General features: G+C 39.0%; 3 protein-coding genes across 3 annotated transcripts; 2 read left to right on the top strand and 1 right to left on the bottom strand.

Moving 5' to 3' along the window:
• Positions 1 to 13309: 13309 nt before the first annotated feature.
• On the top strand, positions 13310 to 71026 carry adcy1a (adenylate cyclase 1a). The gene is made up of 20 exons (XM_059498925.1): positions 13310 to 14643; positions 19879 to 20028; positions 26621 to 26739; positions 33589 to 33700; positions 36980 to 37107; positions 39596 to 39754; positions 39872 to 40013; positions 40756 to 40911; positions 42584 to 42778; positions 49444 to 49541; positions 49705 to 49789; positions 52597 to 52686; positions 52873 to 53126; positions 53433 to 53559; positions 54782 to 54898; positions 64882 to 65028; positions 65162 to 65260; positions 66430 to 66544; positions 67961 to 68085; positions 68166 to 71026. The coding sequence occupies exons 1-20, from the start codon at positions 13999 to 14001 to the stop codon at positions 68472 to 68474; spliced, it is 3372 nt and encodes a 1123-aa protein (XP_059354908.1). The 5' UTR covers positions 13310 to 13998; the 3' UTR covers positions 68475 to 71026.
• A 10631-nt stretch (positions 71027 to 81657) lies between these two features.
• igfbp1a (insulin-like growth factor binding protein 1a) lies at positions 81658 to 84933 on the top strand. Its single transcript, XM_059498924.1, has 4 exons — positions 81658 to 82186; positions 82900 to 83057; positions 83972 to 84100; positions 84309 to 84933. Exons 1-4 carry the CDS (start codon positions 81811 to 81813, stop codon positions 84432 to 84434), a joined length of 789 nt encoding a protein of 262 aa, XP_059354907.1. The 5' UTR covers positions 81658 to 81810; the 3' UTR covers positions 84435 to 84933.
• A 3077-nt stretch (positions 84934 to 88010) lies between these two features.
• Positions 88011 to 100600, bottom strand: igfbp3 (insulin-like growth factor binding protein 3). Its single transcript, XM_059498923.1, has 4 exons — positions 100023 to 100600; positions 94052 to 94335; positions 93774 to 93893; positions 88011 to 88612 (listed from the first exon to the last, which is right to left on the bottom strand). Exons 1-4 carry the CDS (start codon positions 100369 to 100371, stop codon positions 88493 to 88495), a joined length of 873 nt encoding a protein of 290 aa, XP_059354906.1. The 5' UTR covers positions 100372 to 100600; the 3' UTR covers positions 88011 to 88492.
• Between the last annotated feature and the right edge of the window lie 4969 nt (positions 100601 to 105569).

Genomic DNA, 105569 nt, shown 5'->3' with positions numbered 1-105569 from the left:
AGCATAAACAATATCTGTAAAATTACGAAACTGAAAGTTCAATGCAAACTTATATCGTCTTATATCAAGATATCGTCTTTTAAAATTCTGGCAGTGTAATGACTACAACAAGTTAAAAAAAATCTATTCATATATGAATCATGATTCTGTCTTCTAACTATTCTAATGGATTCACAAGTTTCAAAATCAATGTTCTAAAGCAGGAGTTCTTAATACTGTTCTTTCCGTTGCTCTGCATCTCTCTCTCTCTCTCTTTCTCTCTCTCATTCAGCTCAGCTCCAATAATGAACTATTACAATTATACACTTATTTTCACATAGCTATGAGAAGCGTTAAACATAGCGCCTGCAGTTGCCATACTGTATTAAAGCTTTAATCAGGATAAAACAGTATATTAAAAGCTTAAATAAGACGTAGCATTTACAAATAACAGCATATCTAAATGTATGAAGCACCAAACAAAAAACATAGGCCATAGAGGGAAAAGCTGAAGCTAATGCTTCACTTTATAGAAATCAATGCATTCACCAGTGCTGACGCAAGTCATGGTGGGGAGGGTACACTATATTAGGGTATTTCCTCAACATTACTCTTAGGACATCGCAAACTGTTTTTTTTTATGAATATGACTTAATATGACTTGATGGAAGACGCTCTCAGTCATTCAGGCAGTCTCTCTCTCTCACGTGGATGCTGTTAGGTATGTTTTGTGCCATTGATCGGCTTCGTTGTTGTCTTCCTCAGTAAATAAATAGCAATCTTCATGCTAGGGTGTCACGTGAATTTAGTGGTGAGAACTAACTGCAAACTTGTATTCCCGCCCTCTCATTTCAGATGCCGTTTCACTCAGATAGACATCACAGTAGAGGAAACATGTAATGTTTTTTACCTGCATCTCAGATAGTTCAGTAATTTTACAAATTATGGCTTCAGATTGCTCCTCTCTTTAATGCTTTATGTCACCATGATTCTGCTTTTATGTATCAGCTTAATCAAGTGGAAGCTCACACACAAAATAATTGATCCCTGTTTTTAGCAGGACCTGTGAAACAAATGACCCTGATTTCATAATGATTCCAGGTGGCGTGTACCACAAATGCCCTGCGTGTGTGTGTAGAGCTAACACGCTGCTCTATTCACAAAATTGTATTACACATACACAGAATTACACACATATCTGCTCCGGTTTGTGTGTGTCTCACAGGGCCCTTTGTACAGATTAAGAGATTTATAAATAGAGAAAAAAGCTTTGCTTAGAGACTCAAATCTCGGAGCCATGCGCGGATTACTGCATCCCTGTGGGATTTTGAACCAAAACCCAAGCTGAAAAACACACACACACACACACACACACACACACACACACACACATACACATACAACCCTCAAGCTCTGTACAAACATAGGCATTCCATGTCCACACTTTATTCTGACATTCCAGACCCCAGACTTATTCCAGTTATTTGGAGTACAAAGGGCCTCTCCCTAGTTGACTGTCTTAATCTCTCTCTCTATCTCTGACTTCATGTAATCGCTCTAATCACTCACTCCTTATCACTGTACTCCTTGCTCGCTCACTTTCTATCTGTTTTTAGTGTCTTTTCCAGCAGTCCCTTCATAGCTCTTCCATATGCAAACCTTTTTTCCCATTCTTCCCCTCCCCCAACAACTCCATAGATTATCTCATCCTTCCTTTGGCTTGGATGAGACTGGTGCTGTTGGTCGGCCAAATTGACCATCATTCTGGCTAGCAGCTAACATTTAGCTAATTATGCTAATACCCCTTCATCAGTCCCAAGAGCCCTGCAGGGAGCACAGCACCACAGATAATGCCACTGTAAATACTGCTGAGGAAAAGAAAATATAAGGACTTATTAGTGGTGCTTACTTATGCCATTGTTTTCACTTCAATTGAAAACGCTCCCTTTAAATATCTAAGGACGTTGCCTAACAACATCCTAGTGACACTAGTGTAACAAAGGCCAGCTAGTAAGGGCTGTGCAGTTAAACCTCATTCCCCTGATCTCAAAAGGTACCCTAGTGACTGACGTTGGAGGCAGTAGTCTTTAGCTTCCTTGTTAGCACGGCCTCCTTACCATGCTGGAAATCCCAGTTCAAATTCTGCTCTGAGCGGGGCAAGCAGAAATGGAGGGGTTACACTGGTGCTGTAACCCAGATGGGAGTGGGGTTTAGGTGGGTGAGTGTAACAGAAGCCAACTAGTAATAGCAGTGCAGGTAAACCTCACTCTCCTGATCTCATGAGGTGCACTTGGGGCTAGGTTCTTTAATTTTCTATGCCAGAAACACAGATTTAAATCCCACTTAGAGCAGGGAAAGTAGAAATGAGGGGTTACACTAGCCACTGTACAGATTGTGAGTAAAAAAGGAATGGAATAATTTACAAATCTCATAAACTTATTTTTTATTTACAATAGAATATAGATAACATATATTGAAATGCCATGCCAAATATTGGCTCATTTTGGATTTCATGAGAGCTACACATTCCAAAAAAGTTTGGACAGGTAGCAATAAGAGGCCAGAAAAGTTAAATGTACATATAAGGAACAGCTGGAGGACCAATTTGCAACTTATTAGGTCAATTGGTAGCATGATTGGGTATAAAAAGAGCCTCTCAGAGTGGCAGTGTCTCTCAGAAGTCAAGATGGGCAGAGGATCACCAATTCCCCCAATGCTGCAGCGAAAAATAATGCAGCAATATCAGAAAGGACTTTCTCAGAGAAAAATTGCAAAGAGTTAGAAGTTATCATCTACAGTGCATAATATCATCCAAAGATTCAGAGAATCTGGAACAATCTCTGTGCGTAAGGGTCAAGGCTGGAAAACCATACTGGATCCCCGTGATCTTCGGGCCCTTAAACGGCACTGCATCACATACAGGAATGCTAATGTAATGGAAATCACAACATGGGCTCAGGAATACTTCCAGAAAACATTGTTGGTGAACACAATCCACCGTCCCATTCGTCGTTGCCGGCTAAAACTCTATAGGTCAAAAAACAAGCCATATCTAAACATGTTCCAGAAGCACAGGCGTCTCTGGGCCAAGGCTCAATTAAAATGGACTGTGGCAAAGTGGAAAACTGTTCTTTTTGGAAAACTGGGACACCATATCATCCGGACTAAAGAGGACAAGGACAACCCAAGCTGTTATTAGCGCTCAGTTCAGGAGCCTGGATCTCTGATGGTATGGGGTTGCATGAGTGCGTGTGGCATGGGCAGCTTACACATCTGGAAAGGCGCCATCAATGCTGAAAGGTATATTCAAGTTCTAGAACAACATATATATGCTTCCATCCAGATGTCGTCTCTTCCAGGGAAGACCTTGCATTTTCCAACATGACAATGCCATACCACATACTGCATCAATTACAACATCATGGCTGAGTAGAAGAAGGATCCGGGTACTGAAATGGCCAGCCTGCAGTCCAGCTCTTTAACCCATAGAAAACATTTGGCGCATCATAAAGAGTAAGATGTGACAAAGAAGACCTAAGACAGTTGAGCAACTAGAAGCCTGTATTAGACAAGAATGGGACAAAATTCCTATTTCTAAACTTGAGCAACTTTTCTCCTCACTCCCCAGACGTTTGCAGACTGTTATAAAAAGAAGAGGGGATGCCTCACATGGCCTTGTCCCAAATTTTTTGAGATGTGTTGATGCCATGAAATTTAAAATCAACTTATTTTTCCCTTAAAATTATACATTTTCTCAGTTTAAACACTTGATATGTCATCTATATTGTATTCTGAATAAAATATTGAAATTTGAAACTTCCACATCATTGCATTCTGTCTTTATTCACAATTTGTACAGTGTCCCAACTTTTTTGGAATCGGGTTTGTATATATACACCAGAACACACTAACAAGCTCCTATGCTGTGTCCCAATTCGCATACTGTACTATACTAAATAGTATTCTAAATTAGAATTAGTATGTCCCATATCGTAGTAAGTTGAATGAGTGTTCCAAAAGTACCTGGATGGTTTACTATTTACTGTAGAAATTCTAAGGGCAGATTTGATGCGATTCGATTAGAGCTACAAACACGAATAAAAAGTATTAAAAGACTACAAATATAGTGGATATGCGATTCCGATGAACGGGGAGAGAAAGGGTTTGAGTGATAAATAATCAGTATCTAACCTGATGAAAAAATATGTATTTAATGTTATCCACATTATATTTAATCTGCAACAACATTGTGAACTTTTATAAAAATACGTTTGGTCAACTTTTAAAAGCATCAGTATGCAAACACTTGAGGAGAGTTCTCAGGATGAAATACATGCGACTGGCAGATCAACCTGCCTCTTCAGTCCTCTCCAGTATGGTAGAAAATTACATGAAACGAAATGTGAAGGATGTGAATATGGGACAAGATGATTGAAAGGGCAGTTTAAATGGTGACAGGATGCAGGACTTGACATACCAATTGGTCTATGACATTAAATTACCACGAGAGCGATTCGAAAGCATAAGGAGACATCTTGCGATACTTCGATGTCATACACCTATTGATATACGCAGTGCCGCTTTATGTCAGACACACTTAAACACAAAGAATCTACACAAAGCATATGTGACACTAACAACCACTAACATCCTAGCGACGCACTTATTGCACAGCAACCACCTGTCAACAAACTCCTAGCAATCCCCACCACCACCCCAATCCCCAGCTCTTATATCCAGAATATCAGGAGATATTATTTCATAAAGTGGAAAATTCCAACACTGTGGCAGCAAGTTCTTCACCAGAAGCACCGCTCACATTTTCTTCATATGTTTGTTTATTAAACAAAAATAGTCTAGTTAGTTTCAACACATTTGCTCAGTGCAACGAGTAACTTCAAGCATCAGTACAGTGAAGCTATTTGTGAGGTTAGATCCATAAAATAAATTGTTTATACAAAGTGTCCTTTCACAGATCTTCACCTCAGCTACTCCTTTCAGTATCATCTCAGTGATGTGCGGCTGTGGTCTCTTATTGAAGATAAACCTGGAGTCAACATTTTCTTCTTGATTGAGGATTGCCATTCCATTAGGGTGTCTTTAAACCCAAATCTTATTGCAGACAGGTTTTCAGTTGTCTGTATATTGAAAACCTAAAGGATCTTAGAATTAAATGAATTTCCATTTGTAGGGATAAGATTTTCAATCCACCTCTTTTTCTTTCTTTCTTTGTTCCTGTTTTTATTTGTGCCTTTTGAAAAAAATGCTTTTCCAGCATTTGTTCTCTTGTCTGAATTAATTTACTCCCTGACGTGCAGTGGAATACAAAAGTAAATATGCAAACTCAAGTGTACATTTTCCTGTCTTCCCTATATTAAGCAATAGACACTAAGCACTATTATAAGATTCCTTTTGAATGTTAATACAGTCAGATTACAGAAAATGCTACCAGTAGATATTAGTAGAAAGTTTATAAATAGCTCAGTTACTGGACTAAAAGATACAGATGGTTATCCAGACTATGCCTTTTATCTGTGCCACCGATGCTGCTAGCTACTGCTGAGTGTTATGGAGAACAGGTCAGTGAAGAGCCTCAGGCCTGTTAGCATGGCACACTAATAAATGTGTCAAAATCAACAGCAAAAGCAGATCAACTAAATGCTTCTGAAATTGTGTGTCTGAAAAAAATGTGTCTGGCTTCCAGTGTCATTCACTGTCATTCACATCTATTTTTAGCTTTTCAAAACAGATTGATATGCTGGTTGAAACTGCAAACTGTTCTTTTTTTTATCATAGCATTTTAATGTATTGTCTTAATTATAAACACACTGGTTTGTTATCAGCATGTTTTCTATCAATTAGCACGTTTATATTTATTTTTTAATTTGATTGATGTAGGTCCCATTGATCTGAACTAGTGCAACTTTACTAGACAAAATTATCCACAAATAATGCTATTTTTCCCCACTGAAAAACTAGCAAACTTGGAATCTTCAGTGTTGTTATCGTTAACTAAAACCAAGACTCTTAAAAAATAGTTTTCATTACTTGAAATAAAGCTGAAATATTTGTTCCATCCAGTTTCTCTGTATTATGTATTTTCATGATAGCGGCACAGAGGGAGATGTACATAGTTGCTGATAATCATTAACCTTTAAACAAATAAAATGCATCAATCATTCAAAGTTCCTAGATTTCTTGATAATATAAACCTTTTTAGCCAGTGTTTACAGAGACAGGTGTGTAAAACACGAACATGATCCTCTCTGCTGATAACACCTGACTAGACATTTTGTTTCTTTATATACTTGTAAGTCATTTTTCTCAAGTAGAAATATCCCACATCTGAACTAAATGCAATGGAGCAATAATAAACTTCCCACATTTCCCATCAACACAAAATGATGAACTTAAAAACTTTTAATTGCTGTTTGATGTCTGGCAATTTGTCTCCAAGTACTCTTTTGAGACTCACTTAAAGTGAAGGTGGAGTACAAGCTGGATGCTAATAAAGAAAAATCATTATAGTGAGTATACAGTGACTCAGTTTAGAACAAGGGAATTAGCAAATGGTGAATATACAAAGATTAAATCTATTCATCGTCCCGTTGGAAAAGCTGTGGAGTGATAAATGTCCTTGTTGTGTGGGTGGAGTGTTTGCCTTAGTTGTGACTTGTAGGTGGCTAAAGTGCGAAATTATGGGTCGTGTTTCTAATGTTCACAGCTAGGATTAGCTGATGTCTCTTGTGGGGCTGCAAACACATTATAACACAAATCAACACTCACAGTAATATATGTCCCTGTAGAACAAACCCACCAGCTCCTAAGTACTCACACACAGCAAATAAGCGCTGAAGAAGCTAATTTATAGATGGATTTGTCTTTCTCTGTGTAATGAACAACATCAGCCTAATAAAGTTAATGACCAAATGAGTCCTCATAAATGTTCACAATGTTGTTGCAGATGAAATATAACACAGATAACATTAAATAAATATTTTTTAAATTAGATTAGATATTGAATATTTATCACTCAACCCCCTTTCTCTACCTGTCTGTCTCTCATATCCGCCATGTTTGTAGTTTTAGTAATGCTTTATATTTGTGTATGTAGTTCTAATCGAATCCTCATCCAGCGCTTAATGTATTGTGGGCAGTATTTGTGTGCACTGATCTGCACTACGAATTTGTACCAGACGTTGTAAACCAGCCCTAGTGATGCTCTAATAACAACCAACACTATAGAGATGCCCTAGCAACCACCCCTAACAACCAACCACACCCTGGCAATGCCCTAAAAATCACACAGAAGCCCTAGGAACTACTTACCAATGCAACCACCTATCAATGGTCTAGCATCCACTTGATGCTACACTAGCAAATCCCCCAACAGTGCCCTAAAAACAACAAACATCCTGGAAGCACCCTAGCAACCACCCCAAACACACTACCGACCCCTAGACCCCTAGATGTTCTAACAACTTCCACTACCTTAGAAACGGTAAGCAAAACTTCAAAACACATTGCCAAACCCATAGCAATGCCCTAGCAACCACCAAAAACCTTAGGTATCAGCTATCAATGGCCTTAAGACCCTCTAGAAAATGGTGAGTGTGATTTCAACAAGTACAACATGTTCCTGGATCAACATCCTTGTTGATCCTGGAACAACATTCCAATCAACCAATCAGAATTGAGATATAACTTTTCAGGAACATTTTAATGTTAAAATCAGGGTTAGGTGCTTCTACACCCTTGTTAATCAGCTATCACTTCCCACTGATTTTAGGAATAAATCATGGGTAGGGTTAGGATTAGGGATAAGGATTTTTGGACAATAATGTTGATCCAGGATCATCAGAAGATGTTGATCCAGGAACATGTCTTACTTGGCAAAATCATGGCGACCAAAAAACATTGACAATACCCTTATACCAGCAACATCCTATAAATGCCCTGGTAACTGCATAGCAACCACCTATCAATGGCCTAGCAACCACATGGACACACTAGAAACGCCCGTATCAACCACTCCAAACAGCCTATCAAACCTCTAGCAATGCAATAGGAACCACTGGTCAATGGCCTAGTGACTACCCAGAGCACATAAGTGAAACCTATAGATTTACATTTACATTTACATTTAGTCATTCCGAAAGAAAGGGCCTGATCCTCTTGATGTTGAATAAAGCAAATCTGCAGGACCAGACAGTTTTAGCAATGTGGTCTGAGAAAGTCAGCTGATCATCAATCATAACTCCAAGGTTTCTGGCGGTTTTTGAAGGGGAAAAAATGCATTGTAAAATGCATTGCATTATAGAATGCCCTAATAACTACAAACAAACTAAAACACCCTAGCAACCATTGAAAACACACTACCATACCCCTAGCAATGCCCTGACAACCACCAAGACCCTTTAAATGCCATAGCAACCACCCAGAACACAGTTATAAACCCCTAGTAATGCCCTAATAACCAACATCGACGAAATGCACTAACAACCAGCCAAAACATACTACCCTAAAAATCACCTTGCAACCACCACCACACTGCCAAACCCCTAGCAACTATCCAGAATACACTTGCAAACCCCTAGTGATGCCCTAACAATAACCAACACCGTAGAAATGCCCTAACATCCCCCCAAAAATACTACCATACCCCAGCAATGCCTTAACAACCACCAGCACACTATGAATGCCATAGCAATGACCCAGAACACAGTTGTAAAACCCTAGTGATGTCCTAATAATACCCAACATTGTAGACATTCATCGCACCCACACCCTAGCAATGCCCTAGAATTCACCCAGAAACCCTAACCACCCAGAACATCTTACCAAACCTCTAACAATGTCCTGCTAACCACAAACTCGCTATAAATACCCTAGCAAGCACTCGAAACTCAACACCTAGCAATTCCTGAAAACATCCAACACACTATACATCAACATACAAAATAGGCTTTCACATCTTCGCTAGGTAAACTCATAAGCTGTGAGTTTATGAATTGATGTGCGTATGTTCTATAAAGGGCAAGCACTGTGTGACTCATCCCCAAAGCAGACATTTTCACCCAGCTTCAGAACAGGAAGTGACCTGTGCCTGGTCACAGGAAACCAGCAGGAAGTTTCTGGGTCGCCTGACCCTTTTATGAAGGTGCTTTTAAAGTACTTTTTGACATTTTGGAAAATTGCGACTGGTTCGCTTTAGGGTTTGTGTATACACAACTTCGCAATACCCACATACTGTAAATGTAATTTGGTAATTGCAGTTTTGTCCTTTAAATCATTTATTGGTCTTTTTTTTTAGGTTATTTACAAAAACAGCTCACCAGTGCAAGAAAATATGTGCACATTTGCGTCTGTGGTGAACTTACAGCACTTGTGCATGTAGGAGGGACATGGGGAGCTCCCCTTTTCAGTTACTATGGAAACACAATCCCTGCCCACCAACTAAGTAACTGCAAGCTGTCATTGCATGTGCATATCTGCTTTGTTTGAGTGTACATGTGCGTATGTATGTGTGTTTTTACTATCCAAATATAATGCAAGGAGACTGGTGCGTGTAAAGCTGTCGGTTCTCATTTTTCTGCTGTCTCTCTTACTCCAGAGACAAGCACGCACACACAAACACGCGCAGCGGAAATCCTTTGGAAGCAGACATTCTGAGGTGTTCATCTGACTGACTGCTATTCTTAGAGTCTCTCTACTCACAAAGGCCGTGCCAGAGAGGAATACACACAGATGAAAAGGAAAAATGTGTTAGCCTATGTGTGCGTGAGCGTGTTAAAAATGCAGGGCTGCTGCCACTAGTAGGAAACTGCCTTTAAAGAGAGCATGTCTGCGTGCACGGGAGAAATTGAGAGGGAGCAGGTGAGAAGTAGATCAATAAAAAGCTAATCTGTGAAAACAGGATGGTGTAGAAGTAGGGGACCTTTCTCTTGCATCCGTTCTTCTTCTTTCCCCACTCCCTTGCTTATCTGTCCATTTTTAGCTCCTGCTGCTTTAAGACTGGCATGGTGATATGAGCATTAGCTGAGTCTTACTCTCTCGTAAAAGAGGGCGAAGTGTTGTAAAATTGCAGATAAAGGTCTCGCGAACGCGCAGCATCGTTTTCTAGTCAGGGAAAATAAGTATGACAAATGTGATGGAGAAAAATTAATATGGTCATGGAAACCATGGCCCCGAAACATCTGTTCTGCAACATGGGTAATTGTCGTCTAATATAAAATCATCTATCATATGGTCTATTTGTGGACTGTCTCTTGGAGGTAAATCCAACGGAGTTATGTAATTTAATTACAAAATAAATATAACTGTAATCATTTACAGTTAATGAGAAAAAAGTGTGTAATTAGATTACAGTTAAAAATGTAAAAAATTACAAAGGGTAACGTGAATTTTTTCACATACAAACCCGATTAAATGGATTTTATTTCCCAAATTGCATTGACTGCTTTATATATGAGACACCAAGCTTTAGGAGTGCAGGACAAAGAAAAGGGAGGTTTATACCATGTTAGATGTCTGTCAAAGATATGATTTAAAAAACAGTATCATAGCTATTAAACTATATCTTGTTATGATTTTAAATCTGTATTAACCTCACAATGATCTCAAAGTAAAAAGTGGTGCTAAAGTCTGATTTTGTGGTGGCTTTGCTTTAAAATGAATTTATTATAATCTTAATTTACGTGATTGAAGATTCTGAAAGTCTGACAGTAATCAGTGTTGAGTCCTTCTATAAGGTTAACCCTGTCTGCTTCAAATGTTTCAAAATGATTTACAGTTGAAAAAATTCATTAGAAATTTAGAAAAGTAATCAAATGTAATCAGTAACATTACTTTAATAAAGTAATTAAAATAGTTGCCCTACTTATTACATTTTGAACAGGGTAACTTGTATCTATTACATTTCCAAAGTAACCTTTCTAAAACTGGTTAATTGTTACAATGCAATCTGCATACAGTCCAGCCACACTGAGATCAGTGTTCACATTTACAGTTGCTTTTTGTTTTAGTCATTTTGCATTTTGTTAACAATATCATAACTTTTACGATTTTACTTTAGCTAAAATGGCAACAAAATTAGCATATTACTTGATAAACAATGCTAAATGAAACTGAATATTCAATCATTTAACATATTAATTATATCATGTATCAAAAAAATCAACTACTGAAGACTACTCTTTTGAAAACTTGATCTCCTGAAAAAACATTACACTACAAAAGCACAAATATAAAACTACAAATGTTTGCAGTTGTTAAGATTTTTTTATGTTTTTGAAAGAAGTAAAACCATGTTTCTGGACCCCCCTCGAGACAATGTTCCTGATTATTCCCGCATGTCAACAGACCTGGATTGATGAGTGAATAGATGGATAAAAAAAAGAAAGAGCCACATGTGCCTGACCTTTTGTCCCCGCTATTAAAGGCTATTTCTCCTATGCATGTCTGATGTTAATTTCATTGTACATTAGAGAGTACTTTGAAAATTAAAATGCAGTTTCACGCTGTTGGTTTACCTTAATTGCACTATTCAGATTTAGTTGGAAATGTTTTTCATCAGATGAATCTATGTAAGATGTGGATATAGGATCAATAAAACTTCAGTCATTCAAACGCCTCTAGCAAACAGCAAAGACACAAGTGTAAAACGTGCAATGTTGTAACCAACATAAATCAATCACAAGTACATATCGATATATAGATTATGAATTAACAAGTTTAAAAGTAGTCAGGTGAAAAAAAAGTGAGAGACAGTGAATGTGTTTTTGTAACAGTAAATGAAAGCAGTCTAAAATAGATAAATAAGATAAATAGACAAAATAATCTAAAATAAAATAGATTGCTTATAAGCCAAAAAGACACAGTATGGTTAGATTTAATTCATAATATTTACAGAGTTTTCATGAAGATAAGTGCTGGGACATCTCTACCAGCCATCAAGGGCATCTGCTACATGCTGTGCGATCAAAAAGCAGGCCATACCAGCAAGATGCTCCAAAAATACACATGAACTAAAAGCGTTTTTGAGGAAGTGACAAAAATAATTCTAACTGCCCTGTCGGTCTGCAAGTCAATGCCAATGAAGGAGGCCTAATATCATAAATTGTAAGTGTACTCCACTTGCAAGTCCCTCAAAAGCCTGATTTAATGTCAGCCTTTAATTATCCCATTTATGAGACTCATGGATCCCTCAGAGGTGCTAACGGTTATGTATTGTGATAGTTTTGACAGTTACCGTGCTGTTGAGTGCCAGCTCGGCTTATCTGAAATGTATTTACTGAGCATAAACAGCTTCTTCGCAATAAATCCGAGGAGCAGCCAGATGGATATAAAGTTACAGATCACACTCAACACAGCACAATGCAGTCATGTTTAATCAAGTGCTCATGAATAATACAAGCATGCTCCCTTTCCACAGAGTCTACACACAATTCAGTATTTTAACATGTCTAACCTCCTCTTTGGTGTCACGGTTTGATTGAATGATGTCTTTATTGATGCCTACTGATCCTGAGCTACTAAAACAAGATGATTCAGGGTTATTTGTCTGCTTCAGGGGACTCTGATGCTTCAGGACATGTTTAAGAGCACTGAATAGACAGCAGAACCACAGACTTTTTTTGCATGATTTTGTGATTTAACTTGTCTTTTGGAAATCAGACTAAGATTACAAAAGTAAGCATGTTCTTGAGATTTTGAAATCGCATATCTTTGTGAACCACTTGAACACTGTTTAAGCTGACCTTATGTGATGTTGGGTTATTAAGCATTACCAATTCATGTTTGTGCATGTAAACACTTATAAATACTATATATATAACATATAAATACTATATACTATAATAATAATAATAATTCCTTACATTTATATAGCGCTTTTCTAGGCACTCAAAGCACTTTACATAGTCAGGGGGTAGCTCCTCATCCACCACCATACTATATCTTATTCATTCTCTACATAGTCAGAATGAATGAGAGAAAAGATTTACAATATTATTTATTTATAAGTTATTTTTTTTATTTTTTTGGTGTGACCAGTTATTGTTTGTATGTGGTTATTGGTGTGACTAACTTAAAAGCAATAACGCATATGTTTATGTGTTTTGAAAGTTGTCAGGGGCCCCAACGGCGTCTGCAGACGGTTTCTATTCTAAGGTGCGAGCGGGACTCGAGCGCTCTTGACGGGCTATTTAACAGCATCCAAGTGAACAGAAGCTCATCATGAATGGAGGAGCGGGTACAGCTCTTCAACCTCATTGTCCCAATGTAAGAATCCAATTAGGCACCCGGCAGTAATCAATTTAGCCGCGGATTCGCAAGAGTAAAAGATGAACGCGATCTGTAATCCGCAGAACCCACTCCGCCGCAGGATCGGTAACGGCACTCCAAGCGAGGCTCGAGCTGGAATTAAAGTGCTTAATTAAAAGGCCACTGATCGGTGTGCTATTTATAGGCGTGCGGTGGGTAGACTCTCCTGGGTTATTTCTGTTTTAGCGAGACGAAAGAAAAAACATCTTTCGCTCGTTTCATAAACACGAGCGCAATACACGGAGGCTGCCCTACTGCTCTCCGTTTGTCTATTTAAGACGGGCCCTGTCAGAGCTGCGCTGCTGTCTTGTCTTATCTTTTTTGAGGACTGGGAGACGTGCCTGGTTTCTCAATCTCGCGCTGACATTGCGCATGCGTGATCCGGCCGCGGCGCTGAGATGCAGCTGTGGGATGCGGAGAGGGGAGTCCCGACTCTGCGTGGTCGATGTTAACCTCTTTCTGGGGCCGAACAAACGCCACGGGTGGTCTGTTCCCTGGAGACCGCCTTGAGGAGGGAGGAGAGAGAGCGAGGGAGAGAAAAGAGGAGGCGGGTGCTGTCTGCTCTCGTTACAACAGTCACCAACCTGTGGATGGTGGCGGCGCGTGCTGCGGATTAGATACAGTCTCGCGCTGGGGTCAGTGTGCGCGAGCCCGTCTCTTGCTGCCAGGACCGCGACAACAAGTGCAGGACATGCGATGCTTGTGAAGAGCAGCTCTGGCTGTATGAATGGCCCTGCTATGGACGAAGTTCCGTTTCCCAGAGTCCGCACGCGGCGGAGGAAAAGTCGCTGCCTGGCCGGTGCGTGCGAGCGCGAGTTTGACTGCAAGGATCTTGAGACTCTCTTCCAGAAGTACAACCTGAAGCTCGAGCAGACCGCCACGCTTAAAGCGCTGGCCATCCTCATCCTCGCCGCGTCCGCGTTGGCGCTCGTGGAATTGCTGTCCGCCGGCTCGCGCTTCACCGTGTCCAAGGGCTCGCACCCGGTCCACTGCGTCATCTTCACCTCGCTCTTCATCGTCACCAACGTCAAATATCTGCAGGTCACACAGCTGCAGCAGATCGCGCGGCTCGCGCTGCTCTTCAGCTTCACGTTCGCGTTGCTCTGTTGCCCGTTTCCTCTCGTGCTGGGTCACGGCACGCAGGGTGTGCAGGGGGCTGATGCACCGAGCACAACACCTGAGCAGGGTGTCTGGCAGCTGATGCTCGTTATTTTCGTTGCCTACTCTCTGCTACCGGTCAGGACAGTCTTGGCGGTTTTGTTTGGCATATTGGTGGCCGCGTCGCATTTCATCTTGACGGCGACATCTGTAACGGCACGTAATCCTCGCGTGTGGACACCAGTAAGTTATGTCATCGAACATTCCTTCACTGAAAAATTCGCATTTGTTGTATTTGGCGTGTCATATAGGGCGATGCACTAGCGGTTTGTGCGCTTAGTGGAGCATGAGGGCTGTGCACACAGGTTGCGTGTAGAGCGCCTAAAGGCCAGATTGACTTCAGCACCACTGAGGATGGACAGCTCCAAGAGAAGCAGACAGCCAGAAACCTCTCAGAACTTTTTAAAATAAAAAATTATAAACCACACAAATCAAACAGAAAGTCAGTTAGTGGAACAATTTGATAATGTTAAAAAATAAGCGTCATTGTGAGTTTTAAATTCCTCCCAACATTGATTAAAAAAATCTAATTGATTTAATGAAGAATATCAATACTGAAATTATTTAGATATTTCAACAGCTTGCACAGCTGTCGATTTTATGCCAAGATTAGCATAAAAAATCTATAAAATTATTTAATCAATGAATTTAATTAACTTTAGCAGTCAGAATTTTACTATGAGACGACTGCATACTGTATTATTTTCTGTCAACAACAAAGGACTCTAATTCCCTTCTTTTTTAAATATATAATTTATTCATATGCATGATAGGCCAGTTGGAGATTTCTGAAGATGTATACAAAAAATATATATTCAGAATAAATAGAGCTTTCGTTTCAATTTCATTCATAAGTTTTCCTCTGACTGGGACTATACTCCTTATCCCTTTAAATTATATATTTTTTTCAGCCAGCTAATAGTGACACAATTAAGCATAATCACATGTGCAAGAGTGCTCTTGTGCTAAATGTCAGCACAGCTTTGGCCATAAACACAGGGCTGCAGATCTAATGTTCAGTTCTATACAGCCAACTGAGTCAGACAAAAATTGGCCAGGAACAGCATGTATGAGTGTAGTTATTGAGATTTACCTTTACCACAAAATTATTAAAAATCCATTGTAAAACTTCTAAACATTTTAAATGTTCTTTTACCTTTAACATAGTACAACCCGAATTCCGGAAAAGTTGGGACGTTTTTTAAATTTTAATAAAATGAAAACTAAAAGACTTTCAAATCACATGAGCCAATATTTTATTCACAATAGAACATAGATAACATAGCAAATGTTTAAACTGAGAAAGTTTACAATTTTATGCACAAAATGAGCTCATTTCAATTTTGATTTCTGCTACAGGTCTCACAATAGTTGGGACGGGGCATGTTTACCATGGTGTAGCATCTCCTTTTCTTTTCAAAACAGTTTGAAGACGTCTGGGCATTGAGGCTATGAGTTGCTGGAGTTTTGCTGTTGGAATTTGGTCCCATTCTTGCCTTATATAGATTTCCAGCTGCTGAAGAGTTCGTGGTCGTCTTTGACGTATTTTTCGTTTAATGATGCGCCAAATGTTCTCTATAGGTGAAAGATCTGGACTGCAGGCAGGCCAGGTTAGCACCCGGACTCTTCTACGACGAAGCCATGCTGTTGTTATAGCTGCAGTATGTGGTTTTGCATTGTCCTGCTGAAATAAACAAGGCCTTCCCTGAAATAGACGTTGTTTGGAGGGAAGCATATGTTGCTCTAAAACCTTTATATACCTTTCAGCATTCACAGAGCCTTCCAAAACATGCAAGCTGCCCATACCGTATGCACTTATGCACCCCCATACCATCAGAGATGCTGGCTTTTGAACTGAACGCTGATAACATGCTGGAAGGTCTCCCTCCTCTTTAGCCCGGAGGACACGGCGTCCGTGATTTCCAACAAGAATGTCAAATTTGGACTCGTCTGACCATAAAACACTATTCCACTTTGAAATAGTCCATTTTAAATGAGCCTTGGCCCACAGGACACGACGGCGCTTCTGGACCATGTTCACATATGGCTTCCTTTTTGCATGATAGAGCTTTAGTTGGCATCTGCTGATGGCACGGCGGATTGTGTTTACCGACAGTGGTTTCTGAAAGTATTCCTGGGCCCATTTAGTAATGTCATTGACACAATCATGCCGATGAGTGATGCAGTGTCGTCTGAGAGCCCGAAGACCACGGGCATCCAATAAAGGTCTCCGGCCTTGTCCCTTACGCACAGAGATTTCTCCAGTTTCTCTGAGTCTTTTGATGATGTTATGCACTGTAGATGATGAGATTTGCAAAGCCTTTGCAATTTGACGTTGAGGAACATTGTTTTTAAAGTTTTCCACAATTTTTTTACGCAGTCTTTCACAGATTGGAGAGCCTCTGCCCATCTTTACTTCTGAGAGACTCTGCTTCTCTAAGACAAAGCTTTTATAGCTAATCATGTTACAGACCTGATATCAATTAACTTAATTAATCACTAGATTAATTAAATTTTAAATGAGCTAATTAAGTGGATAAAAGTGTAAAATTTCTCAATTTAAACATTTGCTACGTTATCTATGTTCTATTGTGAATAAAATATTGTCTCATGTGATTTGAAATTCCTTTAGTTTTCATTTTATTAAAATTTAAAAAACGTCCCAACTTTTCCGGAATTCGGGTTGTAAACCTCATGTGCTGTTAGGGTCTGACTTTCATACTTTTCATACAGACCTTTCAGACAGACCTGAAAAACCTCTTTTTTTTTAGTTTCCAACTAGGTCATTTTGATAGCTTAAAAAATACCTCAGAATTAAACATAAGGCTGATACTTAAAAAGACGGTTCACCCAAAAATGATCATTTTTCATCATTTATCCATATCAACACTGACTTTTTTTTTCTTCTGCAAAAGATACAATATATTTTGAAAAATGTCTGTACAATGGAAGCCAATGGTTACCAAAAATGTACAATAGACCAAAAATCAAATTTTTTCAAAATATCTTCTTTTGTGTTCCACAAAACAATTAAAGTGATCCAGGTTTAAAATGACATGAGAGTAAGTGATGAAATTATTGACACTGTAGAGATACTCTTCTGCCAGCTGTTTTGCTTTGTGTTTTAACTGAGGTCAAATTGATTCAAAACAGAAACAGCATTACTGAAATAGATTCCGTTCACAAAGGAATATAGCTCCACTAACAAAAGTGAGTTTTGATTAGGTTAGAGAAACATAATGAAGTGAAAATGATAGGCTACTTTCAATATCACTACTATTATTGTTATACTGTACATACATCAGTTAGGTCTCTGAGACATTAAGCAGAGGAAATCTAAATAGAAGTTAAAATGAAAGGTGTCAGACTGTAAACAGAGCAAGTCTCATGATATTAAAATGAAGAGTATTTGTATGCATTGACCTTTTGTTTAATCTGGCAGACAGACAAAATGACAAATTTCAGTTCAGCTCATAACCTCTCTGCCTCTGATTTACTGAACGCCGTGACAGTTTCACATGTCTCACTACATCTTTACTGGATGCTAAATGATGTTTGTGACAAACACTCACACAGGAATTGCAGCTTCTTTCATCAAAAACCAAGCCTTGGAGAACAGGGACTGGATTTGGTGACCTACTAAGCCTTGATTTCATCGAAAAGACATATAGAGTGCCTAAAATCCAATCAAAATGCTCCAAAGACCTTAATCAAAAAGGATTGACATAAACTCATTAAAAACACCTGATCTAAAAATATCAGCGTGCCACTTCACATTAAAACAGCAGCACTGCATAGCACAAAGTATATACAGTATTTTATTATTGCTTTGTCAAGAACGTCAAGAACACTTCACATCTAGACACAAGTGTCATCGTTCACATGCTGAGTTAATGAGGTTTTTTTTCACAACCTGTCACTCAAAATGTTAGAGTGTTACCTTTGTGCACATCCTGGATTAAAATACAGGATGGTCAGCTGTGTATAAGATAATCACATGACTTTAATGCGTTGATCAATTATTACCAATAAATAGCCAATAACCAAGCTGGCCACTGTGGATGATTGTTTCCACCACTGGATTAAAAATGAATATATAAATAAAAAAGGTAATTGTGACTTTTTATCTCACAATTCTGAATTTTTGTTTTGTTTTGGGTTAGTTGTTGCGCATTTCTGAGTTTTGCAATTCTAAGCATAATTGCAAGATATAAATACAGAAATGTGAGGCATAGTCTCAGAACTGTGAGATATAAACAAACAATTCTGAGATTAAAAGTCTGAATTGTGAGATGTAATTTGCAATTTTGGCAAAAAAAAAAAAAAAAAAAATTCTGAGAATTCTGAGGAAAAAAAACATATGAGAAGAAAAGTCAAAATTGCAAGTTTTATATCTCTCAGTTCCCTTTTCTCAGAATTGCAAGGAAAAAGTCTGAATTATAAGACAAACTCAGCATATAAGTGCAGGATTGCGAGATACAAAAAAAAGAAAGAAAAATCTGAATTGTGAGGTAAACTCAGAATTGCAAGAAACAAGTCAGAATTATGAAGTTAAAAGTCGCCATTACCTTTTTCTTTTTTATTCCATGGGGGTAAAAAATTGTGAGATGTAAATTCAGAATTCTGAAGAAAATAAGTGAAAGAATTTCTTTTTTCCTTAAAATTGCAAAAAAAAGTCTCAGCTGTGAGATATAAACTCAAAATTGTGAGAAAGAAGTTTGAATTGTGAGATAAAAAAAAAATCATAATTACAGGCTTTCCTAGACCATTGATCATTAGACTTGTTACTTAATTTATAAGCCTCATAACCTTAGTTAAGATTTGTAATAATGCCATTGCTGTGTCCTATTCAGCAAATGGCCTTCACTTTCATTTACAAAGGGCCTGTTAAAAGGATGCATAGACCAGTTGAATGGATTCTGGGTAATCTAATTTTCTGTTGCTCTATGAATGAACAATAGAAAGCCCTTAATAGGCACCCGTTTGAAGTCTCAAAAGCCAGGCAATTGCTTATTCTTTCAGTCACAGGAGCAAATCCATTGAGATTCTCAGGGTATCTAGTGTAGAGGTGTTTGTGTCCATCTCCGTGCTCGAGTTTGTCATCTCAGGATGGATTAAAAAAAAAACAACCCGCTGCCCCCGTTCTCAGCATCTGTTTCCATCTCTCCTTCAAGCTAGTTTCGCTCTTTGCCCCTGTTTTTCACTCGTTCACACACACACACACACACACACACACACACACACACACACACACACACACACACACACACACACTTACCAGTATGCCACTCCTAATCACTGAAAGTTCGTATTCAGTTGGTGAATGTTGTTTAAATGTCAGAATCCTTCACTATGGACTGAAAAAAACAGAGATGGTCACACAAACCCTGTTATTTTTCTCTCTCTCTGTGTTTGTAGCTGGTAGCAAATGCAGTGTTGCTGGTCGGCGTGAATCTGTCGGGTGTGTTTGTTCGAGTCCTTACTGAGCGTGCCCAGAGGAAGGCCTTCCTACAGGCCAGAAACTGCATCCAACAGCGCCTGCAACTGGAGGACGAGAATGAGAAACAGGTCAGACACGCACGACACGCGCATTGGCAAACATGCAAATGAACAGCTGCATGTTTTAGATGAAATGATCAGCTGTTTCATTTTCTCCCACAAGTTAAAGTTGCAGTTTTGACAGGTAATTTACCTTGCAAGATTGCTTTCATTCCCCCCTGACTTGCTTAAAGGTCAAACATTCTCTGTAAACACACGCTACCACACACACACAAATGCATGAACACTAAGGCACACAAAACAGTTGTGAGATCTGGTCTAAGGTCAGGTGCTTGACTTAGTTGGTATTCAGGCTGTATGCAACTATAATGCCATTACAACCCTCCAAAACCACCTCAGAACAGGCTCTTCATGCTATGAGTAAGAGTAATGGCTTAGCATTTTCATTTGGCTTACTAGCTGCATATGTAAAAGTTTAAGTCAACTTGAATTCAAAATGGAACTTTTTAGTTTCTTAATGTGTGCTTTATTGTGTATAATTTAACAGTATATGTTTTTTTGCAAAAAACAACAACAACACTCCACTCAAAGTTGAATTGGATTTTGATTTGGAATGACAGGAACTAGAATTTAATGAATTGTAGTTAAACAGGTATGGCCTTCTGGGAAATCACGTGTTATTTTGTCTGTACTATAAGACCTAATAAGACCTATAATTATCTATAAAATAGATAATTTATTTATTTTAAATTGTAATAATATTTTACAATATTACTGTTTTAACTGTGTTTTTATTCAAATAAATAGAGCTTTGCTGAGATAATGAGACAATAAAAATTGTCATGAGTTTTAGGACAGCATAACAAACAGGTAATCTGAAGTGCAAATATTTTATATGAAACTTCCATGGATCTTTCTAGATACTCAGCAGCACCTCTACTGTATAAACCCAATCCTGAATGGAACAGGACTTTCTATACTTAGAGCAAACCCTTTGCTATATCTGTTGGAATATTTGCGGGATGGACATTTCTGGAAAAAAATGCACACGCAGCAGAAAGTGATGCACTTATTCAAAGATTTTTTTTGCAGCGGCAACCTACCGGAACAAGCCAGATCCTGCCATCCCACTTTATTTCTTTAGCTTTAGCTGTCATTGTGGATTATATCAACGATAATAAATATGAATCAAATAGCATCATAAGCATAACTTATCTCTCTTGTCGAACTCCGGGCAGATTGCAGTGGATAATTATTAAATGATTTATAAATAAAGTGGAGAGGGGCATAAAATGGAAAGATGCAAAATACACTCATACAAATTAAAGCGGAGAGGACACTTTCCCCTTATTCCTTAGCGACTGAAAATTGGTTATAATTGTTTGCACATGACTCATCTACCTCCTGCCCAACAAACTCCCTGAATAGAAGGTAACACCACCCACTCTATACATCACACCAAGCTTTACCACACAACTCTCTCTGACACACAAACTCTAATGCATGCTTGTGCACTCGCACTTTATTTTATTTTATTTTGTTCATTAAATGGAAAAGGGGAGGGCGGAGAGTCTCGAATATGTTTTGTTTCAACCTCTAAAACTTTTTTTATGCTTTGAATTATAGTATTATTATGTATAAATGTAATAATACTACAATTACTGATAATAATCCCATATTTATTTTTTTTATTAAGAAATATATATAAATGTACACTCCAGTATAAATACTTTTAATACTTAATTAAATAGTGTAATACTTTAATTTAGCAAGGATGCTTTTAACTAATCAAAAGTGACAGTAAAGCCATTTATAATGTTACAAAAAGATTTCTGTTTCAAATAAATGCTGTTCTTTTGAACTTTATATTAATAAAAAAAAATCCTAAATATATCACAAAGAATCCTAAAAGTGATAATGACAACAAATGTTTCCTGAGCAACAAATCAACATTTTATAATGATTGCTGAAGTTTCATGAGGGCTGGAATAATGGCTGCTGTAAAATCATTGTGCCAAAATCTAAATTCATTATCATGACATTAATATTCATTGGTTTTAAGTTTCTCAGTTAATATAAAGAGACTTTAGACAATTATAGTTGTGCTGCTACAAACTCTGAACCCAACTCTCAGCTCAACTTTTGAGTGAAGGGGAGTGAGAAAGCAACCCATTGGGTTTCTAACACGGGTGGCATTGCTCACTGAGGATTGCGTATCGAGAAGGAATTTATCACCTGCTTTTAGTAATGCATGGTTTGTCAATAAACTGCATTTCCATGGAAACTTACCTTTGCCATGCCAACCAACTCCAACGCTCAGAACTGTGATCTCTCACAGAGATTGGATACTTTACAGCTATCAGCAACTTCATTAGATAAAACGTATACACTTAAAAGAAGAAGCCAGTTTTAAACTAACAGTAACCATAATACAGTGGCCTTCACAATCATTTTAATTTTTTTTTTTTTTTTTTTTTATGGAGCTGTTCAGTCGTGACATCAATTTGAATGCCACAGCAAAGGCCATGGCTTCCCTTGGAAATTTCCATGTCCAAGGTGGTGCCTCATTAAGTTGGCACCCATTTACATAAATTTGTTACTTCAGACTTATGTGCCCTCTAGAAGCTTGCGTTCTGCAAGTGAACGTCGCTTGATTGTGACATCCCAAAGAAGCACAAAGTCACTTTTACGGACTTTTAAATTAAATGTTCCCTCCTGGTGGAATGACCTCCCCAATTCAATCCGAGCAGCTGAGTCCTTAGCCATCTTCAAGAATCGGCTTAAAACACATCTCTTCCATCTTTATTTGACCCTCTAACTTTAACGCTCACTATTCTAATTCTATTCTTAAAAAAAAAAATCTAACTACCTTTCTAATCTTTTTGTATTCTATTTTCTTTTCATTTATTATGCAATTGTATATGTGTGTGTATGTGTAAAGACCTCTAACACTAGCTTGCTCTATTCTTTTTTTATTCTGTTTTCTTTTTATTTATTATATTATTTAAAATCCCATGCTACGTGTACTGTGTTACCTAACTGAGACTTGTCATAGCACTTATATATCATTGCTCTTCTTGTTGTTTTTGATTGGTTCCACTGTCCTCATCTGTAAGTCGCTTTGGATAAAAGTGTCTGCTAAATGAATAAATGTAAATGTAAATGGTTGAGCAAATTTCTGAAAGGGGCTGAATGTAACTTTTTGACTTTACTAAAGCATAAAAATACACTGTAAAACCCGACAAGTTAACTTAACTCAAACCGTTTGAGTAAACAGATTGCCTTGATTTAAACCATGTAAGTTTTAAAACTTTGCATTCAAGTAATTAAGTGATTAACTGAGTGCTGATTGAGCATTAGTGATGAACAGCTGCTGTTAACAAACAGAATCACTGAAGAAAAGAGAAACACAAGAACTACTACAACTGACTTCAGACACAGTCTTAGATGAAATCAACTGAAATAAAATACATGAAATCTCTCAAGATCTGATTAAACAATCCCACAAACAGCATCACAAGCTCCACTTATTAATAACGAGACTGACTTTATTTCTGTTAGACGTCTACAGAAGATCTTATTGAGAATGAACTAAGGTTTAGATGTTGATTTATTGTTCATTTGAAGTAACCATGCTAGAGATCAGTGTTTGCTTTAGTTGGGCTCTTGACCTTTGACTTCAGTCTTTGTGTTTTCTCTGGCTGTTATAACCGTGTGTTTCTAAAACACATTTGTTGTAACTCAAAAGCCCAGAAGAAATGCCATCAGGTGTTAACCTGTACCTAGGTGTAGGTTGTTATACTTTATATTGGCGATGGTAATCATTAATTATTGAACTGTACGGAGCCTATCTCTGATGAAATAGGCATTGTGTAATTTGATTGATTATAGTAAAAGTGATTCTAAGAGCCAGTGGTTCTGTGATAATCAGTTAATCTGAATGACTTTTCAAATAGTGTGGTCTTCTACGGCGTCAAACAGTCACACAAACACATCAACAATCAGAATATGAACCTCTACAATGGTGACCATAAAAATGCTGCAGAGTATGCTGGGAGCCATGGATGAGTTTTGTACTACAGTAGTACCCAGCATGCATTGCAGCATGTTTTTTTATGGTCACCATTGTTGAGGTTCATCTTCTGATTATTGATGTCTTTGTGTGACTGTTTGACACCGTAGAAGACCACACTATTTGAAAAATCATTCAGATTAACTGATTATCACAGAACCACTGGCTCTTAAAATAACTTTTACTATAATGAATCAAATTACACAATACCTCTTTCATCAGAGATTAGACTCTGTACAGTTCAATAATTGATGATTATCATCACCAATATAAAGTACAACATCCTACGCCTAGGTACAGGTTAACACCTGATGGCATTTCTTCTGGGCTTTTGAGTTACAACAAATGTGTTTTAGAAACACATGGTTATAACAGCCAGAAAAACACAAAGACAGAAGTCAAGGGTCAAGGGCCCAACTAAAGCAAACACTGATCTCTAACATGGTTACTTCAAATGAAACAATAAATCAACATCTAAACCTTAGTTCATTCTCAATAAGATCTTCTGTAGACGTCTGACAGAAATAAAGTCAGTCTGGTTATTAATAAGTGGAGCTTGTGATGCTGTTTGTGGGGTTGTTTAATCAGATCTTGAGAGATTTCATGTATTTTATTTCAGTTGATTTAATCTAAGGCTGTGTCTGAAGTCAGTTGTAGTAGTTCTTGTGTTTCTCTTTTCTTCAGTGATTCTGTTTGTTAACAGCAGCTGTTCATCACTAATGCTCAATCAGCCCTTAGTTAATCACTTAATTACTTAATTGCAATGTACATCTTCTTTCAGTGAACTCAACTGAATTAAGTTCAGAGTACTCATAACTGTTAGTTTTTTCAACTTAAATGGTTTAAGGCAACCGGTTTCCTCAAACGGTTTGAGTTAACATAACTTGTCAGGTTTGAGTGAGGCTGTGTCTGAAGTCAGCTGTAGTTCCTTTCTCTCTTTTCTTCAGTAATTCTGTTTGTTAACAGCAGGTGTTCATCACTAAACTCAATTATCACTCAATTAATCACTTAACTACTTAATTGCAATGTATATCTTCTTTCAGTGAACTCAACTGAATTAAGTTCAGAGTACTCATAACTGTTAGTTTTTTCATCTTAAACGGTTTAAGGCAACTGGTTTCCTCAAATGGTTTGAGTTAACATAACTTAAGGATATCTGTTTACTCAAACGGTTTGAGTTAAGTTAACTTGTCGGGTTTTACAGTGTACCATAATGTTAGATATTTAGGAAACATCCTAAAGTTCACTTACTTTTTCAAGTTAACCTTTTTTTTATTTTTATTTTTTATTTTTAATAAAAAATTAAATAAATAAATAATGCTATAGCCAGTTATTCTGCTTTGAAATGTGAGTTCTGGGTCAAAATATTTGTTTTTGTTTTTGTATTTGTGTGATTCCGCCCACTGCCATTTAACCCAATAGTATTTTGACACCCTGGGATGCCAGTTGGTGGAAAACACAGAAGACATGGAAGCCAACAAATAAACAGGGTCAGATATCACAGATACTACCTGACCTAAAAAGGCTCAACACCCATTTAAAAAGCTCTTTGACCAGAGGAATATTAAAACACAGGAAAATCAACTCATTAACTTACAGCATAAGTCTTGTTGCCTAACATTGTCAGTTGGGCTCATTCCTTGTTGCATCTGGGAACCTGTGTGAGAGTTGAGTCTGAGGAGGGGGCAAGAGAAACAACACTCTCCGTTATTTTGAATTTGGACTGTAGTACTTATTTCAACCACTAGTTGTCAATATTACATACTGCACCTTTGATCTAAAATATAAGAGTTGATTGGTTGGCCACTGCCAAATTCCCACAATTCCATTTGTGTCATTTCATAGTTTTAATGACTTTATATTGTTTTAAAATATGTGAATAGAAATGGTAAAGAACAAGTAAATTAATTCAGCAGAGTACTAGAATAATTTATTCTTTAATTCAATTTATCTCTTTCCCCACCATTGACGGAATTTTCAGGCTTTCTGTGTTTTCACTGTTATACGGTAGAGGGTACTATTATACATCTTCTGAAACAGTACTAAATCTTAGGATCAAAACAAAGACAAAGAAAAAGCAGAAACAAGCGATCGCATATGCAAGCAGATATAACGCAATCAAACATGAAGCAGCATATAAATCAAAACTGACTAACATTACTGAATGAAATGTCAACCCAGGAAAATGTATAGGACTGTGTAAGCTTTAGGGGTGTTGATGGAAACAATCTACTCCATCTATGATTTGATCAAAAATGCAGCTTTCTTAGCTTTTTGTTCAAAATGTTGCTTTTTAAATAAATAATAATAATAATAAATAAATAAATAAATAAATAACGCATTAAAATGTTGATTAAAAAGAGAATGCATGCAGCTAGATAAATATGTGTTTTTGGTTTAAAAGCAGAGACCATATTCTTTCTTTTATCAATTATACAACAAAATATTTTAGGGGCCATGAAATTTTCCAAAATTGTTGGCAGTGGCTAGCAAGTTAAAAAAAAAAAAACTACTGGAGAAAGAGTTCAATTAAACTGAAGACATTCAGAAACTTGCTCTGTATCCTAAAATGTTATGGATTCATTACAGGAACGCCTTCTAATGAGCCTGCTGCCCAGAAATGTTGCCATGGAGATGAAGGAGGACTTCCTGAAGCCACCAGAAAGAATCTTCCATAAGATATACATCCAACGACATGACAATGTCAGGTACAGAAAGAATGAGACAGAGTGTGTTTCAACGATCAAGCCATTCATGTCACAAACCCACACATGTTAAATGAATGAGAGGCGATAGACAGACTAGACAGAAAGTGTAAGTTTCATTGTACTTAAAGTGTGATTGTGAATACTGAATCAGTGAGTCAATAAGAGTCAACAACTCTCCACTCACGCACAGTCATCTAAGTTCCTGAGTCTGGCTGCCAACAAATGCTAGCACAGCGTGTACAGCACCCACAGCGCTAGTGCTATCAACTCAAGAGCTGCTCAATTAACCCACACTGCCCACACACACACACAGCGATAGATGGAACAAAGCAGTGCTGGGGGGCAAATTCACACAATAGCACATACACATATATACACACACATATGCCATCTCGAAGACATGTTCCAGCCAAGAGATTGGTGAGTGAAAGATGATGCATACAAGTAACTTTTCCATAACTATCTGACTGTCTAAAATATGAGGTTAATCCAGGCCCAGCTCCAGATGAAACATGAAGAGTGAAAGTGAAATGACATTCAGCTAAGTATGGTGACCCATACTCAGAATTCGTGCTCTGCATTTAACCCATCCGAAGTGCACACACACAGAGCAGTGAACACACACACACACTGTGAACACAAACCCAGAGCAGTGGGCAGCCATTTATGCTGCGGCGCCCGGGGAGCAGTTGGGGGTTCGATGCCATGCTCAAGGGCACCTAAGTCGTGGTATTAAGGGTGGAGAGAGCACTGTTCATGCGCTACCCCCACCTACAATTCCTGCCAGCCCAAGACTCAAACTCACAACCTTTCGATTGCGAGTCCGACTCTCTAACCATTAGGCCACGACTTCCCCAAGAGTGGGCTGTATCTATGAGCGCTATAAAAGCTATATGTTTGTACTCTCATTTATCTGCTGTGTTTGCTTAGTTTTGTGATATAGGTTTTATTGAGTCCATAACCTGAGTCAGAAAAGCCATGTAACTAATGACGCTTGGCCTTTGGTTTATTATTATAGTTTTAAATTTAGATTTTAGTTTTTTTTTTGAGTTGGTCCTTTCACTTGGTTAGTGGTTGTTAGTTTTTGTTTTAGTTGTGTCATAGTGTAATTATTCATCGACATGGCTGGGATCCATTTGCAGTTTTATTGGAGACTTAATCAAACAAGCAGAGGTCAAGACACAGATCAGGCAGTATCGTAGGGCAGACAGAGTGGAGAACATTAACAGAACTGAGATTTGGGCAGGCAGATATCATTCAGAAACAGAGATAGGCTTAGGTCGGTGCAGGCAATCCAATATCAATAGTCCAGTAACAGAGCACAATTCAAAGGTGCAGGCAGCAATCCAACAAGAGAGAGAGAGAGACAGGCAAGGTAATAACAAAAAGGCAGTCCAAAGATAACAGGAATAACATTTAGAAATGTTCACCAAGTCAAAACAAGACTTCGCAATGAGTCTGAGTGGAAGAGCTCATTAAATAGTCTGAGGTAGTGGGGAACAGGTGAAGGGTGATGATCAGTGCCAGCTATGGGGCTGATGGGAAATGTAGTGAGAGGGAAAACTAGTATTCTGGTGATGGAGCCTTCTGGTGGCCCGGAGAGGGAATCGCAGAAGTCCTTTCTGTAACAGAGCCCCCTCCCTGCGGTTAAGTCTCTCTACCTGACCATAAGATTGGGGATAGTAGCCTGAGGTGAGGCTTACATTGATATCCAGTGCCTTGAAGAAAGCAGACAATAGACGGGAGGTAAACCTAGTACCCCAGTCAGAAACAATGTCTTCCGGTAAACCATGGAAACGGAGGACTAGATTACAGAGTTATTCAGCCATCTCCAAAGCAGTAGGTAATTTACGCAAGGGAGTGAGATGACAGGCCTTAGAGAAGCATTCAATGACGGTAAGGATGGTAATGTCCATTTGAACTAGGCAGATCAATGACAAAATCTATAGCAATATGTGACCAGGGATGTTGTGGGATGGGTAGCAGCTGAAGGAGTCCTGCTGGTAGTAAATGGGATGGTTTCTGAGTATTGTAAATCCTGCATTCAGAATCAGAATCAGAAAGAACTTTATTGCCAAGTATGCTTGCACATACAAGGAATTAGTTTTAGTGCCATACGCTTCCAGTACACAGAGACAACAACACACAGACAAAAAAAAAAAAAACATTTTAATGATTCAGGCTAATCGTATTCTTTTCTTAGGGATGGCCACCAGAACCAGTTCTGAAGTAGTTGGATGGTAGCATCAATACCTGGATGCCCTGAGCTGAGTGTGGAATGAACGTGTGTGATTGTTCTCTTTCGAAGAACTACAGAAACAAACAACTTATCTTGGGGGCATTCAGCTGGGACATTTTGTTCGATATTGGCATGCTCAATATCAGTAATAATGTCCCACTGGATAGGTGACACAATGAGAGCCAGGGAAATTATATTTTCTGGCTGATTGGAGTCAGAATCTCTCTCAGATTGCTGTGACAGGGCATCTGCCTTTGTGTTCTTAGTAACTGGCCAATAGTTGAGAGTGAAATCAAATCTGGAGAAAATCAGAGACCACCTAGCCTGTCGTGGATTGAGTCTCTTGATCATTCTCAAGTACTCAAAGTTACGATGGTTGGTAAGAACAGTGAATAAATATCTTGCTCCCTCCAGCAAATGATGTCATTCCTCAAGAGCAGCTTTAATGGCCAACAACTCCCTGTCACCTACATCATAATTTCTCTCCGCTGGGATGAGTTTGCTTGAATAGTACGCACATGGAAAAATTTTAATGGGTGAGCCCTGACGTTGTGATAGAACTGACCCATTCCGATGTTGGAAGTGTCAACCTCCACTATGAATGGTGAACTGGGATCAGGGTGGTGCAATATGGGAGTGGTGGTGAATCTTTGCTTCAATTCCTGAAAAGCCTCTCGGGCAATGAGTGACCAGTAGAGACGATGAGAACCCTTCTTTGTCATATTAGTGAGAGGGTTAGCTATGGAGCTGAAATCTCTGATGAAGCGACAATAGAAATTGGTGAATCCTAGGAAGCATTGCAGCTCCTTAACAGTAGATGGTAAGGGCCATTTCAGGACTGTGTTGACCTTGCTCTCATCCATGGTCATGCCCTCCCAACTAATCACGTAGCCCAGGAAAGAGAGGGAGGTCAGATGAAACTCGCACTTCTCTGCTTTGACATAAAGATGGTGCTGAATTAGGCATTTGAGAACAGCCCTGATATGTTGGATATGCTTCTCGAGGGATTTGGAATAGACCAGAATATCGTCAATGTATACAATGACATTCCAGCTGAGAATGTCCCTGAAGACGTCATTGATGAATGACTGGAAGATAAAGGAACTGTTGAACAGGCCTAAGGGCATAATATTCATAGTGCCCGGTGGTTGTGGAGAAGGCAGTTTTCCATTCATCACCTGCCCGAATCCGAATGATATTATAAGCGCTGCGTAGGCCCAGTTTGGTGAAGAATTTAGCAGTTCTCAGTTGTTGCATGTGCAAAGGGTACTAAGGGTAGTGGGTAACGATGGTTCATAGCACAGTCTGAGGGGCTGTGAGGAGGTAGTTGTGAGGCCTTGGTTTTGCTGAATGCTTCACTTAGATCATGATAAATACTGGGTAACCCTGTGCAGTCAGTTTCTGTAACGCTAACCTTAAGAAGATGAAGGGGAGTGATGCTGGTAATACAGTGGGGAAAACAGTTCTCATTCCAGCGGGATATTTGAGAATCCTGACAAGAGATAGTTGGGTTATGTTTGCGGAGCCAGGACAATCCTAGAATGATGGGTGCATGAGAAGTTGAAATAATGTACAATTGAATGGTCTCCTGATGAATAATTGCTGTTGTCATATGAGTTATCTTTCCTGTGCCCAGGGGATGCCCGTCGACCGCTTCAACTGCCAAAGGAGAAAGACATTCTATTAGAGTAATACTGCATTCTTGAGCAAAGTCCTAAAATCTTTTTTTACCATGTATGCCGACTTCTCCAATCATTTGTCTGCTTAATTAAACTCCACCCTTTTCTTCCAGATGACTGGAAGCTCTCATTCAGATCTTCCTCCATCCAATCAACTAACAATGGACAACCAAGTTGTTGCCCTACACTGTAAACCCTAATGTTGTCTTGACTTAAAAAATCAAGTAATGTTGACTAAACATTACTTAAAATTTTGCGTTTTGGCCCTGCCACTTAAAAATATGAGTTAATTTAACTAATTTACCTTCAAAATGCATAAACTTAAGATTTCAAGTGTTGTGAGCTCAAAATCATGAGTAATCCTTTGGAAAAACTCAACGTCACTCTGTTCTTCCTTTAATGTGATTGGCCATGGGAGGAATTCTGCCTAGCAACAAGAGAACAAAAGCACTGATTGGTGGATTACAAAATTCGTCTTTTTGGTCTGTTTGGTTTGCTGAACTACATTTCAAGATGATGTTTTTTTTTAGTGTATTATGTTAGGTGAGTAAAGTTATGTAGATATAAAGTTGTTTTGCATGATTTCTACTAGTGAAATATGTTATCCTTGTGGTACGTGATTTTGATATGGTATGATTATTGAAACGACAACTTATAGTATTTGATGAAGTGGCCCAATCATTTTCCTTTGAGAGAAAGAACATGGCAGCTAACGTTACTGCTTAACTCGTTAAACCAATACACTGGAAACTCTAATAATTTGACTAAACTAAATTGATTGAGTAAACTCGTTGCCTCAATTTAATTGAGTAATGGAGTCTCCCAAAACTTACATATTTAAGTTTATTTAACTTGACGCTTTTGTAGAAAACCCTAATAAGTTGACTGAACTAAATTGATTGAGTAAACTCGTTGCCTCAATTTAATTGAGTAATGGAGTTTCCCAAAACTTACATATTTAAGTTTATTTAACTTGACGGTTTTGTAGATTGTACTTAAATCACTCAGTTCACCAAACTTGGTGCTTATTTAATGTACTTAAACGATTATGTTCACTTAACTTGGTATTAATTTCAAGTGTACTTATATATTTAAGTTAACTCAACATGTAAATTTAACAGAAAATTATGTTCTTATTTTTGACCACACACTTTTTGCACACTGAAGTAAAACAAATAACAGCATATTTAAACTTTGACCTTTTGACAAAATGTCACAATATTTATGAAAATACAGTAAACCCTATACTGCACTGTAAAAAAAAAAAGTTGTGTCAACTTAAAAAAATAAGGCAACTTATCGCTAGCGCTTTTTTGAGTAAACTTAACAAAAAATTACTATGTTTGCGTATTTTAACATCAACCTAATCCATTGGGCAAAGTTACGTCCAGTGGACATCTTTTTATGTCTTTGCAGACGTTGAAAAGATGTCCACTGAGGAGGCAGAATGTTTTATGATGTCTTTTTTAAAATGTTTTTTATGTCTTCTGTACGTCCAATATAGACGTTCACAGATCCTCCTTACAAGGTTTTCTGTGACTTTATTTCTGTCAGACATCTAGAGAAGCTCTTATTGAGAATTAACAGAGGTTCAAATGTTGATACTTTATACATTTGAAGTCACCATTGTGGTGGAAAGTGTTTGGTTTAGTTGGGATCTTGGTCCAGTTACTTCTTGTGTAAGCTTGTCTTTTGCTGCTGTAACAGTGTATTTTAAAACACTGTTTTTGTGGCGAAGAAAGACAAACTTAAATGAGCTCAGGTGTCATCAGCTCTTTATCGGTGTTAGCTTGTCTCTTGCTGCTGTAACTTGTGTGTTGTAAAACACTGTTATTGTGGCAATGAGAGTTGAGATCAGACATGCACATCTTGCTTGTAATGGTGACAAGTTAAAATAAAATGTATTGCTGCAACTGTGGATTCACTTTTATGGATAGAAACCTAGTAGATAAAATAATGTACTTACTTTTTGAAAACAGATCACATCGTCACAAACAGACATCAAGATTTTGGATATGCATCACATCAATGGTGACAATCAGAACAAAAAAAGGCTGTAAAATAAGGACTTTGTGCTATGGAGCTCTTTTGTTTGTCACCGTTGTTGTGATGCATATGCTAAATCTAGAAGTCTGTGTGTGTGAGCACTTGATTCTTTTACTCAAAATATTTCAAATGCGTTTATTTTGTCCATCTTCAAAATAAGTATTTTGCTCTTGGTGCCTGTTAAAAATATCAAACAAAACTTATTTTATGATCTCAAATACGTATTATGTGATGACTTTCTCATCAACTAAAAACATCTGATAACACCTGAGCTCATTTAAATTTGTCTTTTTTCACCACAAAAACAGCGTTTTAAAATACACCAACCCAGCAGCAACTGGACCAAGATCCCAACTAAACCAAACACTTTCCACCACAATGGTGACTTCAAATGAATCAAGTATCAACATTTAAAACCTCTGAGTGATTTAGGTAGAGTCTACAAAAGCGTCAAGTTAAATTAACTTAAATATGTAAGTTTTGGGAGACTCCATTACTCAATTAAATTGAGGCAACGAGTTTACTCAATCAATTTAGTTCAGTCAACTTATTAGGGTTTTCAGTGTACTGTACATTTTTGTTACATTCAAATAATTGAATCATACAATGCTGATTGGTTAATTGGACTATAGTATTCATCAAACCTTGACTCATCAGTGAAACTCACGATTGGGTGGGCTGAGTACCCTGTGGACGCCTGGCCTAGGCTAATCTGACTGACAGTACTGTTTTAATTAAAAAAATCCAACAGATTCAGTAGACACTATACATTGTATGTTTATTCAAAACCAGGTTTCTGATAAAACAGTCATTCACCCGCCGTTAAAAAGAACAGTATAAGTTAGAGAGAATCACCATAACCTGTTGTCCTCTCGTTCTGTGCAGCATCCTGTTTGCAGACATTGTGGGCTTTACCAGTCTAGCTTCACAATGCACGGCCCAGGAGCTGGTCAAACTGCTGAACGAGCTCTTTGGGAAGTTTGATGAGCTCGCTACTGTAAGTAATGCTATTGACATACATGTGTTGAGAGAAAGGGCAGGGGAGCAAAAATCATATCATAAGGCTTGAGTCAGTGGGCATACGTGGTAACTTGATTGCTCTCAGTCTGGCAGCAATATGCTAATCAGCATTATAATTATAATTCTATTGGCCATTAGTGGCCTCAGCTTTTAGAGACCCTCTGTGCGCACTGCAGGAGAGGAGAAGCGTTTGAGCTGGAAACAATATTATCTTTATCTCAATATATACTTTATATATATATACTGTCCACCACATAAAAATCATGTTTGATAACTTTGAAAATATTAGCAAATCTTGTCCTGAACAAACAACATAATTTGAAGTGATAATGTTCACAGAACAAACTGTGCAAGAAAGGTTATTCACAGAAGTTTAATAAAAGCTTAAGGGTTTGTTCTGATCCCTGACAATAGTAATATAGATACTTGTCTTAGCAAACACTAGTACTGTAAATATTTCAGCAGCCCCTGACAGTAAATGCTAAATTACCATCCTGACAGCTGTGATTGTGTTTGCACTTTTCAAAGGTGCTGTCTGAGATCCTACATGAGCGTCTTTGATGTTGAATAACTGCAAATTACAACTGCAGCTTTTGATAGGCTTCTGCATTATTTGGATCTTTGTCATGGATTGTAATTATCAATCCTCCAATAAGTAAAACCGTGGTTTCTTGTGTAGAAAGAGATCAGATTAGCTTCATATTTTCGCTTTCGTTATTTTTCTTTCTTCCAACACTTTCACAGCTCTCTTTTTCAAAGTCAGCAAGTTAGTAAGTAAATACAATCTTTTCCAGAGATAAGTAAGGCTTTTTTTTGAGAAATGCAGCTCTCTGTCACAAAAAAAGTAAAACTTTTTTCAAGTTTGACATTAATTTGAAATTCAGACAACAGTTGGAAGTGAATGGCACAGATGGTGTATGTGTATGTGTGTGTGTGTGTGTGTGTGTGTGTGTGCTGTGACAGGGGGTTTCCCACAGTCTCCTCCTGCCCTGTGGTGCCAGATGGTGCATTTCTAATGAAAGAGAGCAATCGATCTGTTGAGTTTCTTCTTTTCTGTCTTTATGTTTGTCTTGGTCTCTTTAGTCTAAAGTGTCCTATTGTTCTGTTGAATCAATGTGGAGGGTCTTATCCTAATAATAAATGTATTTACTGACATTTTTTTAAGTCATTCTTTCTGAATAAATGTATTTAATTAAAAAAATTAAATCTTTCTGACACTGAACATTAACATTTTATTTTAAAAGTGCAGAAAGTTTGGTTTAAAGGGGTCATATGATGCGATTTAAATTTTGCGATTTAAAATGCTCTTGGTGCATAAAGAAGTTCTGTTAAGTCTAAGACTAAAGTCTCAAATCCAAAGAGATATTCTTTATAAAAGTTAAGAGTCAACCACACCCTCCCAAAATGCCTCATTTAAACATGCCCCCACATCTACGTCATGATGAGGGAAGATTTGCATAACGCCGCCCAAATGTTCAAGCAAAGAAAGAAGGTGTAACTTTTATTCTCACTGTTGTTGCCAGCATCATGTTGTGGAGACGCTGTGTGTTGGCCTTCCAAAAGAAGACACAACTAGTAATCAGTGGTTAAGTTGTATTTACAACACTGTTCCAGAACAGTTCAATCCAAATATTCAGATGTGTGCAGTGCATTTTACGGAGAACGAGGACTGTTTCCTGGGAGAGTAGCCTACAATGTCTGTTTCTATAAAGTGGGGCAATTCCAAGTCTGGTGCTTTTGATTCACAGCCTGTAAGCATGTTTTCATGTGAAATGGATTTGCCACTAATGATTCAAACGTGAGTTTTGAGCAGTGTAGAGTAGTGCTTGTTGTTTGTCGTTTCTCTGATCACAAATGCAGACATGGTTTTATGTTTACGCGGTGCGACACACAACACAACATGTAAAAATACAGTGTAAGGCCGGTGACACACTGGATGCATGGCGTAAGCGTCTCAGCTGCAAAACGCGTGCATGCTAGAAATAGAACCGACACCTATTTTTCACGCGACACGCAAGCGTGTTGAAAGAGTTTCCAGGCAAAATAGAACAGGAAAATATGTTTATATGTCATTTTGTACACAAATACATATTAATTAATGACATTTTGATGTTTGAAAGTCTATAGGTTGACATAAATTCAGATATAAATGTAATTAAAAAAATGAATAAATGATTATCGATTTTCAAATATTGCACCTGTCAAACTTAGTCTATTTTGCCGTCAATACTGTTGACGGTGTCCTTTATCAGTAGGCTTTATATTTATGCTCGACATGAAGTATAGATATTGTTGTCGTGAAGACAAGAGCCTGGTCTTTCGGCGGCCTCCCTCTATGTCACCTACAGCAGCAGCAAGCGCCAGCACCACGTCAGGCACGATTCTGTCACGCCACAGAAACGCATGCTCACACCACGCAGCTAGTGTGTCACCGGCCTAGGTCATTTTAATCAGTAATTATGTCCCCACTGGATGCAACAAATGCCTCGTTTGTAATTGGTTTTATTGTTTTTGTCTCATCGTGCCAGGACACTCAGCATCACAGTGTTTTAAGTGGCATAACATTTCTTTCACACGCTTGAGGTGTTTGGCCAATCACAATGCTCTGGATAGCTGGCCAATCAGAGCACACCTTGCTTTTCAGACCGATGAGCCTTGTAAAAATCGACATGTTTCAGAAAGGTGGGGCATAGAGGAGAAACAATAATGTATAGTATGTGGAAAATAATGTATTTTTTTAACCTTAAACCAAATAAACACATTGCATTACACCAAATACACAAAATAATGTTCTTTTTAGCAACATCATATGACCCCTTTAAAGTTAAATTACATAAACAAGTCATCAATATTTTAGTATTTTCACAGCAGTGCTGATTTTTATTTATTTTTTATTTTTTTGCAGTGCATTGAAATCAACAGAAAACACATTGAAAATTCACTATTCAAACAAGATTTTGCTATAGGCTTGTATTCACTTTGTGATAGAAAAATCTGTCTTAATGCAAGTCCCACATAAAGTGACAAGCGCAAAAACAGTATATGGTGTTTCTAAAACTCTTATCTGCTCATTTAACTGTGAAGTTCCTAATAGTTTGTTCCAGCAGCACCATAATCATTCTTTTATTTATTCCTTCTTAAACTGTGTAAATATGTACGAAATCAGATTCTGTATAACCTGGTAGATACGTGTTATTAATCATCAGACTTACTTTCATCTCCACCTCCAATTAATCGTTGCGTATCTGATTGGCAGGAAAACCATTGCAGGAGGATTAAGATCTTAGGAGACTGTTATTACTGTGTGTCCGGCCTGACCCAGCCCAAAGCGGACCATGCTCACTGCTGTGTGGAGATGGGTCTGGACATGATTGACACCATCACGTGAGTGTTTGTGGCCAAATCTCATTTTGTTTTGACAGCAGTCACTAAGCCGGCCAGCCAGCAACATCAGCAGCTACTATCAGACTGCTTGAAAGCTATAAAGTGATTTTATTTGTGTGGGAATGTGTGTATGTGTGTGTGAGAGAGAGAGAGACCTGCTCCACTATATTCATTTCTCTGCTCTGAATTCTAAGGCGGCTTTCACTGCTGCAATCTCTTATCACCTCACACAGGTGCTAGGATATGCGCACACACACACACACACACACACACACACACACACACACGCATGCACGCACACACGCACACACGCACACACACACACACACACACGCATGCACGCACACACGCACACACACACACAAACACAGAGCTCTCTCTCTCTCTTCAATCATCAGATCCACATTATAGTGAGGGATGAGGAGAGAATAAGGAGCTTTGAAAAAGAGGCAAATAAACATGACATGAATATATAGCAATCAGGTTTCCCACACGTTTGCAACAATGTTTTTTTTTTCTAGCACATTTCTTGTTGTTTGTTATGGTGATTATGCCACTTGCTGATTTAACCCTTTCACGCATAGTGGTCACTACAGTGGACAGCTATTAAAAAAGCCTTTTCTTGAATTTGCACGGGTTTTTATGGCAAAGTTGCACATCAGCCTCTTCATTGGACCCTGGTGTATCATCCTATAAACTGCAACCAAGTGGCAAGCTGTTGTGTTTCGATTTTTTCCCCGTCCAAACCAAGATGGCCAAGGGTCAGTCAGACATGCCAAGTTGCTCCGGAATATCCACCCATTCCTTCTATCCTAGGAGACTCTTGTAGCTAAAAAAAAAAATATTGCAGCATCAAGCAATATCTAATGAGTCAAATCACAGTAAAATTTTCCAAGTTTTGATTTTAGATTGAGAGAAAACTCTGATTAATCACATGTCCACTGTAGTGGACGTCATGCATGCAATGGCTATATTTAAGCTACAATTCATAATTATAATGTGAATATTGTTTTTAAAACTTAAAACTTAAAAACTTAATCTGCAGTGATTTTTTTTACTGTAAATAAATGTATTCGTATTATTATTAGAATGTAATTTTCATTGACATCGAAAAAAGTCATGTGATTACATAATGTATGACACTTGTAATGCATTACTTTACTTGTTAGATCAAAAAGTAATCTGATTACGTAATGCATGTTACTTGTAATGCGTTCCCTTACTCATAACATCAAAAAGTAATCTGATTATTTAATGTGCGTTATTGTAATGCGTTTCTTTAAACGTTAAATCAAAAAGTAATCTAATTAGGTAATGCACATTACTTGTAGTTAATTACTTGTTAGATCAAAAAGTAATCTGATTAGGTAATGCATGTTACTTGTAACACATTACTTTACTTGTAACATCAAAAAAGTAATCTGAATGTGTTATGCATGTTACTTGTAATGCATTTCCCCCAACACTGATCATTTCAGATGAGATTGAAAAAACGTATCGCTAGGTTTTCTCAGAGGAGGGCTATGATAGAAATGTGCATGTCAATCTTGAACATAATCAGAATTATCAGCTAATAAGGGTAAATATCCATACTCTGGTGCACTGGAGGGAGCATCTGAGTGGTTTCCACAGTTGTACCTTGACAGGATGTAGAAAATTCTGATGGAATCATGTCCTCATGTTCTAAGATACGCAAAGTGCAACTTGTCTAAAGTTGTATGAAGCCTTTATGAAGCATTTATATATTTTTTTTATATATTTTATAGTTTTCACATGATTTGTTATAATTGTATTGATTTTGTATGAGTTTGTTAAATTCACATACTTTATCTGTTTGATTATTGTATTATATTTAATATAGTATATCTTCAGTTTTTTTTTTCTTTATAATTATTTTAGTTCAAATGTATAGATATTGTTTAGTTATTTTAGTACACCAAGTTAAACTAAATATAAAACATAAATTAATTTGTTTAAAATATTTTATTTTATCTCAGTTAATGTTTTATTTTAAGTAGCGAGAATGTTTTTCATAGTTTTATTTTTATTTTTAGTTATAATAACCCTCGTCCAGACAATTGATGGACAAAAACCAAGTCCCATCTTACATTTTTTTACATTTTTTACCATTTCACTCAGATGTATGTCACAATATGGAAGAAAATATATGACTCTACTTTTGTGTCATCGCAATTTAAACTTTTGAACTAATCTTTTGATCTGCAAGTGAATGATTTACAATTGTTTGTGAACAGATTTAACAAATTAATAAAAAGTAAATGAAAAACAAACGTCAAAAAGAGAGCTGTTTGTTCATCAATTTTGACATCACTTACATGCAAATTTTATATTTAAGTAATATTTAGACAATAAGACATTTTACAGCACATTATAACTAAAATTATAAATAAAATTTCACTATTTCAATGACATTTCCAGTTCCCTGGTTTGGAATAACATTTTCATGATATTTTCACATTTTCATCAGGTCTGTTGTAGAGGCTACTGAGGTGGACCTGAACATGCGTGTGGGTTTGCACACGGGCCGTGTGCTGTGTGGGGTTCTCGGGCTCCGCAAGTGGCAGTATGACGTCTGGTCCAATGACGTGACACTGGCCAACATGATGGAGGCAGGAGGACTGCCTGGGTCAGTCACACACCACATTTAACAACATATTCAGACATTTATGCCAGCCGCCACACAACCTTCATATAGCAAGGACTATATGAGCAGAAAGGTGATCATTTGCCCTTCCCACAACAGGAAGGTTCATATCACCAGAGCAACACTGGAATGTCTAAATGGAGATTATGAGGTGGAGCCAGGGTTTGGCCATGAGAGACACTCTTTCCTCAGTAAACACGCCATCGAGACGTTCTTCATCGTGCCCTCACACAGACGCAAGGTACAAGCACATCATAGACACATGAATCCACACTAATAAAGCACTTGACTTTTCTGTTGACATATTTCCTGTTGAAACATGAAGTGGGACATTTAAATAGCAAATAGACTATATTTACATTACAGCCATGAACCATTTGCTTCTTGTTTTTTTTTTTGCTATTTTTATTGCTATAATAGTACTGGGGAGGTATTACATTCTCAGAATGCATCTGAATAAGCACAAAATTAGTTTTGAACGTTGAACCTACTATTCATTAAAGAATCATGAAAAAATGTATCATGGTTTACACAAAAATAATAAGCAGCACAACTGTATTGTACACTGATAATAATTATAATAATGTTTCTTAAGCAGCAAATCAGCATATAAGAATGATTTCTAAAGGATCATGTGACACTAAAGACTGATGTGATCATGCTGAAAATTCAGTGTTGCATCACGGGAATAAATTACATTTTAAAAGTATTCAAATTGAAAACATTACAATATCTATAAAAACAGATATTTTAAATTGTAATAATATTTCACAATTTAGCAGTTTTGCTGCATTTTTGTAATCAAATAAATGCAGCCTGGGTGAGTATAAGAGACCCAAAAACATAAAAAAATATTACTGGCTTTTTTAAGTCTTCTTTTGTTCAGTCAACAGTCACTACAGCCATTTTACACATTCAGTTAATCTTTTCTCTTTCCTCATTTCCCATTTCTTCCCACCCCCTCTCTTTCTCTCTCTCTGCAGATTCTTCCGGGGCTGATCCTATCAGACATAAAGCCAGCGAAAAGGATGAAGTTCAAGACAGTCTGTTACCTGTTGGTGCAGCTCATGCACTGCAGAAAGATGTTCAAGGCTGAGATCCCTTTCTCCAACGTCATGACATGTGAGGATGATGACAAGGTGTGTGATTATTGCATACAGTATGTTCATCTTTATGCTATACAGTACATTGCGATGGAACAAGGACGACCAGTGGTGGCACGCCACATTTTCACATCAACTAAACATAGTCGACTGATATCAGATAGTTGTATAGTGAGTTTTGTAGTTAGTTTAAATAGTTCCAGTAGTCTGGAATACACTACACAGCTTTTGCCCAAATTTTTACCTTGGGCGACTTGACACCAGTTGTTGAAAGTCAATGCCCGTCTGCAGATTTTGGGCAATCAGTATTGACAAATTTCACGGAAATCATGATTGTCACAGAATCTGTCAGAGGATATTAAACATTTTAGATATTTTGAGCCAATTTTAGAAAACTTGTTTAAAAAAAAAAAAAAAAAAGTCTGAACCGAGCATCTACCCACTGACCCACAAAATCCCTGCATCGACACCAGCAAAATTCATGAAAATTATGTGAAAATAATGTGTGAGGAAATTGACTGAACTACTAATGAATATTATGTAACGTTTGTTTACATTTAAGTATCTGTTTAAACCCAGCATTGAAAGAAAACCTCATTGACATAAATCATTGGATTTTATTTTAGGTCTAAACAGAAACAGATTTGGACTTAAAACCCGGCCACAAAAAAAAAAAAAAAAAAAATAATAATAATAATAATAATAAATAAACTGCCAATCCTGCTATAGATTAAGATAAATGTGTTTATGATGTAAAATAACAGTAAAATCTCTTAATAATATTTGATCAAGCGAAATTCTGGTCTGATGGCCTGCAGTGGTGTAGTCAAGTGTCTCTGCATCACATTTACAAAGGTTTGACTCACGAATATTGATAACCTAATTAATATTCATGACGAATGACAGCACTGTGTCGTTATGTCAAAACTAGTCTTCAGTCAGCAAAAAGTTCCATTGCTGCTGATATTCGGTGATTGCAGTTTTTTTTCACAATCCTCCAATACTTGTTAATCCAAGATCCCAAAATCACCCACACCCACACCCACCCAAATCATATTCACTGTTTTAATCCAGTCCATTTTCTAATGCCACTCCTTTAGATGAGTGGATGATTGCACACAGATCCAATCACCGCTGCAGATTTACTGTTCCCATCATGTCTGACTATCTCTCTCTTTGTGTTTTGACTTGTATCAGTGCATAATTAAATACCTTACCACCACTGCATGTGTGAGAAAATATGCTGAAATGTGTTGAACACCCATCTGTTTTGTACTTTTGATGTGTGTGTAGACGAGCTTAGAAGTTCATGTAAGTGAGTGTGCTGTTCTTTCTTCTTTACCTAATCGTAATGGGATAGTTCACCAAAGAATGTACATTTTGTCACCATTTATTCACCCTCATGTCATTCTAAACCTATATGTACACACATAAAGACATTTTGAAATGTTAAATCTGTCAGCCTCAAAAAAAAAGAAAAAAGAAAAAAAGCATAATAAAAGTTCTCCATGTGATTTCTGCACTATATTTTATATCTCCTAAAGTTATATCATAGCTTTTCATAAGGAATAGACCAACATCTGTGAAACTGTTTAATGAAAATCTTCATCTCAGCTGAACTGAAATTAATTTGTATATAAACTTGAATTTTCAAATTTGGAATCTACTATACTGGAATTGGAAATGGATATTTTCCCTGTGTCTCCAGAGACGAGCTCTGCGAACAGCTTCCGAGAAGCTGAGGAATCGGACATCATTTTCGGCGGGCATGGTGCAGAACTCTCCCGGGACCAGAGTGAACCGTTACATCGGCCGTCTGATAGAAGCACGGCAGACGGAGTCTGAGACAGCAGACCTCAACTACATTACCCTCACATACAGGAGCAGAGAGAGAGAGCAGAGAGTGAGTACACACAGTTGCATGATGGGTAAACATGTAGGCGAGAGCAGGACTAGTTGTCACATGGGGGCAGTTGTCACAGAGCGGGCTTGAAACTCTTAAAATAGAATGATTTCTTAGATTCTGACTCTGAAAAAATAATTGTTAAAAATCATAATTGTTGTGCTATAGCTGCTGGGTGGGTAAATGAGTAATCACCATGAAACCACAAAGACATAAATCTGGCCCTCAGATTTATTTTAAAAAATGACATTAAAATCTGAGGGCCAGATTTATGTTATATACACAACCCGGTCTGTCTTAGTATGTGTCACGGAGTCGTTGTGAATTCATGTCCGTCAATCTGTCTTGCCCGTGCCTTGTCTTCTTGTTCTTGTTCTTGTTCTTGTTCTTGTTCTTGTTCTTGTTCTTGTTCTTGTTCTGTTTATGTTTGGATGGATGTTTTGGTTTCGACCCCTGCCTGGACTGTTATTCTTTTGGATTAACCCTTGAATAAAGACTTATCTGCAATTGGTTCTATCTCCGTGCCTCATTGGATCCCTGCCGTGACAGAACGACTCCGTCATGCAAGGAACCAGCGGTATGTCTTTTTCCCGCTCCCCAGCCAGGATGGCGGAGCGGAGGGCGAAGTATCTGAAGTTGATCGCCCTCCGCCAAGAGGGCAATGAGGTGGGTGCCCTGGCACAGGTGTTCTGGTCCCTGGCCGAGGGCATGGGATACAATGACACAGCCCTTAAAGATTATTTTAACAGCGGGCTGGATGATCCAGTTTCTCAGGAGGAGATGGCGCATTTAGAAACTTTGGAGTTCTGGGAGTTTGTGTACTATTTGCAGCATCGGCTTCTGTGGGATGCCCCAGCCACTCCTGTCTCTTCCGGCGGGGTGGTCGTCAGCCCAGCACCACTGCCCAGGATGGCAACCAGCCAAGCGCCACAACCCAATATGGCCGCCAGTCCAGCACCACTGCCCAGGATGGCTACCAGCCAAGCGCCACAACCCAAGATGGCCGTCAGTCCGGCACCACTGCCCAGGATGGCTACCAGCCAAGCGCCACAGCACAAGATGGCCGCTAACCCAGAGCCAATGCCCAAATTGGCCACCGTTCCAGCGCCACAGCACAAGATGGCCGTCAGTCCAGCGCCACAGCACAAGATGGCCGCCAGCCCAGCGCCAATGCCCACATTGGCCACCGGTTCAGTGCCACAACCCCAGATGGCCACCAGCCCAGCACCACAGTACAAGATGGCCGCCTGTCCAGAGTCATGGCCCAAGATGGCTGCTTGCCCAGCGCCGCTGCACAGGATGAGAGTCTCAACTGACCCTCCGGAGTCGAGTCAGGTTCCAGTTGACCCTCCAGAGTTGAGTCAGGTTCCAGTTGACCCTCCAGAGTCGAGTCAGGTTCCAGTTGACCCTCCAGAGTCGAGTCAGGTGCCAGTTGACCATCCAGAGTCGAGTCAGGTGCCAGTGAACCCTCCAGAGTCGAGTCAGGTGCCAGTTGACCCTCCAGAGTCGAGTCAGGTGCCAGTTGACCCTCCAGAGTCGAGTCAGGTGCCAGTGAACCCTCCAGAGTCGAGTCAGGTGCCAGTGAACCCTCCAGAGTCGAGTCAGGTGTCAGTGAACCCTCCAGAGTCGAGTCAGGTGCCAGTGAACCCTCCAGAGTCGAGTCTGGTGCCAGTGTACTCTCCAGAGTCGAGTCAGGTGCCAGTGAACTCTCCAGAGTCAAGTCAGGTGCCAGTGAACTCTCCAGAGTCGAGTCAGGTGCCAGTGAACTCTCCAGAGTCGAGTCAGGTGCCAGTGAACTCTCCAGAGTCAGGGCTAGTCACCGCTGATCCTCCAGAGTCAAGTCAAGTCACCGCTGATCCTCCAGAGTCAAGTCAAGTCACCGGTGATCTTCAAGGACTGGGTCAAGTCACCGGGGACCTTCATGAACAGATGCAAGTCACCAATAATCTTCATGAGCAGAGCCAGGTCAGCACCGATCTTCTGGAGTCCAGTAGAGACACCATGGAATTACCAGAGTCTCGTCCTCCCGTTGATCCGGCCACACGGAAGTGGTGGGCTTCTGCTCCGCCCTGGGGAACTCTGGCCTCGACCACAAGGTTGTGGTGGTCTTCTGCTCCGCCCCGGGGGGCTTCCGCCTTGACCACAGGGGTGTGGTGGTCTTCTGCTCCGCCCTGGGGGGCTTCCGCCTTGACCACAGGGTTGTGGTGGTCGTCTGCCCCGCCCTGGAGGGCTTCCGCCTTGACCACAGGGGTGTGGTGGTCTTCTGCTCCGCCCTGGGGGGCTTCCGCCCTGACCACACGGTTGTGGTGGTCTTCTGCTCCGCCCTGGAGGGTTTCCGCCTTGACCACACGGTTGTGGTGGTCTTCTGTTCCGCCCTGGTGGGCGCCACGTGAAGTCCTTCATGGACTTAGGTTTTTCGTTTTCTGTTGTGTTTTCTGTCGGTTCCCCTCTGTTAACCTGGCCCTCTGTCCCTCCCCCTGGACCTCCTCTGGTCCTCCTCCCTCCTGGTCTCCCTGTTTTGTGTTTACACTTCTGGTGTCTGTTTCCTATGTTTACTTTCTGGCCCTCCGTCCCTCCCCCTGGGCCTCCACCTGTCCACCTCCCTCCTTGTCTCTGTGTTGTGTCTTGTCGTGGAGCGTCTGGGAGCTGCTCCATAGAGGGGGGGTACTGTCACAGTGTCTGGGTTGTGTTCCCTGGGTGTCCACTAGATGTCCTCTTTTCCCACGGTGTCTTTCACATCATTAATCACATTCCTCACGTCCCTGCTTAATTATTGCACCCAGCTGTCACTAATTACCTATCATCACACCCTGTCAGTTTCCCATTAGCATTTGTCTCTCCTTGTGTATATAACCCGGTCTGTCTTAGTATGTGTCACGGAGTCGTTGTGAATTCATGTCCGTCAATCTGTCTTGCCCGTGCCTTGTCTTCTTGTTCTTGTTCTTGTTCTGTTTATGTTTGGATGGATGTTTTGGTTTCGACCCCTGCCTGGACTGTTATTCTTTTGGATTAACCCTTGAATAAAGACTTATCTGCAATTGGTTCTATCTCCGTGCCTCATTGGATCCCTGCCGTGACAGTTTGTTGGCCAAAACAATGGTTTGATATTTTTTAGTAAATTTACCTTTTACATTTTTGATGTGGCATAAATGTTTTTTTTTTTTTTTGTGTTTCACCGTTTAAATACAGCGGAAGAGTCAAAAATACAGTGTTATTGGCAAGTTGAATTGTGACAACTTAAACCATAAAGTGTGACAACATGGCCTGCTATTGGCCAACTGTATCAAAATGAACTGTATGAAAAGCTAAGTCTTTAAGGTAAACTACCATTGACAATGTTTGAGTCTGCAGGATTTTTAAAAAAAAAAAATATTTTTTTATGTGTTTGTACAAAGTCTCTTATGCTAAACAAGCCTGCATTTATTTGAACAAAAATTATTGCAGTTTTAACAATATTAAATATTTAAGAAACATTTATTATTATGAATGTTGAAAACAGTTGTGCTGCTTCCTCATATTTTTGTGGAAACCAAGGATTCTTTAAAAGGTCATAATGACCTCAGACTTTTGAATGATGGTGTTTGGCTATGCAGAAACACACTTGAACAAAATAAACTTACCCTAGTAAATATCCACAGAACTGAAAAGTGTGACAATGTACCCTGGTGTCCCTAATACAGCAATAATTGATCGAGGGAATTGGAAGTAATGACTTGGTGTAATTATGAAGTGAAAAATTTCCTCAAGACATGCATGCTGCATCCCCCACATTGTTCTGTTGTGCTTCATGACTCCCTGACTCCTCTCACTTTCAAAATCCTCTCTCCCCGTCATCTCTCTCGCTCTCTCCTTTCTCACTAGCTCTCTCCATTGCTCTGTTCTCTATTTTTTTGCCTATATTCAGACCTCTCCGATCCCACCCTTTTTTGATTCATGTAAGACGTCCACCCACCCTAACAGAATGGGGGCAACAGTAATGATTTGGGAAAATCTGTCAGACTCACAACACATATTCTCTTTCACACACACACTCACACTCATGTGTGCAGGAGCACATTGGCTTTCTCTGCTCTCTCTGGGAGTATAATGACATTTCATCTGGCTATCATGATGAGGGGGATGCTGGTTTTTATACTCTAATGAAGCTTACGCAGAAAGCAGTGTGTTGCAATGATCTCCTGGAGGCTGCACTGGAATGACACAAAAATACATGTTACTTATGACACTCACAAGAGATACAACAAAGCACATTTTTGCATGAATATACACCGGTGTTTCTTAAACTTTGGGCACTTTTATGTATTGACTCTCAAAATAATGTGGCATCTGATCTGTTGTATTTACCTTCCTGTGATTCTCATTTTACTCTATTTTACAGTTTTGTAAACTTCCAACTATTGACGAAATATCAGGTTTTATCAAATAATCTAAGTCTTCCACTTGTCAGTTAGATCCACTCACCTGGTCAAAGCTTGTTTATTTTCTCTATCTGTTCAAGTAACTGATATTACACTTGTCTCTCACGTCTGGTGTGGTTCCTTCGTCTTTTAAGGTTGCTATAATCATTTCAAGACTTATTATTTTGCTCATTTTCGCCAATTTCCAATTTGTCCTCTCTCTCAATAATTTTGGAAAAAGTTGTTGCATCTTAGGTTCATTCCCATCTTTTAAAAAATAGCCTGTTTGAAAAATTCCAATCTGGTTTCTGCCCTTTGCATAGTACAGAGACTGCTATGGTAAAAGTTATTAATGATCTGCTGATGTCAGCTGATTCTGGACTTTTAACTATACTTATTCTACTCGATTTAACTGCAGCCTTTGATACAATTTCTCATCAAGTTCTCTTAGATAGACTACTCTCTATAGGTATTACTGATGTCCTCACACACTCAATTTGTTCAACTTAAACATTTTCGATAATATGTTTCACCTGTTACAGCTGGTGTTCCTCAAGGCTCTGTTTTTGTCCCTCTTTTATTTATTATTTATTTACTACCCCTTGGTAAAATTTTTAGGAAATATGGCATCAGTTTTCATTGCTATGCTGACGCCCAGCTTTATTTGTCTTCTAAGCTAAATTCTACCCTTCTTTGTACCTCTCTTTTGGGTCTGCTTAGAAGAGATTAAATCCTGGTTTTCGGGTAACTTTCTCAAGCTGAATATTGACAAAACAGAAGTTCTCCCTGTTGGTACCAAATCTAATTATTCAAAATCCAACAGTTTTTCACTTTCTGTTGATAACTCTGTAATGTCCCCATCTACTCAGGTTAAAAGTCCTCGATAGTACTTTATCTTTTGACAAGCATGTGAACAATATTACTTGGTCTGCGTATCTCCATTTACGGAACATCAGCCGCCTTCGTCCATTTCTCAAACCAAATTCCACAGCTATTCTTGTACATGCTCTAGTTACCTCGAACATTGATTACTGTAACTCTCTTCTATTTGGGCTACCTTACAAACTCCTTCACAAACTTCAACTGGTCCAGAATTCAGCTGCCCGTATAATTACTAGAACCTCCTCCATTGACCATATCACTCCAGTTCTCTACCATCTTCACTGGCTTGCTGTTAAATATCAAGTAGATTATAAGATGTTACTTCTCACTTTTAAAGCTCTTCATAATTGTGCACCCCAATATCTCTGATTTGATTCATATTTACATCCCGAAGCGTACTCTCAGATCTTCTTCATCTGTTTCTCTTGTTGTACCCTCTGTTCGTTTAGCCAATATGGGGTCGAGGGCATTTAGTTGTGCTGCTCCTAATCTCTAGAATACTCTTTCACAATCTATATGAGAAAGTGACTGTCTGACTACTTTTAAATCATTTCTTAAAACTCACATGTTTAAATTAGCTTTCTCTGATAAATTTTACATTATTTAATGTCAATATTTGTTGTATTGTTGTTTTGGTTCTATCCTCAATCACTCAACGAAGTCCTTGAGTGCTCTGAAAGGTGCCTTTAAATAAATGTATTATTTATCTTTTTTTTTTTAAATGCCTGTAGATTTAACAGTTTTTTTTAAGTCCCAGACTTTCAGTATTAAAAATATCTTTAAAAATAGTATGACATTAAAAAAATTCTGATAATATAACTGAATGAATTATTACATAATAAACAACTTATTGTTTGAAAATTATTTATTTTTACTCAAACTCTCCCTCAAGTGTGGCATAATTTTTATCACAGCCAACAAAAAAAGGGTTATTTGTTACCAAGGAAACAACAGTGTTAGTGAAGAGCGCAAATGAAATATAAGATGTAATAAAACTAAGAAAATGTATTAATATCATTTGAACAGAACAGAACATTTTTTGTAATGTTTTTATTTTCAATCAAGCTGCAATTTTGTCAAATTTTGTGAAAAGATGTATTTAATTGTGTGTGTTTAGGATGCTAGTTGTAAAATTAGCCATAGCAAGACAAAAGTCTCACCCTTTTATCAAAAAAATTTAATAAAAACTTTCCATCATTGTCATTTCATCACAAAATAAATGGTGATTTTAAATATGGTGGAAATGACATTCAAGCATGATGGTGCAGGAAAACATGTTTTAGGGTGCCCATACAGTAGCCAAAGAAACACCTTTACACATGTACTGTAGAAAAACTGATTGCTACAACCTATCAAATTGTCTCTGTCTCTCTCTCTGTCACACAGTATCAGCAAGTGTATGACGATGCCTTCATCAGTGCGGTGGTTATCTCGCTTGTCCTCACTTCATTTTTTGCAGTGGTCTATTTTCTCATCTTTCCTCAGTATGTAAATCACAAACACAATTCCTGACATATCAATATAAAACACCCTTTTTTTCTTTTTTTGCCAGACACACTAAATTGATAATTTTACATGCTCAGGTGCATCACACAACATATGTTTATAACATCCTCTCTCTTTCTCGCTCTCTTTCTCTTGCTGCAGAGGTCTTCTGGTTGTGATTCTGCTGGTTCTCTGTTTATGTTTCCACATGGCAAGTGTGATGTACCTTCACATCACTCATGTGCAGGTAACGCACACACATGCACACACACACACACACAAACACACAAACACACAGTTTTTTTTGTGGACTATCCAAAGGCATAATGATTTTTATACTGTACGAATGTATTTTTCTTTCAGTACATGAGATTTGATACATACTGCATTCCAAACGGCATAAATGAAAGCATTTCTAAAGTAAAACTTTAAGTAAAACGGCAGGTGGAAGCACACTGTCAAGCAATGCGCACGTGTCTCACAGCACATATCCTGTGCAATGAAGCTCGCCGCGATTGTCTTTAGTCTAGTGCACATACATGCCATATGCAGGAAAAAAACCAAGCTCAGAATCGATTCTGAAGTGTTCAGAATCAGTTCAGAATCATTGAAAAGAGAATCATGAGAATCAATATTTTTCCCCACCCTACTAGGAACCATCCACAACATCCTAGCAACAATGGAGCAACACCCTAAGAATGACCCATACCTCTTTTCCACAGGGGCTGGTGCTGGAACCGGAGCCCAATTGGAAACCAGGCATTGCTTTTCCACTCAAAAAAATCATGGGCCGGGCCCCTGATCCTGGTTCTGAACCGGCCCTGATACCTTGCTGGTCTCAAACAAGGGAGTCTTTCGCACCGCTTTAGTTCCAGAACTAAATGTACAGTAATAAAGTAGTGGCACGATTTTGCACAAACTATTTCCAAGTACCATTTAAAGGGTTGCATTTGCACCGACCGTGACGTAAGCCGGTCGACAGCGATGTCATTTGTGTGCGGCGTTTAACAGCGTTAATAAAAAAGAATAACATTAACAACAGGAGGATGGAGGACACTGTGAATGGAGCTGTGTTTTTGTTGTGTCTCGTGGGTTTCACAATAATGGATAATAATGGAATGTCGATGTACTGTATACATAAAACGATTGAAAGAATGGAAAGGAGGATTAAGAATCTCCAACCATTACTGGCAGTGCTACATTTGCCACAAGTGCCTGCACTTCTGCGTCTGTATATTTATCGCTGTTTATCATACTTGCAAAATAAGTTGACACAATTTTTTCAGAATGTTACACAGCATTTTAAATCATGGCGGGTGAGGGCGTTTTCAAATGCATCTGGCCAATCAATGTGTACTTACATCATGGTTAGTACCAGTTGTGCTGGTTAGACCCTGCTCTGGAGTAGGAGCTAATTTGGTTCTCGAAAAAGGCAGTCCGGTACTAAAATCGCACCTAGTTACTGCTGTGCGAAAACGCCCAAAAGTGGGTAGTTCCACAATTAGTTCTGGTACTATGAAAAGATTCCTGCTGTGTGAAAGGCCCTTATGACATCAGTAAGCAGAGTTTCCACTACAGACCGTAGTTTGAAAGAAGCCATTAGGCTTGTCCGTGATGTATCGGCACTGCACAGACCAGTCGGCATATGAAATCACAGTACAGCAAAAGCAATTGGAGAGCATACGACTCTTTAGGCTTTTGAATTGCAGTACTTTGATGCCATACACCGATCGGTTTGCTAGAACAATCTCACATAAGCATATATTTAAAAGTTGTCAGAGTTAACATCAACAACAACATTAACAACAACAATTAAAAATGTCAGTTCAGCAGTGGACAGCAGAAGATATCTCTTTTTCCGCAAGAGATAACAGATCAAGAGATAACAGATAACAGTGATTCCAGTCACAGATTGGTGACATAGAGGGTTCTGCTCCCTGCCAGTGGAAACGTGAACCGGTTCTGAACGAGTGCCAGTCTAGGCCAACCACCGGTTCCAAATCTGGCACCAGCCCCATTGGAAAAGTTGTACCAGAGTACTCTAGCAACCATCCAGAACATTGAAACTTCTCTGAACAGAACCATCCAGAACACCTTAGCAACACCCTACAACCACTCGGAGCATCATAGCCCCCCCTAATAACATCCCCAACACCCTACAAATACCCTAGTAACCACCTATAACTCCCTAGTACCATCTAGCAACCACCCAGAATGCCCTGCAATCACCTATCAACTAAACAGCCACATAACAATACCATAGCAACCTCCCACCTAGTACCACCTAATAACCATCCAGAACACCCTACAAATAACCTAGCAACTAAAAGCTAAGTAGCAACTACTCAGAACACCACAGTGGCACCTAGTATCCACCCAGAGAGCCCTGCCATCACCTAACAACTTCTCAGAGCACCCTAGCAGGAAAATAGCAAGACTCCAGCAACCACCCAAAACACCACCCAGCAATAATCCAGAACAACACTGTAGAAACTTTGCAGTAAACAGAGCATCAACCTAACAATTACCAAGAGCACCCTACCTACAAACCATACTAGCAACACTTTAGAAACCACTTAGATTGGCCTGCCATCACCTGCAGTAACATCTAAACAGAACATCTAAGCAACCACATGACAACACCAAGCAACCATCCATAACCTTCTGGCACCAACTAGCAACCACCAAGAACGCCTTGCCATCACCTAACAATCACACAGAGCAACCCGGCACCACCTAAAAGCCACAAAGCTTTAATAACAAGCTAGAAAAAGATAACACCACCTAGAAACCATCCAGAACACTGTAGCACCACCTAACAGTCACATAGCAACACCTTAAAAACCACCCAGAGCAACTTAGTACCATTGACCATCCATTGACCATCCACTGACCAACAACCATCCAGAACACCGTAGCACCACCTAGCAACCACCCACAGCACCCTAGCATCATAGAAGTAATTTTTTTCAAGAAATGTCCAACTCTAGTTGTTTGTGTGGATTTGTTCTTGAGGTTTGCTGATTGCTCTCTCCTATCTTTGTCTGTTCTCAGTGCTCTCCTGACTGCCTGACCCTGCAGATCAGAATGGTCCTGTGCGGGTTTCTGGTGCTGCTGATGTACTCCGTGACCCAGGGGTGTGTGGTGAGTGTGTGTGTTCAGTAGAAGAGAGTAACAATTGTATGACTGAGGGTGATGCTCATAGAATACACACTGAGAAAAATATATATACTACCTTTATTTAACTTCCGAATGTGTGTTTATGTATTAGTTTCTTTCAGATTTCAGATTTTTCTTGTCTTGAATGTGTATGTGTTGCTGTACCTACAGGTGGAATGTGTACCGTGGTCACTGGAGGGGAATTCTAATATCTCCATGGTGACAGTTGTCACAGTCAACAGGACCGGCGTGGGCTCCGGGGTGTGCAAATACACTCCGTATGTATTTTTATCATGTGTGATGGCGTCGCTCTCTGTGGCTCTGTACCTCCGTGTGTCATCACTACCCAAGATTCTCCTGCTTCTCCTTCTCAACATCCTCCACACTGTCGTCATGGAGACCAGCGGCTACCGGAAGGCCATAGGGTGAGTCAAGCAAAACACAAAAGTTATAGGAGTGCGTATAGTTTGATTATCACAGGGTTTCCCAAGCTGTGGTTTGAGAGTTGATTAAAAGATATTAAAAATAATATAATCATAAACAAAAATGAAATATTTTGTTTACCTGCATTTAATGACATTACAACATCAGAAAACTGTGAATATGCAAAAGTGTAATTCAATTATTAAAATATTAATTTAAAATCTTGAAGAAATTTTTTACGATCAAAAGTCTGAATATTTTCTTATCTTATTATCTGATGAGTGTCATGTGTGTGTGTGTGTGTGTAGAGGTGGATTCTTTCACACACATGGCTATGACCCGGTTCTGGCAATGCTGTTGTTTTCTGGAGCTCTAGTGCTTCACTGCAGACAACTGGACCTCAAACTCAGACTGGACTACCTCTGGGCCACCCAGGTGAGTGCACCTGTATGTGTATGCAAACATTGGAGTTTTTTGTTTCTTTGTGTGTGTGTGTGTGTGTGTGTGTAGTTTTAGAATGCATCATATGAACGGGCTCACACAGAATCTTTGTGAGCAAAACTTGACTTGGATTTATACAGTTCTGTGCATCCTTTTGCTCCTTGTAAACTTGTGTTTTTCAGCTCTGTGTAACATATTCCATAGTCCATTTGACAGAATTGTTCCCCCAAAATCAGTTCAGAAAATGCAAAAAAAAAAAAAAAAAAAAAAACTCCACAGATTCAGGCAACATGCCCATAGATCGTCCACTAGCTATTTATTGATAGCTGTTGCATATTACGCTAAAAAATTACAAGTGTGGACAATATTTGACTGAATTTAGTTTAACCGGATATTATAGTTATAATAATAATAATGTAAAAGAAATACTACAAAATAACACACACACAATACTGTTCAAAAGTTAGGTGTCGTTTCCTGCTCTTCTGCTCAACAAGGCAGATTTTTTTTTTTATAAAAAAATACAGTAGCAACAGTGCTGTAAAATAATATAAATTGTAAACGTAATTTATTTTTCTATTTGAATATATTATTTTAAAATGTGTCACATGGTCCTTCAGAAATCATTCTAATATGCTGATTTGGTGTTTTAGAAACATTTCTTATTATTATCAATGTTGAAAACAGTTGTGCTGCTTATATTTTTGTGTAAAACTATGCTAAAATTTTTCAGAGATTCTTAGGAAGTTCAAAAGAAAAGCATTTATCAGAAATATTAATCTTTTGTAACATACTATGAACGTCTTTACTGTCACTTAATGAATCCTCGCTGAATAAAATATTAAGTTATTTTATAAAAAGTCCCCAAACTTCTGAAAAGTAGTGTATATTTTCTACAGAAAACACTAAATAGTTTTTTTCAACTTCTTTTTTTAGACTGTAAAAATATTGATATGTCTGTTGCTCCCCCTTCCATATTTTTCTTGTTTTGAGAGGATTCATACACAAAAGAAAGCACTAAATATTAAGCATCATCAGCACTGTGAAAGCAAGCTATTTCCACAGCAGCAGTGCCTTCTAGTGGATGTTTTGTTTTCAGAATATTATTTTATACAAACACAAAGTATTTTGATTACTAAACTCAGTCTAAAATCTCCAGTAACTGTACTATGAGTATGTAGTGAATTCATGTCAATTTGTGGGTTTTTGTCCACAGGCTGAGGAGGACAGAGATGACATGGAGAGAGTGAAGTTGGACAATAAAAGGATTCTCTTTAACCTTCTGCCTGCACATGTAGCTCAACACTTTCTGCTGTCCAACCCGCGAAACATGGTCAGATTTAATTTACAGATCACATAGAATAACCCTAAAGACAACATGAGATACCAATTTACTTACATAACTTACACATACACTTACAAATTACTTACAATAATGTGACACATTACTAAGCAACTAATAAATACATACTTTCTTCAGAAAAGATGTGCACAGATAAGCACAATATGACCATAAACATTTATTAAGAAAATAAACCAGGTCAGGTTTAAATTCATTCTGTCTAATAATGTACAGTAAATCTCATTTGTTGTAGTTCCCAGTAACCACTTTATGGCATTGTTGTTATGATCCAGCTGCCAATTGGGTGAGAGGTCAGATAAGATGCTTTGATGATAGCATGTGTTTTGATCATGCAAATGAGATAACATTGTGATTGTGTGTAGTGTAAATGCTCAGCCACTCCACCTGGATTCGTGAACTTGTGAATTGTGAACAGTGTTAATTTCGTAGACAAATAATTTCCGTCAACAAAATTGTTTTCACAGATGACGAGATGATAATGAACTAAAACTCTTTTTAAATGACAAAAACTACTACGTAAATCTATTGACATTTTCGTCAACTAAAAAAAACGAGATGACAATGTAAGGGAGGGACGATTTGGGAAGAGATTTATTCAGAACGAATCTGCGTGGTTCAGAGGTTAGATGCGTATCCTACATATAAACTGGAAGGGACATAAGCTAACATACACTTGCTGCACGTCGCATAAAACGTTCAAAAAGTTCAATATGAGGTAGTAAGAGAAGAGCAGATATATGGATAAATCTGGCGACAGAAGAGAGAGCTCAATTCGGTCCCATTTTTTTTAAGCGCAGACACTGAAGCATACACAGAAAGTGTGTCACAAAGTGCATGAGTACTCTTTCGCATAGCATGAACAGAGAATTACACACACACACACACAAAAAAGAATAACACGTAAACACAGTTGATTACGTCTGAATGTAAACAGTAGGGAGAACTTATATCAGTACATTGCATCCTTTGCAGCTGTGAATTTGGTTTTAAAGGGATAGCAGCCTAATTTATTTGCTATTGTCCAAGTCACTGATGTAAATCAAGTAACAAAAGAAAGACAGAAAATCATGCACTGCTCTTGACTGAAAAACTTTAATAGCCCTAAATTTTTTTCTACAATTATTTATAGAAATAGTTACATCTGCTTGAAAGAATGAAGTATATAGTAAACAAGTTGCTATAAAGATTGCATAATTATCCTATCATTGGTATTTCATTAAAAAGAAGACCATGTTCTTGTTCTTTATAAGAAGTGGTTTTATTTCATTTTAACATAAAGTCATGCTGTGTGTCACCGCAGTTAAATCAGTGTCTAGGTATTATGATAAAACGTCTCAGGTTGTGTATGTAACCATGGTTCCTCGAGGGAACGAGCCGCTGCTTCGAAACGCTATGGGGAACGCCCTCTGCGTGACCATGCTCTGAATCAAGTGTAATCAGCCCAATGGAAAAACAAAATGTCATAGGCGGGTGACGTCATTGACCAGGAATCTAAGGTGAGCCTTGACTCCCATCGGCGAGGGGAGGTGAGAGGACTCATAGGCCAGGTTGATAGCCTTAACTATCCACCGGCTGAGGGTCTGCTTAGTTGCAGGTAGACCCCTCTTCGGAGGACCATGGCACACAAGCAGTTGATCTGTCCTTCTCCACAAGGCAGCTCTGTGGATGGATGTGTCCAGCGCTAGAACTGGACACATACAGTTAAGCTTCTTCTGGTTGGGTTCCCGGAAGGGAGGAGGGCAGAAGGCCTGCAGCACTATCGGTTGTGGGAACCTTAGGAACATGACCCGCACGAGGGTATAGAAATGCTTTGGCTACCCCGGGTTAAAAGTCAAGATGAGTAGGGGCCACTGAGAGGGCCTGAAGGTCTCCAACTCTCTTCATAGAAGTAATTGCCAACAGTCTTTAAAGTCAGATGTCGATCTGATATCTCCTGAATCGGCTCGAATTGAGCTTTACAGAGAGCCTCTAACACCACAACCAAGTCCCAGTGGGGAACACAGGACCATACTGGGGGCCTCAGCCTTAGCGCACCGCGGAGGAAACGTGTCAGTAGGGGCGGTCTTCCCACTGACTGGCCACCGAGGGGGACATTGTAGGCCGCAATGGCCACCACGTAAACTTTTAAGTTGGAGTGGGTCAACCCTGCAGAGAACCTGGCATATAGAAACTCCAGAACTGTACCAACTGGGCAGTTAGCTGGGTCAAGCTGGCAGTCTTTGCACCATGAGCTGAAGAGTTTCCACCTCATGGCGTACAGTTTCCTCGTTGAGGGAGCTCTGGATTGGAGTAGGGTCTCAACAACCTCAGTTGAGAGACCGGATGCTATGAGTTGTGCCCCGTCAGGGGCCACACCCACAGTTTCCACAACTCCGGGCAAGGGTGAATTATCATACCCTGCACCTGTGAGAGTAGATCTGTCCTGACTGGAATCTCCCATGGTGAGCCATTAAAGAGTGAGATCAGATCTGAGAACCATACTCTGCCCAGCCAGAACGGGGATACTAATAACAGCTGAACCCTGTCCCGGCTTACTCTTGCCAGAACTACCGGGAGCAGAGCGATCGGGGGAAAAGCTTACAGACGACGCCTCAGCCAAGTCTGTACCATAGCGTCCAGTCCCAGAGGAGCTGGATGAACTAGAGAGAACCAGAGAGGACATTGCGATGTCTCCTGAGAAGCAAAAAGGTCCACCTGAGCCTTGCCAAAAACTCTCCATATCTGCTTCACCAACTCGGGGTGGTGGTGAAATCAACTGCGGGCGGCAGATCCTTTTCCTTTTCAGATCCTTTTCTGAAAAAAAACGGGTGACTGCAGTGACACTAATTAAGAGACCACTGATGTGTTGTCAAGTCAAGTCAAGTAAAGTCACCTTTATTTATATAGCGCATTAAACAAAATACATTGCGTCAAAGCAAATGAACAACATTCATTAGGAAAACAGTGTGTCAATAATGCAAAATGACAGTTAAAGGCAGTTCATCATTGAATTCAGTGATGTCATCTCTGTTCAGTTAAATAGTGTCTGTGCATTTATTTGCAATCAAGTCAATGATATCGCTGTAGATGAAGTGACCGCAACTAAGCAAGCCAGAGGCGACAGTAGCAAGGAACCGAAACTCCATCGGTGACAGAATGGAGAAAAAAACCTTGGGAGAAACCAAGCTCAGTTGGAGGGCCAGTTCTCCTCTGACCAGACGAAACCAGTAGTTCAATTCCAGGCTGCAGCAAAGTCAGATTGTGCAGAAGAATCATCTGTTTCCTATGGTCTTGTCCTGGTGGTACTCTGACACAAGGTCTTTTCAGGGGATCTGTATCTGGGGCTCTAGTTGTCCTGGTCTCCGCTGTCTTTCAGGGCAGTAGAGGTCCTTTCTAGGTGCTGATCCACCATCTGGTCTGGATACAAACTGGATCCGGGTGACTGCAGTGACACTCTGATCTGGATACAGACTGGATCTGGTGGCTACGGTGACCTCGGAATAAGAGAGAAACAGACTAATATTAGCATAGATGCCATTCTTTTAATGATGTAGCAAGTACATCGGGTGTTATGGGAAGTGTTCCCGGTTCCGGTTTACCTAATTAATGGAGCCTAAAAATCCTTTAACGCATTTGGATATTAAAAGCATATTAGTATGTTATGTGTAAGCCAGGTTAAAGAGATGGGTCTTTAAATCTAGATTTAAACTGCAAGAGTGTGTCTGCCACCCAAACAATGTTAGGTAGGTTATTCCAGAGTTTAGGCGCCAAATAGGAAAAGGATCTGCCGCCCGCAGTTGATTTCGATATTCTAGGTATTATCAAATTATCAATATTATCAAATTGAGTTTTGAGAATGTAGCGGACGTAGAGGATTATAAGGTAAAAGGAGCTCATTTAAATACTGAGGTGCTAAACCATTCAGGGCTTTATAAGTAATAAGCAATATTTTAAAATCTATACAATGTTTGATAGAGAGCCAGTGCAATGTTGACAGGACCGGGCTAATATGGTCATACTTCCTGGTTCTAGTAAGAACTCTTGCTGCTGCATTTAGGACTAGCTGTAGTTTGTTTACTAAGCATGCAGAACAACCACCCAATAAAGCATTACAATAATCTAACCTTGAGGACATAAATGCATGGATTAACATTTCTGCATTTGACATTGAGAGCATAGGCCGTAATTTTGATATATTTTTGAGATGGAAAAATTCAGTTTTACAAATGCTAGAAACGTGGCTTTCTAAGGAAAGATTGCAATCAAATAGCACACCTAGGTGCCTAACTGATGACGAAGAATTGACAGAGCAACCATCAAGTCTTAGACAGTGTTCTAGCGTATTACAAGCAGAGTTTTTAGGTCCTATAATTAACACCTCTGTTTTTACAGAATTTAGCAGTAAGAAATTACTCGTCATCCAGTTTTTATATCGACTATGCATTCCATTAGTTTTTCAAATTGGTGTGTTTCACCGGGCCGTGAAGAAATATAGAGCTGGGTATCATCAGCATAACAGTGAAAGCTAACACCATGTTTCCTGATGATATCTCCCAAGGGGAACATATAAAGCGTGAAGAGTAGTGGCCCTAGTACTGAGCCTTGAGGTACTCCATACTGCACTTGTGATCGATATGATACATCTTCATTAACTGCTACGAACTGATGGCAGTCATATAAGTACGATTTAAACCATGCTAATGCACTTCCATTAATGCCAACAAAGTGTTCAAGTCTATCCAAAAGAATGTTGTGGTCAATTGTGTCAAACCCAGCACTAAGATCCAATAAAACTAATAGAGAAATACACCCACGATCAGATGATAAGAGCAGATCATTTGTAACTCTAAGGAGAGCAGTCTCAGTACTATGATACGGTCTAAATCCTGACTGGAAATCCTCACATATACCATTTTTCTCTAAGAAGGAATATAATTGTGAGGATACCACCTTTTCTAGTATCTTGGACAGAAAAGGGAGATTCGAGATTGGTCTATAATTAACTAGTTCTTTGGGGTCGAGTTGTGGTTTTTTTGATGAGAGGCTTAATAACAGCCAGTTTGAAGGTTTTGGGGACATATCCTAATGACAATGAGGAATTATTAATAGTCAGAAGAGGATCTATGACTCCTGAAGCACCTCTTTTAGGAGCTTAGATGGTATAGGGTCTAACATACATGTTGTTGGTTTAGATGATTTAACAAGTTTATACAATTCTTCCTCTCCTATAGTAGAGAATGAGTGGAACTGTTCCTCAGGGGGTCTATAGTGCACTGTCTGATGCGATACTGTAGCTGACGGCTGAATGGTTGCAATTTTATCTCTAATAGTATTGATTTTAGAAGTAAAGTAGTTCATAAAGTCATTACTTCTGTGGTGTTGGGAAATGTCAACACTTGTTGAGGCTTTATTTTTCGTTAATTTAGCCACTGTATTGAATAAATACCTTGGGTTATGTTTGTTTTCTTCTAAAAGAGAAGAAAAGTAATCGGATCTAGCAGTTTTTAATGCTTTTCTGTAGGATATGTTACTTTCCCGCCAAGCAATACGAAATACCTCTAGTTTTGTTTTCCTCCAGCTGCGCTCCATTTTTCGGGCTGCTCTCTTTAGGGTGCGAGTTTGCTCATTATACCATGGTGTCAAACTGTTTTCCTTAACCTTCCCTTAGCGTAGAGGAGCAACTGTATTTAAAGTGCTAGAAAAGAGAGAGTCCATAGTTTCTGTTACATCATCAAGTTGTTCTGAGGTTTTGGATATGCTAAGGAATTTGGATACAACAGGAAGATAACTTAAAAAGCAATCTTTTGTGGTAGAAGTGATGGTTCTTCCATACTTGTAACAAGAAGTAGAATTTACAATTTTGGCTATATGAAGTTAGCACAAAACTAAATAATTATCTGAGATATCATTACTTGTCTGCATTTCAACACTATCAACATCAATTCCATGTGACAGTATTAAATCTAGAGTATGATTTCGACAATGAGTAGGTCCTGAAACGTGTTGTCTAACCCCAATAGAGTTCAGAATGTCTATAAATGCTGATCCCAATGCATCTTTTTCATTATCAACATGGATATTAAAATCAACAACTATTAAAATTTTATCTGCAACCAGAACTAACTCGGGTGTAAAATCACCAAACTCTTTAATAAAGTCTGTATGGTGCTCTGGTGGCCTGTATACAGTAGCCAGTACAAACATAACAGGGGATTTATCATTAACATTTGTTTCTCTGGATAATGTTATATGAAGCACCATTACTTCAAATGAGTTATACTTTAAGAAATCCTGAAAACGTTGTTATAAATTGAAGCAACACCTCGCCCTTTGCCTTTTAGACGTGGCTCATGTTTCTATCAGTAATCTTGGGGGGTGGACTCATTTAAAATAATGTAATCATCAGGTTTTAGCCAGGTTTCTGTCAAACAGAGCACATCCATATTATGATCAGTGATCATATTATTTACAAAAAGTGTTTTCGTAGAAAGGGATCTGATATTCAATAAGCCAAGCTTTATCATTTGTTTATCCAAATTGCATCTGTTTTTTATTTGTTGAACCTCAATTAAATTGTTAATCTTAACTTGGTTTGGACGTTTTTTGTATTTTCTAGTTCGGGGAACAGACACAGTCTCTATAGTGTGATATCTAGTTGAAAGAGTCTCTATGTGCTGAAAATTAGCTGAACTCTGTGACGTGAGGCAGCTAGCAGACGGTCGGTTTAGCCAGTCTGTCTGCTTCCTGACCTGGGCCCAAGTTAGTCAAGTATAAACTCTAAGATTATTATTTCTAGAGAGAAGAGTGGCGCCACCCCAGGAGGGATGAAGACCATCTCTTTTCAACAGGTCAGGTCTGCCCCAACAGCTTGTCCAATTGAATTAGACATCCAGCCATTGAGTGATGACAATCTGCTATGCATCTTGTCACCACGGTAAGCAGGGAGGGGACCAGAGCATATTACAGTGTCTGACATCGTGCTTGGAAGTTCACACACCTCTTTAATGTTATTTTTAGTGATCTCCGACTGGCGAAGTCGAACATCATTAGCGTCGGCATGAATAACAATCTTACTGTATTTACGTTTAGCATTAGCCAGCACTTTTAAATTTGCCAAGATGTCAGGCGCTCTTGGCTCCCGGTAAACAATTGACTATGGTGGCTGGTGTCTCTATATACACGTTCCGTACAATAGAATCACCAATAACTAGAGCACTTTCATCAGGTTTCTCAGTGGGTGCATCACTGAGTGGGGAGAACCTGTTTAATGTTTTGATCGGAACAGAAGAGCGGTGTTTTGACCCATGACTACGCTACCTCACTGTCAACCAGTTGCCCTGCTGCAGGGGCTCTGTTGCCGGAACCAAACAATGTACAGGAATCCCTGAGCTAGATGCATTTAAAGCCATATCTAGAGCCCTAACATTCTTACTGTCCTCAATTAAAGTTTGAATGCATGTCTCTAATTCTGAAATCTTCTCTGTCAGCCTAACTATTCCCCTGCCTTTATCACATGTGAATCCCTCATCTGCGACAGAGATAGATAAACTGTACATGTGGCAAGAGGTGCAAATAACAATAGCAGGGGAAGCCATTACTCACCGTGCTTGATGAAATATTCTTACTGCAGTTGTTTGATGAACTTGTGAAAAACTGGAGCGAGAGAGAGGAGAGGAGAAAAGAAAACAGCGATAGGTTCGAATGAAAACGCTAATGACAAGCTAATGACAAGCTAACGCTAATGACAAGCTAACGAGTGCTAACCTCTCAGATCTGGGAGGAAGTGTTTTAATGCTCGATACATGGCCAGCATCTCCAGACAATTGATATGCCATGTCAGATGGCGACCACTCCACAGACCACAGGCAGGGTGGCCACTCATGACCGCACCCCAGCCAGTGAGGGACTCGTCCATTGCTATCGTTACACTGTGAGAAGGATCTCCCAGCACGGACCCTGGTTCAAGAACCAAGGATTCTTCCACATGTCTAAGGCATGGATGCATCGCCGCGTAACATTGATAGTTCGAAGTGGGTTCCCCCTCGGGATAACTCCCTTGCTCTTGAGCCACCACCACCCAATGGTATGAGCGGTCTCCTTGTTGGTGTGGAGAGCGAGATCAGCAGTTCTCAACTCTGCGATGTAGTTAAGCTCCTCACCCTTATCTAGCTCCTTAAGCAGCTCTGCCTGGTATGCCTGTAACACAGACAGGCCTGTAGCACCGGCCTGACCTGTTGCCGCTTACCCCTTGCCCACCAGCCCTGACGTAGTACGAAGCGCCGAAACCTTCAAGGATGATGCCGCGCCAGGGGACAGATAGCTGGCTAGCATCTGTTCAACCCAGGGCATTGCCCTGTAACCGTGTCAATCAACCCTGCCACATTTCCATAGTAATCAGAATTAGGGATGAAGAGGCGGGCCGAAAAAGGCTTAGCCCACACCGAGGTGTCGAGGTCGACAGGCCCCTGCATGAAGGTGGTGGCCTTGACCGCAGGAAGCATTCATCCAGCTTGCTTTGCTGCGGGTCGGTTTGACTCTCGGCGGGCCTGTTGATTTTTAATTGGGCTACTGCACAAGTCACCACCTCCAGCAGCTCCTCATGCTGGGGTGATAGAGGGGGTGAGACCTCATCGACATTCTCCACGTCAACCTCGTCAGAGGAAAACAGGCGAAGCATCGAGCCTCAACTCTGGGAGGAAGTAGCTGCAGTGCAGGCTTCCGAACCCAGAGAACCCTCGAGAGCTGACTGTGCATGCTCCGCTCACACGCATAGCCACGCATAGACTGTGTGTATGCCTGCTCGTGATGTAATGTGGGCAGGGAGGAACACACAATTTATAGCGCGACTCGGCCTCGCCCTCCTCTTTATCTCTTTTCTTTCCTTTTGCCTTGGGCATGATGGAGCCTATTATGATTGTGTAACTGGATAGACAACAGTAAATAAGACTCACAACACAGATTGAGACTGAAACAGAAGGCTGACGCAGGCACTGCCGCACGTGCCTTTAAGCTTTCTGGTCAATAAAATCACCCACATATTACGTCTTGTCTTTCTATCGAGCTGATTACACATTTGATTCACAGCGTGGTCACGCAGAAGGCATTGCCCATAGCATTTCGACGCAGCTCGAGTTCCTGAAGAGGAACCTTAATATCAAACCTATATAATGAGTAGGGAAATCTTAGAGAAATGCTTAATAAATGCACTCGACAAAACCCATTAGATTTTAGATGGCTAAATTTACTGTAGATTTAGTTGACTAAAATCTTATGATATTTAGTCGACTAAAACTAAAAACAGTTCAGATTACTAAAAAATGACTAAAACTAAATGACATTTTAGTCAATAGACTGACTAAAACTAAATCAAAATGACTTTTTTATTGACAAACTAGTCAGAGTATAATCATACATGCATGTAAATTTTTATATTAGTTTGGTAAACAAAAATGCACAGTTATATTAATCTTTTGGTGCAATGTTTCCTGTTTACAGCCATAAGACACCAAATTGTAGCTATGGTTATGTCCAAATAATAATTTTGGGAGTGACTCCTATACTCCATACATATACTGTAGAATGATAATTAAATGGAGTCATATCTGTATTTAAATGTGGTTGTCACTCCCAAAACCTTGCAGTGTGTACGTGGCCAATATGTCTACATAGTAAATCAAATCCTTCTATTTCAGAAGAGCAAGAGAAGCCCTATCTTATGTAAACCACTGGGATGTAGTTGTCTCATTGATTTTAGATGGACAGGACAGTCTAATATACTCTACCTTTTAATATCGCTAGCAGGTTTAGCTTTGACCAAAGTCAACTTGTCCAGTTCATGCATGTTGTGTGTCGTGACTAATTACAGTAGGCTTACCTTCTCTAACGGCTGTTATATTTCCAGCTCAGCCTGGATCAGTGATATCATCCCGAGGGTCTCATGGCTCTTTCCTTACTGCTCTTTCACTGTTTTACAGGACCTGTATTATCAGTCTTACTCTCAGGTGGGTGTCCTGTTCGCCTCCATCCCCAACTTTAATGACTTCTACATTGAGCTGGATGGAAACAACATGGGTGTGGAATGCCTCCGGCTGCTAAACGAGATCATTGCCGACATTGATGCGGTGAGAATTTATTGTCTCCCAGCCCAAGATATGTATGTTTTGGCTCAGTGTCTGAGTTACCTTAATCCCACTCTAGGCTTAAATTATTTCTCTCTCACACTATCTCTCTTTCTCTTTCTCTTTCTGTTTGTAGCTGATGGATAAGCAATGCTACAGAGACATTGAGAAGATCAAAACGATTGGCAGTACATACATGGCTGCAGTCGGACTCGTCCCCACTGCGGGATCCAAGGTACACAGAGTGTGATTTGGAGAAATCATTTTCTCAATATTAATTTTTGCCTAATTTTTCAGTAAAATTATTTAAATGACTTTAAAACAAGATTATTTGAGGAGCAAAAATGCTTGATTTTAGAGAATGCACTTTTCTAAAGTTTGGGGTCGGTAATATTTGTCATTTTTATTTATTTATTTAAGTATTTCTACCGGGGCTGGATTTATTTGATCAAAAATACAGTAAAACTGTAATATTGTGAAATATTATTACTATTAGAAAAATCTGTTCATCATTACTCCAGTCTTCAGTGTCACAAGGTCCTTCATACATCATTCTAATGTGCTGATTTGCTGCTCAAGAAACAGAATACAAAGTTAAAAGAGCAACTTTATTTTTAAAGTTTTAATTAAATTCATTTAAGTATAAATTTAATATTTAAGTTTATCTAAAGATACACAATTCTGTTTCTTGAGTACATTTATTTTAAGGATGTTTAGATATTTTTAAAGTCAACAATTAAAATTAGTCAATTTAGTCCTTGTGTGTATTTATCGGTGTATAATTGTCCTTGTAAAATCTTGAAAAATAAGAGCATTAAAGGGATACTCCACTCCAAAATGAAAATTTTGTCATTAATCACTTACCCCCATTTCATTCCAAACCTGTAAAAGCTTTGTCCATCTTAGGAACACAATGTAAGATATTTTGGATGAATACCAGGAGGCTTGAGACTGTCCCATAGACTGCTTAAGTAAGTTACACTGTCAAGGTACAGAAAAGTATGAAAGACATCGTCAGAATACTCCATCTGCCATCAGTTATTCAACCATAACGATGAGCGATGAGAATACGTTTTATACGTGAATAAAACAAAAATAATGACTTTATTTACTTTATATATGTTTTCTACATATATTTACACTTTGATTTGAAAGAAAATAGCGCATCCTATGTCACGGCTGACACAGAAGAGCGTAAGCTGCCTGCGGTCAGCTCATATTCTTCAAAATGGTGCTACGCTGATGTGGAGACACAAAGAGGAGACAAATTGTTGAATAAATATTTACATATTTTGATCCTAAAATCATCAAAAAAATTATTCTGTTTATTATCATCATTTCACAACAAAAGGTGGTAGTATATGAATGAAGTCTTTCTGTTTTCTCTCTGTTCACCCTGAATAGGTAAAGAAGTCCATTTCTGTGCAACTGTGCACAGTGGCTGATTTCGCCATTGAGATGTTTGACGTACTGGATGCGATCAACTACCAGTCCTACAATGACTTTGTGCTTCGAGTTGGTGAGTGATCTTGTTAAAGCCATATGTGTGCTTCTATATAAGTGGAGGAAATACGTCATTGAGTGTGGACATTGTGCCGGACATCCCGCATCCAGTAGGATGTCCTGAGCGTAACTTTGTAGGGAACGGATTACATACATTTATACACACATGCATGAACAAGCTACACTTCATACCCACTTCTTTACAAAATGCAAAACCTTTCTGTCATGAATTTAAACACCTCTCTATTAAAGCATTAGTGGTACGCTGCTGTTAATGTTAATATAATATCCATCCCTTCAGCTCTGATAGCCTCTAGTTGCTGAGTAGATTTTTTTTTTTTTTTTTTATTATTATATATTTTTTAATGAAGGTTTAGCAGAGGGACCTGTTCAAAAAAACACACCTGCTACAAATCATTATTACAGACAGAACTGGCACAATCCTGTAAAACTGGCTCAAATGAGCAATCTGTAATTAGATTTTTAAGGCGCTTGACAAGCCACATTTGCAAAATATAAATTGCAGTTAGAGAAGGAATTTTACAATATACTAATGACAAAATGTAATAGCTTTCTCCACCTCTGAAACACATTTTTTTTTTCAGGCTGATATAACTAAGGCCACATAGTCAGGAAAAATAAGATTAAATTATATATACACTACTGTCCTGTTTCAATGCCACACTACCTGTTTTTATTTAATTAAATCTTTATTTTATTTATTTATTAATATTTTTTTATTGAGCAAGGATGCAATTCATTAATCAAAAAGTGAGAGTAAAGGCATTTATATTTATGTTAATATTATAAATTTATTCTTAAACAGCAAATCAGCCTATTAGAATGATTTCTGAAGAATCTTTCAGAAATGTATAATATATTAAAATACATAACAGATATTTAAAATTGTATTATTATTTCATAATAATACTGTTTTTACAGTATTTCTTTTGTAGTTTATGTGTGTGTGTGTGTGTGTGTGTGTGTGTGTGTGTGTGTGTGTGTGTGTGTGTGTGTGTGTGTTTGTGTGTCTGTGTGTGTGTGTGTATGTGTGTGCTCTTGTTTTTGTGACATACCAGGACTCAACTCTGTATAATGACATGGGTATGATACAGGTATTAAAAGGAGAGGGTGACTTATGAGGACGTATAAAAACCATTACGCCTATGGGATGTCCCCACTTTTCAAAAAAAACAAACGTGTGTGTATTTTGATACCTCCAGACCAAGATAAATAATGCAATATTTCACAGTTTTACTGTATTTTTAATCAAATATATGTACACTTGGTGAGCATAAAAGACCTTAAGTCCATTAAAAGAGTCTAACCATCACCAATTTTCTTAACAGAATCTATTTTGCATGGAAAAAAAAAACAGATAAAGGGATGTTAAATCTGATTACTTAATCATTTTTGTTAATTCCTTGATCAGGAATCAATGTGGGACCAGTGGTTGCCGGCGTAATCGGGGCTCGCAGGCCTCAGTATGACATCTGGGGAAACACAGTCAATGTCGCCAGCAGAATGGACAGCACTGGCATTCAGGGAAAAATACAGGTAAAAAAAACCCACCATAATTTTAATAAACCAGCATGCCACTCCAAACTAATCTGACATTTTTTGCCTCATCATCCCAGGTTACTGAGGATGTCTTCCACCTACTCTCTGGTTATTATCACTTCCAGTGTCGTGGCCAGGTCAGCGTGAAGGGCAAAGGTCAAATGCTCACCTACTTTCTGGAGGGCCAAACCGCGCAAGCTGGGCAGCACATGCGACCCAAGAGCCCCAAGCGTGTGTCAAGCCCCTGCATCCGGACCAAACTGGGATCAGCGCCTGCTGTCAGCAGCTACGGGGTGAAAAGTCACACCATAGGGCATGTTAGCACCCCAAACAACAGCATTATGTACCTGCCCTCTGTTTCCGTCGACATGGAGATGGAGGTGTGATCGCCAAGAAGACTGGTTTTATGGTGGTCAATCGATGCATTAGTACATCATAGGCAGGGAGGGAAAGGAGCACAAGGTAGGAAGTAAGATGAAAAACTGAGGAGAGAAACATTCAAACGTGCCAAACCGAGAAAGGCCCTCTCCCCTTCATGCAAGTACATAATAAGCATGTATGTCTTTCCGTGTGCGTATGCGTGTATTTTAATGAGTCTTCCCCGACCAACAGGATATCAGGGTCTCCTCAACGGGAGCATGCGATCTACTGCAAAAGGCAGCTTCACACCAGCCGAGGAGACACATACTCAGTGTGTGTGTAAGAGTGTGTGTCTGTGTGCATGTGTTATCTTGCATCTGAAAATGTCAAGAGATGCCACGGCGATTAATATTTTGAACATGTGAGTGGCGAGGACCAAACATTTTGTTTATAACAGCGCTGTATTTTGTACGAGACTGAGTCAGGGCAGTTTCTGAGACGACAGAACACGTGTCCGGTTTTTCCCACAAAGACAAAGGAAAAGATGGTTCCTCATATTGAGATTTGCTTTGAAGAAATTGTTTACATGAAGAACACGTCACGGGTTTACAGATGATAGCAAAGTTATTCCCAGCTCTTCAGTTTTCAGGCACTCGTCTGTGGTTGCAGAGAGAAAGAGAGAAAGATGTAGAAATTCTAAACAACCGTAGTGAATCAGAGACTGCAATGATTTACTAGTGAATGCTAACACTATCCTGTTTTGTAATCATTTACAGAAAGTCGGTCGGGTCTGTGACGTGGGTAAATGTTTAACTTTGCGTGGGTTGAATCAGCACAGTTTTCCTGTATGTGATGTTTGTATGCACTTGGTGCTTGGACAAAACATCTGTATGCACTTGCTGCTGCCCTTTGCTCTCTGGGAAATCCTTTCCAGGAATAACATGACAACCGTTCCCATTGTGTTTAATAAGCGCAAAGGACATGAAATATCGATACAATCGAGAAGTCAGCACAATCGAGGCTGTCACTGATAATACTATTCACAAAAAGCAACCAAATTGGCTTCCAGTGTGTGATCAAATTGCTTAATATACATTTATTCCACATATATTTTGTCTGAGGTTTTTCTAAGTGGCACTTCGCTTTCAGATTCTCCTATCAACAGTAGCATCTCTCACTGTGCTTGCGGAATGATCTTCACCAGCGGTTGAAAATGCATGATATTTTAGTGCTGGATGTGTCATGTGCTGTCTAGATCTTAGGTTAAACATCTGGATTTTAGTGCATCTGTTTCAGAGCATGCAAACATCTCAAATTGCTCTCAGTTGGGAAAGCCTCACGAGCCTCATTTCAGATTTCAGAATGATCTTTTGATTTTCTTTATGTACTATTACTGCACGTATCTTTGATAGATTTCCCATGATGCCTAGCTAATGAAGTTTGGCTTCAAGCATGCCATTCTGCATGTCCCTCTCAGCATGCTGTAATTCTGTCACGTCGCTCTATTTGATAACTGATTTGTGTCTATAATGCATGCCTAATGCAAAAAGAAAACCAAGTGTTGAAGATATGTTGCGAGGCATGCTTTAGTAGCACAGCATGAGCCCAGAATAAAGGCCTCGATGAACCGAAACATCTTTTTTTTCATCCTTTGGCATATCTGCTTACCTGGTCCATGTGTGGTGCTGTGGGGAAAGCTTTCTGGGAGTTTTGTAGCATTGGCGCCTTGTCAAGCTCTTGAAGTGACTGCCCTTTTATCCAGGGTCTGTTAGAGAAAGTGTATCTTTTGGAAAATCTGCCAAAACATACGGTTACCAACATATCAAACGGTGTTCTTTTATAGTGCAACTCTGCGACATTGTGTGCATTCGGTTCCATTTTGAACTTTACTCTAATATGGACTGATTGAACCACATGGGGCTCAATACTGACTCGCAAATGGACTATTCCTTTTTTATTTTTCAACGTTTAATTAAGCTATGTTTTCAGGAATGATCTCTCTGATTATATATATTTTTTCGCTGCATTAGGCTTCATTTAACATATACGGAATTTCACATATTTATTAACGTAAAGTAAGGAGCTGTTCATTCGAGTTTCATCTATGTACATTTTTGGTATTTATTTAATGAATATGAATGCCAAATGCCAAAATGCTTATTGTATCACTGAATATTTCAGATTTTATGATCCAACAAATGTAGCCAAACAGCTAAATGGATTTATTTGATATGGCTTAATATAATCTATTTTGACTACAGTGGCCTAACTTACTGCTGTTATGAACATGAATAATATATTAACTAATAATGCATAAAGTGTGCACAGTAAAATCATAGAATAGATTTTCATGTTGATTAGATATTTTCATATTTGATACGGGTCAAAATTATTGTATGTATTAAATATATTGTAGAGTAAACGAAAAGAGTATTTTAATGATGATTTGTAATATCTGTGCTCTTTTTGGGGTTCCAATGTATTTATTGCGATGGTTCTATGTGAATGTAAATTTCGTATTGAGATCTTTTATACTTGTGTTTGCACTGTTCAGGAATAAAATAACAATAAGAGACGACGTGGGGCTTCTGCGTGCTGTTTGCAATGGTTGTGCAGTCATAGACGTGGCCTTGACATTGAATAAGGAGACGTCAATCTATGAACTGATTGTGAGAGTGAATGACCTGAGAGTTATGACATTGTTTAACTGGAAAAAAAAAACAACTGGGGGAAACAAGGAAGATTCAAATATTTTTTTCATTTTATTTTCTTTTTCTTCTCTTTTGTTTCTGTTATTTATTTGATTTGATTGAAAACCACAAAATAAAAGAAATAAAAAAAAATTTCATTTAATGTTTCATTTAATTTTTTTGAGATGGAAAACCAGTTTCTTATCCCACAAATGTCCAGGTTTTCATGCCTGGGTATTTGCATTAGATTAATGTGTGAAAATAAAACTGCAGTGCTTCAGAACATTGAGGCTTTAGGAACTGCCGTAGATCCGGCCTATTGTCCCACTTCTCTTTTCTGCATATTTCCACGGTTTTCAGACCGGGATCTGTGTTTTTTCATATACAGGATGTGCCCGTTCCTAAGCATTTTAGAGAACAAGGGAAAACAAATAAGTTTTATCAGGCTGGCATGTGTAAGTAGCAAATATACAGGATGTGACACATTTGCTGGACACAACTTGCAAATGTTATTTATGAGAGAGAAACTTAGATACTGTATACACAATCACATCAGGGTGTCAGGATGGATGAACCTTTCAGCATGACCCACGCTCGTAACTTTAGTCAATGGTTATCATATCCTGGTCAATAAGGTCAAACCTCACTCTTAAACTTTACATAGTGTCAGCTTGACATTACCCTGCATCTTGTGGTATAAACCATACTACCCTACCCAACAACAGAGGAAAAATAAGTAAATAGACGCCATATGACTGCAAAATGAATTTCACCTCAAAATGAAATTTGTGTATTTATTTACTCAACCTATTGTCCTAAACCTGCACTTTCTGTGGAATACAAAAGAAGTCTCTTAGATTTCCAAGTTCCTGCAGTACTCCGACTCCCTGCCACAAGGAAAAGTGCGAACACCTGTTTAGAACCTGAAAAGGCACTGAGCACTTTTCTGCATCAAAGACCGTTTTTATAAATCAGAACATTGATGCAGGATTTGAATGTAAGTTCGCTTCCACAGCTTAAAGTTCACCCAAGAATGAAAATTCTGTCATCATATACTCAGCCTCCTCTTGTTCCAAACCTGTGTGAGTTTCGTTCTTCCACTCAGCACAAAAGAAGATATTTTGAAGAATGTTGGCAACCAAACAGTTGCACGTAGCCATTGACTTCCATAATATTTTTATTCACACTATAGAAGTGCAACTGTCTGGTTGCCAACATTCTTGAAAATATCTTCTTTTGTGTTCAGTGGAAGGAAGAAACTCATACAGGTTTGGAACTAAATGATGGCATAATTTTCAATTTTGGGTGAAGTATCGCTTATTTATATATAGTATAGTAGTATATAAGTACTAATCATGTCTTCTCTAACTCAAAAAACTGGTGCATGTGACCCTACCCTACAGCACATGTCCCCACTTACCGCATGAGGGTGAGAAAATTATGACAGAATTTGTGTGTGTGTGTGTGTGTGTGTGTGTGTGAACTATCCCTGCTGAATTACCTGTGCCACTATACGCAATGGAATAATCAGCCCTGCCTATTGAACCTATTGTGAGTTAACAAGGAGCTTTGCTTATGGAAAATCTCCAGTTTGTCCTGTAGCTTACATACTGTAGAAGTGTCAGATCAGGCCTGGGCTTGCTTTTCCATTTCTTAACCAAGCCCATTCCTTTCCTCATCTCTCAAAATGATAATCTCTGCCCTCCAGCACAGTGCTCAGTATTCAGCGCTCACAATGACTTTCGTACGAAGATGCTCTCGCTCACTTCCATTTTTCCTCCCATCAACGGCCCTGCCAGAACATGTTTTTCCTCCTTTTTAACCGTCGGTCCCCTCTTAATGGAAACTGTAAACGATTCCTGCTAAATGAAGATGTGTTCGTACTCCGTGTACATGCTGATGAGTAAGGCGTAGGAGTGTTTATTACCTGCGGGGAGGAAATGACTCATGACTTTTTTTATGGCTGACATACCAAGATAAACAGCAGCGCTAACAGGTCATCAGCTTGCACACTTCAAACCCATCTGCTGTTGGGATCACAATGATGAGGCTTCTTGATTGGATAAGATGGCCTCAGATCAGCGTGGGGCTAATGATCAATTTCCACTTTGAGTTAGCACACACACAGCTTTCAGGCATTCAGTACAAGGTTATTCAGTATGGACAGCATATCTGAGAGGATGCCCAAGACTGGATTTGTTATGGTTTGCGTGCACTGATGAAAGTGTATATTATGATTTTACACAATCCATGGCTCTATTTTAAGATCATAAAACACACACAACTAAAACTGTCAAGTACTGATTGTGGTAATTAGAGTTCATATTAATCTCTGCTGAAATGCTGAACAGGTTCTTTGCATAATAAATGAGTTTCATATGAGATTTAAAGTTCTAGTTTTAAACATTTAAAATGGGGATTTTGGCCCATCTTGACTTCTGGACTGAAACCAACAATTAATCTTAAACTTAATTAAATTGATACACATTGAATTGCAGTAAACAATATTTTTACTGTTATTTATGTTTGGTTTAAACTCTTCAACCATGCTGCAAAAGTTACTGATAAAGTTACTAGCATTTCAACCTCCCAAAGCTGACTAAATTTTGCAACCCTGTTTCCAATTCTAACCAAGTTTTTGTATTATAAATGTTTTTATTTAATATTTAGTGTATTTATATTAATAATATTATTTTATTATTATTATTATTATTATTTAACAAAAGAAGATAAATCAGGGTTTTGGACAAATTGTTGCAAATCTTAGTAACAGAGAACCTTGACTTACATTCTAGCAAGGTTCTCTCAAAGTTATTAATAACCATTCATCCAGTAACATGAACAGAAAGTTTATTCAAGGTTATCTGGACGTTTGTCAAGGTTACCACTTTTTTCAAAATGTTCAAAGAATTTTTATATTAAAAGTAATAATAAAAGTAACATTCCCATGTTTGCAAATAATGAAACTGAATGTTCCTTTACCCCCCCCCCCTCCCCTCACAGGCCATTTGTTAAAAAAGGCATTTTACTCCTTTTGTGAAATGTGCCACACTTTCCAGATTGCCCTAAAAATACAATGAAGGCTTTCGGCGGTGTCTCCATGTTAGAATGTGCAATCTGTATCATCAATCACACTCTCAAACAATGAAATTAAGTTGGATGGATTAACAAGCTCAAACTCGGCAACATGAAAGACACCAAAATAGCAGCAGTACAGACTCCACCATTCATTTCAGAATACGATGAGTTCTGCACAGCAGGTCGCAGTGTAATGGGCTCTTGGCAGATCATCAATCCACTTTACTACCACCAACAAAAAGCATGACTTATAATTACATTTAAGCATTAGCTATAAGACTTTTAGTTGTAAGATTTTACTGATGCAGGTAATCAGAAATAATCAGAGAACTATGTGGCATGAGAGGTCATTGTCATCAAAATGGAATGTTTTATGGGGATCACAGCAGTAAATATGAAGAAATTGCATTCTTTATACTGTAGTAAGAGCTTGCTAGCAGGAGGGAAGTATTTTATGGTGACTCTTTATCACTATTTCAAAAATTAGTTTGTTGAGTCCTTTTATGCCTTTAAACAAATAAAGCAATGGATTATGGCTGTAAAAAGTTTGAAACATAAAGGAATAAAAGGATAAAGGATGAAATGGAATCTACACTTGCAAATTTTCATAAACAGATTTCTGAAGAAAAAAAAAGAAAAAAAGAAGTGTCGTTCATCAAAGGTTTCATGTTTGTTTAATGAATATTTTGGCTATTTTAAAAATTTCACTGTTATTGAGATTAATTCTTTTTCTTTCTATTTTTGAAGCTCTGGTTTGCCAACTTTTTCTTATTGTTATCAGTAATGCCATGTTTTACTATACTTAAATCCTTTCCACAGAAATCTACGGATGTTCTCAAAAAAAAAAAAAAAAGTTAGGCCTACTAGAAGTTAGTAAGATTCTTTTTTCTGAAAGAAATACTTTCATTCAGCAAGGATGCCTTGAATTCAGAATTGCAGTAAACACATTTATGCTGTTACAAAAAAAAAATATATTTTTTTTTTTCAAATAATGTTTTGAAATTTCTATAAATTATACATTTAATTCTATAAATTACCCTGAAAAAAAGTACCACAGTTTCCACAAAGAAGCAGCACAACTGGTTTCAACATTGATAATAAGAAATGTTTCTGGATCATGAGACACTAAAAACTGGAATAATGACTGCTGCAAATTCAGCTTTGCCATCACAGGAATAAATTATATAATGTATAATTTAAATTAAAATAATAATAATAATAATAATTCTTACCAACCTTAAACTGTATATCTGCAGATTATGTTCGGCCTGCAACATGAAACTTGCATCCCACAGGAGTGGCTCGGCTCGGACGTGTCAACATCATTGTATTGTACTGCAGGTTACTTAAACTCTGTCAGGTTTGATGAGTGATCTGTAACAGACAGTAAAGGAGTCAAAAGTTAAGCTAGCATTATGACATCTGCCAAAAATCTGTCCATCTCTGCTGTTAAAAGTGAAGACGCAATCACATTTGTTGACTACGAGAAATGTGGGATTGTCCAGCTTGACATGACATAAACGCACTCCCACAAATAAGAGAGAGTGTGTGTGTGTGAGAGAGAGTGTATGTATATAAATGAGTGTTAGATATGCCTGGACTTTACCGTTGGCCAAATAAACACCTCTCGTCGGGCCATTTCCATGCTGGCTGGAGAGACGAGCCAGAGGAAGCCACAGACAATGGAGGCCAGCGCATGAGAGCACATACGAGAACGTTTTCCCACACACACTTACACACACACACAAAATCATTTTGACAATTTGACTTCTATGCATTATTTACACACGACCACAAAAATAAACTACATCCAAACCAATAATGGAGCCAAACTGCCGTTGACTTACAGACCACAACGATTTCCTGAAGTATTAACCACCAAGAAAGAAAGAAAATTCTTCGGGTCCAGTGAGGTAAGAGTCATCCTATATGTGTGTGTACATCTCAGGAATAAAGGCTTGCATGAGAATTGATGGAAATGCATGCTGTGACAGGAGTTCTGGCACCAGAGCAGCTGCTTCTTTAAACAACAAACATGTGTGGTCACACCCACAATCATCTGTGATATTTCTGATCCAAAGTCAAGCAGTCATAACCAGCAAACTCTTGAAGGGCAGTGTGGGTGAAAGGTGGCATGTGTGTGATGGACTGTGTGTGTGTGTGTGTGTGTGTGTGTGTGTGTGTGTGCACGTGAGCTTGTAGATGTATATGTCACCACTTTCATCTTACATTTCAGTTCGGATGGTATGCAACTCAGAGGTGTCTGACTAAACTGTGTGTTGCACAGACAACTGGAAGGATTTCAGATGAACTAATCACTAATCCTTAGCCATGCCTGACCCCAAAGAACCTTCCACAATCATGCTTTTTTAAGGAACAGGAATGAGAAAAATGTTTTCACTCACATTACCTTAACCTCTCCGGTAGATTGAACATGGAATATTATGTATAGAACAGAAAGAGATGCAGTTTTTTATGTCATACATAGTCAGGTGAAATATAATTTTTAACACTAAATCAGCAATACAATTATACTAATTATTTATACCATGTAAATCAATGGCTGCTGGCAACTGTTTGGTTACCTATATTCTTCAAGATATCTTCTTTTGTGTCCAGCAGAAGAAAAAAACTCATACTGTAGGTTTGGAGCAACAAAAATGTTGAGCAAATGATGACAGAATTTTCAATTTTGAGTGATCTAGTCCTTTAAGCAAATGAGTTTTTATTCTCACATTTACTTTTGTCAAGACTATTGATAGGTTTAGTGTTTAGTGTAAGTGGTGTGTTATTTTAAAACACGACAGAGCAAACTTACATACTAAACATAACAATAACATAATAAAATGTTATAAGATTCACTTTCATCTGTTCTGGATAAAACTAAACATGGGTTTAGCACTATGGACATTCCCTTTGAAAGTGTCTGAGAGTACATTTAGCAGAAATATCACCACTGGCATGTTTTTGCAATGAGCCTTGGTTGGACAAATAAGTAAATTTCATCTCAGGGGAAGTTTTGCTGATGCAGGACCCCTGAAATTATGCAATTTTGTGACCACAGAACGTTTTAGGCCAATCATATGAGCCATAAATTGCACAGGACTAATAACTCTACAGCTGCACAATGTCATGTGTACACTGATAGGCTGATATTCCCACAAGAACACGCAGAATCCCAATATATATATGTGAAATAATAACAATATATACTGCATGTGTGTAAGTTGGAATACATTGCTCATTTTAAATGACCGACAATGGAAAAATATGCTTTTTTTGGGTAAAGATGTGTAATTACAACATCTACCAGCAGGGTCTAATCTGTCGTTCTAACGAGCTACACCTTCACCCCTTGATCACAAAAGAGAGAATTCTAGCCTTTACATTGCCAAAAACTAAAGACTAATGGTAAAATGTTACATAGACTTCCATTCATACATATGTGAAAGCAGGAGACTGGAAACACACACAAACAAAAAATTAACAATATTTCACTGCGTGACAAAAACTCTGCTGCAAGTTTACAGCATTGCATGAAGCATTAAAAAAAAAAAAAAAATATATATATATATATATATATATATATATATATATATATATATATATATATACAGTTCTGCTGTCTAATATATTTGATGAATAAAAGGTTAAAAAGAACTGCATTTATTCGAAATAAAAAACAATTTCTAATAATATATTTTCTTTACTATCACTTTTTATCAATTTAACACATCCTTGCTGATAAAAGTATTGATTTTATTAAAAAAAAAGAAAGAATAAAAAATTACTCACCCCAAATTACTGACCAGTAGTGTATATTGTTATTACAAAATATTTATATTTTAAAAACATAGCTTCTTTTTTTTTCTTTTTTTTTTTTTTTATTCATCAAAGTATCCTAAAAAAGTATCACATGTTCTGAAAAAATATTAAGCAGCAGAACTGTTTCCAACTTTGATAATGAATCATCATATTAGAATGATTTCTAAAGGATCATGTCATAATGATCCTAAAAATTCGGCTTTGCATCACAGAAATAAATGATAATTTAAAGTATAATAAATTTAAAAACAATTATTTTAAATTGTAATAATATATCACAATATTACATTTTTTTGTATTTTTGATCAAATAAATGCAGGCTTGATGAGCAGAAGAAACTTCTTTCAAAAACATTAAAAATAGTAATGTTTCCAAACTTTTGGTCTGTACTGTATATATATATATATATATATATATATATATATTTTTTTTTTTTTATTATTATTCGTAGAGTGACTTCATATCATGTCCATTCTAGTATCTGAAGAAAAATTGCATGTTTAAAATCTAGTGTAACCATGGCTTAAATGCAAATGCAACTCCATTTTTTGTTTTTGATCCACACTTCTGTTATTTAATCAGAAAGTCTCTTGTGTAAGTCTGTATGTTTTTTGCCTTTGCTCTTTTTAGTTAAACATAAGTGCTTTTGCAATGCACGTCCTGCAGTTTATGTTAGTTCTGCTGGTGTCAATGTGGGTGTTGTTTCTCCCTCTTTCAAAGTGGGTCTGGCCCTGACCCTATATGACACTGTTTTGGTGACTTTTATTTTTTGTTCAGTCTCTTTGATGTCAGAGTTAAGAACAAATCAAGCTCCTGAGATCCCTGAGACAACATTTCCAAATGTCTCTCCTTAACAACGGATTTACTTGATGAAGATTTTCATGGAAAATCTCATTTAAGAGTCTGAGGATATTTTGTCAGTACTCGCACTCCCACAAGGCTTAACTCACTTCCACATTCCTTTATTCAGAATAACAAGGTTATTTGAGTATGTTGTTAATAAAGGTGGGCTTGCTGGGGGTGGAGTGGGGGTACTCCATGCAGATGGTTATTTAAGGACAACGGCCTGATGTTTTCATGAAATTATTGCCTCAAGAGGGTTACATTTTTTAAACTAAATGTCTGACTGGTTTGTTTTGTCTTATTTAAGCTAAAAAACACAAACATAGAAGCCCAACTGTGGATGGAAACATGGACATGTCTTCTGCCGGACAATAAAACGAACACCTGTCATACTACAGCAGAAACACCACTTGCCATTTAGTGACATGCACAAGTGCACTCTTGTTTAAGTAACACGCACTGTAAACATACTGTAACCCCAGCTCTTTCCTGCGGCTGGAAATGTATTTTCTTTAAGATTTAGGGAAGTCAGTAAACAAAAAACAAATGTATAGGACGTTAACTTGTGGAAATGTGTGTATAAAAAAAAGGAAATATTTATTTTAACTCATATGGAAGCCCTAAGGCCTCACATTGAAATTTGATCAACAAATTTATATTAACCTCGACATTACAAAATTAGTTTTCTTAAGATTTTAAATATAACTTTTTTTTTTTTTTGGTCTGGTTTTATATATATATACACATTAGCGAACAGTACTAAAGTAAATTTAAAAAGTATCATCGTTATCAGAGTGTTTTCTTTGGAAAACTTTACTTCACTACATTCCAAAGCATAATGTCATACTTTTATAGCTGCACTTCATTTCATAAATAAAAGTTGTTGTTTGTTTTACTAATACTTAAGAACATTAAAAATGTAGTACTTTCTTGTACTCAAGTAAATACAGAGTAAAAATTCTTCACTACTGTCCACCTCTGTGTGTGTATATGTATATATATATATATATATATATATATATATATTTATATATATGAATGAATGTGTCTTGAGCATCAAATCAGCCTATTAGAATGATTTCTGAAGGACCACGTGACCCTGAAGACTGGAATAATGATGCTGAAAATTCATTTTTATTTATTTATATTATTATTTATGTATATCTGTTTTGTTTAAATGGCTTAATAATAACTGTAGGCCTAGAGAAAATAGAAAGAAAAAAAATAACACACATAATAATATCCTTCATAGTCTGACAACATTTACACGTTCAGGCTATTAATCCTAAACGAATTATTGGCATTAATGTCTGAGGTTTTTGTTAGAGGAGTAGAGTTCTGTTACCGGTATGACGCGCGAGCTTCCATACGCGCGTGAACGGACAACTATCACGTGACACGCAGAGAAACTCCACGCGCTAAAAAAGAAGAAAAACATAAATAAAAATGATGCAACTCCGTAAGACAATTGCATGGATTGTGTGAGCTCACAAAACTCCCATCAGAGACATTTGAGGGCCCCGCGGATGACCCATTATTCAAGCGCCCTTCCCCAGCTGAGTGTTACTTCCTGCAGCTCATTCATAAACTCCGTGGCAAAATCACGACAAAAGGCCTCGCGACGCGCGTCGAGGAAAGGAGAGGAGCATACGTGTCTCTGGTCATGTCTTCTTTCCGCGCGGCTATTATTATCTCAAGGAAAGGGGCAATGACAATAGCGGTAGTCTTGCCCTTTCCAAAACGGGGTCCCGTCGTGACTTGAGTGAGGTCACGTACCACAGTGCGAGTGCACGCGGTGCCACAGAGATGTAGGGACGCGCGCTCTATCACCTCATTACGGGCGCCGATTAAACGCGTCAAATGAGTGCCAGACCGAAGGAACGGGACGCAACAATTTGGTATCACAAGCTGATTGTATAAGAGTTTTCAGGATGGGAAGTTAATGAACGGGGAGCTTTGTTCGCCCTGTCCTAAAATAATTCGCAAATTGCATTAGGCTACTCAATTGTTCAGCTTCAGTAAACGCACACCATGAACCTGAATAAAGTGTTCCTAAATCTATCAAAAACCGAATGGAAAATTAGTTTTGGAAAGGGCTAAAAATAGGCCTACGTTCACTTGTTGTTGTAGTGAATTGAATGACACACGGTCCAGCACGAGGTTGGGGAATTATAGGCTGTTCAGAAAAATTCACATTCATTATTAGGCTACTTTACTGCCTGTTTATCTCAGTAAGTCCATACGTTACGTATTATCTAAGTGCATTTGCATTAACGTTTAAGGAATTTCGTCAAAAATATAATATTTAATATACTTTTTAAATAAATAAAAAAATGCTAAATCTTTTTTTAATTATAACCAATTGTTTTCAAATGTCATGGATTTCTAACGAGAAGCACATGCTGAAGTAGTCTACAAATGGTTATTGAACACAGAATGTCCTCATTAATAAATATCTAGGCCTATATTTTCAAACAAATAATTGCAAATCCGTTTCAAAGTAATTACTAGGCCTATGTAATCTGCAAATACCGAATTGCTGGATTGAATCTATTAGGAAGACACCTTGTTATTGTTATTTCCGATATGATTCTTTGGGGTAGTGAGCATACGTTTTCACTATTATACACATTGTGTTCCTACTCAAACAGTGACGCATTTTACGCGCTGTGTTCAAGGAAACACCTCGGACAAGATCTCCACCAGCCAATGCGAGCAGAGGGGGGATCATTTAAGAAATCACTGATATTACCAATGCGTCAAACATGAGCGTGTCAGCGGGACCCAGGGCGCGTATAAATACCGCGAGGCGACCCGGAGAGAGCTAGTCCTTTTGGAGAGCGCAAAGACAGCGAGGAACTCCTCATTTCACTTCAACTGATATTTATTTATTTATCTATTTATTTATTCTGAGCCTTGCTTTGGGATGAACAGACTGCTTCTGAACTTCTTCTGGGTGGCAGCATTCAGCGCACTCCTGTCCGCGCCCGGGCTCCGGGCTTCTCCAGTGGTTGGACAGGAACCGATCCGCTGCGCCCCGTGCTCCCCGGAGCGGCTGGCCGAGTGTCCCGCGGTGGATGCCGGCTGTGAGGAGGTGCAAAAAGAGCCGGGCTGCGGCTGCTGCCTCGCTTGCGCGTTGAAGAGAGGTGACTCGTGCGGGATCTACACTGCGCCCTGCGGCTCGGGGCTCCGCTGCTTGCCCAAACCCGGAGAAGCCCGACCCCTGCACGCGCTCACCCGAGGACAGGCGGCGTGCACGGAGAACCCCGAACCTGATCAGAACCAAAGCGACAACACACCAGGTACCAGCACTGTAGCCTTTCATCCTAATAGCTCCTCGTGAGGACACAATAGTCCTCGTGTCATCTTGCTGATTCAACCACTGCTGAGATTTCATCAGCGTTGACAAGCCACTTGGATATTTAAGATGTTTAGATATGCATTCAATATTCTAATAAATAAATGGCGAACAGTAGGATCGACTACTGAAACGGAACTTCAGTTTAAAAAAAAAACATTTTAAATCTGATTTATTAACTATTAAATGTGAATGTAAAAGCGTGCAATCTGTCGAGTTCCATATAGCGCAATGCAAATTGACGCCAATGTCAATAGTAACCTATAGGCTTATTTTAAAAAGAAAACAACAACACCTCACACACACACACACACACACACACACACACACACACACACCTTCGGTGGTGTGTTAATTTGTAAAGAAAATTATAAACTGAAATGATAGTAGGCTACTTGTCACACTGTATCGATTTACCGGTTGAAACGAATCTTAATGGGAAGCACGTGAGCGACGTTCCGTTTTTATGGTTACGTTCCCAGGCGTCTTCTATTCTGTTAATTTAGCGCCTTTTTCTCCAAAATATGCGCTTTGACCAATTGATCAGTTTTATCATTAACGAGAGGAAAAAGGAAAATAATTGATTCTAATCATCAAGATTAGAAGGTCTGGTCCTGCCACCCCGCCAATAATGCCCTTCTTGTGTTTTCCTTTCAGATCACTCCGAGTCTCATAACGGGCAAACAGCAGTGAATGAGGGCAGCTCAGGGGTCTTCGTGACCGGGCACGGCAAGCCCTTCGACCCGCGGGTCATCACTGCTAAGGAGAGCATGAAGGCCAAAGTCAACGCGATACGCAGGAAACTCGTGGAGCAGGTGAGCTTAAAGCACCTCATTTTAATGGATCCAAAAGAGACGCGTAAAGGTTTATTTAGGGAAATAAAACGAGACTCCAGTACCATGTTTGGCCACAAGAGGGCAGTAGAAGTTTTCTTGAATATCGGCTATATTTGGGATGTTGTGGTTTAATGCAGTGGTTTAATGCATTTTCTGTGCAATTGCATTTAAGAGTGAGTGTACGTTCGATGGGCTTAGCCCCCAAACAATTTGTCTCGAGGTTGTGTAAAAAAAAAAAAAAGAACCCTTTATATATATATATATATATATATATATATATATATATATATATATATATATATATATATATATATATATTTATACATTTTATAATTAAAATGATGAAAGTATTGAATAAAATAAAAAGTTTGTATAATGTATTATTGTTATTACAAACAATAACAATTATTAATAATTATTTATAGTAATAGTTTTCATTATTATTAGTAGTAGCAGTTGTTATAAAAATATGGTAAAGTATAGGGTCCAATTCTCACTAAAAGCTAGTTGCTTATTAGCAAGCCTATTATTAACATATTGGCTGTTTATTAGTGCTTATAAAGTACATATAATGCATGAGATCCATAATCCTACCCAATACCCTAAACCTAACAACTACCTTATACACTATTAATAAGCAGCAAATTAGGACTTAATTGAGACAAAAGTCATAGTTAATGGTTAGTTAATAGTGTGAATTGGATCTTAAAATAAAAGTGTGACCAGTTATATTAATAATAACACTAATAATAATAATGTCTTAAACAGCTGAAACCATTTTATTTTAAAACCTCATTCACAACCATTAAACAAACGTCTGTGTTTTTAGAGCTATTTGAAAACCCGTTTTATTTCAAAGATGTCTCTTAAATAGCCATATTTGATCTTTCTAGGGTCCTTGTCATATTGAACTGCAGACAGCCCTTGACAAGATCACTAAATCACAGCAGAAACTGGGAGACAAAATGAACAGATTCTACCTTCCCAATTGTGACAAGCACGGTTTCTATAAAGTCAAACAGGTAAGAAGGAGAGCCTTGTGTGCAAGTATGTGTTACAGAAACCACCTAACGTCTTTGGGATCTAAATCTTAATGTGGGATATTCATCAACATGATGATATACGTGTGATGATGGCCGAGTGTTAGAACCACACTCCACTGAGAACTGTGTTTCTAGAGAGTGAAACATCCCGTCTCATGCTCACTCTCTCTGTCTGTCCTCTTCGCAGTGTGAATCGTCTCTGGATGGTCAGAGGGGGAAGTGTTGGTGTGTGTCATCCTGGAACGGAAAGAAGATTCCTGGATCAAGTGACCTGCCAGCAGATGCCGAGTGTCCCGAGGAACTCAACCACTGATCTGTGTCTCACACACATACATATTAAACCACTGATTTTTATCATTATATATATATATATATTTCAAATATCTTAGTATTTATTTATTGTTAGTGGTGGTATTTAATTCAGGTACACTGTTTTTGATTTGTAAACTCCCTAAACTCACCGAAAAAAAGAAAGAAAAAGTAAATCTATTTTTATGTAAAGAAAATTAATATGCATGTTACATGAAGTACCCATACTTATTTATTTAAACTGAATGTATTCATTTCGATATCTGGATAAGAATATTTATTCTTTATGCCTTATACATATTTTTGTATGGTGTAAATCTGTATATTTTGCTGTATATAGATTTCCTTCAGGCTTGCTTTGTTGGAAAGGAATGATATGGAAAAAAGCACTGCATGACCAAACCTCTTTGTCACTGTCCGTACATTGCCATATTTTTTTATACTGTACATGTTTTTAGTATTATATTTTACTAATTAATACAATTTTTAGTAATTCTGTTTTTTACTTGCAAAAGTATTGATCTTCACAGCTTTTGAAACGGGTAACTGCCTGTTCCTACCTCTGCCTTTTTTTTAATCAAGTGTTTGTAAATTACTTGTCTGTATGATCAAAGTGAGGTTACAGTCTTGCTGTATTTGTCGATCACATTTATTTTTTTAAGGAATGAGGAAAAGAGATTCAGATGTTGCTTCCCTCTAAAGCAGTCGCTCAAGTGTATGATATATTTTTCATAGTTTGTAATTGTAAGTCATTGTGTGAAACAACAACAACAAAAAATAACTAATAAATCATCTTTACAAGCAAATCAGTGTCTGCCGTTTAAACTCGCCTTCGGGTCAAACGAGAAGCTGCGGTGAACTATGAAGCAAGACTGAATCAGACTCGATTAGTAATATCCGGACAAAACACCTGAACATAATGCGAAAACGGTTAACACTCACCAAAAAGTGCAAAAATCTCTAATTCTCTCTCTGGATTTCTCCTGCCAAGCTTGATTATGTTCTGTCTAGTCTATATTTAAAACTGCCAGCAGGCAGAACTGTGTATGTGTGTGCATATGTGTCCTTATCGTGGTAATCTCAAAAGGGGTGGACTAACTTTAGCTCTGTATTTTGGGGAACCGGGCTCCACTCTCTCTATGGTGCCTTTGACCTGGGCTGTGTTTTTGCTGGCCAGCCAGCAGTACACCCTCCTCTTTTTCCTGATGACCAGCCTCCGCAACACCACCATTTTACACCTTTATCTCAATTTTGTAAACCGCAGGAGACAACATTGAGTTGCTTCATTGAAAATATCCAGCCCTACCTGACATTAGGGGTGTCTAAATTACTTGATTGGTAGCAAACAAATCAAATCATGCAAGTAATTGTAACACCTCGTTTGTGGTTTTGCGATTAGTATTTTCATGGAATTTTAGAATTCATTATGGACACCTAAAATTAAGTTTGTAGAAAAAACAGTACCTTCCTGAGTGTTTGACCTCATCTATATGAGTGATTTCATTTCATGAATTGTGGCATCGCAGCTTCTTTTTTGAGAATTGGCAGCGCTGACATGGCTTGGACAAGCGAATAACTATGCTAATGTGAATGGGGTCTCTGTGTGTAGGTTTGAGGAGTAATGACCTGTGTGGGGCTCAAGCTAGAGTGTGAAATGAAGCAGTTCAAAGATGTTGACCCTGTTACACACAAGATCTTAAATCTCCATTGCCCCCGGCACTCTGTTATACTAATGACAAAATTACTGTAGCTAGCATATACGCTTTCTGTGAAAGGACCATTGTTTTGAAACTGTTGATGGTGACACTAGTCACCTTAAAATGAATGAATGCGAACCAAACACTAAAAACTAATCTGACCTAAATACTATAGGGATAGTTCACCCATAAATAACAAAAAAAAAAAAATCTGTTATTTCCTCACCCTCATGTCATTGCAAATCTGCTGAACTGACAAAACATTTGAACAACATTGGACTCCACTGAATGTGCATATGCAAATTGACAGAATTTTCATTTTCAATCCCTTTAAAATTGCAATTCCATTTAGTAGAAGCTTTGAAATTACAGTCTGTCAATGTGTTTACATTTTTTTATTTAAAAAAAAGACATTAAATACAAATTATATTTGAACGAAAACATTTCCTTTCTTGAAGGAAGAGATAGCTGTATAATTTTAGTAGTTTAGTAACATAAAAAGCTTTTAAAATAATAAACATTTTAAATGAAAGAAAAAAAGCAATTACCCGTGAACGGAGGGATCTTTAAAAGTGACTTGCGGGCGAGAGACCCTGGCATTGCACAGAATGAGGATGGCAAGCTTTCTTGAAGATCACCTGGCTTGAACATTGACCTTGATGTTCTTTGTAACACAAGCTTGGCCTCAGCTTTACTTATTCTTAGCGTTCACTTTACTTTAGCTCAGTTTATCTTAGGTTAGCTAAAGTTAAGCTTAGATTTAGCTTATAGAAAGGCCTACATAACCTGAAGATTCAAACTAAAGAGTTCTAAAACAAAATGATTCGAGGACAGCATCTTTGCTAAGCTAACAAATGACACATTGTACTCAGCTCTGTAGATAAACAACAAATCTAAAACAAAACAAAAGACTTTAGTGATTATATTCCCAAAAATATGCTGAGTTCTATGTTTCACTACTGTGCAATCAACAGGTCATTGAATTGTTCTCAAAGACATAGTTTGGATCAGCTTATATTTCTTTCTTGGATAAATAATCTTTTTAGCATAAAGTTCACATGCCTCTTTAGACATTTAGCTGGCCTGAAGCAAAATATATATTCATATAAAAAATGTTTACAAGTCATAATTACAAGGTAAGGAAGGGTTTATAGCTTAGCATACTCTTTCCCCATAATCAAGTCAGATAAGGTGTAGCACCAAACATTTTTGTTTGTCATTTGTTTAGATGTTGGGAAAGGGGTGAGCTTTTTGTCGATGCTATGCTAATGAGCTAACGTGTGGGCTACCTCTCTGGCACCCTCCACCTTTCAAGTCTTTTCTCAGGAGGTCAGTTTTGAGACAACACAAGCCCTGGTTATCCAACATGGCTGCCATGTTAGCCTGTAGCTTTCCTACTGGGATTGATTTTGATGTTTAGAGAGAGAGAGGGTGAAAAAACCCTGCGACACATTTTCGCACAGGTTTTGTTAAGGCATCGATTTCACAAACTGCCATAGCTATGCTGATTTCTCAGCGGTAATTCAGGGCACTGTAGCGTTACGGTTACATTCAAACCCATAAACAAGATGCCGCGCAAGATACATGCTTTCAGCAAACGTTTAGAAATGTGATAGACAATGATAGTGAGCGACTGTGCTTCATGATGTTTTGAAGGTGAGATAAGGCCCACATGGAGCATATCACTGCTGTCCTGGTGACACAAGCTAACAGCTATGTGTCCAATATAAGATATACTTAAAAAAAAGGGTGTTCACCTAAGTATGTCCTGGTATGGAATCGTTTACAATTGGACGAATTGTTTTATTTATCTGTTGGCCGTAGTAAAAGGCTGGAGTACGTGTTCAGCAGGGGCAAAGTGCATGAAGTGCTTGTGCTTCAGATGGAGTCGATGGCTAGAGCCGTCTAGTGCCACGGAGCATGCCCAGTTTAAACGACCCTACACCAGGAGAGCAGAAACAGGAAGTGGGACTAAGAGAGAGCCGCTGGCAGAGAGCGATACACGCTGCAGCAGAACGGAGAAGGAACAAGTACAGAACATCCCTCACGTACACAAGAGTACACATGCTCAGACTTAGCGTACCATTACTGAGTTAAAATATGCTTGAACTTTTGACTATGTTCACATTTCCCTCTCAGGATACACTCCAGAACTGAAGACATGACACTCTCTCTGTCTCCTCTTCTCATTCTCCCCACTCTCCTGAAGTGTAAAGTGAGTTGCTGGTCACGTGAGTCCATGCCTCAGCATACAAGTAGGAGGTCAGCTTTGGGACAGCACTTTAGAATTTGTATTCATGTGGTTCTTCAGGGGAGATATCCCTCTTTGTCTCCCTGTTTCCATCGCTCTGCCTCTCCCTTCCCTTCACTTTGACTCCATGTTAATACAGTGGACTTTCTCCTTTCCATCATAGCCGGGTATGGATTGTCCGTACTTGTCTACACACCAGCAGTAACCTCTTTTGCGCCCTTTGGATGGACTGCACTGTGGGGAGAGTGGGTGAGACAGGAAGAGAAATGCATAACCATATGATATTTGGACGGGTATATGCAAAACAGACAACATGCTCCAAATGGAAGAGACAGTGGCATAAACACATATTTCTCATCACATTGCACGTAGGTGAGAGAGAGTAACAGGAATACTAGAGCCAGAGAGAGAAAGAGGGAGAAAGATTGGGGTAAAGGAATGCCAGAGGGGATTCAAGGGGAAGTCTGTAAGGAATAGAAGGACAGAGCAGTATACAGTATACACAATATGCATTCTCTTTTGTAACTTATTATTAAAACTTAATAATAAGGCACACTGATTATGATTTGTTGCCATTTACAGTATTGTGTCCTGATAAATAAAAAATTTGCCTGAAATTATAGAAAAGAAGATCGACTTACTGTGTATTTATTCTTAATGATGATAAATTAGCTCACATATCACATTACAGAAGCTAAAAATGTTCCAATTAAACATTTCCCTTTCTTTAAGTTTTCACTTAGATTTTGAAAAAGCTACCAGCTTTTTCTGCTTTTTTACATGGACACTAGGTTGCACGTAAAAAAATGTGTACATACATTTCATCATCAGTATAGTACTCACTTGAATTTTCTTAATTAAAGCAACAGAACAAGAGACGGAAACATCAACAACAGACGACCGCGATCAATTTTAAACCAGTTTACAGACATTTTTATTGCTTATAACTTCTAGAAAAAAATAGCGCAAACACTGTGCTAGTCAAACATCGCATCTAAGTTGGAAGAATCCATGCCTGCCATTCAGTGAGTGTGTTTATGTGTTTATGAGAAATAGAAAAATCAATGCATCAAACAATCTGCCTTCTGTGGTTCAGGGGAATTTAACGGACACAGTGAGTTGTACACACATACAGTACTGTAAAATGATCTGCAGTGTGTTTACACGCAAGTTTTGACAACTTGTGAATATCAAAATACACATAAACACACACAACCCAGGTTTGCTTTTATGAGAGGCTTAAATGTCTCTGTCAGCCTGCTGCTGAAGAAATTGTTATTTTGCGTTCATAAAAACAGTTGAAAGTGAGAGGTTAAATTCGAACAAGCTAAAATATTTGCCATGGACTGTTAAAGAGCTTCTAGGACTATTTTAGGAAACTGGCATCAACTCAAAGTCATCTGGAGCTTATTATACTACACAGGCAAAACAAACACACACACATACACACAAACAAACATGCACACCCGCCCACACACACATCCTCGGTGGTATATTCATTAGTGAAAATCTATTCTTTCAGACACAAGGGAAAGAAAGAAAGAAAGAAAGAAAGAAAGAAAGAAAGAAAGAAAGAAAGAAGGAAAGATAAACAGACATTGTGCGATGAAGGAGTGGATGAGTCAGAGAGAGAGAGAGAGAGAGAGAGAGAGAGAGAGAGTGAAAGAGATCAAAAGCAGTTTCATTGAAAGAGTACCAAATTAAAATACCTCAAGCAGAACAAGAGCAGTCTGGGAATGAAACCTGGCTTCCACAATGGGTTGCTTCAAATGTTCATCCTTTCAATTTCTCTCCACACCCACTCTCTGTTTTTGCTATAACAAATATTTATATTTGCCTATATAAGTAACATATCACTAGACTTTTAATTTTTAGCTTTTGGTTATGAGTTTGTCCGAATCTGAACAAAAGAGAAAGAATAAGTGTACAGGAAGCCAGTGCTTAATTTGTAAATTAAGTCCCAGAGCTAGGACTGGAAAAAAATAAATTAAACAGTAAACAGTTACCTTTTGTACTTTTTTAAAATGTTGCAAATTATTGACCACGTTAACATTATACTTGCTTATTCATCAAACATATGGTCATTGCATCAATGTCTTGCAGGGGCATATGAGGTATGGGATCCACTAAAATAGGTGCTGGATCCAATTCCAGAGGAGGTAGATCCAGATCCTGCTTGTTCCGGCACAAATTAAGCCCTGTAGGAAACTAATCAGTGCTGAGCTGCTATGTATTAGGGGAAGGCCTAATATCATTATATCATTATACCTAATATCAATAATCCATTCAAACTGTACAGGCACACAGGATGCTTTCTGTTTGATGTAAGAGGGACAAATAATGACTAAAGCAAAGTATTTCATTGTACTGCTTACCACCTAATAAATGTGATATCTTTAATGTAAATAAAAGTTTTTGTCGCATATGACACAATGAGCAACAAGACTAATTGTTGAATGCACAATTTCTATGTATTTGCTGCCCCTGAGTGAAATCTCATTAGTTCCAAATCTTGCTCCACATAGCAACATAGTGAGTGTGTAGTTAAGACATGTTGTAATACTCTAAATGGCATCCCATATGACCAGCGAGTCAAGTACATCACACATTACAATACTGTACATACCCTCAAAACACATAATGGCTTGATTGATGATTGATTACTGCATGTCTAAGCATGTATGTATCGGAGAAAGATAGAGAGGTATATGTAGGGTGTGGGGCACACCACGTCAGTGTGCGATTTCAGTAGTGTGCAACACAACAGACCTGTGTGAATGTGAATGTCTATGTAAGAGAAGGAGAAACTGTGTGTATATGTATGTGTAACTGTTCTGTATGTGTGTGTGTGTGTGTGTATATATATATATATATATATATATAAACATATACATATATATACGTATATATGTGTGTGTGTGTGTGTGTCACAAAGCAAGCCTCAGTCAGTCAACACTGGACCATAATGATGCCCTTATGGGCAGCAGGAAGGCGGAAGGGCATTAAAAGCAGCCACAGGGTAAACACAGACTCATAAAACACACAAACACACACACATTCACAATATGTGAATGGAACAACTGGATGTGAATTAGAACGGTGGTTGTTTTCTTTGCCAGACTATGAGCAGTGTATGCAGTATGTCGTTTGGGATAGATGCTGCCCCTTGAGTACATGATCATTGCATACTCATTTTGTTGCAACTGCAAGCACAGACACTAGACTAATAAAAAGTATGAATATATATATCAACAGAGCCTACAAGTCAAAAATCAGAGACAAACTGAAAGTCCAGGAAGAGCTATTTTGGAAAGGCCTGTGTCTTTGCGAAGTGTAGTATGAAATATATTATGTGTTTGGTGCATGGTTGACCATAACTGTGTATTGGTGTTTGAGTGAGAGCATGTGCACCCTGGATCATTCCCAGCAATGCCTGGCATTCGCTTCTAGTCTCTCACCACGCATCACTGAGATCCTATTCAGCATGAGAGCTTAAGTGGACTGCCTGGCCCTGGGAGAGCTAGGAAAACCAGTGGATAAGGTGGCCAAGCAATGCTCCAGCCTAGCGCAGAAGTACAGTAACCTAGGTGAGAGATTTGTCTGGATTGGGATGGGTGGAGGGGGGATGGCGGCACTGGGGCCACCATGCCTGGCCTCCACTAACACACTGAGCCAATTCATATAATCAAGGCTAAAATTAGCATGGATTGGACTGTGCTATCCCCAGGAATGGCCTTCAGACACACATACCCCCACATACATATACAAACGCTCCCATTACAGATCTTATTCCGGGGAGTGTAGGGACACCCAGGCATCCAGGACATCTACAGTTTACTTGTGTGAGTATGTATGCACAGGAGTTTGTGCAAGTTTATTTTTAATGGCAAAATAAAAATTAATGACTCCGATCTCAGGGTCGACCAAGACTCAGGCTTCAGCTCACCACGATGGAAGCAAAGGGATTTCAGTTGGGAGTCATCTGGAAGCGAATCTGATCAGCTTGATCTTCATCAAGGACACTCTCATGTATGGACACAGCCTTTCATACAGATGTTCTTCTACTATTACCAGAGTTCAAAGCACAGGGGTTTGATCTTACAAAACAAACTAGGATATATTTGTGCAAGCCAGAGACAGGAGAGGATGTGGCATGGCTTGAATGTGTTATGTTGTTTGTGCTCAAGTATACGGTTTGTATTTTGCTGGTTTGTTATGTCTCCTGCTATCACTGTAAAACTAACTTATAGTGATTGATTATTTGTTTTGTTAACCTGTCACTGTCCTTTCTTTCAAACATGGATTTTAAATGGCCATGGGATAGTCACGTACAGCAGAGTACAGAGGGCAGGAACAGGATTGGAAAATGTCAAAGCCAGATTTGCTCTTACAATTACTGACAGAACATGAGAACGGTCGCCAAAACTTTATTTGTTACAGGTGCCACTATGAATCTCTCTTAGGCACTCATGCAAACCATCTGCAAGACCCTTGTCTATCCCCTTAAGGGGTTTGCTGAGACCTGAGACCTTGAGACCTCAACTTATCACTTTCTCTTCATTCTGAGATCTAGCCCTGGAGCACTGCCTGTCTTATCCAAAAACCCATGGTCCCTTTAATGGGTTACATGTTCAATGGAACCACATGCTATTAAGCATGTGTGCGGGTATACAACTGCATATGAGTGCACCCCAGTGCACAGAGATAGGCTCCATACTTTGTAGATTCAGCGTGAAGCAGCTCCTAAGCAACATGTGTTTCACATTGATTCTAAATCTCATCCTCTTTTTGAAACCTTTTCATCTCTATCTCTCCTTTTCTCAGTAACCACAGTGTTGTCATTAGGCCTTCATGGGTCACTGCGGTATCTGTCAGAGTGGTATTTGTTTTTAAAACCCAACAACAAATAATTCCCAAATTCACCCAAACTCATTTGGGCCATTCAGACAAGGCCCTTTGACTCGCGTTCTTAATAGAGGGTTGCGGGTGACTCACACATTTCCGAGAATTGCATTTGCCCCCACCAACTACCTTGTTCAGACTCACTCATGCACCCTGTCAATTGAGGAAACAACAGATATTTTCAAGAACCAGCATGCACATATAAATAGGCCCCCACCCAATTTCCAATACTGTTGTGACAGTTGCCATGACAGTTAACTTATCGTCTTGTACATGGATGGTGGTAGAATAATAGTTTGAGCAGCTGAGCTGATTACAGGTTACATGTTTGATCCCAGGTAAGGATGGCCTAAAAATAGGATCCCTATTTCCCCCTTGAACAAGATAATTAGTCAAATGGGAGATAGGCCCTGTAATTGGTGCAAAGTAAGTGACTTTAAATAAAAAGCATCTGCAAAAGATAAGTCAAGGCACTTGGTTTAAAGGTAATTACCTGTTTTTTCTTGTAGAAACCCTTTTGGTCACAGTTTGGAATGTGGAAGCCTCCTGGGTTCAGCACATTTGAGATCTTAAAAGTCTTCATAACACTCTCCATCTTTCGACGACACGGGCCCTGTACACAGACAATGCAAAATTACAGGAAATATCCTACTTACAAACATGTCAGGAGATTTGAGAGACAAACAAGGAGAATGGGAATATAATTTACTCCACTCCAATACATGCTTTGTCTCAAAAATGCATGTTGTTGGAAGAACAGTGAGTGCTTACATATTCAGTTTCTCCCTTTGACTCCAGACTGAAGTTGTGAATATCTGTATGAACTGCAATGGAAACTGGTTCTCCTTTAAAGATCTGACTTTTCTTGTTTTGATCTTTTTTAATAATCACTTCTTTGGGGTGCGGCATATGATCTATGGGTTTTATTGCATTCCTCTGCCCTCCCGGTAAGTCCCCGGAAACAATTGTTGTGTCCTGGACTGTCTCAGCAACCCCTGCGCCTGTTGTCCTGGTATCATTGGACACCTGTTCCTCTCCTTCCTCCTCAGGGTTATCTGAATCAAAGGAGAAGTGTATTGATAAACAAGAACAATCTGACAATTAACAAAAGCATAATTTGTACAACAGCATGTTTGCATTAAACAGAATAGCACAAGAGGTCCAATCCTGATCCTGGAGGGCCAATGTCCTGTAGATTTTAGCTCAGTCCTGCCCCAACATGAAGAAATGTCTAGCAATCCTGAAGACCTTGATTAACTGGTTTAGGTGTGTTTAATGAGTATTGGTCTAAACTCTGCAGTATAGCGGCCTTCCAGAAGCAGGATTGGACAGCCCTGGAATTGCATAAACCTAAACATCTAACGACATACAGTAGTTCAGTGATGACGTCAATTTGTAGGCCATTCCAGATGGCTAATTCGCCATCAGATCCCTTGGGAATATCTCATGGGTTGGGGTTTTAGCATAGTGGTTTTCGATTTATGAGTAAGGTTTAATGTGGTTAACACTACTTGAAAAGCCTTACTGAGTCATACCTAAAACCAGAATTGTGCAGTCGTTGTGTTTATTTAAAATGTAAGTTGCTACATAAAGACTACACTACTTGTCCGATTCGTCAACCCTGTGGTAATTGTAGTCGTTATTTAGCAACATTTATTCTTTGAAAAAAACTCAGAAGCTTCCAAATGCAGTTCTGAGCTATGACTGCGTAACTTATGCAGTAGAACAAAATGTGAAAGTCTCTGCAAGTAATGTTTACCACAGGCCTTATTTTACTCATAAATCGAAAAACCGCTATTCTAAAAAACCATTGGAAATTCCAGAGGGAACCCATGGCTAGAAAATGCTAATTCTCTTCCAGATTTTTTGACTACAGACTGAAAAGCTCTATTCTAAGGTTTTTTAGTTGCTTTTACAAGGACACATTTACACTATAAAGTATAAATGCTCGTATGAAAGAAGAGAAAGAGATATAGAGAGGGGGGATGGGGAACCAGAGGAGTGATAGTATTTATAGTGCACTAAGATACAATCGTTATAGGCAGAGGACAGACCACCTGACCCCAAACCCAGAAACCAAATACGGCTTCAGGACGGAGCGTTTGCCTGCCTTCACTAACATGGTTCGGTAGGATGGTCTAACCAACAAACATCACATGCTTTCCTCTCTGTGCCCAGCTGAAGCTTTGCTGTGGGTGCTCACAAAATCTAATCAATGCAACTGTGGTTTCATTGTGGTTTAAATGTCCTTTCCTCTCATCCCACACCATTCCCCAATATGTGAACCCTATACTTATCCTACTAAATAACATTCAGATGTATTATTAGTGTATTTGTATCAACATCCCTATTTCACATAATTATTATTTACTTTTAACTACAAGACTCATTATAAGAATAGTTCAACCTCTGTCATCATCTACTCTTCCTCGTGTCATTAAAAACAAGTGTGAATTTGCAACTCAAAAGGCATTTAGGACAATGTTAAGGCTGCTCTTTTCCATACAATACAAGCGGATGGTTACCAGTGACTAACAAATAAAAAAATGTGATTACACTTTGTGTGATGTTTTGGGATGTTCAGATAGCATATGCAAAACTTCTTTGCTTCGTAAAACAAAGCACACTCATGTACAATTTCCATTGGTTCTCATAAAGACAATATCATGAAGGTGCAAAGTTGGAATGTGCACAAACATGAAGAGGATATTAAAGTTTTTTTTTAAAGCGAATAGTGGTTCTATTTGTTTTTAAAAAGTTAAAAGCAGTTATGTTCCTTCTAGAAAACTTTTGTAAGGCTTTTTCTATGCAATAACAACATGTCTACATTGGATGCAACAGATGAGTCTGTCTACACTGGACGCAACAAAGTGACAATGGCAAATCATTTTAATTTCATAAATAGAACAAGGTAGCAGTTTACTGTCAGTGATGTGTTGTGTCACGCCGCATCCAGTGTAGAAAGCATCACTGATTATAATTGGTTCTATAGCATTTTGTCGCATTGCACCGCACCGCTCAAAGACAGTGTAGACATGGTGTTAAGTCATATAGACTACTTGCATGCTGCCCTTTAAAGCATGACTGTGTCCAGTAGCCAACCAGTCCTTTAATGGAAAAGAGCAGCTTGGACATTATTCTAGGTACCATGGGGTTTAGAAATGTTTTGTGCAAGGATACAGTAAGTAGACGTTGATGCAAATTCCCTTTCATTTTCCCAGACAAAATATTTGCTCTTGTATGTCACTTTGATAAAAAAAACCTCTGCCAACAAGCTAAATGTAGAGAGCTTGTCGCCGACACTGATTTTGCAGGACAACTTCATCACTCTTTTAAATGTGTCTTTGAGCAGCCATTTATAGTGGACAAAATGTAAGCAATTGAGACATGATGTCGCAAACTGCACTCTAATTTCTGTTTTTACTAACTGCATGGTAATTTCTCAAATGCAAGCAAAAGCAGTTGACCAGTAAAGGGTCCAGCGAGGAGTGCATTTGTCAGCTTCAACAAATGCCTGGCGAGAGCGCTGGGCGAAGATAAATTATGGCATTGTTTAAACATGCTGTCCTCTTGGGGTTTTACAGCTCTTGTCTGTTGAGTAAATATTCAGTCTCTGGCCGTACAAAACAAAGCAGAGCTCTCGCAGGAACGAGACACTAATAAACAGCTGGAGCAGAAGAGAAAGAGATATTTAGAAAGAAAGACAAACAAAACCTGCCATTAAATATGGAAAGTGAGAGAGAAAGTCTGGGAGAGAGGGTGGTGGGACAGGACTGGCATCGATAGATAGATGAAGGTGCAAGTCAGAAAGATCTGAATATTGTGAAGTACTGTAGAGATAGTGGACAGAGTTCAGCAGGGTGGAAGAGTTAAGTAAAAACAGATTTTCCATGTGAGTGTATGTGAGTAAGTGCGCACTTGTGGCACACCAAACACTCCTCTGTAGCCATGGAAGCTGCTCTCCAAACCAGAATTAAACTATGCCTTCATTGACGCTGACATAACATCAACAACAACAACAGCAACTTCTGCAACATAACAACTCGAACAAGGTAAGTAATTGTAACGACGGTTAACAACATGAGCTACATGTTGTAGCCTGCTTCCATTGCATGACCCACCGTACATCTCACATAAACAAATACAGGACAGAGGAAGATAACGGAGGGCCATCTAATTCAGGAACTTGAAAAACATCAATATTTAACCACAGTGTAAACTTTTAGAACTTTTTAGGACTTTTTCCTGCACCTAGTGGCCAACCTAGTCACTCAACCTCACGTATTTGTTCAATCCCAAATGAGCAAACAATTTAGCATTTTGGCAAAACAGGCAGAATGTGAATGACAGGGTGAAACAGATGCAGGGTTTTTTCTTCTCTAAAGCAAAAATGAGAGACTATGCACAAGGCAGGTGAATTTCACTACCGAGTCTCGTGACAAGAGGGAATCTACCTCTTCAGAGAAATCTGCGCAATTAAGTATATAACTGTATACGCACAAACAACGTCATAACTCATAACCTCATGATCTTTCATTGCTCTTGCTACGCCACCATTCCCACCCAGAATCACGCTGGGCCACACTGGTACCAATCATAAATATCATAATTCATGTGTGGCAGAGCCATTGGGGCGGAGCCACGCACACCATGGCAATGGAGCCCTGCTCCGTGGTTGGCCTGAGTGTGTAATTACCATAAAGTGTGGTATGATGGGAAACGAGCACTGAAAAGCAGCATGGGCTCAAATGAAAGGGCAGCGAAGGGAGAAAACATGAGGTAAGGCACTACTGTAAAACAGTTGGCGCCCCCAAACTGCTTTTTAAAAGTGACTCTGGGTCCTAACAATAGCCTTTGTGTGTGTGACAATGTCATGGTTGATTGCTTCATCACATCACTGCGGCTCAGTCAAATAACTAGAGAGGGTAAAAACAAATTCAGTCGGGTAGCTTGACGTCAGTTATGACCAAGATCACCACTATTTTGGCTGTGTGGGTCCGCAGCCTTTCCTCTCTCAAGGAATTTATTTGGATGAATGTGTTGGCTAGGTGCATGCTAATAAATGTGTATTAAGAGATGCTCAATAAAATCTTTGGCACAGGTGGTGCTAGATCTACTGTATTCTCAGCTTGCTCATTAGGAAATGACTTTGACATATATGCCAAGGCCAAACATTTTCATTTCACTTGTTTCTTGACACTCTCAATGGAAAGCTCGGAGTTCCTGAGCCAGTAAACAGTTAGAGAGCATCATTCACAAAACGGTGATCTCCACTCTTCTGCAGGAACTATATATAAACGAATGTGGCATTCTTAACGATTGGGTTGGTGAAGCCAAATTTTAGTGCACACACAGATACACAGAGCTGTTTCTCTCTCCATCTCTGGCTCTCTCGCTCACACACACATACACACCACACACATAAAACGGCATAGAGAGGCTGCTGTAGCACTGAACCTCAAGAACAACAGTGGTAGTGTGGGGCCGTCTCATGGTGGCTGGACTTCATGACGACTGCCTGTTACCGGAGGTTGCTGCGTCATGCCAGTGTTCAGAATCTCTGACCTACCTGCTCAGGATGACCTACCAGTAGTTATGTTTAAAAATACAATATCTCATCAGGCAGAAAATAACCTGTTCGGTTGCATTACTGGTCTAATGTGATAAAAACACAAGCTGAACATGTAATGCAGAAAATACATATCAGGATGTAAACATGGGTAGCTGTGATCTTATTTGTATTGAGCAACCCACAACCCTAAAACCTTGTGCATACTGCATTCTGAGAGGTACATCTGATTTTTAGAACAACTATAAACTAGTGAAGACTGTTGGAGATGCTAATGTTTAAAGAATAGGCATATAGTGGCATGAGTGCAATAAAGCTTTGGGTATGTGCACTGCATCTAAAGAAATGTCAGTGAAAAAGCTCCCCAGCTCCCTACAGAGAGAGAAAGACCGGCCATGAGCGCAGAAACATTATTAACCTGTGAACATATTAACCATGTTATGCACAGCAGAGTAAACTCATACTGATACACAACTGAACGCAGAGGCCTTACACCCAACAGTGTGGATGGTGCTTGTTGGAAAGGTTAAGACACCACACATACACAGGCTGTAAATTATGGGGATTTGGGTGTCTGACCCCACTAATTAAGGCTTTTCTGCTGAAAAAAATAAATCTTAAAATAGTTACCTGGTCTCCCATCCTAGCTAAGCTGGTCTTTATCATGTTGATCCAATACATAAGCCCAACTAAAAACTTGGAGACTAAGACCATCTTTAACTATATATATATATATATATATATATATATATATATATATAAGTTGACTGTTCTTTAACAATACGTGTAGCCTATACAGTATATGTGTTTATATGCTTACCTGTATGTACATCCAAAATAAGTTAGATTACAGGTTATAGTCAAAAATGCACTTCTGAATAAATCTCCTTTCGCGTTCAGAAGTAACCATAGCAACAGTAGGCTGCTTGAGTGTGTATCAGACCCTACATATATGTAACGTAAGTGCGGTCATTACTTGTAATTTATTTAACATGCATAAAATAATAATAATAATAATAATAATAATAATAATAATAATAATAAAGTTTTCTTTAAACAGTCGTTGGCGTTTGGGTGGCTATCCCCCTTAAAGTAATTGAATAAACAGCACACTGCGCATACACACAGTACACGAGCGGACGCTCACGCTCACGCTGAGTGGTGCGCGCTTACCTTGTCCGTGCGACGGATTGCCGCTGTGCTTTTTGTCCGCACACACGCCCCGACCCTCCAGTAGAGCCTGCAGAGGTTTGCTCTCCCCTGGGCGATGTTGACAGCTCAGCCCGGTACCGCAGCGCCCTGTGTACACTCCGCACGCCTGGCCCTCGGTCAGCGGGCAAGTCATGCAGCACCCGCAGCCCGGTTCTTTTACCGGCTCGGCGCAGTCCCGGGGCAGCGGTTTACACAGCACCATTGCCCCGTCGTCACATGGCTCGCAGCGGACCACAGGGCTGACGCTTTCAGCCAGTCTAGCGAATGCTGCGAGCAGCGCGGTCAGGCAGAGCGCACACAGTCCCGTCATGGAGCCGAAGTGCTGAACGCGCGCACACTCACACTGGGAAGATGCGTTGAAAAAACGGTACGTCAGATCACCTCACCGGAATATACGATTACACTAAAGCCTGAGCTCTCAACATATGCCTTGGGAAAGTCGCGGCGCTTTGGTTGTGCTGCTGTCACGTCGGTTTGACTAGACTGTTAACCAGCGGCTGGGTCTCTCCATCTGTAAGTGAGTTTAAGTAGACCTTCAGGATTTATACAGGCAGGAAAAGCACGGGGACTAAGTCACTCCCCCCGTATGAATTATGTAGTCACCGGTCTCGGTCTTAAGGGACCGCACGCATCCTCTATGAAATCCTTCAACAGAAGAAATGGGTGAAAAAACGGGAATCTTGCGCGCGCTTTTAGACCGGTCATTGTTGTCGCACTTAGAAACGCCTAAGGACGTCGCAAAGCAAAGGTAATGTAACTAAAATATAATGCACATAAAAAATATCATTAACTTATGCAATCTTTTTTAAACTTTTATTTCTATTAGTTTTTTTTGTTTACCAACTACAAATGACATGCTGCTTGGATGTCCCACTGGGGTGGGGGGGGGGGTGCAATACCTTTATAGAGTGCGTGCCATTGTAACGATGATTCCTCACGCGTTAAATTCAGCATGGCGTCTAACCTGACGAAGGTCTACTGGATACACCCATCCATCTATTCTTCAAACCATTTGTCCTCTTTAGAGTCACAGTATTCGATACAGACACACACACAAAAAAGTTTAACAACAGAACATTAGAAAAATCAGGATGAAGGCAAATAAGATGTGCACAACATTTCTACATTTAGAACAAAAAATAAACAATAGAGACTTAAAGGCAGGGTAGGTAAAAAAATTTATAAAAAACTTTTTTTTCCAAATTTGTTTAAACTTTATTTATATATCAATACATAATTAAAATGTAAGTACTCTGAAAAAGAAAGTATAAAAATCGAGTGACTGTAGACCTCTCACGACTGTTTTAAAGACAGCTCATTATTTCCATTCACTCCACCCCCTCCCTTCTGGGTTCCGCTAAGTAATGTTATGTTAGCTATATTACGCAGCTACGTGTGCTAATGACGCATGCTTCATGAAAAAAATATGTATGATCAAAATACAAAAAGAAAGATTTACCTGTCCAGCAGAAATAAAGCCATCAAGGAGTCACTTTTCAGCCCCTTGAGTTCCCTCAGTTCTCGCCATCGCTGGAAAGCCACGCCGATATTAACTCGCGTTTTATTTCTTTGTTTAGCCAAAGACTTTTTGTTCATTGCCTTTTCTTGTACTGTTACTGTCTTCCTTTTTTTGCCTGGTTTGCCTTCACTAACTGCATAGGCTGGTACTGTGAATTTTGCTTGCTGTTTCTCTGCCATTGTTTTGGTATTCCTAGGATCCGTGCCTGTTGAATTCCTCAAATCAAACGTGCACGTGCAAGTGGGCAGGTCATGTGTGGCAAAAGGGTGGTTGCCATGGTTGCGAGAGAGTGACAGTCGCCTAAGCCAATCCTATGTTTCGTCCCGAAATGGAAATAATGAGCTGTGTTTAATACAGATTAAACGGTCTAGAGTCACTCGATTTTTATACTCTTTTTATCAGAGTACTTACATTTTAATTATGCATTGATATATATAGAAAGTTTAAACAAATTTGGAAGAGAGTTGTTTATACATGTATTACCTACCCTGCCTTTAATGCAATGGTCTCAATGACTTATAGTAAAATTTGTTCTATTCTAAGTATACAAAACGTTAAAAAACTAAAACAAAACCCAGACCAATTTTCTCCAAAGAATATAAGAGGAACTCTCTGAACACTGCAAAATAATGTGGAAAATGCACTTTGGGTGGTCAGGCATAAGTAGTCTCATGACACCTGCTTTACCAAGATCAGCCCATTCATCCATACAGAATCTTCACTGACCATTTACAACTTTTTACCATCCATTCATCCATCCAAATAGTAACCTTTACCCTTGTGACTCCTTATTGGGCCTAAGGAAGAAAACGGTCCTGCATCTGTCCATCCCTCTTTCTCTTTTTTGGTCAATCTCTCCTCACTGGGTGGTAATAGATGATTAGAGTGTGGGTTGGATGTTGGATTGTGCTGCTTCAGCGCTGAACACCCCTCCTGCCTCTGCTCTGTAATAACACAAAGTCTGTACAGGCTGCACAGTTCAGTGGCTCCAGCTTTGTGAAAATAAAGGCTTTACAGGCCTGACCTCTCAGTGTTGAGACTGGCCCACTGAAAACAAGAGGAGCAAGGAAATACCCCCCAGCACACACAACCCCACTAACAGCACCCTCTGCTACTAAGATTAGTTTTCTTATGACTCTGCATACAACCCGAATTCCGGAAAAGTTGGGACGTTTTTTAAATTTTAATAAAATGAAAACTAAAAGACTTTCAAATCACATGAGCCAATATTTTATTCACAATAGAACATAGATAACATAGCAAATGTTTAAACTGAGAAAGTTTACAATTTTATGGACAAAATGAGCGCATTTCAATTTTGATTTCTGCTACAGGTCTCAAAATAATTGTGACGGGGCATGTTTACCATGGTGTAGCATCTCCTTTTCTTTTCAAAACAGTTTGAAGACGTCTGGGCATTGAGGCTATGAGTTGCTGGAGTTTTGCTGTTGGAATTTGGTCCCATTCTTGCCTTATATAGATTTCCAGCTGCTGAAGAGTTCGTGGTCGTCTTTGACGTATTTTTCGTTTAATGATGTGCCAAATTTTCTCTATAGGTGAAAGATCTGGACTGCAGGCAGGCCAGGTTAGCACCCGGACTCTTCTACGACGAAGCCATGCTGTTGTTATAGCTACAGTATGTGGCTTTGCATTGTCCTGCTGAAATAAACAAGGCCTTCCCTGAAATAGACGTTGTTTGGAGGGAAGCATATGTTGCTCTAAAACCTTTATATACCTTTCAGCATTCACAGAGCCTTCCAAAACATGCAAGCTGCCCATACCGTATGCACTTATGCACCCCCATACCATCAGAGATGCTGGCTTTTGAACTGAACGCTGATAACATGCTGGAAGGTCTCCCTCCTCTTTAGCCCGGAGGACACGGCGTCCGTGATTTCCAACAAGAATGTCAAATTTGGACTCGTCTGACCATAAAACACTATTCCACTTTGAAATAGTCCATTTTAAATGAGCCTTGGCCCACAGTACACGACGGCGCTTCTGGACCATGTTCACATATGGCTTCCTTTTTGCATGATAGAGCTTTAGTTGGCATCTGCTGATGGCACGGCGGATTGTGTTTACCGACAGTGGTTTCTGAAAGTATTCCTGGGCCCATTTAGTAATGTCATTGACACAATCATGCCGATGAGTGATGCAGTGTCGTCTGAGAGTCCGAAGACCACGGGCATCCAATAAAGGTCTCCGGCCTTGTCCCTTATGCACAGAGATTTCTCCAGTTTCTCTGAATCTTTTGATGATGTTATGCACTGTAGATGATGAGATTTGCAAAGCCTTTGCAATTTGACGTTGAGGAACATTGTTTTTAAAGTTTTCCACAATTTTTTTACGCAGTCTTTCACAGATTGGAGAGCCTCTGCCCATCTTTACTTCTGAGAGACTCTGCTTCTCTAAGACAAAGTTTTTATAGCTAATCATGTTACAGACCTGATATCAATTAATCACTAGATGTTCTCCCAGCTGAATCTTTTCAAAACTGCTTGCTTTTTTAGCCATTTGTTGCCCCCGTGCCAACTTTTTTGAGACCTGTAGCAGGCATTAAATTTTAAATGAGCTAATTAAGTGGATAAAAGTGTAAAATTTCTCAGTTTAAACATTTGCTACGTTATCTATGTTCTATTGTGAACAAAATATTGGCTCATGTGATTTGAAATTCCTTTAGTTTTAATTTTATTAAAATTTAAAAAACGTCCCAACTTTTCCGGAATTCGGGTTGTATTTCTTCCTTGGTCTCCCACTCTCGATTTCTTATTGTCTGTCTGACTGTATGCCTCATGAATGCCTTCCATTTAAAGAATCTGCACATGAGGGTTCTCCTCTGGTCTCCAGGAGCATTCTGGGTATAGAATGCACAGTGCCTGCCTACTGTTTCTGCATGGATGTATAGACGATTCCTTTTCAGTGTAAGTCAGTAAACATGTAACTTCTCAAAATCATTCTATCGCATTTAGAAGCACTGTTTGTCGGTGTGTGCGAGTGTTTATTTCTGTGAATATTATTGCAGCTGGCTGAATGTTTATTGAAAATGCTGTGCTCCAAAGGACGGATGCCAAACTTCGGGCCTACATTTTAAGCTTCTCTTAGTCTTAATATCCTCTATAATCTATCTGAATCTTACACTCTTTATTTGAGTGTCAGCATGTCTCCAACACTCTGTCTCTCATTCACATTCCTCCGGCTGAACTCGGAGTTGGATGGCAAATCATTAATTGTCCATCATGCTATGCTGTTTGTCACATATGACAGCTGTCACTGCGACAATCATATAATACAGGGTTTCATCAGAGGTTTTTGGAGTGGGACGTAGGGAATGAGAGAAAGGGGTGGAGGGATTGATTTACTTGTTTTGTAGAAAACAACACATCCCTGATGGCATTGCCATTTTATAATATAAAGTGGAGCTGGAGAAATGAGGGGGCCCAGTGGAGCCAGTGAAATGATGGGCCATGGTGGAGACGAGGGAGCCAGAAGCCAAGGAAGAGCCAATGGGTCAAAGGACCAAGGTGGAGTATTGGACTCGGAGACTGAAGGCGGAGACAGGGGATCCTTACGCCTAGGCGGAGCTGGAGACTGGAAGTTTCGAGGCGGATCAGAGTTCTTAGATGGTGCAGAATGAGGGTGAGCTGAGGGACTGGCAGGAACCAGCAGAGACAGGGCTGAGGAACTGACTGGAATAAGAGGAGGCGGGAGAGGGAGGCTGGGTGGGAGCTTAAGAGTCATAGGGAGCTTAGGAGACACAGGAGAGCTGGACGGAACCAACAGAGACCCAGGAGATGTAGGAGAGCTGGACGGAACCAACAGAGGCCCAGGAGATGTAGGAGAGCTGGACGGAACCAACAGAGGCCCAGGAGACTTAGGAGAGCTGGACAGAACCAGCGGAGACTGAGGAGACGTAGGAGACAGGGCTCAGGGGAACTGGGAACAACCTCTCCAAACCATTCAATCAAATTGTCCACAAAAATGTCCAA

The sequence above is a fragment of the Carassius carassius genome, chromosome 18 (assembly GCF_963082965.1).
Source record: "Carassius carassius chromosome 18, fCarCar2.1, whole genome shotgun sequence".
Lineage (NCBI taxonomy): Eukaryota > Metazoa > Chordata > Actinopteri > Cypriniformes > Cyprinidae > Carassius > Carassius carassius.
This window is presented reverse-complemented; position numbering and strand designations above follow the sequence as displayed.

Bases quoted from the DNA above. Each gene is read 5' to 3' on its own strand.
- adcy1a (XM_059498925.1), top strand. From the start codon at position 13,999: ATGCTTGTGAAGAGCAGCTCTGGCTGTATGAATGGCCCTGCTATGGAC. The intron at 40,014-40,755 runs GTACAAGCACAT...CTCTCTCTGCAG, and splicing joins TGCCCTCACACAGACGCAAG to ATTCTTCCGGGGCTGATCCT. The intron at 40,912-42,583 runs GTGTGTGATTAT...CTGTGTCTCCAG, and splicing joins CATGTGAGGATGATGACAAG to AGACGAGCTCTGCGAACAGC.
- igfbp1a (XM_059498924.1), top strand. From the start codon at position 81,811: ATGAACAGACTGCTTCTGAACTTCTTCTGGGTGGCAGCATTCAGCGCA. The intron at 82,187-82,899 runs GTACCAGCACTG...TTTTCCTTTCAG, and splicing joins CCAAAGCGACAACACACCAG to ATCACTCCGAGTCTCATAAC. The intron at 83,058-83,971 runs GTGAGCTTAAAG...TGATCTTTCTAG, and splicing joins GCAGGAAACTCGTGGAGCAG to GGTCCTTGTCATATTGAACT.
- igfbp3 (XM_059498923.1), bottom strand. From the start codon at position 100,371: ATGACGGGACTGTGTGCGCTCTGCCTGACCGCGCTGCTCGCAGCATTC. The intron at 94,336-100,022 runs GTAAGCGCGCAC...CCTTTGATTCAG, and splicing joins CAATCCGTCGCACGGACAAG to ATAACCCTGAGGAGGAAGGA. The intron at 93,894-94,051 runs GTAAGCACTCAC...GTCTGTGTACAG, and splicing joins CAAAGGGAGAAACTGAATAT to GGCCCGTGTCGTCGAAAGAT.